General features: G+C 40.7%; 1 protein-coding gene across 1 annotated transcript; it reads left to right on the top strand.

Moving 5' to 3' along the window:
• Positions 1-33,585: 33,585 nt before the first annotated feature.
• ROCK1 (Rho associated coiled-coil containing protein kinase 1) lies at positions 33,586-134,073 on the top strand. The gene is given in 34 exon segments (XM_068396182.1): positions 33,586-34,757; positions 75,435-75,516; positions 79,281-79,381; positions 80,212-80,349; positions 81,584-81,759; positions 83,589-83,673; positions 85,522-85,666; positions 85,959-86,097; positions 86,981-87,072; positions 87,290-87,449; positions 88,872-88,938; positions 93,008-93,096; positions 94,158-94,206; positions 94,767-94,902; positions 95,281-95,372; positions 95,501-95,747; positions 98,043-98,149; positions 99,298-99,448; positions 100,359-100,519; positions 101,395-101,579; positions 102,237-102,306; positions 103,724-103,818; positions 105,690-105,855; positions 107,516-107,609; positions 109,107-109,195; positions 109,532-109,720; positions 110,245-110,410; positions 120,066-120,136; positions 125,843-125,931; positions 127,353-127,431; positions 127,551-127,812; positions 128,580-128,787; positions 130,559-130,636; positions 132,563-134,073. Coding segments are annotated over 34 exon segments (4,155 nt in total). The 5' UTR covers positions 33,586-34,664; the 3' UTR covers positions 132,567-134,073.
• The last annotated feature ends 10,106 nt before the right edge of the window (positions 134,074-144,179 follow it).

The following is a 144,179-nucleotide window of genomic DNA, read 5'->3' as shown; positions in this document are numbered from 1 at the left end:
AGTAAGCAACTGCGTACTGGCTTGGTAAAAAAGAATGGACATTTTTAGGTATTTTTAACTTCCCAGTAACGTAGGCTGTGCTGCTGTAGCTAATGTGAAAAAAAAAATACAGTGGTAAGGTGTTAAGATGCAGGTAGCTTGCATACACACAAACCCACATGCAGGGACACATGTAAGCATTGACATTAGCTGCTCTGTGGGAAAGCAGTCCAACACCAAAATATGAGGGTGGAGGGAGGGGTGCTTGAGGTTGAAGAAACCCTTGGAAAAAGCATGAATTCTTGTTCTTGCCAGATTTTGTTTCCAAGATGCTTGAATTGAGCCCCTGTAGCAAACTGAGCAAGAGCTCTGAATTAATGGATGGTAATATAATGAGCACTGAGAGCTGGTTCCACAACTCAGGTACATGCTAAACCCTTTCTTTCTGCACCTCCTTTCCAAGAAGTGGCAGAGGGACGAAATAAATTCTCTCTCCTGAAGGGGGGAAACTCCATCAAGTCATTTAGTCTGGTATTTTCAGATGTCCAGTAAAAGAAATGGTCTTGCATTTATTCTCAGAAGCTATGATAACTATGTAGATAACTATAACATAGTAGATAGATAACTAGGCTAGGGGACATAATTTTGTCCCCAGTTGCAAGGGAGAAGTGCAGAAACCTTGACCTCAAAGGTACTTTACTTCCATCTATGAGAAAAATTCAGTCATATTGCATGGTTTCAGTTCCAGGAAAGTAATCCCTGATAACTATCAGAAATCAATCTTTAGATATAAAAAGCTCTGCTTTCACGAATGTTATCATTCTGGTTGCTGTGTTACACCATCTCCTTGTCTATAAGTGAAGTCCCTGGAACATTAGGAGCTCTTCGTGTGCTCTGGGTCTAACACAGTGAAGTGACACTGACCTCTCCACCCGCTAATGTGCCAACATCCTCCCTGACGCAAGCCTAGGAGAACTAGACCCAGCATGTCAGCATAATCATAGAATCATAGCATGGTTTGGGTTGGAAGGGACCTTAAAGATCATCTAGTTCCAACCCCCCTGCCACAGGCAGGGACACCTTTCCTCTAGACCAGGTTGCTCAAAGCCTCATCCAACCTGGCCTTAAACACTGCCAGGGAGGGGGCATCCACAACCTCTCTGGGCAACCTGTTCCAGTGTCTCACCACCCTCACAGTAAAGAATTTCTTCCTAATATCTAATCTAAATCTACCCTCTTTCAGCTTAAAACCACTCCCCCTTGTCCTGTCACTACATGCCCTTGTAAAAAGCCCCTCTCCCGCTTTCCTGTAGGCCCCCTTCAGGTACTGGGAGGCTGCTATAAGGTCTCCTGGAGCCTTCTCTTCTCCAGGCTGAAGAGCCCCAACTCTCTTAGCCTGTCTTTGTAGGAGAGATGCTCCAGCCCTCTGATCATCTTCGTGGCCCTCCTCTGGACTCGCTCCAACAGCTCTGCGTCCTTCTTATGTTGGGGGCCCCAGAGCTGGACGCAGTACTCCAGGTGGGGTCTCACGAGAGTGGAGTAGAGGGGCAGAATCACCTCCCTCGACCTGCTGGCCACGCTTCTTTTGATGCAGCCCAGGATACGGTTGGCCTTCTGGGCTGCAAGCATGTACTGCTGGCTCATGTTGAGCTTCTTGTCAATCATCAGACCCAATAATGGCAAGATCAGTGCCAAATCGTCAAATACTGTAACTTCATTAGCCCGACTCAAGACTCCCCTGTCTATACATCTAAAGATTACGTTACCCCTTTCAGTCTTCTTTCAGTGGGAGTTTCTCTTCAGCTGTTGGGCCGCTCTTTCCTGAGTCCTTTCCAGAGCCACTGCTTCAAAGTATAGTTTCCCATCTTAACGACTGTGGCCTTCATTCTCTGTTCTTAGATACATAGCTTCATGTTTACCTCTGATAAAGTAATATATTATATGCTTGCTTTCTGTTTACCAACTGATTACATCAATGACCTATTTTATTTTCTGTTCCTCTGGTCTTCCTGTCTGTTGCAATACGAGGAGTTTATGTTTTCTTCTGTATCGCAGATCAAAATGGAAAATGGCCAGGAGACAATCCAGGTGGAGCTCCACTAGTTAACACCCCTACTGAACAATGATTCATTGTCTAGCATTGAGACTAAAAATTGAGTTAACCACTGGATTTTGAACCATCTGGTCTATTAATTTGCAATAACTTCATGATTAAAGAACTGTGCAAAACTAAAGCCTCATGCTTTATAGCTGTCTTCATAACTGTCTTTAAGAATTAAACTCTTACTCTTCTGAAAAAGATGACAGATTTTCTCAGCAAAATCCACTTTCTGTAAACCCATGTCAGTTGGCATAAATAATGTACTTCCTTTTCTTTTGGTATTTATTAACACGGTCATTTTGGGCAGTGTGCATTTCACACTATGGACTTCCATCAGGCCCATAGCCAGAAAAACCCAGGTAATTTCAGGCTACGGGCTGGCGGAAGTTCGCAGCCTGAATTGCCCGGGTTATTCTGTGTATCTTTCAAAATACTGTTCCAGTGTGAACTTCTTTCCCACCCCCTGGAGATCCCTTGGACTTCCAGTTCTTCTGAAAGTGAGTGTTAGTGACTCCAAGCATTTGTCTGTCAGCTCTTTGAAAGTGCTGGTGTGCTAACGATACCCATTTTCTGATTTTAAGATGTCTGGTATCAGCAGCTGTTGTTTAGAGCCGTTTGAGGCACCTACTGTTTCCTCTGCAGCAGTGACACCACTTGCTTTTTTTTTTCCCCAACTGCAGAACTGGGGTATTTATTGAAATTCCTAAAGTCAGTCCACTGCCAACATTTGTCCACCTTATGGTTTATACTGTGCATAGGCAAAAGCCCCAGGAAACCTTGAGTCAAAACTGAGAGTCCTAACGAAGCCCCTTGAAGTGTTTCCTAATGAGAGTGCAGTTATGTTGGTTGGAGCTTATCACCTGCCTGCATCACTGATGGCATTTCCACCGTTCCTACATAGCAACTAATACATTACTAAAATCACTTTGTTCCTATAATTTTAGAGCTGCATTCTTCTGAAACGGTTATTGCCCATACTTCTGCTGCTTTTCTCTCCGCAGTGTCCTTGCACCTCTGTGGTATATTGGTATATGTGGTATATGCGGTACATGACAGCAGCCGTCTCCTGGCCGCCAGCAAGCCAGCCGTTCCCCAGTGTGCCGCTTCTCCCGCTCTCCTCTCCGCGGCCATCCGCACTTACCCGAGGGAGAGCTCCGTGTGCGACCGGCACAGCCTTCGTGCGGGAGGGGGGTTCGAATGTCCCTACAGCGCGCCGAGGGGAGGCCCTTGGGAGCCGGCGGCGGGGGGGGAACTCCTCGGCGGTGCGTGGCGAGCCCGGCGGTACCGCCGCTGCCCGGGGTCCCGGGGGAAAGGGAGGGGGCCGTCGAGGATTCACTTCGACACGCGAGCAGCGCCGAGGAGGTCATTCTCCCACGAAACCTTTGCGGCTGAAAACATGATTTTTTTTTAATATAGATATTTTTAATAGATTTTCGCAGCTCCCCGCAAGCGTCAGTGCCTCATCAGGAAACAAAACAGCACGAAACACCCCAAAAAGGCGACAGCCCCTCCGAGGCGCCCGACCCCGGGAGCGCTGCCCGCCGGCGGGACCCGCGCAGCCGCAGTGCCGCCTAGCGGCGCCCGCGCTCGCCTCCGCGGGCGGCCCGGCCGGGGCGGCGCCGCGAACCGGCGACCTCGCCCGCAGCGCTGGTGCGGGGGGTGCCGAGCGTGTCCCGACGCCGGCTTCTTCTAGGTGCCCGGAGACCGGCCTGCCTGTGCCGCGGCGGGGGAGAGGCCGGGCGCCCAAGTCACCGGGCTGCAGGCGGCCCTGACCGCTCCGCAGGGCTGCCGTGGGCAGCGGTCCGCCCCGGGAGCCTCGGAGGCCCAGCGGCTGCCTAGCAAAGGCGGCACCGCTTCTGCTGGGGAGGAGGAGACCCGTGGCGTTAATGGGAGTGAGTGGCATTCCCCCGGACAAGCTGGTTGCACCCATGGGGTGTACGCAAGCACGTGTGAACACAGCAGGGGCTGCCGGAGCAATCTGGCCGCTCTTCGCCGCTGCCCTGGAACAGGCTCCGCTCCGGTGAAGTGCGTGTCTGCTGAGCTGGGCCCTCCCTTATCGCCCCAGCTGCCTTTTCCTGCTCCCTGGCTTTCAGCGCTGCAAATTTATCATCATTCCCCTGAATTATACATCCCTGTCCTGAGGCAGTGTTCTAAAACTTAAGCAGTTCTTATTTTCTGCTCTACTACACAGATAAGTAACCCTTTTCCTTTCTGTTTAGACCTTTGCACCACTGGTTTCTTTCCTTCCCCGTCCGGGCCAGCCCTGGTGATAGTAAATGTGGGCGATCGTCCGCAGGTGAAATCTCTGCCGTGCTGGATAATGTGACAGTGATCCACCTCGTTTCTAACCGGTTGAAGTCCCTCGTCATTCAAGTCAAAGTATGCCACAATATAGCAACAGCAAATGCTGCCTGAGGAGATACTGTGAACCTGACTGTGGAAAGAGCCTGCGCACGTCTGGGAGAGCATCTTTTCTCCTGGGATCTCTCCAAAGGATACAACACTGTAATGTCAAGCTCCAGCTCATTTTTATAGCTGCCGGTACATAAGGTCAGTTCATAGCAGAAATGCAGGTTTAGCCTGACTTCTCTTCACCAAACATCTGTCTGAAATAAAGCGTGCTTGACAGTACATGCGTGTGTGTAAGCACACCCCATTCAGGATAGGGTGGAACCAGGATGTTGCCTGCCCAAGAACGCAAGGCTGCTGCTTGGCAAAGCACACAACCCCTGGCAACATGCCCAGAAAACCAGAGCACCCCACAAAAGAAGTGAAATAAACAAACAAAAAAATGCAAGCAGAAAGAACTCTCAAACAGGCTTCCTTACTTGGGCCAGAGGCAGGTTATTTAATTTTTTTTTTACCGTGACGTCCTCCTGTAAGCAACACCCCGGGACAGAGAAGGCACTGCCCACCTACCCTTCTCCCCTGTGGCTGCATCTCCTAGGACAGTCCACTCACCACCCCTGAATCCACCTTTTTCTTCCGATGAGAGATCGTTTAGGCTCAAATGAAGGGAAGTCTGCCCTCAAGTTGCCAATGTACCCTCTTTGGATGAGCCAGTCTCCTCAGGAACGAGCAGCACGCTATTGCATCAGGCCGTCTGTTCCTGTCACTAGACTTCTTGTAGTCACAGTTCAAAGCTTTGCCCCTGCACCGCTCTGGTCTCTTTGGTGTCCACCCTGCCATATCTGCATGGAAATGGCATTGTAAACTCTATCGTCATGTATGCTGCCATCGCGTGTCCAGCTCCTCAGCTGGGTCCAGGCTGGATTTTGGCAGACAGGGCTAGGGAAATACAAAGGGTGCACATGACTCATAGTATGCCTCTTTACTGACAGAAACCTGGCTCTGGCTCTGTGATTGTCTCACGCTGCTTCACCATCTTCAGCATATGAGGATGGAAGCAAATGGTGGATGCAAAAGAAGAGGTCGAAAGTGGAGTGTGCAAGGTATCTGAGGCAAAGTGAGGTAGGTAGCTGGGAACGGCTGCAATACAGAGATTAAAGAGGCTCTGACTTGAATCTCCAGGTAAAGGACACCAGTGACTGGCAACAGCCACAAGATGACAAGAAGTCGAGAACTGGCTGATGAAACCTGTTCTGACAGTATCAGAACAAGCCCGAGATGCACTTGCACAAAGTTAACATTGTTTCAAACAGAATTCCGCTAAAATAATGGGTTTTTTTTACCAAAATGTTTTACAGTATGTGACTGCAAACTTCTGATCTGATACTAGAAGTCCTAAAGCCAAATTTACCATGTCCCCAAACTACAGCTCCTTAAAATATCTTCAGTTTTTTTCTTTGCATATTTCTCATCTGACTGGTGGTCTGGCGCTATTTAGGTTATACAATTCAAAACAGCCGTTGCCTGAGGTGACTTGATTCTAGAGAAAGCGCTTCATGTAGGATCTAGCTGCAATCTTTGAACATGACAAACAGTTTGCATTGAGCTACTTGATTGCATGAATTAGGGTCATTCACAATGTTATTATGGCAGAATATTTAAGGTGCTTTTTTAGAAACAGAATCCAAAAATGAAAATTTATAAATACTTGAAAAGTTAAAGTAAGAACAAAGGCTGAAGGCACTACTTTTTTTTTTTCCCTTTAGCAGGAGAGATTTTCCAGTAACAGACACAAAACGAACAATTAACCTTTATGTTGCGCTTCTCAACCACAAATTTTAAAGTATTTTACAAAAATGCTCAAGTATCACAGGCAGAAAAACTGAATCAAACCCAGTGGAATTACTTGCTGCAGCTTTGCCAAAGAGGCAAAAGCAGAATTAAATGCTATTAACTGTCTTGTCTCTTAATTCTCTGCACTGACTCTCACTCCTGTAAACTATATTATCTATACTGAGATGGGGAGGTGAAAAAATGCGATGTGCTTTAGACCCAAGTGAGGATCAAAACATATTGCTGCATTAATCAAATGGCACTGCGTAAATCAAACACACCATTCTTTTAAAAAAGTTATCATCTGTAGCATTTTTGAACCATGTAATAAATTTATATCTGACTTAGCCTTGAAAAATTATTCTTTATAATAGTTTATATGCTGCAGACATTTGTTTATAAAGTAAAAGAAGAGATTTTTGCTTCAAGGGTCTGCATGTCCCAATCAACACATGGAAATCTCAGGAACGTTGGAGTAGGCTCCCTTTGGTTTTGTCAAAGCCAATATGAGGAGCTACTGTAAGTTGTAGCTGCAGGGTGTTCCTTCCTGGTATATGCTTCCAGACCACCAAGGGTTTTTTACTCCAAATCTTTACATTTATGTTTTTTCCTAGAAAAAATAACGTGCTTAGTGCTATGTAAGTTAAAATATCATTAAACATTTATGGGATTTAGTAAGGCAACACATTTCCTGACAACTAAGGAACCGTGGATGTTTGAGAGGGCACTACTGAACTATTTGGGTGGCCTGAGACTAAAGATTTATTAGTGTCCAGTCTATCCACTGATTGCAATTACAGCGTGAAGAAACTCATTTCTCAAGGACTTTGCAACATCATTGCAGTGTACCAAAGTACCTTCTATTCTGTAATCAATGGGACAAAAATGCCCTAACTAGAAAATGTTTGTAACATTTCACAGTGTCTAATCCAAACAGCAAATCTCTGAAGTGTCAAGTTGGCTGAGTTAGAAGATATTTAAGCCTCAGGACTTGGTCTCAGGTCCACTGTTGATACTAGCAAATGCTTTGAAGGTAGCGAAAGGAGTGCCTTATTGTTATAATTGCTGTCCTTTGGCTGAAATACTGAAACGAATTACATTTTCTTCTGCTGAGAGCTGTTTATCCCAACGTAAATGTAGATACAAACAAACAGAAGATAGCTGGTGTTTTCAAAGCCTGAATGTCTATCCCAGCTTCTCCAATTTGGCTCCCAAACTACAGAGGCCAAGCCTTTCCAGTTCCAAACTATCATTACTTCACCCAGTTGGAAGCCACTTGGGATTTGTTTGGGGTTTTTTAATGCCATTCTCATACTCGAGAAGTACTGAAAAAAATTCATCTACCCTATGACTTGCCAGGAGGATGGCCAATAATAACTTATAGATAAATGTGGATCGAGTCCCTGCTGAAATCAGCAAACCTGAGCTACAGCTGACAGGTCAAGCAAGGGCAGAGTTTTACTCCAAGGGACTACCATCTGTGGGATGGCCAATGCTCAAAGGTGTGACTTCAGGCTGGGAGCCCATCCTTCAGCTAAACACATCCTAATGGCAAGGACAGCCTACCTACCTATGCTTGGGTTTCTCAGTGTCTTGGGGTTATTTGGACATTGGTATAAAATGTATGATCTAAAAATCACCTAAGCACCAGCTCATAAAACATTTGTTACATGAAGCTTGTTAGCGGTCCAATACAAAGCAATCATGAAACAAGGATCTGTTCTATTCGTGTTAAGTATTGAAGGGGGTCATGCTGCTGGAATGTGGCTTTTCCCCCTCTGAATCTGAAGACTTTCAGCCATATGTTATTAAAGAAAGACTTTGGACTTCTCAGCATTGATGGTAATGTCAGGAAAAGCTCGTACGCTGCGTGGCTCATAGCCTCCTGCTGCTGAAAGGTGTTCGTAGCTCCTGGCAGTCTCCTGTTGACACCAGCTATCTAGCGACAGCCGTCATTTAGTAAAACCTAGTCCTGCGCTAGTGATAGGTACTGAGCAAATGCATAGCTGCATTTCCCTTGGTGTTTCTCTTCCCTCATTAACGTTCTTATACACCTCCGAGACTGCTACTGCTATGTATTTTTTCAGTTTGTTCTTTCTTGCAAGGAAAAGCTTACCTTTTCACTTATAAGCCAACTCTTTTCAACAATAATAACATGACGAAAGCTTTTACTGGAAAAGAACAAAGAGTTAATTTTTTTCTGGCTGGCCCCAAGTGACCCCTGTTCCCACTGCCTTTGAAAGTACTGGAGTTTGCTTAGCTTGAAGAATGACAGCTATAGGAAAAGTTATGCTTCACTGATCTATTTTAAAAAGGAACAGCAGAATTTTAAAAATAGAATCCCCATTTTTTTTCTGACTGTGGCATCTCTAACCCAAGTATGTTGATGCAATTTCCAAAGCACTAAGAAACGTCTTAGGTCACATTTAAGTCAGGTCAGCCAAATCCAGGATCAGTGAAAAAATGAGTTGTTCATCTGGTCTGGAATGAGATCTTTCTTCCCATCATTCTTAGTTATAAAGATATCTTTTGTGTGGTTGAAGCTAAATTTAAGCCCTGGCTGAGTGTATTTGTGTACCATCTATGCGTGTTTTATGCATCAGCAGCACACTGCGTTACTAGTAGGCTGCATACACAATTAGGGCTTTATGATCTTTGAAGTCAGTTAATACAAAGATTTATATATTTGCAGCAATAAAAGTCTGGGAATTAATGGGAATAGAAGTTTCTTAGAGTTATAGTCTCATTCTCCTTTGACTTGGGTTGGTTTGGCTCCATTGTCTTCAGTGGAGTTAATCCTCACCCTGATTTGAGCACCAGAAGAACAGAAGAAAATCCATCCCTTAACGTATGCCTAGGGAGGTCTGCTTTTATAGAGCTTGCTTTTCTTTTAGATCATAGACCTGTGCAGGGGAAAGCACCGAAAGAGACTTTCGCAGACTCTGTGATGGGAATTAAACCACGCAGCACGTTTCTTCCACCGAACAACTCACAGCAGCATCTTCAAGGCCAGGACTGAGCCTGGCTCTGGTGACCGATGCCTGAAGAGGTGAGCCTGGCCCCGATGTACAGCTCCCGAAGGGGCCAGTTTGGCTGGGGGGCTCCTGCCCGTTGGCTGGTGATGCTCCACCGGGCAGGCGGAAGGGAGGTCACCCCTGGGCGCAGGAGGGAAAGTCACCTTCAGAGAAGTGTGGATTGAATGAAGGAAATGGTAAGGTGAAAACATGCTCATTTAAGATGTGCATTACTACTTTGTAAAGAACTGACTTATAGGCTCTTTCTTTGCCAAAGCTTTCAGCTACTGCAATAAGATTTAAAAGTAAAATGAGTTGAACTTTAACAGGTCTATAGTAGCAGTCAACCAGCAAAGGAAAGTCCATGTCTAGCTATTTCCTGGTGCTATAATGTTTTGATAACAATGGTACACAAAGACGTGTTTTGTTTAGCATGCACCATATTATTGCATTTCAGACAAAGTCTCGATTCTTTAAGTCCAAGACAAAGTCTCAATTCTCTCCGTTTGAGACAAAACCCCAGGATGAAAAATATGGATTTGAAATGTCCCAAGCTACAGAGGAGTAAGGAATCAGATTAGCATCAATTTCTTCTTCTAGCAACAATGAAAACAAAGTTAAGGCAAATATGTATTTTCTAATTGGAGGGACAAATTTAGGAAAGATTTTGTTCCTCATCATTCCCCATCTAATTATGAAAGCAGAAAAATGAAAATATTCTTCCTATTCTCTGCCCACACCCCCTACCCCAGACAGACCTGTCCTTTCTGTGCTGAGATTTGCTTTCGTACAGCAGCAAGTTTCCCTTCAAGAGCTCACAGTCATGGAGAGCAGCTTTGTTTACCACCCCCAGGTGCAAACCTCATTAACTAGTGTTTACTTCTTTTGTGTTTTCAGCTTTCAGTAATGAGCCAGGTTAATGGCTAGTGAAGATGGTGGTGGTGGGGAGAAGGGTAAGGAAAATTCAGGAGCTGGTTTTACATCTTTCAGTTTTATAGGCTCATAGGCAAAATGGCTATCAGCAGCTATCAGCCATTTAGCTATACCCAAAAAAAAACCCCAACCCTTGGAGATGATGAACCTTCTACACAAGTTTTGGTTTGTTTGTTTTTTTTCAGAATGGTGGGAAACAAAGCACAGCCAAACCCCTGACTTTTTGCAAATTATAAATACTGTAGAAAATTCTACTTCTGACACCGGAAAATGCTTTCTCCTGTTGTTCAAAGTGACTCCAGATGCTGATGTACTTAGTTCACCGCACAAATAACATGACTGGAGTGAAAAAGCAAGGTAATTGAGTTTACATTCATCTGTCAATATTCCTAAGGGACAGACTGTTTAGCCTGCCAAGTTTGCTCAGCTTATGCACGCATAAGCAGAGTGTGAATTTAAACCAACTGGAGATTCCCACAGTAGATTCTCCCCGGTGAATAGGGCATCTCTGCTGCTGTAATCTGGTGGAGGCAGTGCAATTGCTCCTACCCTAGTCATTCCCCTATGTCCCACAATATCAGGAGGTGGGCTGAAAGTTTGGCAGGAAAAGAAATAAAAGGTTGTGGTAGAACTGAGTTTTTCTACATCAGATTTTCCCCTGACCCAAGCCCCATTTTCAGAGTACAAAACACTAGCTTCTTCCTAGGCTTTTCTGTGCCTCTCACTATTATAATATCTGAGAGCTTCACATACACATATATTTATCTTTATAATATACTAGTGAAGTGAAGGACTGTTATCCCTATATGTGAAATAGAATAGAGGGATCAAAGTAAAAAGTTTCTTTTAACTTTGGGTGAGCAGTCTGGGACAGTTAGGAGTTGACTTCTTCAAAGAACTTGGGTATTTTATACTTTAAACAGTTATATATTTGACTAACTCCCATCCCTCATTTAAGATAGTTCCATGAAAAGGGATCTCCATGGAGCTAGACCATACAAACAGTAGCAATCTCCATCCCAAACACAGGAGCCAGTCAATGCCCATAGCAGAGCAAACATACAAGACACATGTGAGAGAAGCAGCAGCTATGGCCAATGTTCACTGCATGTTGGAAATATATGAAAGAAAAGCAGAAGAGATGGGAGAATCTGTGAGACAAAGCAACATAGGAATATTCGACCCTGTGGTCTAGGAGGAAACCAGGGAATGTGTCTCTGAAGAAAACTGAAATGACAAGCCTCTTCAAATGAGCTCTGTCTGGCAGGAGCTGGTGGGACAAGCAAAGAAATTGCCTCCTGCTGTTTGGCTTCTGCTGTGTCCAAGGGATCAGTCTTGTAACTAACTCAGGGGAAAAGTGGCTCCACTACAAATTTCTTCTTGCAGTAGAAACAACCCTCAGCACATTGGCTCCAATGCCACGTTAAGGCATGAACCTATGGACAAAAGCGTCCATCTCCCAATTGGAAAGGCAGGCCCCGAGAGCAGCTGCCCGTGCACAATAGGTCTGATACTAGGTGGGTTGGATCCACTGTGTATGAGGCTGACATAGACAGGTCCAGCAAATCTTATATGTCAGAATTAAAACTGGGAGAACTCAAAAACACAAGCAAGAGGAGAAGGGATCCTTTGTGCATGGAGGTCAGAGCTACCTTCACACACATGCACTGTGACCAGGGCTGCTTAGCTGGGCTCCCCTTCCTGAGCTCTCCTGCTCTTGCTGGCATCAACTGTCTCACTGAGGAATCTTGCCTGGCTGGTGGCAAGCTGTAGTTTTCCTCATGGTCCACTGTGAAGACCTGGGGTTTCACCATGGGTGGTGGTGTCTGTGATGAGAAAGGAATCCTGCAGATATGCAGAAACCAGTCTTGATGAACCAGAGCCCAAGCCACTTCACCCAGTGTAAGCAGGACTAGTTGGCCCAAGCCTCCCAGTCTCCCCTGCAAAGAAGACTGGCAGGACTGAAAAAGAGCTGTGCGCAAGCAGGAGAGGGCCAGACACACAGAGAAAGGGAAGTCTGAGTGCCAACAGTTGAGCCCCTGAGACTTTCTGAGCCCAGACAGCTACAAGTCTAGTTGCTGAGCCTCTTCCTTCTCTGTTTTCCTGTGAATGAAGGACACTTGTGCTGGCACCAGCACAGCTAGGACCAGAAACCACAATTAGAGACCCCTCTCTGCAGGTATCCATAGGGCTCTTCTGCTCATATCTCAAAGCAGTGACATGGTGGTGGTAAGAATGGGATTAGCTCCGGCTATGCATAAGCATGCTGTGCAGCGGCACCTGAGAGTAAGTGACAGAGTGCCCTAGTCAGGGTGGGATATGTGTATGAAGAAGGACAAAACATGCAGTGGCATCTCCCTGTGTGTAAGGGGCTTTGGGCAGGGGTACTTTGGGCATGGTAACAGGACTAGGCAGCAAAGAGAGCAGATTTCCAAGGGTCCTGGGTGTGCGGTGGCCACTCTGTGGGGCTCAGCATGCCCCTCCCGGTCCAACAGCTGTAGCAGCTGTGGGATCTGCTGGCACTCCCATGCCTCAGGCGGGCATTGCCTCCAGTGAGAAACACTGAAATGGGAGAGGCGAAAGAGTGAGAAAGGGGTAAACAGTACTTTGCTCAAACTTAAGTGGTGAATGTTCTTTGCTCAGCAGTTGTTCTCAGATACCCCAGTGTCCCAGGCTAAGCTCCCTTCAGAAGAAGCTTGTCTACACAGGAACTGACCCAAGCCAACATCTTCTGTAAGAGAGAGCGAAGAGGAGACCAGGATGGGAGAGCAGACAAATTCACCCCTTTCCAGGCTGCGTTCCTCAGATTTTGTTGCTCATCCTCAGTCCAGCCCCAGGGAATAATCACCAAAGGCCTTTTCCTCACTTTGTACAGTGCAGGAGGACAGCATTTGGGTTTCAAGACTTTGGTGATTTTTCTGAGGGTGGATATATACTTTCCCAAAACAAGGATTCTTCCTCCCTAGGAAAGCAAAGCCAGCATCCAAATCGGAGTTAGAGAATCAAATATATTTACATAAACTACATAACACTTTATAATAATAAAATAAATAAAAGAATGCAATTCATGATTTGGTAAGTTATAATAATAAAATATGAACTGTTTATGCAAACCAAAATTCTTCACCTCCCACAGGCAAGTATACAGCTTACAGAGAAACTCTTTGGAGGTGCACGGCCAGGCTGACAGCAAGCAGCAGCTCCACACCTCTCCCCAGGAAGGTGTAAGAGGAAGACAGGACAGCAAACCTGGCCAGCTGTTAGTGTGGGATGCCGTGCCCTGGCTATTATCCCCAGCTCCTGGCAGAGTTGCTGGTCACCATGCCCCAATATGCAGGTTATTGTTTCCAGTTTCTGTTATGCGTTGCTGTGCTTTGCTGCCCCAGTTGCTTCTTCCCCCTCCCACATCAATTGCTGCAGAGTAAGGAGAAAGGCAGCAGCCCAGAGGTGGCCGAATAAAAGGCAGCAAGGAGCCTTGTGGCCTACCTGCTTGCTTTTTCTTCTCTCTCTCCAAGCCAGAAAGTTCCTCAGCATGAGCAAGCCAAAATGTAACTTGGCACCAGTACCAAAGATAAATGTCAGTATTTTCCCTGGCAGTTAGAAACAAAATGCTTCCAAGCGTCCAAGGAGATTTTTCTCTTAGAGGATGGCCTCCCTGCTGTGTAGGTTCCTCACTGGTCGCCCTTTCTGCTGGCTGTGCATCCCCCGCTAGGGCAGGTGAGTGGGGTTTTCCTCCCCTGCTCAGGGAGCCCCGAGAGCTGCCCTGGCACAGGGGGTAAAGCTGCTCCCTGGTACATGCTCCCCAAGGGGTGCTGGACGCAGGTGCCTGTGTACACATGGGGAAGGGCAGGCGCAGCAACACTGCCTGCCCAATAAAGCCACCCCAAGCTCCTTGATCACTATAGGGTACTCTTACACAAAATACAGCAGGCGAACTTGATTCAGAGTAATTAGGGAACACAATTTACAGTCCTGCCACTTTTGAATGCTGCAGAAAGAAAGAAAAGCCTTATGGCAAGTTGGAGCAGCCTGCAAAGTGTAGCAGGATAAATACCTCCTTGCAAGCAGCAGTCGAAACAAAAATAGGATCAGCAGCTGCTCTCCCCACCTCACAACTCGCCCAGCCTACTCCAGGTTGAGCTCCAGGCTGCTGCCAGGTTCTCTTGCTTTGGAGGAAAATGCTTAAGAGTTTGATCAACTGAGATCACTGAACAGCATCCTTTGGAGATACACAAGGATTTCAGGAACTGGTAGCAATTAGGGAATGGCCATGACATGACCGTTACTGCTTATCATCTATACTGATGTACAGAGCTTTGAAGTGCATGCTATTTTTAGGCATCTGGATGTATTCCTGATGAAGATTCAGCTTTTGACTGCCTCAGTTCAGTAATTCTTCTGTTTTGATATCTTTAATTTTTCTCAACATTATTTATTGTTATTTGATCTCACATTTGTTTCCAAGAACTCTGTTTAGGAATATCATAGCAAAGATAACAGTATCTTCAGCAAAGAAAGTAATTAATGTATCTCATCCTGGATAATTTTTTTCTGTGTAGTTTTATACAGAGAGGAAACTGAAACGATCATAGATATAGGCTGTTGATGAACATTAGCCATCAGATTTTACTTCAGAAGAATATTGGTAGGAAATTAAGATTGTCACAGGAAAAGGACTTGACATTTTACTGGTGCCCATGGGAAATACTGATCACCTACGTGCTTCAGTAATCCAGCATATGTGTGATAACTATTGGGTAATTCCGAGTATTCCCTCTGCAGTCCAACCTTCTTCACCCAAGAGCAGAATCCAAGCCCATGTGTACATTTTCCACAATAACATCTACAACAAATCAGATGTTTTAATGTGTGTTTAGAAGGATTCTTCTCAGTCTGGTATAAAGGAGAAATATCAGAGAGAAAGGCCGTATCGTTGACCAATTGGACAATACTTATTTTGCAAGTATGAGCCTATTGCTCCCTCGATGAGCAGCAAATCTATGCAGACAGCAATTAGTGTGGTCAGCGTTTTCTTAATACCTGGGATGAAATCCTAGCTATTAAAGTGAGAAAATTTTCTGTCCTATGTGGAGAAATATTTCTTCACATTATGTACGCTGCTTAGTACTGGGGTGATGAATAGCAGGCTTGCTTAGCAGAAGTCAGATTAGAAGAGTCTTCTGTGCTTAGGAATATTTTATTCACCATAAGTCTTTTTAATGGACTGTTGACTGACCTTTGCTTCAGAAAACAGTAAAAAAGTAGCCTCTCCATTTGTTGGCTCTTATGGCTGGAAAAAGAAATATTGCAACTTGCAAGATGCAAAGTTTGCGACTTGAAGGCTTCCATGCAAAGAGCGCAAAATGCAGCTTTGAGTAATTTTACATGAGGAGGACTTCACTGTGCTATGTGAGACTGTCACTATGATACAACCCAACATTTTCAAAAGCGGAAAGAGTTATACAAAATCACATGCTCCTCTAGAGTCTGAGTTAATGTCAAGACACAAAGTTAACTTTGGAGCCTTGTACTGACTCCCCATACTGAAGCTATGGAGTTACGCTTCCTATCTCTGCGGCAGCCCTACCAATAGCTACTGTTTGCAAGCAGAGATTTTCATTTAAGATCAGGTTTTCTCGCAACACTACTCACTATTGCACATTCAACTAAGACAAGCAGTGTTTGCAGCTGTCATAACTTTCATTCCACAATGAAACAGAGGAGATGGTTGTTAAGCATCGAACTCCAGTCCTTGGGACAATTAACATCTTGGCGAGTCTCCCGCAGCGGTATCTGGTGGACAGTCATTAGTACATCGAATTATGCATGCTTGCAATTTGATCTTGACCAATGCAATTTCCTTCCCTTCTTTAGGAATTCTTTCACTGCCTTTATGCCCAAGGGATAGATGGAGAAGATAGCTGTACACAAACTGCTTCAGCTGTGAAGCTAATACTGAAAAGATATTCTACTTCTGTTTATAGCAATAGTCTGCTCTACAAAGCCTATCGTAACAATCTGTGAAATTCAGCATTAAAAAAAACACACAGGAAAATGTATTTCCATTTATCCAAACTGACTCTTTTTATAATTTATTAAGGTCGCAGGTTTGGCCTATATGAGAGACAATGGATTATCTATGGCAGAGAGGTAAAATAACAAGCAGAGAGTTGTCATTTGGTAGGATTTGCGTTCTATAAATCTATTTAAGCATTTAAGAAAGCAGATTTGAATTAGCTAGCTGTGGAAGTTAACTGTATATGCAATGTCCAGGGGCAGGAGAGTGCATGGCCAGGTTTGCCTCTGTCCCAAGTTACAGAGAACTTCAGAATTCAGGTTGTACAGGCCAGGGTAATCTTATTAAATCAAAAAAGGAAACTTCTAAGGAAGCAAGTAGAGCTTTATTTTCAATAAAAACATTCTGGTTTAGATTATTATTCATACTTGTATGATATCTGTAGAAATTTTTTTTAGGTATTTGGGAAATTTAACATCTTTTGGGAAGTTTAATGTCTTTATTGTTTTCGGCAGGCCTTTGAAAGTCAGTCACTCATCTCAAAGACAAAAATTTTCCAGTGTTCTGTGAATTTCTGTGTGAGATTCATTGAAATGGCAACTGTTGGGAAGTACCACTGCTTTTCTCGTCTTGGTTTCTCTAGGAAAGGTCAAGGCAGTCTGCCAATATAGTAATTGGACAACATAACCATTTTAAAGACCCAAGTTCTCACTGAGACTAAAACAGTAATAGGCGATGAAGCATTAGGAGATACTGCATAGCAAAAGCAGGATGAAACTTCTGGACTGGATTTAATAGAGAAGAGGGTTAGGAAGGCTTAGTAAAGTAGATGAAACAAAACCTGATTTCTGCTAATCGGTCTTCCAGCTCCAGGATCAGGACAAAACAACTCCTACTTATGCCTGACATCATACCTCCACCCCAAAGCTGATGAAGTAAATGGCTGCTTGTGTTACTGAATAAATGCAAGAATCTGTGTTTCTCTATCCATGTCACAGGACGCTGCCCTCCTCTAGCTTTTTTCTCCCTAAAAAACAAGCTAGGACATCCGATTTCCTATGCCTCAGTCATTAAATAGTGTCATTTAAGCTACAGCGTCAATTCCTGATACATTAGAAAACAGCAAATTTAAGACTCTCTGGGTAGTCTTTTTTTTTTGTGCCTCCCCATGTGCACGTTTTCTTACAAACCCTTCCATGACACAGTCATATTTTAGACTTTCCCACAGGATGCATGCCTCATTCTGTACAACACAGGATAATCACACCCAGTGGCAGAAATAAATGAGCATAGCAATCTTAATCTGGTATTTCCTAATTTTCCTAATTTCCTTATCCTTCAATGTTCGCCTGCGCTAATCTAAACAATATTCTTTTAATGTAATTTTTTAATGTTATCATTTAAGTATATGTATGTGCGTTTGTGTATCTCTCCATCTATCTGGATCTGTTAATGTATTGGTAAACACAAAAGAAAAAGATAAAAGTTGTTTGTTTTTAATTCTTTCGAAACTGTTTGATCTCTCCTTGCTTGCTTTAGCAGCTGCCTGACTGTTTTTCCTTGTATGTAAACTTCAAAGTCAATCAGAGGTCAAAACTCTGGACAAAGACAGAATAACGAAAACAATGGTGACTGGGTATGTGATGGGAAGAAGCAGAGGAACTGGGTTGTAGAATATTCCCTGTTTCTGGACACAGCGGGGGAAGAAATTATCTACCTCTTGGACATAACATTTCTTGATCTGCACATTTGATGTAGCTGCCGAGGGCTGTATACTTGCCTGGAAATGTATGTCACAGAGAAATGAAGGGTCTACAACCATGTGCTGGAGGACTTGACATTCTCTGGCTATTCTTGGTTCAAGCAATCTGGAACTAGCTTAATAGATTACCATAAAAATGCTGGAGAAAAACAGCCTTTTACTGGTTTCTGTTGAATGCAGAGGGCTTCAAGGGTGGGTATAGATTTTGATTCCCAATTTGTTATTTGCTGTTTCTGGTCGTAGGAAAATCAAAGGAAAAGCAAGCCCTGGAAAGGCAGCTTCTGTAGCAGCGTAACATGGAGCATTTTCTGAAGGCATGTGCAGTCATGGTACAGGATGTGTCTCGAGTTCACGCTTCTTTATTTTTCCTTTGGGAGAACATCTGCCTTTCCCTCCTTCATCCGTCTGCGGAATCAGGCCCCTGCTTGTGCAGAGCCCGGCAAAGGGCCACGAGCAAGAGAGAGTCCTCGAGGCAGGGGGTTATAGCAGTGCAACTTGCCTGGCAGCTGGTAAAACAGCCTGCAGAAATCGGGAACACCTTAGTGATTCACACATCCTCGCAGCAGCTCCTGCCAGCAGAGCTACTGGAGAGGCCCCAGCAGAGGCAGAGGTGGATTCTACCCTATATATATATATGTGTATATAAGGCCACGGTGAGTCCTCAGATTTTGTGCTGAGATTACAGGAATTTATGTAAATTACCTACGAGCATAATCTGTTCTGAAAAATATAGTCTTTTCCAGTTTAACGAACAGGGAGGATGGAAATAGGACCAGTGCCACCCTGTCTGTGGAGTGCATCTCCTCCAGTCTTCCTTGCTTTCATAAATTGTGGACACCTTCTGGTTTTCCTACAGAAGGCTTCAAAATATGTGATTTGTACCATATGGGCCAGAATCACGCATCCCAGAAGCCATAAATCATAGAATCATAGAATCATAGAATCATAGAATGGTTTAGGTTGGAAGGGACCTTTAAAGGTCACCTAGTCCAAACCCCGTGCAGCTAGAGCAGGGACATCTTCAACTAGATCACGTTGCTCAGAGCCCCATCCAACCTGACCTTGAATGTTTCCAGGGATGGGGCATCTCCCACCTCTCTGGACAACCTGTTCCAGTATTTCACCACCCTCATCATAAACAATTTCTTCCTTATATCTTGTCTAAATCTACCCTCTTTTAGTTTGAAACCATTACCCCTTGTCCTATCGCAACAGGCTCTGCTAAAAAGTCTCTCTTCATCTTTCTTATAAGCCCCCCATTAAGTATTGAAATGCCGCAATAAGGTCTCCCCAGAGTCTTCTCTTCTCCAGGCTGAACAACCCCAGCTCTCTTAGCCTTTTCTCATAGGAGAGGTGCTCCATCCCTCTGATCATTTTTGTGGCCCTCCTCTGGACCTGCTTCAACAGGTCCATGTCTTTCTTGTGCTGAGGACTCCAGAGCTGGATGCAGTACTCCAGGTGGGGTCTCACAAGAGCGGAGTAGAGGGGCAGAATCACCTCCCTTGACCTGCTGGCCACGCTTCTTTTGATGCAGCCCAGGATACAGTTGGCCTTCTGGGCTGCAAGCGCACACTGTTGGCTCACGACCAGCTTTTCATCCACCAGTACCCCCAAGTCCTTCTCGGCAGGGCTGCTCTCAATCCATTCATCCCTCAGCCTGTATTGATACTGAGGGTTGCCCCAACCCAGGTGCAGGACCTTGCACTTGGCCTTGTTGAACTTCAGGAGGTTTATGTGGGCCCACTTCTCAAGCCTGTCCAGGTCCCTCTGGATGGCATCCTGTCCCTCAGGCATGTCAACCACACCACGCAGCTTGGTGTCATCTGCAAACTTGCTGAGGGTGCACTATGTTGTTGATGAAGATATTAAACAGTACTGGTCCCTCTACGGACCCCTGAGGGACACCACTTGTCACTGATCTTCATCTGGACATTGAGCCGTTGACCACTACCCTCTGGATGTGACCATCCAACCAATTCCTCATCCACCAAACAGTTCAGCCATCAAATCCATATCTCTCCAATTTAAAGAGAAGGATGTTGTCAGCCTTACAGGCCTTACAGAAGTCCAGATAGTTGACATCCATAGCTCTTTCCTTGTCCACTGATGTAGTCACTCCGTCATAGAAGGCCACTATGTTGGTCAGGCAGGACTTGCCCTTGGTTAAGCCATACTGGCTGTATTGAATCACCTCCCTGTCCTCCATGTGCCTTAGCATAGCTTCTAGGAGGATCTGTTCCATGATCTTCCTAGGCACAGAGGTGAGGCTGACAGGTTGGTAGTTCCCAGGGTCCTTCTTTCTACCCTTTTTAAAAATAGGTGCAATGTTTCCCTTTTTCCAGTCACCGGGGACTTCACCTCACTGCCAGGACTTTTCAAATATCATGGAGAGTGGCTTGGCAACTACATCGGCCAATTCCCTCAGGACTCTGGGATGCATCTCATCAAGTCCCATCAAGTATATTCAGGTTCCTCAGGTGGTCACAAACCTGATCTTCTCTTAGTGGGAGGGACTTTGCTCCCCCAGTCCCTGCCTTGCACTCCATTCACTCAAGAGCTGTGGGAAGACAGGTTGCCAGTGAAGACTGAGGCAAAGAAGTTGTTAAGTACCTCAGCCTTCTCTTCATCTGTTGTTACCAGTTTGCCAGTCGTGTTCATCAGGGGATTACGCTTTCTTTGACCTTCCTGTTCTGGCTGACATACCTGTGGAAGCCCTTCTTATTATTCTTTGCCTCCCTTGCCAAGTTCAGCTCCATCTGCGCCTTGGCCTTCCTGACACCATCCCTACGCAACCTGGCAGCGTCTCTATACTCTTCCCAAGATACCTGTCCCTGCTTCCACTGCCTGTGCATTTCCTTCTTGCCCTTTAGTTCGACCAGCAGGTCTCAACTCAGCCATGCCGGTCTCTTGCCTTCCCTGCCTGATTTCTTACACCTGGGGATCGAGAGCTCTTGTGGTCTATGGAAAGTGTCCTTAAAGATCTGACACCTCTGTTCTGCTCCCTTGTCTCTAAGGGCAGTTTCCCAGGGGGTCCTATTGACTAACTCCCTGAATAGCTGGAAGTTTGCTAAATGTAGGAGGCCCTTTGGCAGTGTAAATCGTGAGCAATATTATGGAGGTTCTGAAAACTCTAGCAAACCTGGTGATCCTTCTGCAGGATACTGGTGGCAAAAAAATCAGTTACAATATAATTTGAATTATTTAAAGTATTTCCCTCAAATATATGAGCTTGTATTTGTTGCTTCTTCCACTCCCACAGCAAATTAAAAAAAAAAAAAAAGCCCAGGTTCTAGTTAAGCCAAAAGCCAGGCTGTGAAGCCCAGGACAGTGAGCTGTGCCAAGCAACACTGCTCTAGAAAACACGAGAAAGACGCTTCTTTTCCTCAGGGAAGCACATGAGCTTTCCCCAGCTGCATGAATAGCAGGGAAAGGTGTAGCCTGCCGCTGGGTGGGAAAGAAGCTGTGACTGGGCTTCCTTGTGGCTCATGGGACGGTAAATGACTAAGAGAGTAACAGGAGGAAATGTTACGGGCCTGGCTGGCTGGGGCAATCGGAAGAGCACACCTTTCTCCTGCTACGGGCCTCCCTGCAAGAGCTAAGAAGAGTTTCAGATCTGAAACTGCTCCTAATTCAAGGAATGTATTTAACGTGTGGCTTACGGTCTCTTGTTAACACAACGAGAAGCAAAATTATTCTCTATATCTTCTCATTCAGTGACCTTTTTCTATGCAGTTCAAGGCCACTGAACATCATGCTTTCCCTAAATTAGCTTTCCACCAGTTTTCATTTTATCTGAGTGTTAACTTTCAGATGAGTTTCAATGAGTTTTGAAGAATAAAAATTTTACTCACTTTTTCTTTAGTGACTATTCATCACAAATCCACCTAATCTCTGCCATTAATGCCAAAACGAAGAAGAATTAAAAAAACAGCAAGAAGTCGGTGTGAGAAAATAAAGGAAAAGTGTGAAGTACCTCTGAGAAGAGGTAAGGGTAGGAAAGGGATATAAGTGGTGTAAAGTGGTAAAGGATATAAAGTGGTGTAAAGAGGAGCTACAAGGATGCAGGAGAGAGCAGCTGGGAAACAAAAGCGGAGAGGCTGCTGGAGCAGAGCAGGCTGTGGGCAGCCGTGCTGGGAGGAAGGGGAATCGGGAGCAGAAATTGGAGCGGAGAGATTATGTTTGGTCTTTAAGCAGAGGGTGAGGAGCTCGAAGTGAGGAGTTAAAGAGACAGGAAGAAAGCCAGTGGGGGCAAATAAAGCGTGGAGGGCGATACAGTTTATGTAGTGAGAAAAAGATTACTTGAGTGGTAGCATTGAGCATCGTGCTGGTGGACTGCATAATGTATAATCAGCTTGAAGCAGTGGTTGTGATTCTTCAGGAGGCGACCTAGAAAAGAGTACTGTGGCTTAATTTGAATTCTTTTTTAACCCAAGGTCTCTCCATATAAAGGATGAGTATTGTGTTATGCTGAGCACTAAGTGGAGTGAGTTGCGTTTTGTGCATTGTCATTGATTCTAAATGCCTTTTGTGTTTTGGGGCTCTGAAAACAAAGGTCAAGTACTAGCAAATTCTGTTTTCCGTGAGAAATTTAATGAAATCCTAAGGACAAAGGCAGAACACTAGAAGCTGTTGAGTGTGAAAGATGCGTAAATTTGCATTACAATTTCTTGATATCAGTTTGTACATAGCTTTGTAATTTGATTTTTGAGCAATGACAGGAGAATAAACATTTAAAACATCAAGATAAGTCTTACAGATGTTATTTTCTGCATGTAAGGTAAGTGTCCAATACAGGCTTGGAACGAGATGCTAGGAAACAGAGTGAGGAAGCACACAGAGTAGGATGGAACAATTTCTGAATATAGTTTTGGTCCTAGGTATTTAGTGAGTGTAAATTGTAGGGCTTGAAATGGACTGGGCTGCCTAGGATTTTCTTATCCTTTATGGACAATAGCAGCAAACCAGTGGGTTTCAGCACACTGCTAATCACAACTTCCTCATGAATAACCTGAGTAAAGTGCCCAGTTAACTGTGCTGTGGAAAGCTCAGGAGTCACCAAGTGGAAAGTATTTTTCACTTGTTCAGTATCGAGACATTATTGTATTAGCCTACTGTGCTTTAGAAGGTTTGAATTTTGCCATACCAACCCATTTTTTTTCTTGTTTAAATAACAAGAAATGGAATAACATATTAAGAAAAGCCAAGTTATTGAAACTGAATGCAGTTAATTTACTGACAGGTAGAAACCAAGAGACACCACATAGCTGCTCCACTTCAACACACACTGATCCTTCCACTTAACAGGTGATAAGGCAGGAATTCTTGTTCAGCTGATGATAAGGCAGCGTGGATCTGGCTCTGAAGCAAAGAAGATCATCTTATAAATCCAGCTGTGCTACTGCATGAAGTTGGGAAGATAGAGGGGATGAAGTCATGTCTATGGGAGCAAGAAACCACCCAGTTTACCCACAGTTTTGAAACTATGTATGAGTAATGCAGCTCCTTCTCCCAGTGTACGTAGGATTCGATGTACAGGAAAAGTCTCACAGATGGCGGGTCTAAAACCAGACAAATCAGAATATGCCACAAGCGAGGAAAGGTTGGGGACCCAGAGATGCAGAGCGGGTCACGTTCCAGCACCCCAGGTCCCTGTGGGGTACTACCCTTCCAGAGCACAGCTTCAAACGCTCTGCAGATGCAAGGGGGGACGTATTTCACAGGGGGGCAGCCCCCGTGGCAGCCAGGCCAGCATTTAGGGCTTTGGGGGTCACAATGAACCCATTAGATTTTACCTGCAAGCTAACTGACAGCCGGTGAAGACCTGCTAGCCCCTCTCTGTTTCAGTAAGGTATTCTCTTTAATAAATACGCTGTTGCGCTGTGCCAGGGTGGTTCTCCCACGCTTCCCGCACAGCTCCACACCTCTGTGTATAGAGAGGCGGCTTGCAGACATCCATGCTGGCAGACATGACTCATTTTGGGGAGTCTGTGTACGGGGTTTTGCAATAGTCTGATCAGGACATGACAAAGACTGTAACAAAGCATGTGCTCAGAAGTACAAGGCACCCCACCACGTTCACACAGATGCTATAAAGATGACTCCTGTGAAATGGTCTGCCGGCTGCCGGGGGTGGGATGGGGGGATTAAAACCTCCATCCAACTGAGAATAATAGCAACTAATAACTGATCATCTCCCCCACTGCACAAGACCAATGTTTCTTTCCTCATTTTCTCGTGATGTGGTGTTACCTCCAGTGCAGAAGGCTCTCCCTCGGACTTGGTCCAGTCTCAACGAGCCCGAATGAAAGGCTGGATCACACGGCTCACGTCAAACGAAGGGGGGGATTTCAAGTTGACAAGATGCAGAGCACACACCCTTCTGGTAGGAGATGCTCTGGATGTGGGTTTGCAAAACTGATTTAAAGACGGTTGCAGTAACTGCTGTCTGAGTGATAAGACTATGATGTTTCAGTGCCTCTTAGGAATGAGTCAAGAAGGAAATAGTAACAGCTAACCAAAAAATAATCATGTGGTCATCAAATAGTAGAAATATTGGCCACAAGACATTCTTGCCATATTTACCTGCAGTGCAGATAACATCAGTGACCACTGACTGTTCTAATTGCATGAATTTTTTGTAATTGGATGGATTTCTATTTGCCATTCCTATATTCAAATTAGTGAAACTAAAAGTACCGTATCCAAACTATTACAGAGTCCGGGTTTGTTTCAATCATAAAAGTTCCTGTGTGTATCCAATCTGAAGTAGTTCCCAGCACTCTGTGGCAGTGGCCGTGCCATCATTTTCTACACATGTGAAGGTAGCAGCATTATGCTGCCTGCGCCATAAAATGCCCACAGCAATTCAGACCACGTCCGCACTGTGCTCAGCAGATGTGATGGTGTAATCCAGATGGTTCAAGAACAGCTGCATGAAGCTGCAGCAACACGGGCTTTGGGGCCTGGGTAAGTAACACGATGGTCAGTGGAGGCTGATTTTGCCACTGTGGGTATCACAGCTAGCTGGCTAGAAACTACCTCGGGTAAGTCTGGAGGTGCGGAGTGGTATGTCCCTTTTCTGCAGGCACATTTGCAGGCAAAAGGACAAACTTCTGGTCTTACGACCTGAGGCTAGCAGGCAACACAGGTTTGGGCTAAGAGGATGCAACCGCTGTGACTTCAGCCAGCTGGATTACACCATCATGTCTGCCAGCGCAGTGTGTACGTGGTCTGAGTTGCTGTAGGCGTTTTACAGCCCAGGCAGTATAATGTTGCTGCCTCCATAGGAGTATAAAATGATGGCATGGCCACCTCAAAGGAGTGCTGGGAACTACATAAAATTAGGCAAACAAAAGACATTTTCATTAAAGCAAACCCAAACTTCATAATAATTCGGACATAGTACTTGTAGTTTCAATAATTTGTTTAAAAGCGCTTACCTAGTTCTGAGTTATCCTTATTGCATAGTTTCACCAAAGTTTGGCACACAAAGAGTAGTAAGTGACTGCAGAGGTATAATAATGTAACTCTTTACAAACGCTGCTTTTGCATATGCCTTTTCAGAGCTATGTTTTCATTTTATGAGACTCTTGAGGGACAGCTCTGCTTGCCACGCTCCCTCTTGTTTCTATGGTAAATGTGCTAGAACATCGTCCGGAAGCAATTTTGCAAGCATTCGTACAGCCACGGGCCATGAATGAGTCAATCACCTTGTACTTTTTTTAATCCAGTGCTTTACAGAGCAGCCTCATCTATTCTTGTGGCGCACTGTGGTACGTTAGGAGTGTCATTACAAATCTCCTGTGAAAAAAAGGGCAAACATGAATTTTCAAGAGATTGCAGCACAAGGTTTGGACAGAGGATTTTAAATGTAATTCTGCCCTTTAAAAAAAATTCTCTATGACACAGTCACTCCAGGAAGAAGAGATTACAGACGACATGTCAGACACACAGAACCAAGGTCAAATAAATATTTTAGAGGGTTTCTAAGCAATTTTTTTTTCTTTCTACTTGCTTCCTCCATATTTTCAAGCTCATAATAATGCCTTTTATCCACACACTCATCCACCCCACATATTCAACACACAGTTACACCTAGAGGGAAATCCTACAATTCATCACCAGGTCTAGGAACACTCCTAACAGAGTTTGCTGTGGATTTTGCATTATGTGCAGTCTGTGCTGGGTCTGCAGGGCCAGATTCTCTGCTGGGCTGAAATCCTGCTCCGTGCTGTGGAAAGAGTTTCTTACACCGTCAGCTATGCTGGAAGCCCTCCTGACCTGTGCCAGGCACCAGTACTTGCTCAGAGGCAGCTTAGGACGATCCTGCCACGATCCAGTGCTGGTGGCTGGGCTATATTTGACTCTGTGGACAAGTAGGCTGAGTTTCCCCTCTGCCTAAAAACTCACGTCGAGAAGGTATTACTTGGGGTCTAACATACTTTTGAAATGGATCTCAGCAAGAGGCCTGATCCTGGCCTGTAGTTTGTCCCTTTATCAGGTTATTTTTGCTCTCATCAAATTAGGAGTCTATGGGCCTGCTTCTCCATTTCGAACCAGTTCAAGGCAGTACTGCTGACTTGAAGTAATCAGCATAAAACTGATATAAAATTGCCACCTTCCAAGTATTAAGAGTTGAATTACCCAACAGACCCACATGGTGTTTTGCAACAAGAACTTCAGTGTCTTTTTATCTTTGAGGAGGGGAGAGAAGAAGAAAGAGATTAACCCTTTGATTCTAGACCTGAGAAGGAGCTTGCTCATACTTTCATACACATAGTTTTCTGTCTGTGATCACACCTACAAAACTTCCATTTGTGCGTTTTGGGTTGTTATGGCCGAATGAAAACAGAATTATAATAAAAATAAAATTTAAATCCTCTCTGTCCTCTAAAACTACTCTCAAACCTCTCAAAGCTTACAGGTGTAGTCTAAGAGTAGCAGAGCTCTACAAACATAACAGTGGTAGTGTTGGTGTAAAATAGTCGATTGTCTAATGGCATGAGAATAATAGAACTTGAAAATATCCTGAGTGTAAACAAAATCAGTAATTCAGCCTCTGTAATTTAGTTCTTAAAAGACACCAAAAATTACTAAGTTGACTCATTTACAGTTCCTGTGGTTGCAAAGAATTGGAATTCTGTGTTGTTGACTAAACATTTTAAAATATTTTAATTAAAATATTTTTTTTAATATCTGGAAGATAGTCATGAAACACATGAGTGTTTCATGTGTTAAAACTGCATCTTTAGTGCCATTTGAGTGCCTTAAATTTAAGACATAAGCTATATAGAATCCCATGAAGCTTCATGATATAAAGGAAGTTCTCTTTATAACTCGTGTTGCAAAACTTTATGCTGTGAGCGTCAAGAACTGCAATTTCCGCTGTTCTGCCCAGAGAAGGATCATATCAAGCCCCCTCCATTTATTCTGCCAAAGTTATGAAATGTGTCATTTAGAAGTTAATTATCTGTTAAAGTTTGAAACTGCTAAATATTTCCAAGGCCCAAGATAAAAGCATGGCTTTTTATGGGTTTGACATAGTCTTCAGCAGAGCAAAGCATTTACAGGGAGTGTAGATATTTCTGACAACATACCTAAAACCAAAGCCAGGAGAATCAAAGCTAGTTTACTTTTAAACTCAGCCCAGTTTACTTTTAACTTTTGTCTTCAGAAGAACAACTATTTGAGCAAGGACTGCAAAACTAATCCAGCCACGGGAAATGTGATATGTGTATGCAGGGGAAGTAGGAGTAAGGTGGGGTGGGAGAAATTTGTTCTGGGAGAGAACGCTTAGGGTTAAGAACTGGAGAAATAAGAAGCAAAATTCTTACTCTTCTAGGTGATTCATAGCTAACAAATTAATAGCAGAGCAGAAAGTCAGATTCATGATAGCCTAATCTGCAAAGAGGTCTATAATGATGGTAATCACTCTACTTATAATGGAAATAAAAAGACACAAATAATATATTATATATGTTTTATATCCTGATAGATGATACCATCAGGAGATTCATTTTTAGCTCTTGCTTTAATATACTCCTAACTTTCTGAAACCTTCATTTTTTCAGGCTAATTTTTTCCATGGCTCTTCTTTGACTTAAGAGTTGTGTTTGTTTGGGTTTTTGAAGATTTGAAGAAGCAAGAAGTACTTGGGCCATTTTTAAGCTCTGGGATAGTGAAAATAAAAAGGCTTTTTCCCAGGGTAAAAGAAGAATTTCTGGCATCTTAATGTTTTCTGTACCCACCAAATGGTTTTAGTGGGAAAACAGTATTTGCCACGGAAATTGTCCTTACTGAGGTATGAAGCTTTCAGCATTCCAGTGGAATTTTGTTTTGATTTGATTTCAAATCACTTTGTGAGCTTTTGCCATACATTGGTCACAGGCGTTTTTTCTGCACTTTTAAAGCATAAAAGCAAAGGGAGCCTGCGCTGTACATGCAACTGTGGTTGATATTGGCCTGAGCCATATGGTGACCAGATATTTATCCTGTGGATCGCTATCTGTCTCTAGGCTCACAGCTCCCCTCCTTTCCAGATACAGCAAAAGTTACTTTGGGAGTGCCTACACTGCACTGTTTATACAACTATGCCCTTGTCTGCTGGCAGCAAACGCATCTGTGTTTGCACTGGAGCAGACAATCCCATCCAGTTTACTTCCTCCCTTGCAACTGTTTGTTTTCAGACCTGACCCTCTCTATCAAACCAGGCCATTGCAAAAATTCCAAAAGGTGATTTTTTTGGCCTATCTAGCTCATTCAAGAAAACGAAACAGAGATCCAGGTGCCCTATTTCTTATTCATCACTCACCACGCCAGGCAGCGGGAGCAGTTTCTCCCCAAGGTTCCAGCACTGGATGCAAAAAGAAGTACTACAGTGCCTGAAAATGCGCTGTGCTGTGAGAGGAAACAGCAACTGCCCTTTGTCAAGAAGCTGGAATACACTGGAATATGCAAGGTCATGTGCCAGGAGCCTCACATCTTTATTAAAGTTAGTGACAAGCAAGGAAAACATATGTATTTATATATATATATGTTGCACTGTTTCAGCATCTACAGATGTTTGAAAGATACTACTTTTGTTGAGTATATCCATGCCAAATTCTCTTTTGATCAATTACATCCAAATTTGTCTTCTCTTGCAAGCAATTATTTATTGCCTACGTCATTTCTATTCTATTCTGTTTTGATTCTATTCTAGTTCCTACGTTTTGCCTCATCCTGGAAGAACCAAGATGCCTTTTCTCAGTGTACTAAATGATATGACGAATATCCGTCACATTTCTTTGCTTTCTCTCTCCTATTGGTAGAGCATTTTAGTTTGTTCACTACTCAGAGCACCTTGCACCTTGAGCTTACAGTCTATAATTCCTTAAGGAGATTTTTCAGTGCATAGCTGAGCCCCCAAGGGAGGTGAGGGGGCTGCACTGCAATCAGCAATGTGACTGTGGCTTTAAATCGGCCACCGACAGCCACCAGAACTCACCACCTAACACAGCAGGGGTTTTTTTCCGATTTTGCAAGTACACTGAGATCAACGCTGGTGTGACTTTATCATTACCTAAAGTCAGTTCAGATATGTCTGCATGAGCAGCCATCATTCCTTGCCTGAAGTAGGGAGCTCCTGCAAAAGGCCTTTCTGTTGCACAGATGAGTTTAGCAATGGTAAAATGTTCTACCCAGAAATTTGTTGACCACAGTCTTCATCTCAGAGCTTCGAGCAATACTGGCCTGTGAGATGAAGTGTCCAGAGGACTAGAGCTGAGGGAAACCTGAGCCAGTTTTGTATGGCAAAGAAAGAGAGGGTGGTAGACCAAAGGCAGGCTTAACGTAATGTGATTTAACTGTTCTAGGTTTCATGTTGACTAAATAGGAAGTTGAATGTGGACGTAGATCATGCATTACTAACGTGGCCTAATATGGTGAATAGGATATAGTCTCTTTTCTGCCTTGTGTAACTCTTCTGAAGTCAGTAGTTACATCAGAAACTCGCGTATCCTAGCCTTTTCTCTCATTCTGAGAGTGTACACCTTTTAAAGATGCACACTCAGTGACCTAAAAAATCTTGATGGTCTTTGACTTTATTACAAGCTCTTTCACTTCATCTTTCTTAGCTTTTTCACGAGAGGATGGGGGTAACAGTACCTGCTCAGAGAGGGCCCAGCTCACATTGCCAAGTATTCCACTGCTCTTGTGTTCTTGCTGTTTGCTCATTTCCTGAAACGGGCACTACTGAAACCTGTTATGATGCATAGTCTTACTACTGTAATGTACAAGAATACTATCATCTGCACGATAATGCTATTACATGTACTTATAAGTATGGTATAATGTTTTAGAGGAAGCCAATGTAGCAATTCTACAGTTTACTGATTTTCTGTATTTAATAGAAAATTGCAATCTCTGACAATCAGCTTGTCAGTGTCGATTTGTTATGTTTGTACCACACTAAAAGCAAAAGCATTTAAATATCTTATAAAATAAGCAAAACAACATGGATATGAGGACTATGATTGCTGTTTTGTTAAGGATATTCAATTCGCTTGTTTATTAAGTGTGGACATGAGCTTACATAGAGACACTACATGCTTTTGAAGAGAGAAAAAAATATCTTTCAGGCTTGCACGCTTGATCAGCTCAATGTTATCAGATGATAATATATGTGAGTAATTTCCATTTCATTCAACAAAAGCTAGCTAAATTCCAAAATATATGACACAACAAATGCAGGAAGAAGAAATTACCCATTTTTAGTTTATTTGTTATCAGGAAGAAAAAACAAACAAAACCATCGTGTTCAATGCCCTGATGGGTTACATAGGATGGAACTTCATATGATTTCTAAGTGGCCAATGCTAGAAATATGCAAGTTCCTAATCACATAGATACAAACAGTCTGACTGAAGTTCATGAAAATGTGCTTCAAGATCCAAGCACGTGAATGGGCATTCACTGGGTAAGAAACTGTAACGTTACACTCTTGAGTTACAACGTGAGCACTCTATCACACCGGACACTTAACCCATACCTGCTTTTAAACTTAGAATTTATTTTCCTTTTCGCTCTTTGTAGCCAAAGCCTCCCTTTTACATTTTCAAAGCAGTGCTCAGAGTTTCCTAGACAGCTGGGTGAAGTACCTCCCGCACAAATTCTATTCGAGACAGACAGACAAGCACTTACTCCACCATAGTCGTGAGAAAAGCCCAGTCTGACAGACATGTTTGAAACACACTGAGTTTGCACACAGCTGAACACAAACACAGCAGCTTCGCTCACCACGAACACTGGAAGAGGTACTCAGGTGTGCTGTCCTTGTGGTAAGATCATTCACTAGCAAATAAATGTGTGTCTGGGCCTGTCCGATGCCCAGCTCTCGTATCTCTGTGAATTCTCTAAGTTGCAAAGCAAATAGGATGGTGCTTCTCTCCACTTACTGTGTTGAAGCTGGGCTGCTGTAAAAAAAGTGATGCAAGATGCAAAGGGCAAGCGAGAGTTAAAACTCACGTCGGTTTGTTGCAGCGAGGCCTGGAGAGGATGGAAGAAGTTTTGCATTTCCAGGACTACCTATATACTTTCCTATAGACATTGGATAAAACACATAAGCAGCATCTGGAGCACAGCTCAGGACTTGTATCACTACAGGGTGATCCTGCACGCTGAGCTGCAGATTCAGGCTTCTTCTTCCTTACTCCATTACAGGCCTCATGAATTTTGCATTCTTTACAGCTAGGTGCTTTGAATCACCCTGCTGAGGACTGCCATCATCCTTGTGTACGTTTTAATGCCTAAACCAGGTGCCCAAGAGCACTGTGAATTAGGCTCTGTATCTCCAATGATGATTTTCGTCTTGTTTAATATGAGGACTGTAAGAAGCATTTTCTTTGTATTTTAAGAATTACTTGCTGCATCATATATGAAATGATCCCAAGCCTATACCCTGCAACTTACGGACTGCATGAGATGTTCTCTTTGGACTGTGGTTGTTGAAATGGAACATCTGCATTTCCAAGAGCGACCAAACCCTCCAAATCAAAGGGCTGTGGTAACAGCCAGCACAAAACGAGTGAAAGTAAACACGAGTGTAGTGCTGTTGTAGCATGTATTTTTGCTTTAACCGTACATACTTCTCATTAGAAAACAAAAACAAAGGTGCAGGCAGCTGTGGACAAGAAAAAGCAAACTGTACAATCCCATTTCTTTCTTACTCTGAATAAAGCAAGACAGCAAATAGTGAATATCCAGGACTGAACAGCTCAAATGCCCTAGCACTTGGATATAGAGAATTTGTTTCTTAACCATGACTTTGAAAATAACTCATAGTGCTAGTGATTGAAGTTTGCTACTGGCAACTGTTCAGTGACCAGAGATTAATGACTTGACGTTCTCTACATAATTTTTAGTGATCTTTGTAAAAATGCCATTGCCATTTCTGGAACTGCGGTGGAAGTCAAAGAGCTGAACCAGTACAGCGGCCTCTGCCCAGCATTATCCGAAATCATTACTTTACTGGAGTTTCCTCATTTGAAGAAACGGTCCCTGCTGGAGTCTGGGAGTAAGGTTTAAACTGGAAACACCAAGACACGCTGCACGGGTTACATGTCTAACGCTGCATCTCTCTGTTCTTTCCAAGTTAAGTGTGCTACCTCACACATGGCTCTTGTCAGGACATAAACTAGAATGCTCCGGACTCCTGGTTCTGGGGCAGGTGGCCTCTCCTTCCTCAGGCACACAGGATCGCAGAGTGGCTGCGGCTGGAAGGGACTTCTGGAGGTCAGCTTCTCCAGCCCCGTCCCGCTCACGCAGGGCCACCTAGATTTGAAGATCTCCGACGATGGAGACCCCGGAAGCTCCCAGGGCGCCCCGAGCTGGGTGACCCTCACAAGCTGGCAGGCACCTGTCCCCTCCCAGCAGCGAGCAGAGGCCCGTGTTGTGCAGCGCTCGCCCGCCTGCCGGCAGAGCCGGGCCCGCGGCGGAGGCGGGGCCCCGTCCGCGCAGTTTCCCGCAGAGGAAGGAGCGGGCAGCTCTCAGGCGCTTTCAGTGAGCCGGGGCGGACGGACGGTGGACAACGTCCTCCCCCGCCACGCCGCCGGCGCTGCCCGACCCCTGACTGGAACGGCCGCTTCCCGCCGGGACGCCGGCCCGTCGCTCCGCACACCCCTCCGCCTGGCCACGGGGGGGGGCACACAGACAACGGGTACGAGGGGCGCGCTTCGCCCCGCTCCCAGAAGAGCCCGGCGCAGCTGCCGCTGCCGCCGCCAGGCTGTCAAACCCGCCCCGCCCCCACCGGAGCCGCGGCCGTTTCATATGCGGCGTCCTCCCGCCGTGTCCAGCCGCGGCCGCTCGGCGCGCACCGCCCACCCGCTCCCGCCGCCGCCGCCCCTCCCGCCCTTTCCGTCCCGGGCCTGGCGGGTGCGGCGCGCGCGCGCCCCCTCGGACCGCTGGGCGGCGGCGCGGCGGGCGGCAGGGGAAGGACAGGAGCGCGGCGGCCGCGCGCCCCCGCCGCGCGCACATACCTTCCGCCTCCTTCCCCTCACTGCCCGTGCCGGAGCCGTCCCCTCCGCGCATGCGCTCTGCGCCTCCGTCACAGCCGCCTCTCGCCACCCCCGCCCCGACTGTTCAAACAGGAAGGCGGACATGTTGGTGTCTTTCGCAGGTTTCCTCACAGCCGCCGCGGCCGGACCTTGCGCTCTCCCCTCCCCTTAAGCCACCTCCTTCCCTCCTCCCTCTCACGCTGCGATCCTGAAGTGGTCCGGGCTGCCGTTCCCTACGTGAGGCGGAGGAACGGGGAGGGGGGGCGCGGAGCCGGCGTTGGCAGCGGCGGGAGGCAGCGAGGAGGAGAAGAGAGGAAGAAAGATGCTGTTGCCGTCGCTCCACCGTTGAAGTGACTCGTCCCCTGCCCGCGGGGGGCACTCGCAGCGGCGGCCGGAGCGGCCCGTGCGCGCAGCTGGCAGCCCTGCGCTGCCCGCCCGCCCGGAGCAGGCAGGGCACAGCCGAGGAGAGGGGCAGCCTCTCCCCCCGGCCCGCCCGGGCTCCCTCGCTGTGTGCCCATGGAAGGACCAACCCCACGGTGCTGAGACACGCCGCCGAGAGGATTTTCCTGCGGTTTTTTTCCCCTCTCACTTTTGCCTTGTTGGTGTGCCTGCAAGCTTTTGCCTTTTTTCTTTTTTTTTTTTTTCTTTTCTGTTGTTGCTTTTTCTTCTGGTTTTCTGGAAAGAGCTGCCCTTCGGAACCTGGCACCGACCTGCCGCCTCTCCTGCAGGGCGAGGAGGAGGAACCGCTACGCTGGCTCCCAGGGCGGCTTCCCCGGCTGGGAAAATGAGGTTGCTGAGACGCTGGGGCCCGAGTAGAGGAGGGAGGGAGAGGAAACCTGCTGCTGCAGAGTTGTGAGCAGCCCAGGAAAGTGCGTGCGTGCGTGAAGGAGGGGGGAGAAGCAGCCTCGTCCCCCCCCCCCCTCCGCCGCGGACTCTCCTTCGGCTTTCTCTCCCCTCGGCGGGGCAGCGTGGGGGACTTGCCTCAGAGACTTCAGTGATTGAAGGGATTTTGCAGGAAGCGCTCCCCAGCCTGGTATAGGCTCTGTGGTTTCTCTTTTGTGCTCGTTTGTTCCTGTTTTTTTACTTTTTCATTATTTTTAACCTTACTTTGCTCTGGAATAAGGGAAGCTTTTTTATCTCCGGAAACATGTCGACGGGAGAAAGTTTTGAGTCTCGGTTTGAAAAAATCGACGTGACTTTGAAGGACCCCAAATCCGAAGTGAACGTGGACTGTTTGCTGGTGAGTAAGGAGCGCCGATGGGCCCCCGGTCCCGTCTGCCCGAATTTCTTACCCTGTGGGACCGAATCTCCCACTCCCGGCTGAGTCACCACCCTGCTTAACTCCGCACTAGTGTTTTGTTTACTCAGCGTTGAGCTGAGGGTGCGTGAATGTCTCCGTGCAGGGAGAGCGCCTTTCATGCCAAGGAGGCGCCCGCCCGGTCCTGCCTCAAAACTTGTCATCTCTCTCGCTTCATGAACCTTTCTTTTCCTCACCGACTGTCGTAAGGGGCGGTGGACACTTTGTACAAACGCGTAATTCGTGGGTGCCAGTCCTGTGTGTAGGCAGAAGACTGTAAATAGCTTTGATATTCCAATTCCCTCTTCAACAGCTCTTTTTATTTTAAGAGTGAGGTCTTCTTACGTTGTGGTTAAGCACTGCGGCACTGACTTCAGCCTGTTTAGCGTAGACGTTTGCAAATGCTAACTACTGACGTGTAAAACAGCCCTAAGACTGATATGGCCTTACAGGTGGGGAAGTAGTCATGGCAGGGGTTTAAATGCATTTTAAACTAGTTGGTGTGCTAGGCCTGGGATAGAGGGCTGCTTGCTAAGTGTTTCCCTGCTTGGTCATACCTGATGGTTACCTAGATCTCTCTAGTGCTGTCCGTGTTGTAATTGCATCATAAGAAAGCAAACCATAACACTTTCTGACATAAAACCAACATCATTTGGTAGCTGCTTGACAAAAATGGATGATATTTTAGTTCTGGTTATGAAAAGTATCTCAACAAAGTGTATGCCAAATCCAACCAATTTGGGAGGTAGCTGGGTACTTTGGTATGCCTAGAGATGCCCTTAAATAGTAGCAAATTGTAATTTGTGCTTTTATGCTGAAGTAGAGAATTTCTTTTCTTTGTAGTAAGTGATAAAAGTTTTTTAGTGTATTTTTTTTCCCCCTGACTTTCTGTTGTCAGAGAGGAGAACGAGTAAATTGAATTTGTTCCTAGTATGAACTCTGACATTTGGTGTTGGGGGGAAGGGAGGTGTGGGGGTGGAGATAGCTCTCAGTAGTCATTCTTCATCTTCTGCTGCATGGCTCTTAGTGGAAAGCTCACTTGAGCATAAGGTGATGGAGAAGTGAGAAGAACCTAATGAAAGAATCTGTACAAGTTCATCATGATGTGTACTCTGTTTAGCTTATTACTGATTTGCAAGCTTCTGAAATGTTGACAGGTCAAACCTACATCCCTGGATAACAGCAGAGCCTTGTGGACATTGCTGCCACAAGGGAAAATAGCACTGCATCTTCCAGTTAAGTTGCTGCTTTTAATCTAGTTTACACATCTGTCGTCTTAGAACCACAGCTAATGAGAAGAGCTCTAATGCTTAGGATACACTGTGTTAATTTTTGTCACTCAAGACTACTGTCAAATCCTACATTTTTACACCCAGCTTCTATTGACAGATGTCAAGAGTATGGATCCAATTAAGAGTCCAGAGTTTTATGTTAACCATGACTCAATTTGTTAGGATGTGCTTTAATGCTGGCCGTACTGTGGGGACCTTCTTGCAGTGATAGTAAGGAGGTTGCAGGTATCGAACGTGCAGCTGATAGTACCTTTAACTGTATTCCTTCACCTTTTGATCAGTGTAAGGATTTGCCCCTTTTCAGTTATCTTAGTTGTGATTTGGAGCTAAGATGTAGTCAGTTTGGAAATGAACTTGTTGGGATGCTTCCTGTCATGCTTGTGTGAAGTTTTAGAACATGTGTTTGCATCTCAGATCTTAAGAATGTCCTTTAAAGTGAGAATTTTTTAGGAATCTTCTGAGATTTTTGGGTATACCTTTGCGTATTCTTTTAAAGGCAGTTTCTTATGGTGTAGTCATCAGAATTATGTTGTCTTTTTTTTTAGCTGGCCCTAGTTACAGATACTATTCTCTTAAACTAATACCATTTAAAAACCAAAGTGCTGCTTCTGAAGACATCAGTTAGTAGGTTAACTTTGTGTTTGGTCACTGTATCGCTCTCTCTGCTGGCTGGACTTTTACTTAGTTTCATATCTGTCATCTGGATTGGTTTTCGGGCTCTTTTGTATAGAATTTAAGTATCTAACCCTTTCTAAAGAGTTTTAAGTATTTTACACCAGTTCTTAGTGTGATGATCCACACTACAAGCATCGTTCTTGGCCCAAGGTATTATTTATATATCAAATCCCTTGTAATCTATGTGGATATGTTTTTAAGGAAGAAATGCTTAGGTATAGGTGTAATTGATCTGCACTTATAATATTTTCTAAGATGAACACCCCATTCCCCTCTCCCCAGACCCTGGTTAAAGAGGGAAACTTGTCAGTGTCTAGGCTTGGTACCCTTGAAAATAAAATATTTTTTTTTTTATGATCAGACTTCACAAAAAAATCCTTTTTTATAAAACCTTTTAAATCTTACAACCTTTTTCTTTTGAGTAAAGTTGTGAATTGATGTTACTTATAATTGTTTTCACTTCTCCTGAGCAAAGCTGTTAGCTAACTGTGTGTATCTGAGTGGTAATATATGAATAACTGATACACAGACACTTTAAATTCGGCATCAGATATTCTATACCTGTAGGCTTAAAATGCTGGAGTTCCCTTAGTTTCAAGAAATGCATTTGTTTTGACTGTGCAAAGAAAAGTCTCAGCAATGCCCTTGGCTTCTCTTAGGATGGTTTTATCCTCCTTAGCTTTACTTCATTTTGCTGCTATCCTTACTCTTCTCCATCAGTTTGTAGCCCCTGTAGACTAAAAGGCAGGCATGGAATAACCTTTAGTCAGTTTTGTACCCATTTTGTTTTTTGTGAACATCATAAACTAGGTTCTGTATGCTAGAAGGATTCTAAATTTGTATGTGAAGTGGTATGAAAACACTAAAAGAAGATTGGGGGTGGGCGCTGATATGAAGGAAGGTGCGTTAGTGTTTCAGGAAGGTGTGGGAGAAGACTGCGGACAACAGAGCAGGCGGAAAAGACAGAGGACTGTGTAACTTCAGTTTACATGCTGCAGGAAGGAAATTCATAAAGCTGAAGTGCAGGAGAGAGATGTGTTTATTTTTCCTGTTTTCTCTTATGCAACTGTAATAAAAACAGAGAAAACTGACTAACTTGCAACTGTAACTAAATTTGTTTATTTCTTTGGGGCTTCCATGCAGTTGATTTAGTACTAGGCTGGGAAAACATAGATAGGCTGCCTTTTCTGATGAGCCATGAGGAGGCTAAAGCCCAAGTTCTGTGTAAAGCATGTGCCACAGCATAATGTACTGCTTTATCTCAAAATATCAGATGCTAGGAATTCTACGGTCCTAAAAAGATCTAATAAGACTGTCAAGGCTGTGTCACAAGGTAGTCACACTCTAGGGTGTGCAATGATCAGATACTGGGGAATACCATAGGTGTGCTAAGTAGAGCCAAAGGCAATGTAAGTAACTAGCTATTAACTTGAGCTTAAGTGTCTCATTAATGATATTAAGCAGTGGAAAGTAGTATTCAATGAGCATACTTCTACAACAATTTTGGAATAAAAACAGATTTCTTATTCTTCTGTGTTTCTTCCTAAATCCCTGGGTTTTATGGGCTTCCAGTTTTTGGAGAGTGGGGAGGGAAGGGTGTAACAGGTGAATGGATGTGGGACATCTTGACCTGAAGCTGCCTATGCTTTTGATTCAAAAATAACTAATAAATTTTCATGAAAATGCTGCTTGGCACTCTCTCTGCTATGATAATAACTCAGAAAGTCTTTTCATGTTTTATGTAGACACTTGAGTAACTCAGTTGTTCAAGTACTTAGACAATTACTTGAGTTGATTTTTAAAACTTCAGACTTTTGATGGTCTTAATCTTCAAAGATGTCAAATGTTTCACTGGTTCAGCAGTTTGGCTTCAAATTAACTGACAACAGTAAACACTGCATATGACAAACTTGTTTTATCTAGTCTCAAGAGGTTTCCATTTTTGGTGCACCAAATATACACAAGTACAGAGATTGATTCACCTGTTTTCCTAGGTCTATTGTCTATTTGATATTCAGCTAGATGAATTCATGTTCATCAGTCTTGCATAGGAAAAGGTAAGAAGATCTCATCCTCTTTGGGTTTTGGAGTTCTAAATCTCTGTTGTCACTAGACCTTTTTTCCCCTTCTGCTTAACTTTTCAGAAAGCACTCCTGAAGACCTTGTGGTTAGGGATTTGGTAAATAAATTTAAAAAAATAAAAGCAAAGAAAATAACTCAAAGTACCTTTAGTTCAGAAGTTCTTATCTATCAAAATAACTGTCGCACGTTAACTATGCTCTTAGAATCTGAGTGATAAAATGCTAGAGAAACTTAGTATCTGAGATGCTTACTTGTTTGCTGAAGAAGCTCATGCATAGAAAAAGCAGAGTTGGTACATTTGCAGAGTGTCAACTTCAGAATGCTGTAAGTTGTCTGAAGGTAGTTCAAAGTAAGGGGAAATGTCACGATTGACTAAATCTCCTTGGACGCGTTTCTGCCGTTCTTTAGATCCAAGTGAGAGGTCCTGCGCTTGAGTTGGGCCAGTCACCAGTATCAGTACAGACTGGGTGTTGAATGGATTGAGAGCAACCCTGTGGAGAAGGACTTGGGGATATTCTGAGAGAATATCTGAATATCTCTCTCTTCTGACAGAGACTTTTTACTAGGGCCTGTAGTGACAAGGCAAGGGTCAACGATTTTAAACTGAAAGAGAGTAGATTTAAATTGGACATAAGAAGGAAGTTTTTTACTATGAGGGCGGTAAGATGCTGGAAGAGGTAGCCCAGAGAGATTGTGGATGCCCCATCCCTGGAAGTATTAAAGGTCAGGCTGGACAGGGCTTTGAGCAGTCTGATCTAGTGAAAGATGTCCTTGCCCATGGCCGTGGTGGTTGGAACTAGGTGATCTTTAAAGGTCCCTTCCAACCCAAACCGTTCTGTGATTCTGTAGTTAGATCTAAAATAAGACTTCTGGCTGACCTAGAAATATAATTCTGTGTCTTCAAGTTACCATATTCAAGCTTTATATATAAAACTGATTATAATTGCAGGTTAATATTGCCTGCTCCTCACTAAGAATTATGAAATATATAGGATGATGTGAAATAACGACAAAACGTGTAACTTGGTATGTTAATCCAAGGTAAAATGCCAACTTTAAGTTGGCTTTGGACATGCAGTAACTTGGTGGGTTCTCATTTTAGGTTGCACCCATTAGAAGACTTTTTTAATGTTATATAAATGTCTAGAGACTTATCAGTAGAGATGGTGGGGCTGTCAAAATGTTAGCATTTGATTCACAGTGTATGGCAAGTTTTATACAGGAATAACAGATAACTTAGCCCATTTGTCTGCTCATGAAACTAGAGGCTGTAGGAATGTAATGATTTGGGTTTTTCCCGTAAAAAGTTTAATCAAGAATGATAATAGGAAGTTGATGTTAAGACATGTTTCAACAAGAGGAATTGGAAAAAAAACCCTCAAAACTGTGTAGTAGCTTATAAGTGCTCTTATCAAGTAAAAATATTTGTAAACAATGTTCTTTTCCCTGGCAACTGCAGAGTGTTTTGTTTTTTTTGGGGGAGGTGGGAAGGAAGAGGGAAACACCTGGAATTTGTTTGTTGGGCAAATTGAAAATCAACCTGTTGGTCTGTAATTCTTTGACTTTGAGGACAGTGATAGCTTCAGGAGCCACTCATTGGGAACTTAATAAATATTTAGAAGCACTGTGAGCAGATGATATTGGTAGCCTCACAGTTGCTGTTAGCAGAGTTCCCTAGGGCATACTTTAGTACTACATAAAAAGCTTTTTTAGGTCTCTTACCAAGGAATACTGAGATGTTTGTTTCGATACAGGATGTTTATCTTCAATTTGAGAGGTCCCAAAACATGTAATTAAAAACTTCTATTTTTTTGTGGATGTTGCTTGATGCTATTTATTGAAACTCCTTTGTCATCAAGAAGTTGCAGTTCCAAATGGAGAACTTCCTTCTTTGAGAACAAAATTAGAGAACAGTTGAAAACTATTCTGGCTTTGCATTAATTTGACCAGTCATTCAAGCAGCAATAAAGGCAGGATGACGAGACAATATTGGTAAAACTGTAAGCACTATGCAGACAACACCCAGTTATAGCTCACTTAAAACGAATGCAGATAATACCATCATTTAGTTTTCTCAGTAGTCTGCTGAAATAGACACCTGAATTAACAGTGGTTTGGACAAGAGCTGAAACTTGATCTTTGTGAAGAAGGAAAGTGGTTTGGAGCTCTTGTTGTCCATAGTGTTTTGCTCTGCTGAGACAATTGGATCTCCTGTAGTGTAAACTCTAGTCAGGTTTCTTCTTGGGCTTTTCAGTATTGATGGATATCCAGACAACATCAGCAGAGTATAATGTGCTGTGGTGCATCTTTAGTGACAGTGGTCTAGAGACTGTCTAGATGAGAAGCAGTTGCTTGGTCTGGTTGGCTACCCGTGTTGCTAGGGGAGATCCAGCACGGGATCTGTACCAGCTTCTAACTGGAGCACAGGTCAAAGTCTATTCTGATACTCAAAATCTTGTGAAGGATTGGCTTTAACTAACTGAAAGATTGCCACTCCCTGTCAATATTTATACAATACAAACTGTCATGGGGACAGTACTTAGGATCTCTTTATTAATTCATCCTGATTTAAATCCAAATGATGATTTCTTTATTTCAGCTTCCCCTCTTAAATTTCCTGTATGCATTCATTTTTCTGTTTTTTATAGAGTTGAGAAATATGTGAAAGTTTTCTTGTTTTTTCAGTTGCATGGTCTGAGACGATGCAGAGACCTGATGCTTGGAAATCTCTGTAGAAAACACTACACAAACTAAGGCTTTATTTTGGTCTGTAGGTTGGAGCTACCTAAATGTGTTTCTAGCTTGTGTGTCTGGGCTACAGAACTTAAAATTGATCTGGAAACACAAGTGGAATACATACTTGTTTTTTTTTCCTACAGATCTTCATGAGTCATATTATTAACTTTAAAAAATATAACTAAGAAATCCTTGAATTCTAATAGTTATGCAAATATTGAGTAATTATGTTCTTATCTTTTTTCTCTTAAAAGCTGCATAATATTCAGATAGTGCTGGATTGTATTCAGATGTATTAAATTCTAAGGTATGAATATATTCAGAGGAAAACTGATACTTCCTGATAAAAGTCTATTGGTGTTACATATCCACATATAAAATGCATTAATATGAGATGGCTGTTTTCCCATGTAGTCAATGACTGCTATGAAAATACTGTTTCTATGGAGGCTGGGATTCTTTTTTAGCAAATAAATAATGGCCAAAAAAATGCCCTGACTACACAAAATTAAGTATGTCATCTGGAATGTACTTTCCAAAGAAGAGGAGGCCAGAAGCTTTTCCTGACATCTGGAGATTTCAGCTAGGAAATTTTTCTCTGTCTTGTGGTTGGGGAAGTTATGTTTTTCAGAAGATGGTTAGTAGTACTTGTATTACAGACGTAATGGTTATTTCAAATGGGAAAACGTGAAGGAAGGATGGTCAGGACATTCGTCTCATACTGGCTGCTGATAGATGATGCTACACTTACTATTCCAAGGAAATGGGGATCTTGTGATAAAACCAGGTTCTTTATTTTATGTCTATATTTTAGTTAGAAGCTTCTAAAGAAAGCTCAAAAATTTGTTCCTTCTCTCTAAGTCAGTTACTTTGGAAGATGATTTGGAAGTCTGCCTTTTTAATATTTAATACCATGTGCACAGTGAAAATAGTATTTCATTGAGTACAAGTGATCATTATTTCACAGAATGATTGAGACCGGAAGGGACCTCTGGAGGTCATCTTGTCTCATCCCCCCTGCTCTGGCAGGGCCACCTAGAGCAGGATGGCTTTTGAATATCTCAAAGGAGATAGACTCCACAACCTCTCTGGGCAACTTGTAATTTTCCACTTCTGAGCAGTGGATTTACTGGGTTGATGCTTCATAGCGGAGAATAAAATTCACCGAAACTAAATAGAAAAGTAATCAGTACTCATTTTGCATTTATTTGCAGAGTTCTCGAAGTGTTTTGGCCTTCTTAACTTGGTCAGTAAGCCTCTTTGTAGCTCAGATAATTTTCTTCTGAAAGGCATCTGCCACAGAAGACCAGAAGGAACTTCCTGCATGGAGCCAATTGCAGATTTGGAAATTCTAAGCATAAGGGTTCGTATCTGAGGGGAAAGTTGCTGTGAATTTGTAAGCTCATTACATTTAATTTGTGGTGGAGTTGAAACAGATTAGATGTAGAATTTTTCTGTTGGAGGAAAAGAAAGAGTTAATGTCTTGCTCTGATGTCCACTTTGCACTCCAGTAGTGCCACTTAGTTTTTCATGATTCTCAGCCTTGGTAGCATGGTGTTTTCTGTATCTGTGTGTGTACATCATTCTCCTTCTGACATGCAGTGAGGGTGGTTCGGTAGGACTTCCTTATTGGCATGGGGATGTGGAAGACTTTTTGATACTGATGGGGCAGGAACCTGTCCCTGGGGGATAGGTGAAGAGGGAGAAGAGGCTGCCTGTGATAGAAGATAAAGTGCAAGGTGTCAGTACAACAAGCACCATCTTCCTGGAGTATGGATTACAGAGTCCGGCATGTTAATTCCACGACTGAGATCTAGGAGCACCTTTGACTACAAGTGTGGAGTAACTCTATGTTAAGGTACTTAGGAGGGGAGAAAGCCTCTCCAGCCAGGAGTTGATAGAGTAGGAGTAGATGGGGAAGGTCCTTCAGGGAGGAGCGAGACTGAAGGTAGGACAGTGAGTTTGCCCTGGTTATACTTGCCCCATGCCTTTTCACAGATACCAGGTTGTGCAGAACAATACCAGGCAGGACATGAAGCTGTAGTTGAAAATAGAGGTAATACTGGTGCCTCTTAACTTTGTCTTGATATTATGCACTGCTGTCAGTGCTAGAGGTGGAATCATAGAATTTCCTCATGAGCCCTTTGTTCTGAAATCTTACTATACCAATATGTTATTATCCTAATCTCTTATAAAGTAGCTTTGATTGTAGGCATGCAAAGAATCCTGTTAGTATTAAGCTGAAAGAATTTACTCTCCCCTTGTAAAGAGGAAAGGTTCTTCTGCCATGTTGATCTACCTAGCTTGTTTATTGCTCTAATACATCTTCTGTGAGCTGCTGTCCTCTTCCTTAAACTCCAGCTACTACTAAGTTCATTGACAATTAAACAATTGCCAACATACCAATGATATGGTTTGTGGTGGTCTTGGGACCATTCAAACCTGCTATTACATGCTATATATCCTCTTTTGTAGGAATACAGGGCCACAAATGGTGCCAGCCAAATGATAGACTTATTAGGACTTGAAGTTTTTGCTCTGCTAGTATTGGCAACAATCGTTACGGCTTTTGAAACAGGCTATTGTTGCCAACACTAGCAGAGCAAAGATGGTGACGGAAATAACGAAATGCCCATTAAGGGTGATAAAGTGAAAGCTGCCCTGTTGATGTGATTGTGTGTTTTGTTGGGTTGGTTTTTTGGTTGTGGGTGTGTGTTTTGTTTAGTTTTGTTTTGAAGTACACTGAATTTGGAATTGGAGATGTCATTAAGAAGTTAGGCTCTCTCTATAGAGAATATATCAGTATGCTTCCTGGAAGAGCTTTTGTGTTCTTTTACTAAAATGTTTGTGGCTATTTTCATCCTTTCTCATACCGCACAAACTGTTTTGTGCATGTGGTTTCTGGACGTAGCATGACCTTAAAGTGTTTGTAGATGCTGTTGGCTTGTAAAATCAGACTGTTGGAGAAGTCTTCAGAACTAGTGATGCTGTGGTTCTGAAACAAGCTCTGAAGAGTCTTGTTAGGAAGACCATATTCAGGAGAATTCTGGGTTATTTATCTAAAGAATAGAGTTGTAACACAAAGAAGTAATTTGCACACTCAGAGCTGTTCATTGGTTCCACTTGGCAGATTGGATTGGAGTAAGGAAAGGACTAAAAGTCTCTTTTGCTTTTAGTTCTTGATGAGTGTAAGGTCAGAGGTGTCTTTTGACGTTTTCTCCTATTGTTGCTTTTCTGTTCAAAAATGCGTTCAGGCTCTCATAACATAGCTTTTATCCTTCTTAATGCAATGTATACATAATACTGTTTTCGTCAGTAGTTTGGACTTGAGATATAATCAGAGATGCCATTTAGAGGAAAAATTGGAGTGTTATGATACTGATGCCGCTGGAGCTGCTTCGATTCTGGGACTGCAACTGTAAATGATTACTGTGTAACTTTCTGCCTTCTGTACAGTGCAACTGATTTTGGCTAGCATTGGGGAAAAGTTGGGATGGGCTGCATTGCTCTTGACCTTACCTTTTCTTTTGGTCATGACAACCTCCTCTTTGAGCTCCCAGCAAAGAGGGGAGTCAGATCACTTCACCTTCCTATAAAGAGTAGTTTCTATCATAGCTCTTGATTCTTGGGGAAAGGAAAAAGGAATTTTTTGATGTATCCTTTTTCATTGCAGTTTGACAAACTCAGACATGGTCAAGAAAAAAAGAAAAGATTGATTAAAACCGTGTACTTGCAGGTTGGGAAGCTTCTTCCCAAGTTTCTGATGCCCCGGGAGTAGAAATTTAATTTTTCAATTTAAGATTCAACCGTAATAGGCAGCTGAAGATTTTTTTTCCAATCAGGCTGTCTTGTGAGAGGTTGACTAACTGTACCAAAACAGGATATCTTTCATTTTCTATCTTGTGTGTTTCAACATTAGCAAACTTAACTTTCCAGTGGCGTTGCGCTACTCACATTTTGTGGGAGGAAATAACAGTATCCAACAAAGGTGTATTTTAGAAACAAGTTGATGAAATGGTAAGCTTTCTTCTGCAAGAGGAGTTATCAGTCAAGTCTTTACATTTAATTTAAAAAAAAATTGTATTATGAAGTGATGGATTAGCAGAAGTGAAAAAAATTAAATAGTGCAATTGAAGAATTTGAAGAATTACTTTCAGAAGTAATCTGATGTTTTCACAAAATATATTTATTTTCTCAGAGCAGTTAGAATCAACATAACCTTTTTCATAACAACAGAAAAAGACAGTAGTCTTGTTTTTATCAAGTAACTTGCAACTTTGAGCTGAAGCTCATATTTAAGATTAGACAATCTCCTGTAGATCTTTCTTGCCTTGGAATTGCATCATGATAAACAAATGGTTTTCAGGTATAATGAAGTGCAGCTTATCCATCCTAGAGCTATAGAAATGAGCTGTTCTATTGGTTAAGCCTCCTTTCTTCATCTAGAAGGAAGTGCAAGCAATGTTAACCAAAAGAGCTCATGCTTAAGTTGGGCAAGATACCTGTGTCCTCAGCTCTGCAAAACACAAGAATAATTTGATTTTTTTTAATATAGAAGGGGGATGTCTGCTATCAAGATCTCATGTTCTTCACTGTTCAGATCAGTTAATTTCTGTTTTACTTCTACTGTAGAAGTAGTAAAGAAGTAATCAAGTTCTGATAGGAAGAGGAGAAGCGACTAATTGGGCAGATGACAAAAGAAGTAATTTTGTCAGTAATGCCAAAATGTCTATTCATAGGCTTCCGAGTTAATTATTAAACTTGTGCAGTGGATATTTGCCTACCATAAATTACTTCATTCTTAATAGTTTTAAAAAATAACCATTTGACTTTGAGATTATGGAAGGTCAGTCATTCTATTTAAATACTTTCTCTTGTTTCAGTACCAATCAAATCTTGCCTGAAAAGACAGAGAAGTTGAAATCAAAGTTGATATGCCATATTATCTTCTTTTCTCCTACTACTCAGTAAATGAAATACCAACAAATAGGGAGCATCAGTGCAGTATCAGACTGTGATACTGTCCTTTTGTACTTTTGAATATTCCTAACGGCAGATCACAAAACAGATTTCACTTACAGGGTGGTGGTAGGGGACAAGAACGGAAACAAAAAATGTGCTGTTTCTGTAGAAGAAAGTCGTGTCTGTCCGTAAGATATAAATACAAATACAAGGTTTGGAAAACAGGCTGAGAAATTAGGAATATTATAATTAAAGATGATTTTGGGGTTGGAATTGTTTATTTGGCCTATGGTGACTTAAGTCAGGACTTCCTGATTTCTTCAGGCTTTTTGTGAGACTGTTTTGAATTTCTATTTCCTGCATCTAAAATAAGGAAGTACTTTGCCTCCCTCGATGTGTGGGTTTCATGGTGTGGAGGCAAGCTACTGTTTTACTCTTTTTGAGAGGTAGGGAAATTTCGCTGCTAGTACCATGGTGTATTTGAAAAACAGACATTGAGCCTCAGGCACGCATATGGCAAATATCAATGACCGAAAAAAACTCCACACGAAGACTTTTTAAACTAAGTGGAAAGGAAGGTGTGAGTCTGTTTATAATATACCAATAAAGATGCAATGTTAAACTGTGCTGTTTTAGTATAAGCTGTTGCTTACAGATTCTGGAGTATTTTGAGTTGGAGTTGTATTTTCTTTAGTTACAGATATTCCCGTAGATAAATAGGGGAAACTAATTTATCTGAACATGGACTTATGACTGCAAGATACTGCTTTTAAGTAAAGAAAATGTTTCCCTGTGTATTAATGTATATTTATACATGAGCCTAAAAATTACTTTTCTTCAATATAATAAGTAAATTTTTACAATGCCCTAACTTTTTTAGTAGCATGGAAACTTTAATGTTCATAACATTTTTCTGTCTCAGACTTTGCATAGACTGTGTGGTTGGGATTTATTGTATTTTCTAGGGGGAAAATTGGAGACAAATTAAGAGAGCTTTATGAAATTTGTGCTTTTTATGGAAAAAATTCAGTACTGCATGACTGTGTGAGCTCTCTTGTGTGTGTATATGAAGCTGTTAAGATGAAGATGTATGCATTTTAAACTGCAGTTAAACTTGTAAATGAGTGTCCAATGCTCAGTAGTATAACATGAGACTGTTCCTGTTTGCCATAGTTTCCAGTAGTGAAATCAGTGGAGGAAAGGGGGAAAGATCACTGAAATGTTCCATTGACCTAAATAGTTTGAGGGTTATAAAAATAAAGTTCACTAGTTCTCTGAAATAACTCTCCTTCTTGTTAGCCTTACATATTGAGTAGGTGGTGTTTTTTCTACCTTAACAAATTCATGTGCAAAATTATTGCTTGCCTTTTACTTTACTTCTGAAGGTGTGCTTCGCAGGTTTCCAGGAAAACCTTTCTGTGAAAAGCTTCATTAATCATTTGAGAAGGAAAGATTTATGTTCAGTACATTCATGGTACTTATATATATAAATATACACACACATATATATGATGAAAAATATGAAGTCCTTACATGCATTTTCCTTTAAAATACCCTGCAAATTCAGTTGAAGTACTCTGCGCTTCAGAATAATTGATAGAAGTTTTTGTTTTCAATACTGTGAAATTACAACGTCCTACTCTAGATTTTGTTAGAAGCACCTATGATGAGAGTATTTCTATATCTTGTGTAATGACACCATCCACAAAATCGCACAAGGAATTGTCTGCATAAAGTTTGCTAATATGTGCTTGAATTAGACTTAGTTTTGGTGAGACATCAAATATACTATTTTAAAAAGATCTCAAAAGATCTCTTGGTCAGTGGTTTTTACTCAGGCTGGCAGCGTCTCAAGTGGAGTCTTCCAGGGATGGATACTGGGCCTCGTGCTGTTCAACATCTTCATAAATGATCTGGATGATGGGATTGAAAGCACCCTCACCAAGTTTGCTGATGACACTAAACTGGGTGGTGAGGTGGATGCATCAGAAGGGAGAGCCATCTTACAGAGAGACCTGGAGAGGCTGGAAGAGTGGGCAAGCAAGAACTGTGTGAAGTTTAACAAAGACAAGTGCAAAGTCTTGCACCTAGGATGACTTAACCAAAGAGCCCAATACAGGCTTGGGTCTGTGGCTGGTGAGCAGCCTTGCTGAAAGGGACCTGGGAGTCCTCGTGGACAACAAGCTGAACATGAGGCAGCAGGGCACTGGCTGCAGCAACAAAGGCAAACTGGATCCTGGGCTGCATCCACAGGGGAATTACTAGCAGAGATGGAAATGTGATCATCATACTCAGTGCTGGTCAGGCTGCAGCTGGAGTGCTGTGACCAGTTTTGGTTCCCATAAGCCAAGACAGACACAGACAGAGTGGAGAGGGTCCAAAGGAGGGCCACAAAGATGATCAAAAGGGCTGGAGAACCTGCCTTGTGAGGAAAGGCTGAAGGAGTTAGGTGTCTTCTCCCTGGAGAAGACTCAGCAGGACCTCATCACGGTATTCCAGTACTTAAAGGGCAGCTAAAAAGAGGACAGAGGCGCTCTCTTCACAGGGAGCCACATGGAGAAGACAAGGGGCAATGGGTGCAAGTTGCACTGGGAGAGGTTTCATCTTGATATAAGAAAGAAATTTTTTACACTGAGAACAATCAATCACTGGAACAACCTCCCCAGGGATGTGGTAGAATCTCCATCGTTGGAGGTGTTCAAGATGTGACTGGACAGAGTGCTAGAAAATCTCATTGGGGCTCCCTTTCCTACGAAAGGTTGGACCAGATGATCTTTTGAGGTCCCTTCCAGCCTGGCCTGTTCTTTGAATCTGTAATTCTCAAGCTTTTGAGAAAATACTGTACAGTGTTTCACTGGTTGGTTTTCCCTTAGTCTTCTTCTAGCTTTGGTTTCAAAGCATCAGTGAAGTTCTTGAATCAGTGCAACAATCTGTTTGCAGCAGTGCTAGTTAAGCACCCAGTAATTACATATACTATGTGTACAAATTGCTTTCTCAGCCATAGCTATCAAGGTGCCATTTTCTGGGGTGACACTATGCAGGATATGATATCTATGCTGAGCAGCACAATGTTCATGTCATTTGTCTTGTAACATCAGATCTGGTCAGAATAAAAAAACAAAAAACAAAAAACAAAAAACAGACTTAAGGAGGAAAAATCTTTAAACCTAATGGTGTGAAGAGGTGAAGAAACTCAACCACAGAATGCATACACAACAAATCTAGTTTCTAAATGGACAAAAAGATGAACTGCTGTTAGATATTTTCTTAAATATTTTTCGTGCTAAATGGCAACTGTAAGTTACAGTTTTATCTGAATTTAAAAAAAAAAACAACAACAAAACAATAGAAGAAGCAAATCCTGTAGAGTTAATTTTTTCTCTTTGTGGCATTTAATACCTTTCAAGTGAAGATGAACTCTGTGTGGAAGGAGGAAAATTTATTCCCAAGATTTAAACCAGAAAGTTCAAGTTATCTGTTTAGGTTGGGAAAAGATCTCTACTAAGCTAAGAGAAACTTGCAAAATGATCAGGAGCTAGGAGGAGTTCTTACACTTCTGTCTCGTGATGGCTTCAGGTGAGAAGTTGCTCAGTTACTGTGTAGCTCTCCAAATTAAGAATTAGCATAGAATAAAGTTTTCAGTAAATGGGATGTAATTCTTTTTCATGAGTATGGCAGTAACACAGATAATTGGGATTATGAAAGATTGATACCATATAAACTGTAACCAAGCAACAGTTAAGTTTTACTGCATGAAAATATGCAGCTTATTTGTAAAATCATGACTTCAAGTACACATATCAATATACTTTCAAAAGATAATTGAAGTAGGTGATTGAATGTGGTGTCTTTCTAGCCCTAACAATTAAAAAAAATATGCCCAGACTACGCTCTAATTTCAAGGGTGATCTATAACAACAGTCCCCAGGTCAGTGTCCATCAAGAGTGAGGCCACAGTCTTCTGCAACAGGACCTTGTCTCTGTTTTGTAAATTGGCATCTAATACAGCTGCTGCCCTTGTGCTACATGCAGTAGCTGTAGTACTTAGGTAAATTTTAAAAGGCATATATCTTTCTTCTGTATTTTGGGTTTTTTGGTGAAGGGGTGGGGCAGGTACCATGATTAACAGTAGGAGATATATTAGATGAAATAAAAATGCATCAGAAAAACTCAGTGGAAAGAGCGAATCAAATAGCAGCTAGTGCTTTTGGTCTTTTCTTGGTTGCAGTTATGTAAGGCTTATTGGCATCCTCCATTCAGTTTTGAAGAAAGTAGCTGCTCCAACATCTGCTGTACCAAATGGGCAGATGCAAGCACTGTTACTGTGCTGTGGCAAGGAAACGAGGTTAAATCAGGATATCTTTTAGTCATCCTTTTACCATCAGCTTTCTGTTTATGTTTCAATTAGTTCAGAATACAGTGTGTTGGTAGTGGACTGGACAGAACTGAAGATGTAAGCCACGTTTACTTTTTAAGATGTTTAAAGCTATACCTTTCCCTTTTTATCGAAAGCAACACCTTTATTCTTGAGGATGGGATGAGAAATGTAAGCTGTAGTATCTTATTAGTAGCTTTGCCATTCTTAAAATCTTACTGCTGGCTTTGCCATACTTATTGATGGCTTTGGCATTTTCATAATTAAAAATTAAAATATGTTTTTGACATGGTCATGGTATTGAACGGTGCCTAGAACTAGAGTGAGTCAGATTGTAGGATCTTCAGAAGACTTTCAGTTCAGAAATTGTCTCTCTGGTCCAGCAGGGACTTCTGGAAAGTGAAGTACAGGAGGTCTGACAAAAGTATAACTCTGAATTCTTGAGATGATACTGCTGCTCTTTAATTATGTTCTGGAATATCACTTTTTGATATTTTGTAGTATTTAGAAATTGTGAGCCTGCTTTACTAGGTGCTCAACCTGACTAGACATGGCTTTTGAACCACTGGTTATCTATATATATATATATATATATACACACACACACACACATATACACACTAAGTATCACAGTGTCCCTTAGTTCATGTAGATTTCCAAGAAAGTAGTGCTTTTTTATGGCTTTTTTTTTTTTAATCGGATGCTGGAAAAATGCTTTCATAAACCAAATGCTGGGAAAAAAAATCATAGAGAAGTTGGATGCAAGTCAAACATAGCCTTTCATTAGCTTTTATTTTATGTTTTAGAAAACATGTTTTTATCAGTTTTACTCTCTGCTTAATGAGAAACTAAATGACAGCTACTCAAAATGTAATGTTAGTGTGCTCTGATTTGTTTCATGACAGGTTTTTATGGTGTCACAAAAATATTGCTCACTCTCATCTTCTGTAGAGATTAAGTTAATCAGCCCAAGCTCAGCCTTGCTCCCTTGTAAGGACAGGCAGGAGAGACTTTGACAAGATTCCATGGTAGTGGCAATGGTCCAGACAGCCCTGGCTCTCTTTCCTCTTGGGCTACGATTTGTTTTCTCCCCTCTTCTAAATCTAAAAGAAAATCATGCCTTTGGAGGACATGTATATACGTCGGTCTACTGCATCCTCTTTGGGTGGGGGCGTGTTTTTCCCAAGTTCTGAAGTGTTATGTGGGGAGAATAGTATTAGGGAAGAGCTGACTTACTCGTTCCTGTCAATGTAGCTGGAAAACTTGGTGAAAGTTGTTTTTCAGCTATTTCTTAGCATTTTAGTAATTTTTGTCCCTATGATAGCAGTATATAAGCTTGATGAAAATACCCAGTGTTCTAAAAGTTGAATGCCACTGTGTTACGAAGTTCTGCTGTGTCTCGTGCTTGAGCAACTGTGTTGGAAATGGTGGGACATACTTTGTTTCTTGGTATACGAAGTCAATGGCTTTAGTTTTCCTCAACTTTGAGTCTCAAGGCTGGAAAGGAACATAGAAAAACTTATTTGCATGTCCCTAAATGAACTTGCAAACCTGCTAAGTCGTAACACCTCTGGGCCCTTTCGAAATTAAAAGTGTTGGATCCTACTGATGAATTTATAATAGTTTCTCTCTTCCTCTAGTCTTGAAATACTGTACTTGAAAATCCCAGGTAAATTGACTTGTATTCTTGCAGTGTTACATATGATAAAATCCTTACTGATTATCATGTGAAAAACTTGCAATTGGAAAAAGCCACCCTAAGTTTCCGTGGACAGCTTTGGTTCTGTTCTGTCATTTCAGTACTTGAAAATGGAACCATGTTTTTGTGCAGATTTTTGGTTTTGTAGTTACACCTCTCTTTTTTTACGTGCAGTCCAAAGCATTCAAGATTTTAGTCATGACTGCACTATGGTGTCAGAAAGGGTAAAAAGAGTGCTTAGAAGAGATTGGTTTTAAATACTGTTGAACTATTTCTTGACCTGAAAGCAGTCACTATTAGTAGCTTGAAAATACACTTAAATACCCAGTATTAATGAAAATTGTGTTACTAAAGGCGTTGTCTATACCTGTTATCAATTTTTCTTCAGGTGGATTTTGAAAAAGAGAGCATGTCTCTTTATCACACCTTTTTTTTTAATTGCTTAAAGGTAGTGGGTTAAAGCATATTGTTGTAGGTCAGCTTATAAATTTAATGCATTGGATTCTGGAATCTGGAAACAGTTTGTTAGAAGTGCTTTGTTCTATATTAACAGTGCATATCCCTGAAAAATGCGAAGAACTTGCTGTTTTGTTCCTGTTAGTAAGAAAATCCTGTCAGTTCTGAAGGATCTTAGTACTTGGAGGTAGAAGTAACTTACCTATATCTAAAATAATTCGCGTGGAATTTTTATTACGTTTTAAACCCATTACTTTAAAATCATTCTTTTGGCTATATTAGTCGTGGAAAAAAGAATAAATATAGAAAAACACTGGTTTTATGTATGCAGAAATCTTCTGTTTTATTGAAAGTGAAGTTTTTCTTGTAATCAATACATGAAAAAGTCGTCCGTGGGCTTTGCTAGGGTTTGCATTATGAAACGGCATAACGATGCAGAACTACAAATTCTTAAGTAGTTTTAAGTTCTTGTTTAGTTGCATATTTCAAATATCTATTTGACGTGTGATTGCTTGTGATGGAATGTTTATTGCAGAAATGTGGCTAGAGCTCTGACAGGAGATTGCACAATCAGAGAAGCTTCTCAGAGTTGATGCTCTGCTTGAGTTGTGCGCAACTTCCCCTTTTTTTTTTACAGACTGTGTGTTGCACGTGACAGTAAAGAAAGGCGTATAGCTTTACAAATTACTATTTCAGTTTCTACTAAGTGTTTTTAGTATAATTCTGTCATAACCTTCCTTTTTGGACTTCTGTCATGGCTGTTCACGTCCAATTGAAAAAGTGTTTTGACTTGTTCTAGAATTTTCGGGAAGAATTTCCGTTTTGGTGGGGGGGTTAAGGGAGATTTTGTGCAGTGTTCCCAGACTGCTGGAAAAATTATGATGTTCTCACTCTTTCTTGGAAAGTTATTGAATTAATTGTCTACCCTCTGTTTAAAAAATTAAGTACTTTTTTGTCTTTCGGTTTGTCTAGCGTCTGTCTCCAGTCACTTTTCTTTTTTTGTGGGCTAGATGGTGTTACTAGTAATAGAGGTGTGGGGTTTTTTTTGTCTTTGATACAGGTTTTTGGAGAGTCTTTTCTAAAGCATAGTTATTGAACTAATACAGTCTCCAGAGACTGAGTTGTCAAGGCTAAAGATAGAACTTACCTTTTTATTGTTTTATAGATTATTGTTTATATCTATAGTTAACACAGTTTTATTTGCAGCAGACATAATCCAAGTCAGGTGACAACAGGTACTATATGGCTGATGAGGTATTGTTGCTTTTTAGAAAAATTAGTTACCTTTCCACTGTTTTATTATATTGCAAACTTTGCTGGTAATGGGTTTGGGTTTTTTGGTTTTTGTTTTTTTTTTTTTCATAGCAAAGATAACACTTTTCAGACAAAGGTATAGTGGTGCAGCTAGAAGCAGCAATTTAAGCTATTGATGGGAGAACTTACTCTACTTTTACCATAATGTGTTAAGCTAAGGGATCTAAAGTTGCTTTGCATACTAAACAGCTTTTACAATGCACTTTTATTTCTGTTGTTTGCAGTAGCGTGTTATGTTTCTTCTTATGAACATGTTGATATCTTGCTAATTCCCATCTTGTCCAACTGACTAAAACTTACTTCCTGAAGTCTGGTTTCATGGATACCTGCCTGGAAAAAATCTGAGAGGCAGACAGCAATTTCCCAAGCAACAGATGTGGAGAGGGTTCTGTTTCCTTTGCTAAATACCACTATTTCTTAATGGAATTGTGCAGTTACTTTCCTTTCATTGAATTCTTTACCTGATTCCTTGCAGGCTGCTGCCCAAAGAAGCCTGAGACTTTTGAGCTGGGACTGGAGCAGTTTCTCTTTATTCTTTCATATCTTGATCTGTCTGTCTTCTATACCATTTTATTGAAGGGAAGTTATGGACTGGTATTTGCATCCATATTTTATCCATCTTACTTTTGCTTTCTACTGAGTGTTCCTTGGAGTGTTGACTCCCATTGGTCTAAATTGGTAGTTGTAAGTGTGTATGTTTAAAATGAAAACATTAAGACTTCTAAACCAGAAGCAGTAGATCTGTATGTGCTGCCTGTGGAAGAATCTGTCCTCCCAGGATAACCAAGGAACCTGTGGGGACCTCAAAGGACTTTTGCTGATGTAATTTACAAGTAAGATGTAGCTTTTTAAAAATTCTTCTTAAATAGTTACTTTACATTTTAGGTGGGGGGAACATGGCTTGCCTTATATTTTTGGTGAATATGATAACTTTGAGAACTCGAAAGGATGTGAGGTCACTTTTTTCCCCCACGAGGTATTTCTGTGGATATTGTTACCCTACTGTATGTCAGGTTGGCTGCTCATCTCCAGTTGCAGTTGTTACAGTAGCTGGGAACTCTAGACCTATGAGGCACTTCCTAATGCCAAGTGCTGAAGTCGCTGTGGAATGCTCCTTCCATGGTGATAACCATCACTCAGTTCTTTAACTACCAGTACTCCCTCTTCTTTTGACACTATTTAAATATATATGCTTTAAGTGTACTTGTATTCAACACATTTAATACAGTTTTATTAAAAAGGACAGTTTTAAGAAACTGTACTTATGCTTTATTTAGCCCTAGCATGAGACAAATATGGCTTGATAAATCATTTACACCTAAAGTACACCATCTATTTTCTTATTTTCTACAGATTAAAATATCAAGAATCTATGTAGCCCTCCAAATAGTTTTACAACTGTTTTAGTCTTTTTATGTAAGGTATTCTGTTGATGGCAGAACGTGCTGCATTTGGTATAGAAGCTTTGTAGTTCGTAAAACTTGCCTGCAGAGCATATCAACCCTTGCAAGTGAACCTGTTTTAAGGGAAAAAAGCTGCAAATCCAGATATCTCACTTGCTGTGAAATTAAATAATATGATTTGACTTAATAGCAATCAGCTTTTGCTGCTGTTACACATCTCCCTGAACTGTTTTCAAACAATATGGATTGTACCTGTTTCTGCATAAATTTTACTGAAATTGGTGATGCTTTGGTCTGTATTCTTTATCTTCCCTGAAGACATTGCTCTCTCATCTGATAATTGTTCTTAAAGATGTAATATTAAATGGAATTAATTCCGCTGCTAAATTGAAATAATAAAACACTAATGTAATAAATTGAAGTTTGGATGTAAAGACTATTAACCACAATAAAATATCCTAGTGTAGTGAAATTAGTGTTGTAATATAGTGTTAGAAGTTTGACCCTGGAGGGGAAGAAAAACCCTGCTGAAATACATTGTCTCGAATGCATCTACAGACAATGTGAACTTTCTGTCATTTTAGGCATAAAATAGTGCCTTGAATAGGTGTCATTCAGAACAGATCTATGGATCCAAGGTTCGTGCATCTAGTCAGTGGACAGAGAGGGACTCTGGTGTGAAGGAACTGTGACTTGTCCTCAGTTTTAGTGGAAGCCTGAGACTTGTAGGTTCTCTGAATTATGAGTGTACTGGATACTGACAGTACTCTTGCATACTTAGTGTATATGAGTTGATTTCACAGATTTGCACTGCATTTTATTTTAGTTTGTGTTAGGAGATGTTTCGGGTGATAAGATTCATGCTGCAGTGGAAAAACAGCAGCACCTGGAAAAACTATGGGCCTGTGAAAGAGCATTACTACTTGTATGTATACTTGTCTGTAGACTTGCACCTGAGGCTTACTTCAGTGCTAGTAAGGATGTTAACAATCTTGAGAGGTCTGTGGGCTCTGGTGTTAGTGACAGTGTGTATTTTGATATATATGTGTGTGTGTGTATCAATATATCTTCACAGAATCACAGAATATTAGGGGTTGGAAGGGACCTCGAAAGATCATCTAGTCCAATCCCCCTGCCGGAGCAGGATTGCCTAGACCATATCACACAGGAACGCGTCCCGGCGGGTTTTGAATGTCTCCAGAGAAGGAGACTCCACAACCTCTCTGGGCAGCCTGTTCCAGTGTTGAGTTACCCTCACTGTAAAGAAGTTTTTCCTCATATTTATGTGGAACCTCCTGTGTTCCAGCTTGCACCCATTGCCCCTTGTCCTGTCAAGGGATGTCACTGAGAAGAGCCTGTCTCCATCCTCATGACACTTGCCCTTGACATATTTATAAACATTAATGAGGTCACCCCTCAGTCTCCTCTCCTCTAAGCTAAAGAGACCCAGCTCCCTCAGCATCTCCTCATAAGGGAGATGTTCTACTCCCTTAATCGTCTTCATGGCTCTGCGCTGGACTCTCTCTAGCAGTTCCCTGTCCTTCTTGAACTGAGGGGTCCAGAACTGGACACAATATTCCAGATGCGGCCTCACCAGGTGTCACAGTTCAAAGCTGGGCCAGCTATTAAACCTGTGGCAGATGCTCTCTCTTATCCCCCCCCCCCCCTCCCCCCAAAGGCAAAGGGAAAAGGGAGAGAGACTTCCGGGTTGGAAAGTTAAAACAGTTTTAATAAACTATAATAATGGAAAAGAGTATAATAATAATAATAGAAATAATCAAATACATACAAATATATATACAAATCCAAGATTGAGCTCCCCTGAAGTCAGCCACGTCACCACCGGCACTGCAGGGCAGGCTCCGGGAAGGCCCAGGCTGGGCCTAGCGACGGTCGAGAGCTGGATTCAGGGATGCACGGATCGGGATCGGGGGCAGCAGGAAAACAGACGGAGTCCTCCTTGGACACCGGCCATAGCAGAAAGAGAGCGAGACCCTCGTGATCCCCCCACTTTATACTGAGAATGATGTGTATGGGATGGAATACCCTCGTTGGTCAATTTTTGGTCACCTGCCCTGTCTGCTCCCCCCTGCAGCTGCGACCCCCCTTCGGCTCTTCACTCGTAAGCAGTGAGGAATTCAGCAGTGACCTTGGTTTCTCTAAGACTAAGCACAGCAAGAGCCTTACTGCACAACATCCCTACCGGTGCCTCAGCGATAACTACAAACTTCGAGCGTTATCAGTCCTGGAAGCAGACACTGTCTGCAAAACATGCAGTTAGTTTCAGGAAGTGCAGTTACTTAGAGGAGACTTAGCTGAAAGTAAAAATCCCTGAAAGGAAAATCGGCCTGGTTTAGGCCAAACCAGGACATTCCACCCCTTATTCCATACCATTCACGTCATACTCAGATCACCACTACCTTTTCATTTTAAAATATATACAGATAACATTAGTTTATGATTCATCTCTATTCAAAAAAGTTCATCAAGTTCATTTAGTTCAGGATTGTGGGTTTCCATCTGGCTAAGAGTCTCCCAGGGTAGGAGAGATGGTATGAGCTTTGTCACAGTTCGTGCCCACGGGTTGTAGGTTAAAGACGTCAGTCTCGAGGAGGTTACTGGACACCACTTGCAGCTAGCTCCATTCCCATCACCACTGCTTCAACCTGAAAGACACTTATGAACACTGTTAGTATTATGCAGCAATTAACATCATGCAGTTCAGAATTAAGTATTCTCACCCAAGATCAGATCACCTTCAGGGACACATCGGACTTCACCATCCTGCAGCATCACCCACCAAGTACATCCAGGTCCTTGAGCAAAAGCAATCCCACGAATGGGTTTACCTTTGCCCGTAGCAGGAAGAACCCAGACAGTTTTTCCCAACAGATTCCTTTCATGCACCACAGGGACTTTATCCCCTTCTACTGTATGTAAAAGGTCTGACTGAGCAGGGCCAGCTCAGTTGATAGATCCTCTGGTGTTAACTAGCCAGGTAGCTTGTGCCAAATGCTTATCCCAGTTTTTAAAGGTTCCACCCCCCATTGCTTTTAGGGTAGTTTTTAACAGCCCATTGTACCGTTCAATTTTCCCAGATGCTGGTGCATGATAGGGGATGTGATATACCCATTCGATGCCATGCTCTTTGGCCCAGTTATCTATGAGACTGTTTTTGAAATGAGTCCCATTGTCCGATTCAATTCTCTCTGGTGTGCCGTGTCGCCACAAGATTTGCTTTTCAAGGCCCAGAATAGTGTTCCGGGCAGTGGCATGGGGCACAGAGTATGTTTCCAGCCATCCGGTGGTCGCCTCCACCATGGTAAGTGCATAACGTTTACCCTGGCGGGTTTGAGGGAGTGTGATATAGTCAATTTGCCAGGCCTCCCCATATTTATATTTCACCCACCGCCCCCCATACCACAAAGGTTTTAACCGTTTGGCTTGCTTAATTGCGGCGCATGTTTCACAATCATGGATAACCTGTGCCATAGAGTCCATAGTTAAGTCCACCCCTCGGTCACGAGCCCATCTGTATGTTGCATCTCTCCCTTGATGACCTGAAGTGTCATGAGCCCACCGAGCTAAAAATAGTTCACCTTTATGTTCCCAGTCCAAATCTATTTGGAACACTTTAGCAGCTTGATCCGCTTGTTGGTTGTTTCGATGTTCCTCAGTTGCCCGACTTTTAGGTACGTGAGCATCTACATGACGTACCTTCACGACTAGTTTCTCTAGCCGAGCAGCAATATCTTGCCACAGTTCGGCAGCCCAAATAGGTTTACCTTTACGCTGCCAGTTGCTTCGCTTCCACTGCTTTAACCACCCCTACAAGGCATTTGCCACCATCCATGAGTCAGTATAAACATACAGCCTTGGCCACTTTTCTCGTTCAGCAATGTCTAAAGCCAGCTGGATGGCTTTTACCTCTGCGAATCGACTTGATTCACCTTGTCCTTCTGTGGCTTCTGTGACTTGTCGTATAGGACTCCATACAGCAGCTTTCCACTTCCGATGCTTTCCTACAAGACGGCAGGATCCATCGGTGAACAGGACATACTGCTTCTCATCCTCTGGTAGTTCATTATATGGTGGGGCTTCTTCAGCACGTATCACCTCCTTTTCTGGTGGCATTCCGAAGTCTTTGCCTTCTGGCCAGTCCATGATCACTTCTAAGATTCCTGGGCGATTAGGGTTTCCTATTCGAGCCCTCTGTGTAATTAATGCAATCCATTTACTCCATGTAGCATCAGTTGTATGATGAGTAGTAGGAACCTTACCCTTGAACATTCAGCCTAGTACTGGTAATCGGGGTGCAAGGAGAAGCTGTGCCTCAGTACCAATTACCTCTGAGGCAGCTCTAACTCCTTCATATGCTGCCAGTATCTCTTTTTCAGTTGGAGTGTAATTGGCCTCGGAGCCCTTGTATCCTCGACTCCAAAATCCTAGGGGTCGACCTCGAGTCTCCCCTGGCACTTTCTACCAGAGGCTCCAGGTAGGACCATTGTCCCCAGCTGCAGTGTAGAGCACATTTTTAACATCTTGTCCCATACGGACTGGTCCAAGGGCTACTGCATGCACAATCTCTTGTTTAATCTGTTCAAAGGCCTGTTGTTGTTCAGGGCCCCACTGAAAATCATTTTTCTTTCTGGTCACTTGATAAAGAGGGCGTACAATCTGGCTGTAATCTGGAATATGCATTCTCCAGAAACCCACAACGCCTAAGAAGGTTTGTGTTTCCTTTTTGTTAGTTGGTGGGGACATAGCTGTTATTTTGTTGATCACCTCTATCGGGATCTGGCGACGCCCATCTTGCCATTTAATCCCTAAAAACTGGATCTCCCGGGCAGGCCCCTTGACCTTGCCTCTTTTTATGGCAAAACCAGCTTTCAGAAGAATTTGGATTATTTTCTCCCCTTTGTCAAAAACTTCTGCTGCTGTATCACCCCATACAATGATGTCATCAATATATTGCAAATGTTCTGGAGCTCCACCCTTTTCTAGTGCAGTCTGGATCAGTCCGTGGCAAATAGGACTGTGTTTCCACCCCTGGGGCAGTCGATTCCAGGTGTACTGGATACCTCTCCAGGTAAAAGCAAACTGTGGCCTGCACTTTGGTGCCAAAGGAATAGAGAAAAATGCATTAGCAATGTCTATGGTGGCGTACCACTTGGCTGCCTTTGACTCCAGTTCGTATTGAAGTTCTAGCATGTCTGGCACAGCAGCACTCAGAGGTGGCGTAACTTCATTTAGGCCACGATAGTCCACAGTTAATCTCCATTCTCCATCAGACTTTTGCACTGGCCATATAGGACTATTAAAGGGTGAGCGAGTCTTGCCAATCACTCCTTGATTTTCTAATTGTCTAATCAGTTTATGAATGGGGATCAGGGGTCTCGATTGGTGCGATATTGTCATCGGTGCACCGTGGTAGTAGCAATTGGCACCTGTTGTTCTTCAGCTTTCAGCAACCCCACAACAGAAGGATCCTCTGAGAGGCCAGGCAAGGTAGACAGCTGTTTAATGTCCTCAGTCTCTACAGCTGCTATACCAAAGGCCCATCTATATCCTTTTGGGTCCTTAAAATACCCTTTCTTAAGGTAGTCTATGCCAAGGATGCACGGAGCATCTGGGCCAGTCACAATGGGGTGCTTTTTCCATTCATTTTCAGTTAGACTCACTTCGGCCTCCAATACAGATAACACTTGAGATCCTCGTGTTATTCCCGAAATACTGACAGATTCTGTCCCTTTATGATTCGAATGGCATGAGGGTGCACTGTGCACCAGTGTCTACCAGGGCTCGATACTTTTGTGGTTCTAATGTGCCAGGCCATCGAATCCACACAGTCCAATAAACTCTGTTGTCCCTCTCCTCCTCCTGGCTAGAGGCAGCGCCCCTCTAATTAAAGACTGGATTCGTGCAGCTCACGGGGATTGGACCTTCATTTCCCCTATTCATATTTGGGAAATAGGGACCTGAGGCCCATCTACCGTGACTAGAGTCCTGCTCATTGGTAACTGGAGCAGCCATCCTCCTAGGAAAATTCTCTCTGGTATTTCTTTTAGCTTGCAACTCATGTACTCGTGCCTGTAGGGTACTGGTAGGTTGTCCATGCCATCTGCTCATGTCCTCCCCATAATCACGCAGGATAAACCACAGGATACCTCGTGACGTGTTCCGTTTCCTTTGAGCCGGTCCAGTAGGAGGGCGTTTCCTCCTAACGGCTGCAACGCGGGCCTGTGTAGGTAGAGAGTCAAGTTTATTCTCTATCCTGGACAGTTTGTCTGACAGTTGTTTATATGAGTCCTTGTCTTCCTTAGTCACTTTTCCCACAGCCGAGACACGGGCCTGCAGTGGGGAAGAAATACTATCTTCATACTGTCACATACAGTTAGCCATTTCGCCCACACTAGGTCGTGCCATAACATCTTCTCCCCATTGACAATGTATGGGTATGTGTCGGTGGAGCATTCTTCACAACCTTCCGGAACATGGATTGGTTGCATTCCACTTCATCAGGATTTACAGGATCTACAATGTCCTGAGGGTGTTTATAAATGATCTCTTGCACAGCTAGTTCTCTAAGGTAGTTAATACCTTTTCTAGAGTGATCCATTTGCTTAGGTGGCTCATAACATCATCTTTATAGGGATACCTGCTCTTTACAGCTGACAAGAGTCGCCTCCAGAGACTGATAGTGTTCAACCTTCTTGGAAGCATCTTATCAATGCCACCATCTCTGGACAGGGATCCCAACTGTCTCGCTTCTCTACCATCCAATTCTATGCTATCTGCCCCATTATCCCAGCATCGGAGCAACCAAGTAATAATTGGCTCACCGTCATAACGACTAAAGTCTTTCCTTATACTTTGCAGTTCTTTCAGGGATAAGGAGTGGTAGGTTATCTCTACGTCCGAGTCCGAGTCCTCCTGTGATTGTTCTGCTTTAGAAGGACCTTTCTTGTGTGATGGGTCTGCTTTAAAAAGACGATCAAGGAAACCCCCATCTGTGTCAGGCCCTGACTCTGACTGAGAAGGGCCCTCACCTGGGTCCTCTGATGGCTCTGCCTTAGAAGGCTCTGAGTCATCATCCTTCACTTTACTAGCTGATTTCTTTCGGTGTTTTCTCCTGGTTACAGGGGCAGCATGATACCTACTGCTGTTGCTGCACCGGCATTTAATCTTATCCCACATCAGAAACACATTCAGGACAACCGAAAATAAAAGCATGCCACCTAGACAGCACCATCCTAATTTCGCAAAATCTAGTGGAATCACCTTGGCAGAAAAGGAGAAGGTACCATTTCCCAAAGTAAAATTGGAAGTGTAATCATTAACAGAATCAGCTAAAGGACTCCCAGAGTGCGCAGAAAAAATCTCTGCTACCGAGGTCAGAATAGTAACAGCCCAGTTTCTCACGACATAAATCCATACGAAACGCCATAACAAAACAATGCATGTTGACCAGTACCCAGCAATGATAAACTGCACATAAACACTAACAAACAACGGCAAGTAAGGTATTATTACACTTAACTCTGTAAAAGGCTTAATAAAGAGACGAGATAGCACAGCGTTCAAAAATGACATTACCATCTTCGCTATCTGTTTTAATTTCCAACCCCTCGTAAATCTCAAAGGAAGAACTCTGATATTCTCTCAGCTGAGCTCTCCGGGTCTCCTCCCACTGGAGCTGGGATTCAACTTATCAGAGCAACCTGTCGGAGCTTCTCTCGTGCCCCACGTTGGGCGCCAATAAATCTGTCACGGTTCAAAGCTGGGCCGGCTATTAAACCTGTGGCAGATGCTCTCTCTTATCCCCCCCCCCTCCCCCCAAAGGGAAAGGGAAAGGGAAAAGGGAGAGAGACTTCCGGGTTGGAAAGTTAAAACAGTTTTAATAAACTATAATAATGGAAAAGAGTATAATAATAATAATAGAGATAATCAAATATATACAAATATATATACAAATCCAAGATTGAGCTCCCCTGAAGTCAGCCACGTCACCACCGGCACTGCAGGGCAGGCTCCGGGAAGGCCCAGGCTGGGCCTAGCGACGGTCGAGAGCTGGATTCAGGGATGCACGGATCGGGATCGGGGGCAGCAGGAAAACAGACGGAGTCCTCCTTGGACACCGGCCATAGCAGAAAGAGAGCGAGACCCTCGTGATCCCCCCACTTTATACTGAGAATGATGTGTATGGGATGGAATACCCTCGTTGGTCAATTTTTGGTCACCTGCCCTGTCTGCTCCCCCCTGCAGCTGCGACCCCCCTTCGGCTCTTCACTCGTAAGCAGTGAGGAATTCAGCAGTGACCTTGGTTTCTCTAAGACTAAGCACAGCAAGAGCCTTACTGCACAACATCCCTACCGGTGCCTCAGCGATAACTACAGACTTCGAGCATTATCAGTCCTGGAAGCAGACACTGTCTGCAAAACATGCAGTTAGTTTCAGAAAGTGCAGTTACTTAGAGGAGACTTAGCTGAAAGCAAAAATCCCTGAAAGGAAAATCGGCCTGGTTTAGGCCAAACCAGGACACCAGGGCAGAGTAGAGGGGGAGGAGAACCTCTCTTGACCTGCTAACCACACCCCTTCTAATACACCCCAGGATGCCATTGGCCTTCTTGGCCACAAGGGCACACTGCTGGCTCATGGTCATCCTGTTGTCCACTAGGACCCCCAGGTCCCTTTCCCCTACGCTGCTCTCCAACAGGTCTGCCCCCAACTTGTACTCATACCTGGGGTTGTTCTTGCCCAGATGCAGGACTCTACACTTGCCCTTGTTATATTTCATTAAATTTCTCCCCGCCCAACTCTCCAGCCTGTCCAGGTCTCTCTGAATGGCTGCGCAGCCTTCCGGTGTGTCAGCCACTCCTCCCAGTTTTGTGTCATCAGCGAACTTGCTGACAGTGCACTCTATTCCCTCATCCAAGTCATTAATGAATATATTGAATAGAACTGGTCCCAGTACCGACCCTTGAGGGACTCCGCTAGACACAGGCCTCCGACTGGACTCTGTCCCATTGACCACCACTCTCTGGCTTCTTTCCTTCAGCCAGTTCACAATCCACCTCACTACCTGATCATCCAGACCACACTTCTTCAGTTTAGCTGCGAGGATGCTGTGGGAGACCGTGTCAAACGCTTTACTGAAATCAAGATAGACCACATCCACAGCTTTACCATCATCTATCCACTGGGTTATGTCCTCATAAAAGGCTATCAAGTTGGTATCTATCTTGAGGTAGCAATATTAATTCATAATTTACTGAGTCATGTAGTAAGTGTATACTCTAGGAATTTGTCAGTAAAAATGTTGAACAGTTGATGTTTGAAGAAAATACTAGTACACGTACTTCTATCTGTAACTACACAGACTGTGATACGGGTGAAGTTTGCAACTACACGTGGAATAACTCTTTAAAAAGGCTGAAATGAAAGCAATAATCTGTACTGCTTTCAGTAATCCTGCGTTGAGGTTTCAAGATCTCCTTATTGAGATTTTAAATCTTTACTGAGTTAAATTCTTAGCTCTTTACTGAGTTAAAAAAATTTTCTTTGTGAAAGGCTATGTATTTAACCTAAATTTGCAAAAGCTCTTTATGAGTATTGCAAGATATTAAGAAATAATGAGCTCTGTAGAATTGTATCATGCTGGCAACAAGAACAGGCGATGAATCAAGTGCCTCGTACTCAGGCTTGTATGTCAGTTTGTATACTTTGCCGAGTCTAACAATGTAATGAAAATTCTAAAGTGAAGTGTCTTAACTGTCTATGTTGACTTGTCTGCTTTAAAGATGAAGTACTAAATTGCAGTTTTCTGTTCTCTAGACAGCAAAATGAATGTGATTAACTTAGAACTAGGTAGAGGGATCTTTTGTGTACTTAATTAAAGATAGATAAATGTAGCACTGTTGGCATGGCTTGAAAATTGGCTTTCAAACAGTGTTCTTGCCTGAGACTAGTTGAGTTGTATGGATCTATTTAGTACTTGTTTCTTTGGGTAAGCTTATACTTGCTTATTTAATTAAAATAACTTTTTAAAAAAAGTATTAGTGTTCGGCACTAGGGTAAAGTCCTGTGTGTTTGTTTTCCTTACCAATGAAGTGGCAGTAGGGTATTCCCCAAAACAGTAAGTATTGAAGAGGGGTCCAAGGTTTTCTCTTCAGTCAGTAGCATCAGAAGTCTGTCCTTGTCACAAAGGACAGTAATCACTGCTGTGGACTTGCTTGGAGGGCTGAAAAACGTGAATCATGCAAAGCTAAGCCTTCTAACAAGGTCGTCTTGTTTCTCACTTGCCCCACTGGTAGGGAGTTAAAGGATATTTTTAATAGGATAATTCATTGCAGGAACCAAAAGCAAACCAAAAGCATAGCTTGGTGTTGTAGACAAAACGGAATTGTTTAGGTTGGAAGAGACCTCTTAAGATCATCTAATCCAACACCTTTGCTCAAGCAGGGTCAGTGAGAGCAGGTTGCCTGGGACCATGTCCAGTGAGTTTTTGAGTGTCTCCACAGATGGAGACTCCTCAGCCTCTCTGGGCAACCTATATTTGACAGCCTTAGCAGTAAAAAAAAGTGTTTTCTTGTGCTCAGATGGAATCTCATGGTTTTAATTTGTGCCCTTTGCCTCTTGTCCTATCAGTAGACACCACTGAGAAGAGTCTGGCTCCATCTTCTTCATTCCCTCCCATTTTACACACATGGGTAAGATTCCCCCCTCCAGCCTTCTCTTCCCCAGGCTGAACAGTCCCAGCTCCCTCAGCCTCATAGTCTGAGAGATGCTCCAGACCCTTTATCATCTTTATGGCCCTTTGCTGAATTTGCTGCAGTATGCCCATGCCTGTCTTGTACTGGAGAGCCCAGAACTGGACACAGCACTGCAGATGGGGCCTTACCAGTGCTAAGTAGAGGAGAAGGATCACCTCCCTTGACCTCCTGGCAATACTCTGCCTAACACAGCCCAAGATGCTGTTGGCTGTCTTTGCTGTGAGGGCACATGGCTGGCTCATGGTCACTTTGTTGTCTACCAGGACCTGAGGTCCTTCTTGGCAGAGCTGCTTTCCAGCTGGTCAGCCCCCACCCCAGCATGTACTTGGTGCATGGGGCTGTTCATCCCCAGGTGCAGGACTTGGCATTTCCTTTAGCTGATCTTAATGAGATTCTTCTCTGCCAGTTTCTCTAGCCTCTCCAGGTGCCTCTGACAATTCAAAGATCTGATAATTCAAACAATTCAAAGAAACTTCTATTTTTTTTTTTATGGTTGGGGTATTACTTCTCGTGTGTGTTTGAAAACAGGATATAAAAGCTAGCTTCTCACAGCACTTAAATAGGCTCAGTGTCTATAGTTGACTGCAGAGATCACTTATGTATGACAGAATGTTATGACAAATTAGGATGAACACTTGAAAATAAAAATCAGTCAGGTTTGTTGATTTAAAGTATGGAGGGGAGCTTTAGTACTATAGAAATAATTAGGAAGGTGGCTACAATACAAGGAACTAAAATATGGATAGTTAGAGTTGTAGATCTTAAGCCTTACTTTGGTCTCTCCAAAAAAGGAAAAGTAGCAAAGACTTTAAACTTGGGTAACTGCCAGTCAGTCCAAGGAATGCAAATTTTGTATGCTGGTAATACCCATTAAGGTTTTTTTTTAGTTCTTTGACTGCTAGATAAATAGTAAAATAAACAAGTGTCTCAATAACAAAGTTTCAACTGAATTTGATACGTTTTATGTATCATATGGTTCCACTAGATGATACTGTGTCATAATGAAATGTGTATGAAGTAAAAAATTCAAAATATAAAGATGCTATAAGTGTACACGGATAATGTAGATCATATGCTGTATTTTTTAGTTTATATCACTTACGAATCCTGAGATAATATGCTTTGCTGAATTGAAGTTGCTTGATGGAGTATATTTTGAAATATCCTAACAGTAAATTTCACTATAAAATTGCATTAATATTAATTCTGAATAAAACCAGCATTACATAATTGTAGTGAGTTTTGAGATTAAGGAATGTAGTTAAAGTGAGGCAGTCCAGTATAGTCATGGTAGGACTGACGGTTTGATGACCAAAGAACAAAATCTCGTGGATAATGCAGGAGCCCCCAGCCCAGCAGCAGAACAACTGAGCCCACAGGTGTTATGAAGAGCTAGCTCATGTAGTGTGGAAGAAAGTCATGCTTTGCAAACCTAGTGGAGTTCCTTGAAGTGATTGCTGAGTATGAGGATAAGAAAAAGCTTTTGATGAGGCCCTTCATTTAAGCTTTTTATCAGAACTAAACTGCTTTGGGCTAGGCTTGTTTTGTGGATGGATGAATGAATGAAGTGAGAGCTGGCAATCTGTTTATTCAAAACAGAGAGATCAGTAATGGCGTCTTAACAGGTCTGTGCTATTTCACAATTATAAGTGATCTAAAGTGGTGAATAATGATTAATGATGACAGAGTATTAAATATCAAAGCTATAGCAAATCACAGAAGAAATGGGTATTTGTTGGTGCCTGAGTGATTAAAAGTGGTAGGTGAAATTCAGCATTGATGAATGTTGAGTGAGTGCATGGGAGAAAAACCTCTCATCTTTATGTACTTGTGTTGTTGAATGTTGAACTAGCTTTGATTTATAGTACCTAGTTTTGTGAAAGAATCAATTTAGTACACAGTGGCTATAAAAATTAACCAGATATTTCAGTTAATAACTTAAATTTTAATGAAGAATAGAACAGGAAACATTGTACTGCATTGTATACTTAGAGCATGCTCACAACTTAAATACTATTTGCAGTTCACAGAATCACACAGAATCACAGAATGTTAGGGATTGGAAGGGACCTCGAAAGATCATCTAGTCCAATCCCCCTGCCGGGGCAGGATTGCCTAGACCATATCACACAGGAACGCGTCCAGGCGGGTTTTGAATGTCTCCAGAGAAGGAGACTCCACAACCTCTCTGGGCAGCCTGTTCCAGTGTTCAGTCACCCTCACTGTAAAGAAGTTTTTCCTCAAATTTAAGTGGAACCTCCTGTGTTCCAGCTTGCACCCATTGCCCCTTGTCCTGTCAAGGGATGTCACTGAGAAGAGCCTGGCTCCATCCTCTTGACACTTGCCCTTGACATATTTATAAACATTAATGAGGTCACCCCTCAGTCTCCTCTTCTCCAAGCTAAAGAGACCCAGCTCCCTCAGCCTCTCCTCATAAGGGAGATGTTCCACTCCCTTAATCATCTTTGTGGCTCTGCGCTGGACTCTCTCTAGCAGTTCCCTGTCCTTCTTGAACTGAGGGGCCCAGAACTGGACACAGTACTCCAGATGCGGCCTCAGCAGGGCAGAGTAGAGGGGGAGGAGAACCTCTCTCGACCTGCTGACCACACCCCTTCTAATACACCCCAGGATGCCATTGGCCTTCTTGGCCACAAGGGCACATTGCTGGCTCATGGTCATCCTGTTGTCCACTAGGACCCCCAGGTCCCTTTCCCCTACGCTGCTCTCCAACAGCTCTGCCCCCAACTTGTACTGGTACATGGGGTTGTTCTTGCCCAGATGCAGGACTCTACACTTGCCCTTGTTATATTTCATTAAATTTCTCCCCGCCCAACTCTCCAGCCTGTCCAGGTCCCTCTGAATGGCTGCGCAGCCTTCCGGCACATCAGCCACTCCTCCCAGTTTTGTGTCATCAGCGAACTTGCTGACAGCGCACTCTAATCCCTCATCCAAGTCATTAATGAATATATTGAATAGAACTGGTCCCAGAACCGACCCTTGAGGGACTCCGCTAGACACAGACCTCCAACTGGACTCTGTCCCACTGACCACTACTCTCTGGCTTCTTTCCTTCAGCCAGTTCACAATCCACCTCACTACCCGATCATCCAGACCACACTCCCTCAGTTTAGCTGCGAGGATGCTGTGGGAGACCGTGTCAAACGCTTTACTGAAATCGAGATAGACCACATCCACAGCTTTACCATCATCTATCCACCGGGTAACATCCTCATAAAAGGCTATCAAGTTGGTTGAGCAAGACTTCCCGTTGGTGAAGCCATGCTGAGTGCCCCTAATGATCCCCCTATCCTTGATGTGCCTAGAGACAGCACCAAGAACAAGTTGCTCCATCACCTTTCCGGGGATGGAGGTGAGGCTGACCGGTCTATAGTTACCCGGGTCCTCCTTCCTGCCCTTTTTGAAGACTGGAGTGACATTCGCTTTCCTCCAGTCCTCAGGCACCTCTCCCGTTGCCCACGACTTAGCAAAGATGATGGAGAGTGGCCTAGCAATGACTTCCGCCAGCTCCCTCAGCACCCGCGGATGCATCCCATCAGAGCCCATGGATTTATGGACGTCCAGGTTGCTTAATTGGTCCCTGACCCAGCCCTCATCAACCAAGACAGATTCCTCCTCTATCCTGACTTCTTCTGAGGCCTCAGGGGTCCGGGGCTCCTCAGGACAGCCTCCAACGGTATAGACAGAGGCAAAGAAGGCATTCAGTAACTCCGCCTTCTTTTTATCCTCTGTCTCCAGGACCCCCACCTCATTCATCAGTGGGCCTACATTGCCTCTAGTGTTGGCTTTACCTGCAATGTATTTGAAGAAGCCCTTTCTGTTGTCCTTGACCTCTCTTGCAAGGTTTAATTCCAAGGAGGCCTTAGCTTTCCTAGTTGCCTCCCTACATCCTCTGACAACAGACTTCTATTCCTCCCAAGTGGCCAGCCCCTCCTTCCACGATCTGTACACCCTCTTCTTCCACTTGAGTTTGCCCAGCAGTTCCCTGTTCAACCATGCAGGTCTCCTGGTACCCTTCCTTGACTTCCTACCTGTTGGGATGCTCTGATGTTGAGCTCGGAAGAAGCAGTCCTTGAATGCTAACCAACTATCTAGGGCCCCCTTACCTTCTAGTACCCTGTCCCATGGGATTTCCCCTAGCAATTGCTTGAAAAGGCCAAAGTTGGCCCTCCTGAAGTTCAGGGTTGCGATTCTGCTAGCTATTCTGTAAATAGTTTCCCCCTTGATTCACAAAGTATATAGTAGAAATAAAAAAGCACTGGAGAATGGTGGTGGGAATTGGAATAGCTTTCATACAGGGATAACTGGAAGAGAGATGACCAAGGGAGAAATGATGGAAGTGCGTAAAGCTGTGTCTTGGGGTAGGTGGGTCATTGTTCCTTTTGTGACTGAAGAATGGCAAGATGAAAATGAGATACACTTTCACACAGCCTGTAGGCAGTGGATTTCACATCTGTATAATGCTGTGAATGCAAGAGACTAAAACAGATATAGAAAATGTTGAGACAGAATCACTGAAGAAAATTCTAGCTCGAGCTGTTAACTATGGCAGTGCCATTTCTGGCTCACAAATACACCAGAGCAGTGCTATCATATGCTGGACTTCTTCATATCCTCTTTCCTAGACACCCTTACCATCATCTCCAGAGGCAGTATATGCATCCAGACTGACCTTTGATTTTACTCTGTATATCTATTCTTCTGCAACTTGTAAGTGCGGTGTAGTAATGAAAGAAATGAAACCAACAGATTATGTGGAAACGTTGGTTTCATATGGAAGAACTCTGCACATTGTAATGGCTCCCTAGTATGCCTCTTCTTAATTTCAGGATAAAATGATATATTTTAAATAGGCTATGATTTTTAAATAGATTATTGATGATTTCACTGAACTACTGTGATACAGAAAAGACTGTATCAGACCATGAAACTGTTAGAGTGAAAGACATTAGAAAAGAAGTTTTTCTCCCTGTTCTATTTTAATCACCTCGGAAATACTGTTACCATGTAAGATGTAAGTGGAAGTCACATTTGCTTTTATAAACCAATTTATTATAGTAATCTAATTTAACTATTAACATAAAAGGAAAATGTCTGTGTAGACCTCAAAGCTAAACAGGAAAATTGCTCTGTAATGACAGAATAAGGTAGAACTTCACATTGGCTGAAAATACCTCTAAGCTACAATATGTATTTCTAAGTAGTATGGGATGTGCTGTATTTAAAGAAGATACATACTAAAAATACATTGAACCCATCCAAGTGGGGAGAAAATCCATCATGAAAATGAGGCCTTCTTATTTTAATAAAGTATATTAAACTATTGGATGTATGGTTGCCTATTATAATGGTCTTGGTACCCTTTTTCTTTAAGAAGCAGAGGGTATGGCTACTGTAGGTCTTGAAGGAAAGATGTTCCTTCCTTTCTGTATTAGGAAAAAAGTCAGATGGCATATTGAAAGATTGAGCAATATGGTAACAAGAAAGATGAGAGATGAGTTATCTCTCGAGCCATCAACAGTAATGATCGTGTCTCCTTTCATTTGGCCTTTACCCTTTCTCTCCTAACCATTATTGCTCTCTGTAGTATGTTCCCATCTCTGTGACCTGCACCACTTTCAACTGGCATTGTCTTCTCACTGTTGAGCTTCTCTGCTCTTCCTCCCTGTCTGTTCACCAGTGATACCACTTAAAATAGCCACGCTTCTGTGCTTCCCTTTGTACTGGGACAGCTTGTAGCATTTGCAAGTTCTTCTGGTTTAGCTGATGTAAGTGAAATTAAAAGGCTATTCTATGTTTTATGTTATACAGGAGGTATCCCAAAAATTTTACTTCCATTATTCACAATTCTCTAAAATTACCTTAAGCTTAGTCTTGTATTTGCAGTCCACCATTAAAATAATACCATGCTATTTTTTCTTCAGAAACATACTTCACTTGAAGAAATTAATCATTTTGAGAGTTAAGGATTTACAAGTCCCTTAATGTTTAATAGGGACACCACTCCACCCCTCCCTTTTTTTTAATGAAAGTTTTGAAGGAGGATAGTTTCTTCTCTGGACACTGTAGCAAAGGGGAGCTGATTATTCAAGCAAGAGTCTTTTAAATAAGCAACTCCTGGCATGCAGCTTCCTTAGATGTTGTTTGCATGATTTTGAAGTGTGATTTGAAACGAATGAGAGATCAATAGCTTGAATCTGTATTTCAGTTTTTTTTTTTTAAGTGTTTTACTTGAAGGAGCTCGTATCCAAGATCTGAAAAGCAGTGTTTTCATGGTGAATTCTGAATTAAACAGTATTGAAATTTGCTTTTGCCTGTTAAAAGTGAATTTATATACTATTTTTCATCTTTATTTTTTGAGCTTTTAAAAAGAAACAGAACAAAATACCCAACGTGCCTGACAGACCAATGAAACCATGACACTTTCTGTACTTCTTGCTTTTTTCTGCGTAGGCTTATATTTTAATATTTTGAAAGAAAAAGTACGATACAAAAGTAAGATTGATGTTAAAAATTTGTAAATATTCCCATTTGTCCTATATTGTTGTATTCAGTGTTTAAAATCTTTCATTCTCTAAAGAAAAAGACTGAATTTTAGCTTTTGGAGCAAACCCTGAAATGAAGCAGGTAATTGCACTGCACCAGAGCAAACCAGGATTTTGAGAATTTTGTTGTGCTTCTGCTTGGTGTATGGAAAAGTTTTCTGTGTTAGCTGTGGCCCTGGACAAATTGATTGTCTCAACAGATCTGAAGTCTTAAGGGCAGAGTGGAACCCAAACTTTGGCAATTCATCACCATCACTCATCTGCTTTTAAAAATCCCTGGATGTGAGCTAGCAGCCTTGTAGATGTTCTTTGCTTGCTGCTTTTCACAGCATGGGGCTCAATGCATAGAGCTACCAGTGCACGTTGTACTGCTGTGCAAGTAATTATCGTGGTTTCCCTGTTGAATTTACGAAAGAATTGAAATTCTTTAGTGTATTTCCTGGATATCTACTATGTATCTTTGGAAAAGGTGTCTTTTAGTAGGTTACGAAAGTTGCACTTACCCTGCATAGCTTTATTTCTACATGTGTCTTGAGTCCAAATAGTTTTTGGCCTCTTACTCTCTTATTTATGTTACTGACCCATTAAATGTTTTTTCATTGCCATTTGCTTTCCTTCTTCATCATCAGTGTAAGTCCAAAAAAAATGATCCTTTAATACGCTCAAGATGCAAAACCTGACTTTAAGTGCTGTGAAAATATTGTGATGCTTTTCTTGCTTCTTATCGCTTTCATTGTAACATTTCTTAGTTTAAACTAAGCCACTGTGTGGAGAGGTAACTTAAAACAGGGAAGTTTTTATGAAATTAACAAATTTAATAACATCCAGCCTCTGAAGTAATTCTGATTATCCTTGTAGTTTTACTTCCTTATCGCTGTTTTCAAATTCTAGCATGATTTTACTGCTTATTATATCTGAAGTAAATAATTTCTCTGTTGCATACTTCAAAAGTGGGGACTACAAGCCTATAAATAATTTTTATTTTGATAACATTTGATTTTTTTATACCTTAAAACCTTCTATAGACTGAGGGGGAAAAATAGGTTTGAATTTGAAGTGAGGGATCAAAGACTAATTTTTTAATCTAGATCAAGTGTGTTCTCTAATATATATTCCTGGAAAGTAAGCTTTCAAAAAGCTTATCCTCTAGCTTTTCTTCAGGCGTAGTTACTTGATGGATATAGCAGTCAAAGACTGATGGATCAGCTTTCAATCCTGTATGGCATAATTTTATAAAAGCTGAGAACAGTCAAATTAGGTCTAATCAGATCTGAACTGATCGGATGTCTGGTCTAATTTCACTTCTAACAGGTCAGTAAGATAGCATGGACACGTAGGTACGAATTGGACAAGTAAATAGCAGTATTTCCCTGGCATGCTTTGGTAACATCCATCAATTTGTATTTTATGACCTTCTTCTGTTTTTGCAGTTGTCACTTAAACATTACTTCGTTGAGAAAGAAGACTCCCTAATGCTATTTGATTCTTTGTGATATAATTCCCTAGAATACTTGATCATTTTTTGGTTAGATACCGTATCTGTGGTTTTCAACCAAAATATCTGGTTTAGTTTTTCTCTGAGAAGATGCAATCCACTGAAGAATCATGTACACTTGTAAAATTTAGACTTTAAGTCAGAAAGTTTATGGCACTTAACAAGACCTTAAAGCTATCTTCTTCTTTGTTGTATTTTTCTGTTGGTTTTTTTTGGTGGGTTTTGTTTTGTTTTGATTGTAGGGGTATATTCCATGGTAGTTATGCCAGATGGGCTTGTGGCTGTTCGTTCCTAGATTTAAGTTAGAATGTATAAAGCCAATATCTTGTTCATGAAAATTCCCTCTGAATTCAGTGAATAAAAAGTGGAGGTTAACTCTTGGAATTAAATTACCATCGTTGTCCTGTTTGCCAGTTGCCACTTAATGTTCAAGTACCTACTGTGTGATACATTGTGACTTTTTAATATTAATGAACTTCATTAAACCAGCTATTTGTTCTTTTCATATTTAGAAAAAATATTTTTTCATGTAAATTTGGTACTAATTAAGTTAATCAATAAATCATAGAAGTATATTTGTTTTGGGATGGATGGAAATTAAGTTTTGAAGAGTCTAGTGGAAGTGGAGGAGTAACAGCTGTTTCATGTAACTGCTAACTGAATTATTAAATAAATGTGAATGATTTCATTTGTGTGGAAAATTGATAGGGATAACTGTTTTTATCTTGTCTCTTCAGTTAGCAGCATATGTAATTATTTTTCCAAACACTTAATTTTGCTTGTTGTTTTTTTTCAGGATGGATTAGATGCTTTGGTATATGACTTGGATTTTCCTGCCTTAAGAAAAAACAAAAACATTGATAATTTCTTAAACAGGTGTAAGTATTTAATGTTTCAGTTACTAAATAACAAAAGAGTATAAATACCAGCAAAAATGAAGAACAAAAGCAGTTCTAGCTTCTTGAAAGGCAACTAGGGATTTGGAGTGCATTAAGTTTTTGCGTGCAAGTTGTTTTAAGAGTCTGATTATTTATTTCTTTCCCAGTTAGATCTGGCAGCTACCTATACAAATCTAATCACCAGCAACTGAATGTCCAAGTTTGTTGCCGCTGTCAACGGCATTGTTTTCAGTGGCACAAGGTCTTTTAAGAGAAAGGCCTGTTATCTTTGTTCTTGGCAACCCTCTGGACTCCCACAGCATAAGCAATTAACAGTAAAATGACATAATGTATACAGTGTCAAGAAATAATATTTAAAGTTTATTCACTGACAGACTGGAGCATCTGTTTTGTAGACTTTTTTTAGGATAAAAGGTCTCTTTTCACTATCCCATGAAATTCTTGCACTGTGTAGCTGCTGTATTCTGCATGCAGCTGATGTGTCTGCAGAATTCTTCTCTGTATTTACTCGATATTTTTCCTCTACCAAATTCCCTGCACATTCTACTTTGTAATAACATTTTAAATGAATAAAGTTGATTTTTTTTTTTAATAGAAGTCACAGTTCCATAATTTAAAAAAAAAAAAAAAAAACAACAAACCAAACCAAAAAGGCATTAAAGAGTTAAGTCTTTTCTAAAGGCTGCCAAACTGACAAATTCTGGAAATCATGGCAGAGACATTTGCTGATTCAAGACTTGCTTCTGCCTGTGGACTGAATGGGCAAGCCTTGAAATTAAACTAATGTTATTAGATTTTTACAGGCTTAAGCATCTCAATTAAATGTTGTGATAAATGGCTTTTGTGGCAAATATAAAGTAATATGACTAAAATAATTTTTGTCTTTGCTTCATTGAAATGTATGTTTTCGTTTCTGTTTCCAGTGTGTTTTCAAATAGTTTACTTGGTGCAACTGTAAGCAGTGATAGTGAATTTGTGGATTTTATTTCGTATTATTCCCCATTTGTGGGACTATATGAGTCCACTAGATCTAGTTGATGGCTCACTTGCACGTAAGCCGGTTGCCTAAAGGCGTAAGTTCAAATGTTCTGTTTAACTTTTCACAGTTCAAACTATATTTGATATCATACATTGTGTTACATGCACATTTTGTATACTCTGTTATTTACAGAGACGGTGTGGTGAAACTCTTGGAGAAAAGAAGAGTTATATTAGGCAGAGGAAATACTAATTGCAACAGATAATTCAAATGTAATGTTTATGAATAGTGAAATCATTAGTGAGTCTCAGAGAGCTTCACTTTTGCAATTGGGCCTAAGTCAAGGAAAAGAAAACTTAAGTTTACAGACTGATAATGAATATCTTGTAAGTATAAATTATATACTGTGTAAGATGTGACCTGAAGTAATATGAAGGTGGAGAACAGACCATGTTATTTCACTTCAAACTGCTTTGAGAACACAAATCTTGCTGTGTTTGCTGAAATATGAAAGCAAGCTGTGCATGTGCGAGTATTGGCCTCAGAGGGAACTGTGAAGTCTAGTTTACTAGTCTTGAATTTCTGATTTTAAAAAAATTAGACATGTAGGAACATTTTCATGTCTGTTTTAGTTCTAATAGAAAACTGTTTAAAATATCTTTTTGCAGTATTAGCTGTGCAAACAGTTTGCACCATTATTCTGGAACTTTAAAATAAATTTCTAGATTGCAAATAAAATGGGAACTTGCTTCCTTTGTTTTATAGACTGATTGCCTATGAGCCAGTCCTTATCCCCTCTTACTTTTCTCTGGTTTACATTTGGTAAACCAGAATATACTCTGGTATATTTATGGGGCCTCCAAAATCTGCTTTTACCGGCTTGGGTTGTGAGGGTTATTTTTGCAAATGTAGAACCTTACTAATTTTGTGCCATATAGAACTAAAAGAATAAAGAAATCAATATTCAAGATGGTTGAGAGCCCTACTTTGCAGCAGGGACTCAGTTTATTTCAAGACAGCATCTAAGTTTATAATCAAACTTCAGGGCAATTTGGAGAACACGGTCTCTTGCCGTGGGAGCTACCTCACCTGTTCACACAGTGTAAGCTGGCCGGGTCCCTCACTGTTAGCCGGAGATAAGGAACTGCCTATTTAAATATGTTGCAGCCTGATAAACCTTGTTTAACAGATGTTAGCATACATAGGTCAAATTTCCAACACTTGTTACTGTAACATATTGTCTGAAGATAATCGAGTGTTAGTATGTCTCTCAAGCAGTAAATTGCAATTTGCAACTGCTCACAAGCCCAGTTTATATTATTTAAAAATCCTTAGCTTGGATTGCTCTTCAGATCTATTTTCCTTAGTTCTGTTTTGGCCATAGGCGAGGCTTGTGATTGAAAACCATTTAAAGCATTCATACTGTGCCTAACTTTCTGTTGCACTAATGTCAAGATTTTTCATTCAGAAGTGCTGGACCTCCTGTTGTGAGATTACTAGGCAGTAAGTTAACAATAACCAGAAAATTGTTGTCAGGAGAATTGCTACGTTTTAGTTCTGTGCAGTCTTACTCATCCTGCACTACAGGTCAGTTTTCACCAGGGCAAATGAGGCAATGCATTATTTTTTTAAATTACTGAATATTTTGATCTTTGTTTGAAATGATTTGTCAGAATTTACAGTTGTAATATAATTTATTGAAATCAGCTAGTGGTATGTAGCATTGTAAAGGGATGGCTTTACATTGGACAGTAATGCCACAGAGTATTTATTCAAACAAAGCTATGTTTGTTCCTGTTGCGGTAATAAAATCTTACTGAATTTTAATTGTACGTATGCTGCTGTTGCTTTAGATAATGGCCAGTGTAGGTAGAAATCTAATGGTAATTTTCTGTTGTCTGCCTCATCATTTTTTTAAAATATGAATGTAAAAAATAACATTTCTGCTCATTTTTCTTCCCCTATCCTTGCTTCTTTCTAAACTTTGCTTTTAAGAGTAGAATATTATTTTTGAAAATAAAATATTGTTGCATAATTTATTTTATTAGAAGCATATCTGTTTTAGTAGATGTTCCTTGCTTTTAGAAATACTGAAGCATGAAGCTTTTCCATGTAATCTCATGCCAGTGTTGACCCACATGGATTAAAATAGACTGTTTTAATCTTTGACCAAATTTGGAATTAGACTATTTGCCCATTGGGAGTTTGTAAATTATTGTAGTTTATAGAATGACAGGTTTATATAAATAATTGCAGTGATTCCCACTGCATGCTTTAAATTAAAATCTACTTTTTTGAGTATTAGGAATAATGAAAGTGCAAAAAAGTGAAAGCTTTCTTTTTTTTAAAATAGTTTCCTCAAGTGTCTCGTATGTGTACTTCATGATATTTTCTCAGATGTGTTGCATATTTATCCAGAAATAATCTTGTTATACTGATCAGCTTACAAGCAAGTTCATACTGGATAGGAAATTTTTGCATAGCTTTTTTTTTGCAGGTAATTATTTTTAAAGAAATTCCCAAATTAAGATCTCCGATAATTTGGTTGTAGAGTCATTGCATTATGTTTATGTCAGGTTTTGGTTACTATGGTAATGAGAATGAGATCATGCATTCTGCAGAGAGGTTTCCAATAGGAAAGTAGATTCAAAAGGAAGTCCCCTCTTTAAGCAGCACATCTTCTAATAACTATGAAAAGTTGAAATGAGATGAATGGGTTTAATTAAATTGATTATATATGAAATGTGAATTTTGTTTTGTGTAGATAAAGACACGGTAAATAAAATGAGAGATCTCCGCATGAAAGCTGAAGATTATGAAGTAGTGAAGGTGATCGGTAGAGGGGCATTTGGGGAGGTTCAGTTGGTAAGTTATGTTTCTGTTTGTACATTTGAATGTATTCTGTAGTATTTGCTCATGCATCTATTTCTGAATACAGTATTCAGAAGATGCAGTCTTATAATATTAAAGCCTTTAGCTCAGTGAAATTTTATTTCTTTTTATCCCATGGAAATGTTTTTGAGAATGTCGTATTTTAGTACTCTCAAAGTGCACAAGTACTTGCTTGCATTGTAGTCAATGCTTCTCAAAATAAAATGGAATGTGTTTTCCTCGTAATCAAGAAAATTAGCCTTTGCCACTGTATACATGGACACTTGAACAGATCTTCAGGACTAGAAGAATTTCTGCCAGTTCAGGGACTACACCAGATTTTTGTGCACTTAGTTCTCACAGATGAGAGATGGTGTGTGTTGTTTGTGATAGATTAGCAACCAGACTTGTTCATCCTGCTTTATTAAATTGAGAACTGGTAGGAGAAACTAGAAATATGGCAGCAAGTATACACATCTGCTAATGAACTCTGGAAAATGTTTATAGTTTTAACTTTATAATATTTAACAGGTGCCAATATTTGTCCTTTTAAAGACACATACCTACAAATTATAAAGTGACTGTTATGCCTACGGACTTCTATGTTGAATAGTTCTAGCGAGTATTTTAAGAACAATGCATATGTTGTCAGATAGTGGAACGTAATTATTCTGGAGACCTACAGTGTAATTCTTTATAAAAATGTGAAGAGTCTTATAAAACTTGTTAAATAGTGAAGCAGGAAAAGTAATATATTCAGTGGTGTTCTTCATATGTTAATGTGGCAAATTAATGTGTTGTGTATGTCATATTTGTCTTCATAGGTAAGGCATAAATCCTCAAGGAGAGTGTATGCTATGAAGCTCCTGAGCAAATTTGAGATGATAAAAAGATCAGACTCTGCATTCTTCTGGGAAGAAAGGGATATTATGGCTTTTGCTAATAGTCCCTGGGTTGTTCAGGTACAGTGATATTCTTTTTAAAATACTGTCATTGTAGAATAGTTCCATTACAACACTGCATGACTTGGAATTACATGTTTTCATTTTTAGCTTTTCACAGTCCCTTTTCAGTGGTATTGGTCTGTTAGGGAAATAAATTGTTAACATTAGGAGTGCTGTACACAACAAATAGCAGATATCAAACTTGCTTCAAAACTGTATTTTGTCATAACATTTACAAGATAAGCTATTCTCTTTATTATTAAAACTCTTTGCAAGATATATACTGGTAAGCCTGCTCTGTAATAATTCTTTGAGGCATCCAGCATACCAGAAAGATATGCTTAAGACACAGCTTCTGTATATTCTAATTTCTGTGTGTACATTTGACTGCAAATTACTCCTACTCCAGTTATTTATTCCTCATTTCAGTGTTCTCTGTGACAGTTTTTTGCGAGGCATTGCCATCTTTGAAGTTATAAGGAGTGCAAGTTATAAGCAATCATCATGCACTGTGTGTGCACATGTTAACTTGTTCATTTAAACTGTTCTTAACCTTAAGCATGTAAATTTTTGTGTTAGGCTAGAGTTAAACAAAATCATACAAGATTTACCTAGGTCAAATAGGTAACTACATTACTATCTGTCTGGGAGTGAACGTCCAGAATAGTACTGTTATGATTTTCAAAAAGTTTTAGGTTGGGAAACTTAAATCTACTTGCACTACTCATGTTGAACAGAGCATTGACAACTTTAAAGGAAATATTTTTACTTAATTGTTTAAAATTTAGGCTCACTTTCTATACAATAAATACATTGACAATAGAATAACAAATATTTAGTGATAACAGAAATAGAATGGGGCAGATGTTTGCAATACAGTAATTTCATGTTTACATATTTGTCAACTAGCATGCCAGTGAGTAAGGAAGCATTTTGTTCTCTTATGCAATGAGCATTCTTTGAAATTATCTCAAAATTTATTGCACCAAATTCACTAGTCTTAATTTGTAACCAGGAGTCTACTCCTTCCATTGTAGTATAAAGGGACGGAAGATCTGTCTGAAATTTACTCTAGAGGTTAATTCCTTTTTAGGAGGTCTGCTGGATGATGCAAAGTTGCTGCAGTAGTTGTAGCAATTCCGTTACTCTGTAAATCAGTTTCCGCAGAAATTCCTTTGATTTCCAAGAAGCGAAAGAGTAAAGATAGCTGGAACATTAAGTGACTTGTTTTTTGTTTATTTGCTTTTTACAGTTATTTTATGCATTCCAAGATGACCGTTACCTTTACATGGTGATGGAATACATGCCTGGCGGGGACCTTGTGAATTTAATGAGCAACTACGATGTTCCGGAGAAATGGGCAAGATTTTATACTGCTGAAGTTGTACTTGCATTAGATGCAATTCACTCAATGGGTTTTATACACAGGTGAAAAAGAAAAAAGTGTTGTTACATAGTGTTGTTTTATTCCTGGTGCTGCCAGAATGACTTCAGTAATTGTTTAGGCGGTTTTAAAATTTATGATGTTACTTCTTGATGAGAGAGCTGGGTCTGTTCAGCTTGGAGAAGAGAAGACTGAGAGGGGGTCTTATCAACACTTACAAATACCTTAGGGGTGGGTGTCAAGAGGACTGAATTTGACCCTGAGGAGCCTAATGTAACTTTGAAGTTGAATCTAACTTTGTCAGCTATACTTTGATCAGGGAGTTGAACAAGGGGTCTTATAAAAATCCCTCCCAACCAAAATTATTCTGTGAGTATACTGATACATTTCCACTGTGCTTCATTTCAGTAATGGCCAGAGTTTTCCTTTGAGGTCCCAGAAATACCCTTTCTACTGAAATTCATGTTATGCTTTCTTGATAATTATTTCCTACTGTTATTTTACTGCAGTATATTTAATGACATTGGATGTGCTGAACGTTAGCAATTACTTTGTAAAAACTTCTTTTCTATAACGGAAGTACTTTGTGGAAAAGGGCATAAGGCAATACTCCTGTTGAGCCATGGCAAAATATTTATTCACAGAATCACAGAATGTTAGGGATTGGAAGGGACCTCGAAAGATCATCTAGTCCAATCCCCCTGCCGGAGCAGGATTACCTAGATCACGTCACACAGGAACACGTCCAGGCGGGTTTTGAATGTCTCCAGAGAAGGAGATTCCACAACCTCTCTGGGCAGCCTGTTCCAGTGTTGAGTTACCCTCACTGTAAAGAAGTTTTTCCTCATATTTATGTGGAACCTCCTGTGTTCCAGCTTGCACCTGTTGCCCCTTGTCCTGTCAAGGGATGTCACTGAGAAGAGCCTGTCTCCATCCTCATGACACTTGCCCTTTACATAAATATAAACATTAATGAGGTCACCCCTCAGTCTCCTCTTCTCCAAGCTAAAGAGACCCAGCTCTCTCAGCCTCTCCTCATAAGGGAGATGTTCCACTCCCTTAATCATCTTCGTGGCTCTGCGCTGGACTCTCTCTAGCAGTTCCCTGTCCTTCTTGAACTGAGGGGCCCAGAACTGGACACAATATTCCAGGTGGGGCCTCACCAGGGCAGAGTAGAGGGGGAGGAGAACCTCTCTTGACCTACTAACCACACCCCTTCTAATACACCCCAGGATGCCATTGGCCTTCTTGGCCACAAGGGCACATTGCTGGCTCACGGTCATCCTGTTGTCCACTAGGACCCCCAGGTCCCTTTCCCCTACGCTGCTCTCCAACAGGTCTGTCCCCAACTTGTACTCATACCTGGGGTTGTTCTTGCCCAGATGCAGGACTCTACACTTGCCCTTGTTATATTTCATTAAATTTATTCACATTAATATAATTCTGAAAATGACATCCATTTCTTCCCTTAAAACAGAAGTGGTACAGAGAAGCAGCTATGTTTTCAGCGTCTGTTTGAGACAGCTAACTCAGAACGGATTTTTTTTCTGTAGCTGGATCTTAGTGGAGAGGTATTTCAACCAGTGCGTGGTTTTTAGGAACTTGAGGTTCAAGATTAATGTCTAGATTTGTTAAATTTGGTGACTTAAGATGCTATTCCCACATCCATTATATTTTTTTAAAATGTTGTAGTTCAGCAGTCTGTGTTGGGCATGGTACTTAGAGAAAGCAGAGAAAAATGGAGGAAATAGTTGTGCTTTTATGTTAGTGTTTTTCCTTGCAGTGTTGCATCTGAAAAATAGTTGACTTTTATTGTTTTCGTAAGTTAAATTGATTTATTTACTTTTAAACAAATATATTTTTCTCCTTTCAGAGATGTGAAGCCTGATAATATGCTGCTAGATAAAGCTGGGCATTTAAAACTAGCAGATTTTGGTACTTGTATGAAGATGAACAAGGTAAACATATGTGTTTAACTTTGCTTTTCTATTTGTGAAAGCAAAACATACTTAAAAGTGAAACGAAAGTATACTGAAAACTTTTTAGTTAGATGAGAAGAGTTGAAAGTTCCGCTCTGTTCCCATTACTGTTCTTTATGCATCCTATTTAATGGCAATGTAGAATGCAGAAATCGTTCTTGAAGTAGGGACTGTATCAACTTCTATACCATTTCCTAGAGAAACTTTCTGAAGTCAAGCCTTTGATTGTCTCTAGATCCTCTGGATTATTTCTTTAAGTCTTTGCTTATCAAAAGTTAATTCGAAGAAGTGAGATTATTTTTACGTAGTGTGTCAGTAATGAAAGAATCAAAAACTGATGTACAAGTCACTGAATCCCAATTGTACTTGTTATTAAGGAAACAGGTTAAAGAATGTCATAGAATTATTTATTTATTTTTAAAAATACATCCTCAGGTCACTAAAAAAATGTATTTTACAACAGTATTTCACGTACTGTGAAGCACTGTTGTTCCCTACATGAAACTCTGATTGGTTTCTCTCAGCCTGAACATATATATGAGGAAAATAATCTGAAATATGTGGTGCTTAATAGAGTCTGTGTAATACGTACATTGTGTTCTCAACATATTCCAGGAGCTTGGAATAAATCACTGTATTTAGCTGCTTTGCCATAAATAAAAGGCACCAATGAAAGCCAAGTGCGGGTTATGTGGACAAATTCAAGGAGTTGCCTCAAGTCACAAACACTCCACTTCAGCTGACACAAAAATTGGCTTTATTTTGACTTAATACAGATTTATCCTTGACCGATTGTGTTCTTAACAATGAGGGATTTTGAAACGCAGAAAAATATCCTAGCATTTAAGCTCTAAGTGCCAAAAAAAGAAAAGAAAAATATTACGAAACTTTGCTATATATTAGCATTACAGAAGTAAATGTGAGTCAACAACGCTTTACGTTTTGTGCTGTTCTGAACAAAGCTAGCTGAGTAGGCTTGAGCCTAGTTTTGTGTTCCTCTAGTCTTTTGAAAGAGAAAAGTTACTTTATGGGAGAGAAGCTGCTCAGGATAGGAGCTTTAATTTGGGTGCATTCTGGATTTGCTGTGTGCACAACACTGGATTTATATTTGTTATATTTACTTAGTTATATATTTTTATGCAAGTTTTTCTACTGATCCATTTCTAGGAATGACATAGGATTATTTCAGAAGTGCCTGAATGGTACTGGAAAGGGGCACATGGTTGCAGCTTCAGTGTTCTAGATGCCAGCTCCAGTGTTGACAGATCTCTGTTCTGCCAGCCCTTTCTCAGGGGCATGAGGAACGTCAAACCTTCTCACCTGTTACCTGTTTTGAAGTCTGTCTACTTGGTGTTTTAAGGCCCTGTGTACATTTAGTCTTCCTGGCATTAAGTATATTGGGTCGGAGGTGAAAAACTTGCACTTTAGCTGATCCCGTCAGCAAAATCCCTGATGTTGACCCATTTATGCTAACAGAGGAGCTTTCCTTGTTTATGGTACATCCTGTCAGTGTATGACACATTTATACTGGTACAAGCAGGAGAGGCTATGCAGTGTTTACAGGGCCTAGATGCAATTCTGATTACTTCTTGGGTATTAACTGAGGTTTTTAAAGTAACTTTTACTGTGTTCAACAAATCTGGTGCTTTGTTCTGGATTTAGTAGCTTAGAATTTAAAAATGTTAAAATACCCTTTCATAAAAAGAATATTTGTTGACGTAAGTTGATGTTGATCTGTTGATGTTGCTTAGGCTGCATAAACTCTTGGAAATGGCTTGCAATTTTGAATCTTCTATTTGGGCCTGGCTGTTTTCCTCCTCTTTGTAGGAAGGTATGGTACGATGTGATACGGCTGTGGGAACACCAGACTATATCTCTCCTGAAGTATTGAAGTCCCAGGGTGGTGATGGTTACTATGGGCGAGAATGCGACTGGTGGTCAGTTGGAGTCTTTTTGTATGAGATGCTTGTAGGTGAGTAGTAGGGTAATCAGAATTGACTGCACTACTTAACTAGACTCTATGTTAAAATCACTGTTGTTTTTTAACTGTTTAATTTATTACTCTTCTGGCATAAGATGTGGTTTACTGATCATGGTATTCATAGAATATGCTTTAGAAATATTCTGGCACAGTTCTCAAACATTTGTCCTTGCCTCTTGTTCACTTAGTTGCTTACGTTGTTGCATATGTAGTTCAAATATTGTAAATCAAATCTACAATACTTCTGATCTGCTTTTTAATTTTTGTGTTGTTCCTTTTTCAGGTGATACACCTTTTTATGCAGATTCTTTGGTTGGAACATACAGTAAGATTATGAACCATAAGAACTCCCTTACTTTCCCTGATGACAATGAAATTTCTAAAGAGGCAAAAAACCTTATTTGTGCCTTTTTAACTGATAGGTAAGATTTAAACTTTACTCAAAATGAAATTAAGCCTTTGTTAAGAGAATTTCTTCTCATGTTGAAAGAACATACATATATTTGTTTTGTGTGGGTTTTTAAACTGCTCAACACAAGTGAGTATTTGGGAGAGGAGTCACTAATGGTTGCTGCTGTTCTTTATGGTAATAGCATGTATACTGGGGGAAGGGAAGTGCTGCTACTATGGGTACATCTACCTTATAAATTTAGTTTGAATATGAAGGCTTACTCCATAGTAACAGCTACTGTTACCTTGGTCTGTGTTGCACAGTGTTGAGGGGCATGCAAAATGGGTTCCTTTTGGATGAAGCTAAAGCAAAAAGTGCATTTTGGGAGTGCCTTATATGCATTCCCAGCTCATAGTGGGCATTCAGGATCAAGCTAGAGTCAGCCCAAAGGAAGCCCATTTCAAATGTGGATGTTAGGTCTGTTTCACTTTGAGTACGCTGCTGTTGTACTCGCACTACTTATTAATATAAGCATAACCTTTGCTTGAGAACTGATGCTACGAAGGAGGGGGCTGCTGCATTTGCTGGGCTGCATGGGAGTCAAACAACAGCATGAACTCCTAGAAAAAGTGGAACCTAGCTGCTGCTTGGCAGCTGCCTAACTAGTCCATGATGGTGGAAACAGTAGCAGCAGGACTTCCTATGGACCAGACTGAAAACCAGACTGTGTTCTGAAATGTAGCTGCTGTGGTCCTGTAGATATCTTCATATGAAAACTTTGTGATATGTCTATTTCTTACCTTAGTTTGAGAGGTAATTTTTTGTCTTTGTTGTTAGATTATGCCTTAGAATGGGTCTTTCTTTCAGAATAATTTATGTAATCTTCCATGCTTAACCACAACACTCTTTAACAGGGAAGTGAGGCTAGGACGAAATGGTGTAGAAGAAATTAAACGACACCTTTTCTTCAAAAATGATCAATGGGCTTGGGAAACTCTCAGAGACAGTAAGTATAATGCTTTTCTCAGAGTCAGTGATCTGTCTTACTTATCTACTATGTTAGCAAAAGGACTGCCATATTTCTTTTTAATGGAATTTAAAGTTTTATTTACTCTGTACTAAGGAAAGAGATTTCTTAGACACTGAAGAGAAACTCCCCACCTCAAAATTCCTGATTGTGTCACTTGAGTAATACATTATCATACTGTTCTGCTTTTTTCTAGCTGTAGCACCAGTTGTGCCTGACTTAAGTAGTGACATTGACACTAGTAATTTTGATGATCTGGAAGAAGATAAAGGAGAGGAAGAAACATTTCCCATACCAAAAGCATTTGTGGGCAATCAGCTTCCTTTTGTAGGATTTACGTACTACAGCAACCGTCGGTATGTGTGCAGAAAGCAAACTAATGGTGTATTCTCTGCCGGTGTGATAGTCTTGAAAAGTCTGAAGCAACCGTTCGTACTTGCTAAACCTGTAATCCTAATTTTTACTCTCTTTTTGTATTGGAAATAGTTCAAACATTTAAAAAATCGCATCTTTAGAAAAAAATTGCACATTTATCTCTGCTCTCCTTCGATTTCATCTTATTCATGTATGCTGGATAGTTTAAAGAAACAGAAATCTAGGAAAATGATGTGACTTCTGTTCTTAAAGGAAGTAGTACATCTTATAGTATACAATGCTTTCTATGGCTATAATCTCATTGATTGTAAACTAGGAAATATGGTTGTTTATTACTGAACTTCACCTATAACAGATTTTGGAGTACTAGCTGAGAACACTTTGCAGCCCTGTCTGGCTTGTGTGTTCTCTTCTGGATTCTGATGGAGCTGGTGCTGTGCTTGTTTAAGTATCACATTCTTACTGCTCAACAGCCCTGGTGTGCAGAATATGGTGGCTTCTTGTACTCCAGATAGCAAGCCTCTTTCTGTAGGGAACTGTTCCATTTCTTCTTTGTCATTTGATTGTCTGAAAGCAGTCTTGATGTTTAATTTGACCTTGGCTTTGGAGATGTCTTTGATTTTGCCCTCCTTGATCTTTTGGAGAGGTTTTTGTATATGTGAAAATATGCATGTGAAACAAAAAAAAGATGTGTCCATCTTCCTTAGTTTGTATGTTGGAGAGTTTTTCCTCACATAATCTGATGCAGTTAGATACGCTTTACATCCCTCTAGATCAGTTGTCAGGCCAAGAATATCACATTAAATACCAAAGGAATTTGAAGACAGTAATTTGTATTTATTTACCTGACTTTTCAGAATCATGACAAATAGAAATTTGTGTTATTTTTAGAAAACACTTCCGTAAAATAAGAACACTGGCTTCAGGGCAAACTTTTTGTCTGTGGAACTCTTAGTAACTTTGTTGGAAGTTACACAATCTCTGCAGAGTTTGCTTCATTGCTGCTACTTGCTGCATAAGTGCCTGAGTAAATATTTATGGGATGAAAGCCAATGAGAGTGTTGTAACCATGGAAAGCAAAAATTTTTTTAATGGCTATTAAAAAAAAGAAAAGTGGTTGTATTATTAGTATTTGGCAGAAATCCTTTTTTTCTGGAGGTCTTCTACTGCGGTCTTCTGCTTTACCCTTTACAATACATTACATGAGGTTTCCAATTAAGTGTGCTTAGATCTTTAAGTATAATAAATACAGAAATGAAAAATCTGATTATGTTACTGTTTGTTTATCCACATTTTGGAGCAAAAAGTCTGGGGGTTTATGGTTTAGGATGATTGTATTCTGTTTTTTCATAACCTTCTTTTTAAACAATTCTTAAAATAAAACTTTTTAAATGTTGTTACAGGTATTTGACTGTCTCTGCAGAAAATTCCAATGATAACAGAACAGGCTCCAGTGTGGATAAAAGTGTGGTATGTCTCACTGATTTTCAGCTTTGTTGGATTCTACCAAAGAATCTATGGCTTATAGGGGAATAAATTGGTTGAGTTCTAAGGGTCTCAAATTATTTTAGTGCTTGGAATATGGGAAATCAACACATAAATTTTAACTGTTTAGAATGGCTTTGCCTATTAAAGTTACTGGAAAAGGGGAATTTGAATTCTTCATATATCATTTGTTTTCCTGAATTGGGATAAAATAGCTGAAACTGCATACTCCTTGTGGAACTGGATTCACAGTTTTTATCTTTAGAAATATCAAAGTGTTTGTGCAGTATTTTTAGAGTGCCTTATTGATCCCAGGTGTATGCTGCCTTTGTGGCAATCATGGAGTCTGGATGTGAGTGTGATGGGAAGCTTGGGCTTTCCAGCAACCTGCCAGTTTAACACTGGAGCTGGACTTCCTGTGAACTAAGTGGGAGGTGGCAGAGAATGTACCAAGCTTGGGTATTTTGCTCCTTCACAGGGGTGCCCCACAAGCTATTAGGAATTGGGGCACTGAGGATCTGCATTTATAGAACAGTTCACCTAGCAAGAAATGTTCAGGAATTCTTTCAGTTACTGCTTCCCAAGCTTCTTGGCAGTCAGGTTTCCAGGAAGGTACGCTGAGGTGTTGGAAACAAGGCCTGCTTGGATTCTGTGTAAATTCTGGTGTATATCAAGCTATTTCCTTAAAATAGTTTGATAATCTACAAATTACATTCTTTCCAGAAGAAAACACTGTCAAAAAATAGCTAATTAACTCTAAAAGAAATCTTGTTGGCTTTGACTATGATTTACTTTGTTAGTATTTTGTTCTGTTATGTTTTCCATTTAAAGTAGAAGAGAAGCAGATAACGATGCATGTTCCCTTTTCTCTTAAACTTGTAATATAAAGGTTTTAATGATTTATGGTGTTACCCAGAGAAAATATGTAAAGGGCAGGGGAGCTGATTATGTACTTTACTGGGCTAACTGAATTTATTAAGCATTGAAGTGTCTTGATTTCTTTATGTATGTTGATGTGTTCCATAAATTTTGTTTTCTTCATAAGCATCTGGCTGTTGATATGGTAAAATTAAAAACAGAGTGAAACACGCAAACATTTGCAGATACTTAAAGCTATGTGCTGGCCTTTGGTTGACTTTGAAGAGAGTTACTGAATGGACTTGGCATAATTAGTGGGATACAGGCACCTGCATGTAGTTAAAGATTCCTCAAGAGTCCTGTCCATATTGTCAGGTGTATTTGGACGTCTTGTGATTTTAACAGTTTTGGGAGGTGATGCTCTGGAAGGATCTGAGTGATACAGGTTTACATAAATGTTAAGTCTTTACTACAAGGTATTTTTACCCCACAGTTCTTTCTCAGCTATTTTTCTTTCATTACATGCTGCAATGAAAACGGTAATGTTGACACATGGTTAGCAAATTAAGTAGTTCTGGGATATAACACAAGATGTTACCTGGTCTATCTGCATTTTGGCATGGTACTGAGTGTCTTCTGGGAGGGACTGAGTGCCAGAAATTTCCAAGAAATTCATTGCGTTTTGCAAGTGTGTAAAACTTCACAGAATTAGGCCATGAAGTTGGAGGAAAATGGAATTCAATGTCCTTTAACTGAATTTCAAACCTCTCTTAGTTTAATGCTACCATAACCACCTGTAAACAGTTCAGATATTAAGAAAGGAGATTAACAGATTCTTTTGCACTGGGTCTTTGGTTTTCTTCATGGTTCATGGTTCAGGGAACCATTTAATCACAATGTGCCGTGGTGATTAAAAAAAAACCAACAAAACAGTATGGCAGTTTCAGAAGGATTTTTCTTGGCTTCTCTGCTGTAGGCAGGCTTTTCCATATTCCTTTCCTCCCCTGCCTCCTACTCAAGATGGAAACTGGGAACAAACTAAAACATAAAGGAATGCTTTTGTACTGAGTTAATTGTAACTCAGGATTTTCATAAGGTATTATTTAGTCTATTGATATCAGATTGTGCAAAACTTCTCTGGAAGCCGGTTGTCTCATAGTAATGTAATTAGATTGCTGAGCAAGCTTAGATAGGCCCCTTGGGGTACAGCACTATAAAGCATCCAGAGACAGAAAGAAGCAAGAGGAAGCAATAGATGTCTAAACTAGTAGGAGTCGGTACAGAAATACCTTAGTTGCCAGATGTCTTTTTGGACCTGTTCCTCATCCATCCTATTTAGTTCCTTTATGCAACCTGTCTGGAAGGGCTATAAAATGAGTAACCAATAAATAGAAGAGCAATTATGTTGAAATGTCTTTATTCTTTATTTTTGTGCATTAGCTGTGGTCCCTTTTTACTAAAGTGAGAGCTGGCCTTTAGTCTCGCTTCTTGATTTCTCAGTGGTTCATACCAAAGAGATAAATGTGTTGTGTACTGGTCCTCCTTCCTTTTTCCTCAAAGTTTAGATTTAGAGGCCATCGCTGTGGTTTTTGACTACAACCATTGTCTCATCTACATGGTGTTATATTGTATGTCACACCAATAACTGGTTTTCTAGAGCTGTTCTGTAAGTGCTGAGAAGTCTGTTTATTTCAGTATTTCCTTGCTTTCTCAAAGCTTTGTGATAGGTAGTGGTAAATATATAAATAGAGTGGTGAAAATATAAAATATGTAGTTTCTGGTTAGTCCCCAGTCACCACATCTGTATTCTTCCTCTGAAAACTTCAGAGCAGCTTAAGAGCGTGGAAGAAAGAAAAAGGAGGAAATGAGAAATGATCTCCAGTTCTTCAGAGCCCCTGAGTGCTCCATGCTTTATTTCCTACTACAATGGGAAGGAGAACAGATTGAAAGTAGGAAGTAAGAAAAATGCCTGCCTGGAAGTAGGCAAATATAATCTTAGCTATACTTTCTCATTTAATATGGATAAAGCATGCTACAATGTGTCTCCAAACTGAAATCTTATTTAGGACTGTGCAGAGGGCAGTCCTTGTTGAGAACACTTACTGTTGCTATCAAGAAAGAATGGAGATGAGCGTGATTTGTCTCCTCTTCATGATCTTAGTGAGAAAAAGGAAAAAAAGGAAGAGCAGATGTAGGAGGAACTGTTCTGTTGCTCCTTTTTCTAGGATGATTGTGCAAAAGGAGTCAGGCAATTGTCAGAGTTTTTGAAGTTAAAACAAGGAACAAGAAAGCAAAGGGTCAGAACCACTTGAATATGTTGCTTTGAAGAGAGTCTAGGTTAGGACTGTAATTCTTCTCTATGCAGTTCGAAGAAAGTTGTGGGAAAGCTAAATAAGGCTGAAATCCTGACAAGATCAGGGAAAACCTTGAAGAGAGTGAATCAGCACGGGGTTGACTTAATGAGCTTCCTCAAGTTGACACCATCTTCTTGTTAATTGAGGATATTGCTGATGTTGGAGTGGGATTATCGTGCCCAGAGATCCAGCAGAAGGTAGATATTTTGAGACTATATGAAGAGAATGAATTTCTGAATTTTTCTTGCTGGCTATACAGTAATGTTCTGTATTAACATCTGAAGCTTGTTACTATTTTCAAACCTTAGTACAGTGCTAGCTGTAAAAATTACCTCTGACTAAATTAGATGTTAAGAGCATTTCCCCCTGCCCCCTTGCTAATAACTGACAGGCTTGGTTCTGCTTTTTGAACTTGTTGAGAGCTTTAAGATGCATTGCAAAATACATGTGGTGGTTCATGCTAGAAAAAGAAATTTTGAGACTAATTAAAATGCTTTTTATATCTTTGCAGTAACATCTTTAGTCTGATTCTGAAGATACTTAAAACAAGGAGGATTTGACTTAGCTTAGCCCTGTGAATTCTGACGGAACTATTCAGAACCCTAAAATTTTGTGTGCGTTAATGATAAAACTGTGTAATATTAAAGTTGTTTCCTCTAATTAAATTTTAAGATTTTTTTTGGGGGGGGGGGAATCACATTTTAATAAGGTAAAAAATCAAGTGTTTAGATAGAAGTGAGTAAGCTGTGATAGAACATGAAGAGCACTGAATATTCTGAAATACTTTTTTGAAGTTTTTAAATTTAATGCATGTTCTTTCATGTATAAATATATATTTAAAGCTGGAAAATATGCAGAAGATGATCTATGAGTTGGAAGAACAACTACATAATGAAATGCAGTTGAAAGATGAAATGGAGCAAAAGTGCAGGTGAGACTTTGAACTTTAGTTGTTTACATAATTTGAATACATCTGACACTTCAGTTCTGTATTACTGCTTTACGGATTACCACAGTAACACTGAGAATGGTACTGTAGTTATCCAGGGGAGCTCCAGGCACAGGTTTAAGTCATTCTAAAACAATATTTGAATGGTTTTCTTGAATATAGTGTGAAGAAAATACTTTGTTTTCATTGGCACCCATGTAACACATATTCTTTCTGAACACTTGAATGCTTGAGTTTACCCAGTACTCTGAATTCAGATGTTTTATTGGACTGAGGTACACAATGATCATGCTGATTTTTTAAAAAAACATAAAATACTGTATATACGCATATATTGGATTATTAAAATTAACTGGATGGTTTCTAAATACATGGTACTTGTTGGAAAACCACATTCCTTTTTTTTCTCCTGTGACTGATAGATAGGAACAACTATTTGCTTTCTAAAGTCTTGTCTTGGTGCTTTTTTGTTATCTCTTCGAACAGGGATAGCTAGCTACAAAAATGCAATGGATGTGTCAGTGTTATTACCAGTTAACGTGGGGTTTTACTATGCACTTAACCTCACTCTCTCTGTAGTACTGTGTTCTAATACATTGCTTCAACAGAGAGACTTTTAAATAGCATTATTCAAATATCTTTATAATAATAGCTGTCTACTGTTGAATTAATGAACCATTTCAGGTATTTGGAAAGTTCACAACTAGAGGAAGTTTTGGAAGTTCACCAGGGTATTCTAATTTAATGGTAGCCTGTTGTGTACATACACTGTTTTTACATTTGCGGATTAAGGGAGAAAATGTGGCACCTAAAGCTTTGCATATATAATCTCCAGCAGAGCTGATAAATACTTAATAATATATTTTACAAATCATTGCCAGTGATTGATTGTTTTCTTCAATTTCAAACGTTTGTTACAAAATAGCAGTAGCCAAAATGTAAATGTTCACTTTAGTAATGGTCCCAAATTATTTCAGTAGAAAAACACTATGTATAATGTATCCTTCTCAAATATTACTGAAATGATTTTCTTTTATTTTTAGATCTTCAAACATAAAGCTAGACAAGATAATGAAAGAACTGGATGAAGAGGTAATTTTTTTTCCTCACTGAAGCCTTCTGAGCTGGGAAAAGAATGTGGATAGTACTTTCATGATTTAAGATATTTCTTCTGTGACTAAAAAAATTGTTCTGAGTTTAAATTTGAGACCAAACCGTTACATTTCAATATGTAGCATTGGGAGATATATTTTTATTTGTACACATTTTCAAAACCTTTTTTCTTTCTGCAAGTCACGCTGAATTCTGTTTCCTCTGCTAAATGTTTTGCTTAATCCTGCTCGTTGTAATTTCTCTGGAGTTTACTCAAGAAATTGTTGTACAGATTATTTTCTATTGAAAAATGTTGTCTCTTAATAATTTTAATAGTTACTTACATATAATCACATTAAAGATTACTTTTCTAGTAATTTCATAAACTTGTCATGTAGAAGTTAAAAAAGCCATCTTTTCTGAAAACCTTTTCAAGGAAGCCAGAAAATCATTCATTGGAAACGATGTATCAGTTTCCTTGATTAATTAGTTACAGAGATACTGGTTTAGGGATCATTCATTAAAATGTAAATAGAAAATACCAATGCTTTTAATTTTAGGGAAATCAAAGAAAGAACTTGGAATCAACAGTGTCTCAGATTGAGAAGGAAAAGATGGTATTGCAACATAAGATAAATGACTACCAAAGAAAAATTGAACAAGAGAATGAAAAAAGACGGAATGTGGAAAATGAAGGTATGCCATGTTGTCCAAACATTGACACTGATGAGGTGTATGATGTGTTTTGGGTAATAATTTACTACCTTAGCATCTTAAGTGCTACGCAACTTTAAAAAGGTCTTTTCAAATAATGAACACAAACTTTGAGTTTATTTTCATTTGAGTTTTAACACGAAGACAATATTTTTGTCTTATTTTAAAATTCTGTTCTCTACAGTGTGCGTTGTTGTTCTGCAAGCACAGAATTTGACCTAAAAATGTATATAAGAAGCAAAAAGTCAGCGAAATACCTATTATACATCACGAATTTATTTGAGTGTGTTTGTGTAAAAAACAAAACAAAGCCTAAGGATTTTTTAAATCTGATATATTAATGGTGTAATTTCTCTTTAGTGTCCACACTAAAAGATCAGATGGAAGACTTGAAAAAAATCAGCCAGCATTCACAAATTACAAATGAGAAGATAACACAATTACAAAAGCAAGTATGTTGCTTCTGTTTGTTGTCTTCATTCTTTCTTAGATTTGAGAAGCAGTAGTGAGCATTCAGATATAACAAAACTGGTCCCAATAATTTTTATATTTGAGAATCTTGTCTGTTTTATTTTAACAGCTAGAAGAAGCAAATGATTTGCTGAGGACGGAATCAGATACAGCAGCAAGACTGAGAAAGGGTAACACAGAAATGAGCAAGTCATTAAGTCAGGTAGAATCACTGAATAGAGAACTGCAGGAAAGGTGCAGAGTTCTAGAAAGCACAAAACTGCAGGTGGAGAAAGATTATTACCAACTGCAAGCAGCTTTGGAGTCGGAACGAAGGGACAGAAGTCATGGATCTGAAATGATTGGAGAACTACAGGGTAATTCTTCTCTATTTGTACTGTACCAAAAAAGTTGTGATAACCCTACATTATTAAATAAAGTACAGTTATGTAAAGGGAGGAAAGCCAACCTGCAAACCAAGTGTGACTTGATAGAACAATTTCTGAAGATTGGATCTTGCTTCCTGATCATGTCTGAGTGGCTCTTGGGAGGGAGAGTATCCAAATCAAAGAGTGGGAAACCACTGATTGTAAGTCTGTGGGACTGCCCTGACTAAAAAGTTGGAGTCCAGTGGTACAAAAATATGAAAAGCTGATACAGTGCTAGAGAAGACACAACACTCTGTCTTACTGCCTTGGTGCAGTAGCCAAGTTGTCATACCCTGCACTTTCTCTTCTTTTGTTTGTGGAGAAAGCTATTTTGTTGTTAAATTGCATTTGTTTTCCACATGCAGATGTGGAATCCCTTTTTTCAGGATGCTTGGAACTTTTTATCATTTGTACTTCTGATTCTTCGTGCTAGAAACTATTCAGATACTATTCAGATATTGGTTCATGACTGTGCCTATGCTAATGGATCCTGCCCTCTTAACTTGTCATTTTAAACAGTTTGAAAATAATTTTCCATGAGGCGCAATCTTTTGTTAAGGTCTTTCGAGTGATTTTGGTTTGTTTTTTTTTATGGTAAACTTTGCTAGCACAAAGGAAGAATCATCAAGAATCAAGTTGCCTGTTTACTGTGCTTCAAATATAGTAAATCAATTTTCAGTGAACGATTGTAAAATTCCTCTGAAATGACTGAGTGTAGTTTGATCCAGTCTGTTGTTAATTGCAAGCAGGAGGTAAAAATGGCACGAGAAGATTATTCTGTGCACTTCAAAATGTGTTTTTGACCACATCCAACTCAGGAGTCTGCATGAAAAGGATCTTTTTCTGAAGGGTGTAGGATTAAGGTGCTTTGCTTGTACATACCCAAATAGCTTTATATAATTAAAAAACTGATACAGCTGTTTTTAAAAGCATGTTTAAAATGAATGAGAAAAGCATAAGATTTAGGAAGACTTTATCCTCTTCCATCTCATAGTTTCTTACATATTGTCAGTATGTCTCTTGATACTTAAAAATTAAGTGAAGCAGGTTGTACTGTGGACAATTGTATTTGATATTTATATTTTTTAATACTGTATTTAAGCTATTAAATGTAATATAATCAAAAATGTTTGTTTGCAAATTCTTCAGTCTAGAAATGTATACTACCACTTAAGCTTATATATATAGAATCATAGAATCGTTTTGGTTGGAAAGGACATTTAAGATCATCGAGTCCAACTGGTAACCTAGCACTGCCAAGTCCACCACTAAACCACATCCCTAAGCAATATATATATATACACTATATCCCTAAGCAATATATATACTACTGCTTTGGTATGTGCACACACACACATACACACTACTACTACTAGTACTACTACTACAGCTTTGGGGAAGACATTATTGTGGCTTTTCAATACTTAAAGGGGGCTTATAAGAAAGATGGAGACAGACTTTTTACCAGGCACTGTAGTGACAAGGGGCAATGCTTTTAAACTGAAAGAAAGTAGATTTATATTACATATAAGGAAGAAATTTTTTACAATGGTGAGACACTGGAAGAGGTTGCCCAGAGAAGTTGTTGTTGCCCCATCCCTGGAAGTGTTCAAAGTCAGGTTGGATGGGGCTTTGAGCAACGTGATCTAGTGGAAGATGTCCCTGCTCACTGCAGGGGGGTTGGAACTAGATGGTCTTTAAAGGTCCCTTCCAACCCAAACCATTCTGTGATTCTACTTAGTATTTAGCATAAACTTCCAATGCCACTCAGGGTCTTGTGGTAGATGCTGTGGGGAATGGAAAATAGTTCCTCTATGCACAGCAGAGCACTTGAGTCACAGTTAGGTGAATACATATTGTTTCAGTACCTGTAGGTCCATTTAAGACTGACTTTTTGCATAATGTGCCTTATCTACATATTAGTGGAGTTAACATCAGAAGAGGTTCTTGTTGCATAGCACAGCAGAACTTGGTTTAAAGGAAGAAATTTTGTGTATTAGATATTGTGAATGATGCAAGGCAGGTACCGAGTTTTGCATGTGATTGTTTTTTGTGAGTTGTAACTAATGGCATGCATAAGGCGTGGCTGAAAAGATCAGTTTTCTTTACAATGTACAGCCTTTGCATATCTGAAAAATTTGAAAGTGTAAATATTTTAGGGACCCAGAAATCAATGAAGGTTGAAAAGCTTATTGATCTACGTCAAGTAACTGATACTGAATGGTATTTCATTTCTTATGGCAGTTCGGATTACAGCTTTACAAGAAGAAGTAAAAAAACGTTAAAAACATCTTGAAAGAGTGGAAAGCAGAAAGAAACAAGCACAAGATATGCTTAATCATTCAGAAAAGGTATGATAAAATGATGTTGAGGCTAATGTTCTTTGTCAGCTTTTGACTATATTTTCAAATAGTATTTATTGGTGTTGCTAAGTCCTGTGTTCTTGTTTGAAACCAGTCTTGTGTTAAAATGATTAACGAGTGCTAATTTACAATCTCATCGGGATGGTAAGTCTTGTAAGTCCTCAGGTAGTTCTTACTTGTAGCTTTGGGCATAAAATTCATGTAAAATTCGTGTTTGTCATTCACTATCACTGATTCAGGGATCCAACTCTTCTGCCTGTAGCAAGTAATTTTTGTTCTGACTGCCTAACTATTGCTGCAGAGACTTACCTCCTGAAAACCTATGAATTGAACTTTTTTAAAACCTGAAATTTAAATTTCTGCTTTTACTGGATTTTAATTTAGCTGGATCAGAGCCAGACCTTTTGACCAACTTTGGAGCTGAACCATTTCAATTTTCCTCCCTCCCTCCCTCCCTTCCTTCCTTCCTTCCTTCCTTCCTTCCTGTTCCCCTAACATCTCTGATCCCTGCCCCAAAATGGAGACACAAGTAAAGAAGAGTAAAAGGAAATCCTGCACCCTTTATCTACATAGGGTACATGTTAGCTCTATGTTTTGAGGTCAGGTAAAGACTTGTCATGCTGTGTGGTCTATCCACATGAACCAGAGAGATATGACTACCTATGAGGGAAGGTGCAAACCATTCTCATTTGGTGTTATGTGAAGCAGCAATCCAAAGGCAAGTCCCTGTCTCTCAAAGCTCATCTCCAGTGCTTATTTCATGAGTTACTGTTAGTGGCTGGCAGTCCCAACAATGAAATAACAGAATTGCATCCAGGTAACAATAATTAAAATTCCTCTTTGCTCTAGTGTTGTTGGTGGGTTAGTTGTATATTTCCAATTTAGGTGACTACTAATTATTCAAACTGAGAAGTTTTCATTATCTTATGAATTTATAGACTACTGAAAAATGTTAATGAAGTTTTCTCCAGAGCACTGAGTACAGTTTTCGTCTGTTACCATTCTTTATTAAGCATGGAAAATAACATTCATAATTTCTTCATATAACAAAAAGTTAACACTAAAAAAGGGAAGAAAGGAAATGTGATTCCTTCAGATATTATAGAAATCTGGTAACTTTTTTTCCTTATCTTTAGGAAAAGAATAATTTAGAGATAGATTTGAACTACAAACTCAAATCATTACAAGACCGGTTAGAACAGGAAGTAAATGAACACAAAGTGACTAAAGCTCGGTTAACTGACAAACATCAGTCACTAGAGGAGGCAAAATCAGTTGCAATGTGTGGTAAGTGTTTCTTGCAAGTTTCAGGTAAATACATAATAAAAGGTGTTTTGATTATGATATCTTAAAACACGTTGTCTCATAAAGTAGTACTCTTATACAAGTGTTTAATCCCTTGTATAAAGAAAACGCATGTCAAAATCTTAAAACATGCATAATGAAAAATACACTTTTAAAATTATTTTCTCTATCATGGTACTTGTACCATAAAAGTTGCATTGTTTCTAAGTGTTTTGAATATCTTACTGCATTTGCAATTCAAAGACTTCCTTGGCTTCTAAAATGTTATTGAATCTTGAAATTCTGGCTAATGCTAAACGGAATTGAAAGAATGCATTATCAAGACAGATGTCTTGGAGCGTTCATTCCTGTGTAACTGCATTAAAAATATCAGTGTTGTATTAGGCTAGTCTGAAGTGTTGAAGTTTCTTTTATAGATGCATATCCATGAATCAAAGGTGTGTCTTGCTATCTTAATTGAATACATCAGGTTTTCTTTGTGAAGGTCATCATTACCTGCATGTCTAGTTTGTATCTTTTCAGAAAGCTAACAGAATTGTAGCATTTCTTTTCTTTCCATCTACTTATCCATTCATGGAAGTGAAACTTTGCCTTTATTTCATTTATTACTTCAAGAATCTGCATTTTTAAATTTCTTTTACAATTTCTTTCAGTTGTCATGATGATATTCCAGTGCTTTGAATGCAAATTGGAATTTCTTTTTTAGTGGTTCTTGTAATAATGCCAGGAAGTTTTTACTCAGTAATCAGTCCATCTAACAGCAGAAGAGCTTAAATAGCTGAACAAAAGGGTTTGAAAAATATTAGGATATTTAAGACTGTGTTTACAAAAGGCATTCTTGCAGATGCTACATATTCATTTTTATTGTTTTTCTTTCCTTAATCTTGTTTAGAAATGGAAAAAAAAGTAAAGGAAGAAAGGGCAGCAAGAGAAAAGGCAGAAAATCGAATAGTTCAAGCTGAAAAACAGTGTTCCATGCTGGACTTTGACCTGAAGCAATCTCAGCAGAAACTGGAACACCTTCTTGAGCAAAAGGAAAGACTGGAAGATAAAGTAAGTAAAATATTGATCGCTAACAATTTTCTATATAGATAAGAAATTATAGTTGCGTTGAGAAATAGAAAAATAAATTCACTTACACTGAGCTCCTTGCATAATACGCCTCTCAGTAGATCTGAAGGCAGTTGTTGGCCTAAGTGGTGTTAGGTAATTTCCACTTGTTTCTTAGCTCTTGGATGCCTTACATGTCTGAGCCCTTAATTTAATATAATGCATTTTTTTGTGTTTCCTTTTCTTTTTTTTTTAAAGGAAAAACTCGCTTGTAAATTTGACTGTGTGGTCTGATTGGTTTCCAGTTGTGAGTTTGCATTCTCTAGAAAAGCATTTGTTCAAGAAAATGCAATTAGCATATTGAGTGTGAAAACTAGGTAGTAAGAATAATAGTTTTTTCCTTACTTTTTCTTTACAGGACACTGGGAATGAAGGTTATAACACCTTTCTTACGGGTCACAGCTTGTATAAATTAGTTTTTATATAGCTGCTAGGCTGCAGTTTTTTCTAGAGTGAGAAGTTTTTAAGATCTGAAATCCACAGAGAGGTTTGCAGGACCTTTCAGCAGACAATTTAGGTTTCTTCCATTGTTGCCTTTAAGATAAGATAAAACATATTTGGGACTTTGAAATAAGCTGACTTCAGAGGAGCTTTATCATAATGCAGTGTCATATCAGTACGTTCTGTAAGGGCAGCAGCTTTCTATAAGATTATTGCACTGAAGTGTTTGGAGATTTAGGAATATTTTTACACACTGTACAATGTGTAGCATCTAGGCAATGGTGTTTGACATAAAATAATCCATATATGAAACACTTTCAACTATATGCAATTGGTTATTCAACAAACACTCCTAAATTGAAATATTTCTCATTTAGGTAAAGAACCTAACACTTCAGCTAGAACAAGAAACGAATAAGCGAATAATGGCACAGAATGACTTAAAGGCACAAGCTTTTGAAGCAGATAACTTGAAGGGTTCTGAGAAGCAGCTGAAACAGGAAATCAATACATTGTTGGAAGCAAAGAGATTACTGGAATTTGAGTTGGCTCAACTTGCTAAGTAAGTAAAAATCTGAAGTAAAATGGAAAAAGTTGCTTAATTATACATGTACTATTTTGCCTGTTTGTATTAGTGAAAAAAAGTTCTCTGGTGCATAGGCATTTTTTTCCTAAACTAAAAGAATATTTTTAGCTGCATGTTATGATTTCTGTATGTAGCCTTCAGTGTTGGAATATTTTTGTTATGAGCTGTGATGCAGAACAATTCTTGGCTCATCATTCTGTGTCAAGTGGCATATGCCACTTTTATTTGAGTGACTTTTTTATGGGTTGACTGTGATACTACTTATTAAGTCATATGGGACTTTTAGTTTTAATACATGGGAGTCAATAGCTAACTACCTGATTCTTTTTCTTAACATTTCTTAAGCTGACTGAAGACATTTTTCATTAATTAGGCTTCTGTCATATTTGTTCAGCTGACTTATTTCTCCGTTTAGAGTACTTCTCATCTTCTAAATTACATACTGAAACGATCATTAGAGTAGAATAAAGAATGTAATTAAATCAGAATTTTAGGATACAGCAAACTGTTGGTCTTTGTGAAATAATACATGTGCAACTGTAAGATCTTCGTAGGATGCTATTCTGGTTAGAAATAGTCTGTCATTTGTTAGTAGCTGAGTTTTACATGTTTTCCTTTTTTATTCCTTCAAAGACAGTACAGAGGAAATGAAGGTCAAATGCGTGAGCTTCAGGATCAGCTTGAAGCTGAGCAGTATTTTTCGGTAAGACTTGCAAAGAATCGAGAGTGCTACATTTTGACATGAAATCATTGAACAGCGAATAGCTTGACATATTAAAATTTTGTAAATGTAAATAACAACCTGGCATAAATCAGCAATTCAAAAAATCCTGCCTGAAATACAAACAGTGAACAAAAAAGTAGAGTACGTTAGATAGTCTATCGAATATGTTTGTTTGTAGCTGTTTGTCAAACCTTTATATTACATTGAGCAACTCTTACCTGACTTATTCATTAGAGTAGTTCCTACCTTGAGGTTGGAAAAGAGATACTTTTCTGACATAGTTGCAAACTTTGTAGAGAGTTCAAAATCTCCGTACTTACTGGAATAATACCGTAAGTATATTTATGGACCATAAACTCAGTAGCATTCTGCACATATTCCTCATCCTTCTAAAAAGACGCCTTCTCTGTACCCGAGTCCCTGAAGAGACTTATTCGGTACTCCAGGTAGCCAAAATGTATATTTCATAGATTTAGTTTGATCTGTTTCACTTCTGTGAAAAGAAATAATAGCATGAGATGCTCTATAACACCTGAACTTCAAATACATTTGTGAATATGGACAGTTTCATTTCACTTTGGGAAGTACTTTTTAAATTCGGTTCTTCTTTGGAGGGGCCATAAAAATTTTACTGTTTACAAAACTGCATATGATTGTAATTTCATTACGTGTTACAGATTTTTGTGCATTTCTCCATAATATATTGCTAATAAGAAGATCCAGAGTACTGTGTTTCATTCTCAGTTTTCTCTTTTTTTCACTAGCATGTGGTTTAAATAAGACATTCATAATTCGGTCTGAATATTTAGCAAAAGTACATTACTGTAGAAGATAAAATTTTAACTTTAAAATTTACTGGGGGTGTAAATAACAATATAGTAATTAAGAACAGAAGTCATTTATGTAAATCAGACCTCTGTTGAATCAGTTATTAAGATAAAAGTCAGTCTCTACACAAAAAAGTTAAAGTCTGAGAGAAAAGATACATGGATACAAACAGAATACAACAGGTGGAAGCACAGGACAGTATTAGGCTTGTTTGACTAACATTTTGAGACAGTGATGCTACAAGACAATGCAGTTTTGTCCTGTTGTTTCCAAGAGACCTGCTCAGCTGTGTCCTAGTGCCTGCCTTCCCTTTTGTCAGCAGGTGTGTTTGCACAACTATGTAGGAAACCGGACTAGAAAATTGAAAACTTTGTTTCAGTCACATCAGTTCCCTACACAAGGGAAATTGGAAAGGAGCATCTCAGACAGGCAGGAAGGAGGAAATTCCATTAAAGACACTGGCATGCATTGGGGTTTGACAGATTCAAACCAACCAGTACCAAAACAATGAAGAATTTCACGATGGAATTTGAATAATGTTTCTTTTTTTTTATGCTTTCTTTTACAGACACTTTACAAAACTCAGGTTAAGGAACTGAAAGAGGAGATTGATGAAAAGAATAAAGAAACTCAAAGAAAAATGCAGGAATTGCAAAACGAAAAGTATGCCCATTGTGTTTCTCAAATAGACGTGTTTTCCCATATAGTATGGTCTCACTCATGAAGATTTTGAATCAGATTTAAAATGTTTAATTCAGAAAAATACAGGTCTCAAAAGGTTTGATAAGACCTTATAAGATGGCAAATACATAGGATGTTACCTGTGCTTACTCACAAAGCCAAATATGGTTATTCATATTTGCTTTGGACTCTATTTGTAATGTACAGGAGAAGAATGATGACTTCTGAGAATTTAGGAACATGCAAACTTTTGAAAAAACATTACAATTTGTGGTAATCATCTTGCTTGTGTAACAACTTTTTTTATTTAATTATATTTATCCTGATAATTACTTAGTATATTTCTATAGCCAATAAACTGTTTCGAGAAAAAGATAATGAAAATACTTTGAATTGTAGATTTAGTATACTTCTGATTATAGCAAAACCAGTTAATCCAACAACTATTAATTGTGATGTACTATTTTTAAACTACTTTTTCCAATTTATTAATTTATTTAATGTATATTTATTCTGAAGAAGGAGAACGTAGTCTTATGCATGAAGCAGAGTTTTTCTCTTCTAAAGTCTGGGTCTCTTGTTCTACTTGAGCATCAGCATTGCAAAATAATCTAAAGGGAGGAGGTCACGTACAGTGTTCATGATGCATTTTGGTGGGCTAAGAAAGGGAGATAGAAAAGATGTTGGGCTAATAAATATGATGTAGGAGGAAAATACCTGTCTATGCAAAGTTGTTCAGGTGCAGTGTCCTACTTGAAAAGAAAAAAGGGAGGAGGGGGAGGGGAAGGAAGGAGAGACTTCCGTTAGCCCTCTTGTGTTTTTTTTTTCTTTTTCTCTTATTTATTTTTATAAATTCCTTTTATTCTGTTTCCTCGCTGTTCTCCACAATCTTGTGTTCATCATAAACATTTTTCACCTGTATACAACTATGGGAATTGTTGTGTATTGAGTATATATATACTCAAACTCTTGAGTATGCTTCAACTGTTACCTTTTACAGTAGGGCCCCGTATCTACTACAGAAGTATCAAATCAGTGGACTCCATAGCAATACATATTTCATTGCATATATATTTTTATTTTGCAGTGCAGGAAGGGCATGAGCCCATACTGCAGTAATGTATTGGCACTCCTATCTCGGCATGCTGTGGGCTGTGTCACATTTTGCTGGGTACATCTGACTTGTGGGTGCCAGACTGACCACTATGCTTTATGTGGCTTTCTTTGCAGGCAAATACGTAGGAGCTCTGCCTGTACTCCAAGCAATAGGAAGAAAGTTTGGCTTGTATGCTGAACTGATCAGAAGTTGTATATACATTAATGAGATGCTGCACCAAAGTTACTGCCCTTTGCCTCTCAAGCTGTAGATAGAATTTACAAGTCTTTCTGCAACAGGTTGCATAGGCATAGAACCACTGTATGTTTTCAGAAACTTTATGCAATTTTCTTATTGTTCAAACAGTCTGGAGCACACATCTTCACGAACAGTAATTTTGTGTGAAAAAGTAGCTAATACTGATAGGGTTAAGTATCTTTTGATGGACCACACTGTATATGCAATTTAATTTTATTTTTTATTCCTCAAAGGCAGGAGAATTTGACACCTGGTTTCCTAAGGGTTAGTGTCTCACAGATGATTGAAATTTTAATTGAATTATAGTAAGCTTGCTGCTGTAACTTGTGTGGACCATCAAAAGATACAAGTGTATAGAGTGTGGTTTTGTAAATATTGTTTTTCTTAAGAAACTGAGATAATGACAATTAGCTAAATGGTATAATTTAGGTTTGTTAGTCTTCCTGAAAACTTGGAATGTTTTGCATAGGAGAACAAAATTTTAATGTCCTTTTTCTAGAGAAACTCTCACTACCCAGTTGGATTTAGCTGAAACCAAAGCTGAGTCAGAACGGTTGGCACGAGCACTCCTTGAAGAACAGTATTTTGAACTGAGTCAGGAAAGCAAAAAAGCAGCATCAAGACACAGGCAAGAAATGACTGATAAGGACAGCATCATAAGAAGGGTAAATTATTGCACTGTAATTAATACCTATATATATATCTTCCAGCTGGAAACAGAAATATATCTTTTTATTTTAATTTATAAAGTCTTGTTGTGGTCATAAGTGATAATTATTTAAGTATCTGAGTTTTGGACTCAGTTGGAACCTTGAACATTTAAATCCCATCATGTGAACTCCCAAAGAAACGTAGACTCGATGAATCTGAGCTGAAGCCAGACTGAAAATCCAGCAAATGTCTGTAATTCAGTTATTTAGCCTTTTGTAATTACTTCTTGTTACTGCCTAATGTATTTTTTAAATCTTGTAAATTTGTGGAGCTGTGTATTAGAGACTCTTATTGCAAAATTACTTATTCTTTAAAACAAAAAACAACCTTGGAAGTCTTGAATTTCTTCCCACTGGTAAACTATTTAAAAAACAAAACAAAAAAATCCAAGAAAAAACAAATTGTAATTTTTGAAGATACTCTAAAGTGTAGCTGTTGAGTATTAGTATCAGGTTGATAAATGTCCTAATTGAGGAGTTTCAAGTAGCAAGCCATATATACCAGAGTTATTTTATCATTATTGTTTCTTCCCATTTAGCATCAGCTATGCAGATTTTCTTAAGAATCCTGGGGGTGTAAAACTCTAGGTGTAACATAACTTGGATCAGTTGCTCAAAGCTTTCTGTTAGCGCTACCATGGAGTTTATATCTCTGTGTAAAGATAGCAGAAGTAGTGTTTGTTACACGTGTTTTCTTTTACAAGCTTGAAATCTCCAGAATGCCACCATTTCTCAAGAAGCATTTAGAAGACTCTCTCTGTGGCATCAAAGGAATACCTTCTTGCCAATATGTTTGTTGGTTTCAAATACTCTGATAATTTTGTCAGACAGCTCTCTACACAATAATTTCTGTAGGCTTCAAACAAAACCTTTTTTCAGGAATGCAATTATGTCTGGGTTTTAGTATGTTAATTCATTAATATTAATTTGTTAAGTGGTTAGCAAAGTGATCCCGACTGTGTCTTCTGGCAGTTAACATATTCAAAGTGTTATGGTTTTCCTTTCCTTTTTTTTCTTTTTTTTTTTTGGCAAACGTTTGTACATATTTACTTATGTAAGCTTTGACTTAGACCAAATTTAGTTTTATTTTTATGCTGGTTTATACCTGTTTTTCATTATATATGACAATTACTTAGCAGCAGATGCCATGAATCTACTCTAGCCTTGAATGCTGGAGTTGTATCATCTAACAGCTTCTTTTCTCCCTGGATTCAGGGGATCAGGCCTCTAGGTACTACTTCTTCCAAAGTACCACAAATTAATTGAAAATTCCTACATTCAATAACTGACAATCTAATTTTGCTTAAGTTGAGTTTTTAATTATATACTACAGTGTTTTCAGTTCTGCAAAGATAATTTAATAAAAAAAAAAGAATTCTTTCTGGGACCAGGTGTATTTTGAGCTTGCTGGTTAATCAAGACAGCTTAGAAGAAAACTGCTATTTTTTAAAAATACATGTTTGAAAGGTAAGCAGATTTATTTTTTTTATATAATCCAAGGAAGACGTTCCAAGTAAATGGCTGTTATAGATTTAAGGGTATAATAATAGTATTATAAATATTTTCAGAATTTATGGCAAATTCTTTATTTTAAAATGTGTTTGTTTTCATTTAGCTGGAAGAAACTAATAACACATTAACCAAAGATGTTGATTTAATAACAAAGGAAAATTCAGAGATCAGTGAAAAAATTAAGAAACAGGAGGAAGGTATGTCATGTTTGGAGTTTTAATTCATCTGTTATGAAGCACAATTGAATTTGAAGCATATGTGACAAAACAGAAATGGGAGAAGGCATTGCTGTTTATCTTCCCTATTATTTTGGGCTTGATGAAAAAATAATACAAGTCATTGTTTTCATCTTGAAAATATATCTTCCATGTAAATTGCCACTCTTTCTACTGTATTGCTTCCATTTCCATGCACTGCCTTTATTGTTGAAAACAATTAGAACCTCAGCTGTAGCAGGTAGGAAAAAGTGAGTTTCTGCTCACAGTCCCTCCTCACTTTTTAAAACAAGTTAGCGCTAAGTTCCTCCAGGCATAGTTAGGAATGCCTGTCCAGTACACCTCATCCATATATTGTCTATCTAACCCCTTTCTGCCAGCCATGCCCTTGTGTGCACGGAAGTTATTAAGGAAAAGTATTTTACTCTTTTCGTATTGCACACAATGTATTTATTAAAGTTTTTGTTTGTATCTCCAGTATTTACAGTAAAGCAGTATCAGTATTTCAACTTCCTTAAGATCTCACTTAGATTCAGAATCCAAGTTGTGATCTCATGCATATCAGTGCATTGGCATTCTGTTTATGTGCACTCTGACTATATGGGAAGTTACTTTATTATTCATTTTACTCCCATGGTTTTGCATTTGAGCAAGCATTATAAAATCGGAACACGTGCTTTAACATCTGTCGACTATGAGAGTGAAGGCCTTATCGGTTGTGTTGTCAGTGTTGTTGCAAACACTATGTAGGCAGGAAGGCATACAAAAATATTTTCCCTTAGTTCTGCATTTCCGTAATAGCATGGATTGGGTGAGTAACCAGTTTTCAGTATTTTTTTAGTTTATGGAGTTTGCTGCTTTTAAGTACTTCAAAATTATTCTTTAACTGTTTGTAGTTTTGGTGGAGAAATCCTTATCAGTGAAGTGCATACATCTAGAAACTTTGGGAACAAATCAGCAGACTGGCGGTGTGATAGGAAGATTGGTAGAATTGAGTAACTGGCGTGTGAGAGGGGTGGGGGAAACATAAGAGTCATTCCTTGTTTGAAGAAAGCCTTTTCCCCAGTGTTCTCTTTATGCTTGATTTGAGAATCTGTACTGAATGTGAGTCTGGTCGTATAAGTCTTATTCTGTGTGGGTACTGACATAATAATTTTTGGTACTGCAGAAACACGTTTGGTAGTGCAAACACGAAGGAAGTGGGGCAACAAACTTAATCATCCCCAGGAAACAAAAATACATATGTTGGCTTTAGTATTTCATCTTGGTGCCTTTCTGATATATCCTTCTGGTAATTTTCTATCGTTACAGTAGCATTAAACCAGTAACCTTTATCGTGCAAACTGGTTTTTTGCACATTAAGTGACACAACAGAAAAATGGAGGAAAAAAAATAAAATTATGCAATTGTAGAAGTGATTAAGCTTAGAAATATTTACCTTGTCCTAAAATATCTCAAAGTTGAATATTATTTTAACAGACTACAAAATTAAAAAAGAGGAGGAAATCAATAATATTAGAATGCATTATGAGAAGAGCATTAACACTGAAAGAACTCTGAAGACACAGGTATAACATTTTATGCAATTTAATAACAATAATTACTTTGCATAGCAGATACATTTTCAGTTTATTGTGGTTTTTTTTTGTGCAACTAACTCTTAGTTCCTTTGAGATTAAGTTTATATTAACTATGATGTGTAATATGTATTGTTGATATTTACAGTTGAAGGAATAAGTTTTGATGCTGTGTACTTTTCAATATTACTTCTGTCGTAAGGGCCATTTATGTTGGTGAAGGTTTTTTTTTGATCGAATCCTATAACTAGAGGAACTTAGAAGTTTTGTATGAAACGTGCTTGCATATATAATTTTTCTTACTGGCTTTCCTTTTTCTCTTAACAGGCTGTCAACAAACTGGCTGAGATAATGAATCGGAAAGATTTTAAAATAGACAGAAAGAAAGCTAACATGCAAGATTTGAGGAAGAAAGAGAAGGAAAACCGAAAGCTCCAATTAGAGCTCAATCAAGAAAAGGAGAAATTCAATCAGATGGTAGTGAAATACCAAAAGGAGCTCAATGAAATGCAAGCGGTAAAATAATCTTATTTTTTTGTTACATTGTGGAATTCTCTCCACAGGAAAAATGTGTAGCTCCTAGTCTACTTGAAAAAATAACAAGTTCTGTTTCAGATGTTCTAGGCTACAGAATTTTAGTGAGGCAGAGAACTTGACAAGTGTGCAGCTATGCTTGTTCTCATTCATTTCCCCTTTCTGAATTCTTAACTATGGAAGTTACTGATACATTATGAAGACTAAAAACTAAGTACTGTATAGCATACTATTTATGCAGTTTATTTCACTGGTAGGTCATCTCCTTTTCAGAATAAATGGTAATTTAATAGATTAATCAGACTGTTTTGTACTTGAATGCATCGCTGTATCTTTGATATTTAACATTTTTTGGAGGCTGAACGAACACTTCTACTATAATAGTTTATGCTAATGCTATCAAAAGTATCTTGAGATATTAAAAAATAGTAATGAGCTTTGTTTTCAAATATTTTGCTGCCATGTTTTTGGTATCACAGTAACTATGCATGTGTATATAAATACAGCAACTAGCAGAAGAATCTACATACAGGAATGAGCTCCAGATGCAGCTGGATAGTAAAGAGAGTGACATAGAACAACTACGAAGGAAGATTTTGGACCTCCAGCAAGGAATGGATTCTACCAGTGTTGCTAGTCTCCAGCCAGATGAAACAGATGGAAATCTTTCAGGTAACACAAAAGCATATTTGAACTACTTGATTTTGTGCATGCACATAGTTTTGGAAGGCATTGTTTCAAACAAGTTACTACCTTTTCAAATCTTTTGTCTCTTTCTATATCACATCTCCACTTCCTTTTTTTTTGTTTTTATTTCATAGCTTAGCTGCTTATATTTAAGTCTTAATTTCTTCTCACATCATGCCTCCCACTGTATGGCTTGGCATTAGCATAATTTTTATCCACTTCCGTGGAGAGAGTATCTTTACGTCTGCTGCTATTTGAATATAGTGAATACAATGTGCAGTGTCCAGTGAATGTAGGGCCAGCACTTCCACAACATCATGATTGTATCGTGTATCTTGAATGCAAAAGTGCCTTGATCTTGTCTATTGTTACTCACAGTCACGTAGCACCTTTGTGACAATAGGCAATAATTGCCCATGTGAAAAACAATTGTAGGAATTTCCATAATGCATTTATGGTTGTATCGTACTCTGATTTAGCAGATTAAAATAACAACAAATAATACAGTGTAGTTAGCCATTTCCATGTAGTGTCAATTCCAGTCACTATATTTTGAGACCCACTGTTACACTGGTTAGTGATTCCCCCCTCCACAATTTTTGAAAAGTGTAATCAGTTAGTACTTTCACGTGACTGCTTCTGTATCTTTGGATACAGGAAAAAACGTTTAGTGGTAATAAGCTGTGCTTAACAATTTCCAAATCACAGAATCACAGAATGTTAGGGATTGGAAGGGACCTCGAAAGATCATCTAGTCCAATCCCCCTGCCGGGGCAGGATTGCCTAGACCATATCACACAGGAACGCGTCCAGGCGGGTTTTGAATGTCTCCAGAGAAGGAGACTCCACAACCTCTCTGGGCAGCCTGTTCCAGTGTTCAGTCACCCTCACCGTAAAGAAGTTTTTCCTCAAATTTAAGTGGAACCTCCTGTGTTCCAGCTTGAACCCATTGCCCCTTGTCCTGTCAAGGGATGTCACTGAGAAGAGCCTGGCTCCATCCTCTTGACACTTGTCCTTTACATATTTATAAACATTAATGAGGTCACCCCTCAGTCTCCTCTTCTCTAAGCTAAAGAGACCCAGCTCCCTCAGCCTCTCCTCATAAGGGAGATGTTCCACTCCCTTAATCATCTTCGTGGCTCTGCGCTGGACTCTCTCTAGCAGTTCCCTGTCCTTCTTGAACTGAGGGGTCCAGAACTGGACACAGTACTCCAGATGCGGCCTCACCAGGGCAGAGTAGAGGGGGAGGAGAACCTCTCTCGACCTGCTGACCACACCCCTTCTAATACACCCCAGGATGCCATTGGCCTTCTTGGCCACAAGGGCACACTGCTGGCTCATGGTCATCCTGTTGTCCACTAGGACCCCCAGGTCCCTTTCCCCTACACTGGTCTCCAACAGCTCTGCCCCCAACTTGTACTGGTACATGGGGTTGTTCTTGCCCAGGTGCAGGACTCTACACTTGCCCTTGTTATATTTCATTAAATTTCTCCCCGCCCAACTCTCCAGCCTGTCCAGGTCTCTCTGAATGGCTGCGCAGCCTTCCGGTGTGTCAGCCACTCCTCCCAGTTTTGTGTCATCAGCGAACTTGCTGACAGCGCACTCTATTCCCTCATCCAAGTCATTAATGAATATATTGAATAGAACTGGTCCCAGAACCGATCCTTGAGGGACTCCGCTAGACACAGACCTCCAACTGGACTCTGTCCCACTGACCACTACTCTCTGGCTTCTTTCCTTCAGCCAGTTCACAATCCACCTCACTACCCGATCATCCAGACCACACTTCCTCAGTTTAGCTGCGAGGATGCTGTGGGAGACCGTGTCAAACGCTTTACTGAAATCGAGACAGACCACATCCACAGCTTTACCATCATCTATCCACCGGGTTACATCCTCATAAAAGGCTATCAAGTTGGTTGAGCAAGACTTCCCCTTGGTGAAGCCATGCTGAGTGCCCCTAATGATCCCCCTATCTTTGATGTGCCTAGAGACAGCACCAAGAACAAGTTGTTCCATAACCTTTCCGGGGATGGAGGTGAGGCTGACCGGTCTATAGTTACCCGGGTCCTCCTTCTTGCCCTTTTTGAAGAGTGGAGTGACATTCGCTTTCCTCCAGTCCTCAGGCACCTCTCCCGTTGCCCACGACTTAGCAAAGATGATGGAGAGTGGCCTATCAATGACTTCTGCCAGCTCCCTCAGCACCCGCGGGTGCATCCCATCAGGGCCCATGGATTTATGGACGTCCAGGTTGCTTAATTGGTCCCTGACCCAGCCCTCATCAACCAAGACAGATTCCTCCTCTATCCTGACTTCTTCTGGGGCCACAGTGGTCCGGGGCTCCTCAGGACAGCCTCCAGCAGTATAGACAGAGGCAAAGAAGGCATTCAGTAACTCCGCCTTCTTTTTATCCTCTGTCTCCAGGACCCCCACCTCATTCATCAGTGGGCCTACATTGCCTCTAGTGTTGGCTTTACCTGCAATGTATTTGAAGAAGCCCTTTCTGTTGTCCTTGACCTCTCTTGCAAGGTTTAATTCCAAGGAGGCCTTAGCTTTCCTAGTTGCCTCCCTACATCCTCTGACAACAGACTTCTATTCCTCCCAAGTGGCCAGCCCCTCCTTCCACGATCTGTACACCCTCTTCTTCCACTTGAGTTTGCCCAGCAGTTCCCTGTTCAACCATGCAGGTCTCCTGGTACCCTTCCTTGACTTCCTACCTGTTGGGATGCTCTGATCTTGAGCTCGGAAGAAGCAGTCCTTGAATGCTAACCAACTATCTTGGGCCCCCTTACCTTCTAGTACCCTGTCCCATGGGATTTCCCCTAGCAATTGCTTGAAAAGGCCAAAGTTGGAGCTAGGTTTATTTTTTTGTATAGTTAAGTAATTTTTATAATTCATCATGAAATTCTTAATAAATGCTTGTCTTACAGATTTACAGTCTGATTTTTATTGTAGAAAAATATATTCAAACATACCTAAAATAGTATTCTGTTTTCCTATTTTAAGACCTTAGTGGATGAGTAATCAGATAAAAATAAATAGAATCATTTAAAGTGTCTCTTCCTGTTAATGCACTCCATGCTGCTCAGATTGGCACATTCTAGAGTTTTTTCAGGGGTCTTAGTGTGATGGAAATTTCAGGTAGGTTACGAGAATTAGTATATATTTTTATATAGTTACTTCTTTCTGTGTCTATTTTTGTGTCCTGTCTTCCCCTAATATATTTTTAGATTTTAATTTTAATTAATATTTAAGTGAATTGTGTTCTAGAATAGAATTTCATTCAGATAATAATATAGTCTTTTCTTCACAACTTCTATTCTGACCAAGAAGCCTCTTGCACTCTGAAGTTTGATCTGTAAAATCAAACTTTTGGGGAATTCTTAGAGCTATTAGATTGGTGAAGGAACATTTTTTTTCTTAGCTGTCACCTGCTAGAAACTCCTTCTGGTATTTCTGAACTGTCAGTACTTCTCAGGAGTTTTTCTCTTAATACTAATTCTCAGTGTATTCCATTTAATTGAGGTAAAAAAGAAATCAGAGGGGTTTTACTAATTAAAGTGTTTCTTTCTCCCCTCAAATTACTATTTGGAATTAAACTTTATGTTTGATAGTGTGTCCTAAATGAAGAACACTGCAGTTTGTAATTTTTTATTGAAAATTTCTGAACTCCTGGAAATTGAGAGCTTAAATTTTTCTGCAAGAAAACAGATTAGATTTATTCTACATAAAAGGGTAGTTTTGAACTTCCTCACTTTCCTTCTCAGCCATTTTCAGTATAATGGCTGTTGTGTATTACACTGAAAACATCCAATGCCTCCATCCTGGGCATAGGCACCTTCCCTGTTTTCTTCTTAAGGGCAATAGTATGTCAGTATGAGTCTGTTGTCTCTTAGATCTTGGAAGGACTGTAGGAGTAAACGCTTTCTTTGTCTGCCTCATTAAGGTATGTTATTTTCAGTTTTACCTCTGGAGATGTGTGTAGTCAGGCTTCTGGCTATATGACCTACCGGGGCAGAAATTTCGGTTTGTGCAAGATCTTTTCAAGTCAGTTGTAACGTTTCCATTGTTAATCAGAACATCACAATTGCTGGAAGTTCTTGTGGTCTTCCTCCTCGTCTTCTATACTGATGACCCCTCTTAACTTTTTTTTACTAGCCTTTCATTTCTCTTATCTTCTCTTTTGCCCTTTTTTCTACACATGCCTCTGATTTTACTGCAGTTGTGCTGCTGGTGTTACTGTGTCATACAGGTAGGATCTCTAATACATATTAGGACTTCTCTAGATTTAGATCATGTCCCTGCATGCTGCTGGTTTTTTTTTGTTTTGTTTTGTTTTTTTGTTTGTGTTTTTTTTTAGAGTGAGGCTCTGAGTTGATCAGGATCTGAATAAGAAGCAATTTAGGTAATTAAAAGAGATTAAGTGACATTAGTGTAGTCAGATTCCACACATTTGTCAAAGAGCCGAGCAGAGGGCAGAGGGAGTAGTTCACTAGCATTATAAGGAGGTAAAAAAAGCCAGTCTTCAAAGTAGAAATACCCCATGCCACACAAAGAGGAAAGGAGCACATAGTTATTTTTCTGCAAACCAAGTAATTGGTCTTCAGAACAGAAGGTGGCATAGCACAGCAGTTCATTTGCTACAATGTAGTTGTGTCAAGTTGTTTGTCTTCAACTGTGTGCTAGGTTCCCATCACTTCTATAGCCCAAACACAGACATTCCTTCAGAGCACCTTGAATAGCATCTTGTTTAAGAGGTGGATCTGATGAGTAGTTGATAGGATTCTCTAGCTGATGCATCTGTTCTTAAGGCAAAGACATTCCTTAAAAATATTGAAGGCAAATAAACAGTAGAATTACTAAATAAGTAATTATGGTATGATTTATTCAGTTTGCTGTCACAATAAAAACATCACCAGGGAAAAAATGAAAACACAAAGTAATGTAAACTTATAAAAGAATGATTACATGGTCTTAATTCTGGCGATGGGCAGTGTCTGGTTTAATTGAGAAAGAACTTGGTATGAAATGGTGTGATAGTAATGTTGGCGGAATTCCAGAGAGACCACTGGCTCTCAGGCATTTTCTGCTGTCCTCCTGCATGGCAGAGAGGTTCAGGCTATGGGGTGGTGTCTTGTCTTATCAGGGGAGCTTAGGTTACCAGCCACCAGAGAGGCTACAAAAACAGAATTCATAATTTACAGGAAGAGCATCTTGTAAAATGTTGGGGTCAGAAGCCTTTGCACTCCTTGACTAAACTCAAGGTGATACTAAAATGAATTCCTAATACTTAGAAAAATTTAAGGAAAAATCTTCTGTATTTGGAGGTAGATACAGAGAAATCACATGGTAATACACCTTACAGCTGCATCTTACTTGGAGGTGGTTTCTCTCTGTCATTGAGCTAAATACCTCCTCAAGTTCTGGTAGCTCCCAGGGCAACTTACACTCCTCCCAAGGTAGGGATTGGCTTGTTTAGACAATCCAGGCTCTTCTCAGGCTTTTGCTTCACCAGATGGGAAAGATCATGACTTGGAGGAAGGTTTTCCGTGTATTCAGTTCTAGGCAATTTTTGTAACTCTCACTCCTGATTATTGATTCAGGTAGCAGCTCATGTCTCAGTTGATGTCTCCAATGTTAATAGAGTCCTTGCTGAAACAGCTGAAATATTTGCTTTTTATGATGCCTTTGGAATGCCTCTTCCTCCTGGTTGGACTTAGGAAGTCTTAATACTTACATGATTGTAAACAGAATTCTTCTTTGTCAAGACAAAACATAATCAGGAACTCAAGAGATTTTTTTCTAATTGTTATAAGGCGCTTAATTTGTTATGAATTAATTCTTTTCATCTGATTGGCAAGATGATTTAAGCAATTGAGCTGTCCTACAGGTTTAACTGCAGCACGTAATATTTTACAGCATATGTTATAAATCATGTTTTACACAAAGATAGGATGGAGTAATAAACGTGGACTATTTAAGCCAACAATTTTTTTTTTGAATATGGGACACAGATATGACTTTCTGAAATACCTGCAAGTATCCGTCACCTGAATAAACCTCAAAGCAAGATCCAGCCAGCAATCCTTGGTGAGAGCCACATGAAATTATAGTAAGACAATCTGAGGAAGGAAAGAATCAAATGGGAAGGGTGGACTGGAAAGAATTAGCAAGGTAGTATCTCCAAGTTTTTGGTTACTATGGAAGAGTCTGAGGAGTAGGAATTCTTGAACATTGTAAAGAGATGCTCTACTGCTCATGAAGGCGCCTGTATTAGTTAGCTCCAAAACAACAAAGTCTCATAAATCAGTACAGTCATGGTTGTTTTGTGTTATTTTATTGAAGACTTACTGTTAGAACTGAATCACAACGAATCCTGGCAATATGAATTCTAACCATGAAGATGTTTAGCATGCAAATCCACATTTTAATATATATTCAGAGATAATTATAAGATCTGTAGCCTTCAGCGAATTCTTTCTTCATATTCTATTCAGGTCCAGCTAGCCATCAGATATTTTTAAGGCCTATCTTGGATTTTCTGGATTGGAAATATGAAGTATCAGTTCTGGGATTCTTTCCAAAATACCAGGAAGTTGTCAGGCAATAGTTTTGAGCCTATTTTTAAAGACAGGAATGGAAGATTCTTTTTCATAGCTTAGATAGCCCATATTTTCTTAATTACTTAATCAGAACCCTCATAAATACTATTCTTCTGGATCAAATATTTGTGAAATGGCCAGATGAGCATTTGCAGTTGTGCTAGCTAACTCTGTCAAGGGAAATTAAAACACACTATAAATATTACTTGAGACAAACCTTTGTGGCAAGGTTGGAATGAAAGGGCTCATCTACCCTTTCAAGAGTACGTTTGGTTCCAGACGAGTGTTAGGTTTGTTGAAAAGGAGTATATTCAGAAAGGGTTATTTTCAACTGCAAGATGTTATTCACAGCTCAGAAATACTCTCATGCAAACAGAATTTGTTCACTAAAATAGATTTGTAGTAGACAGAGAAGAATGTCAACTGATTCGTTTCATCCACTTTCTACTTCCTTTGAATGTGCTGAAATAGACGTGAACTTAGAAAAACTGCTACTCACACTGTCCCTGTAAGCTGCATAGTACCTGGTGCATCTTTTAAAATTTATCATTCACAGAATCACAGAATCACAGAATGTTAGGGATTGGAAGGGACCTCGAAAGATCATCTAGTCCAATCCCCCTGCCGGGGCAGGATTGCCTAGACCATATCACACAGGAACGCGTCCAGGCGGGTTTTGAATGTGTCCAGAGAAGGAGACTCCACAACCTGTCTGGGCAGCCTGTTCCAGTGTTCAGTCACCCTCACCGTAAAGAAGTTTTTCCTCATATTTAAGTGGAACCTCCTGTGTTCCAGCTTGAACCCATTGCCCCTTGTCCTGTCAAGGGATGTCACTGAGAAGAGCCTGGCTCCATCCTCTTGACACTTGTCCTTTACATATTTATAAACATTAATGAGGTCACCCCTCAGTCTCCTCTTCTCCAAGCTAAAGAGACCCAGCTCCCTCAGCCTCTCCTCATAAGGGAGATGTTCCACTCCCTTAATCATCTTCGTGGCTCTGCGCTGGACTCTCTCTAGCAGTTCCCTGTCCTTCTTGAACTGAGGGGCCCAGAACTGGACACAGTACTCCAGATGCGGCCTCAGCAGGGCAGAGTAGAGGGGGAGGAGAACCTCTCTCGACCTGCTGACCACACCCCTTCTAATACACCCCAGGATGCCATATTTTCCTATGCCACAATTTCCAGAGATATGTGCACTTACTCTTTTCGAATCACAGTCGTCCATACTATATTCCTTTTGACTTGCAGTCGTCCATACTGTGTTCTTTATTAGCAGTTAATCACTTTTATTTTGCAATGGAGGACTTGAGTTTTAGTATATTTCTAAAATTTCTAAAAACGGAAGAATCTTCTCTTGATGTAAAAATAAATCAAAGTATTCAGAATAGGGTAAGCATTATCTGTGATGCCTGCAGACATGAAGGAAATAGGTTTCCTTTTCCAAAGTTACTGAATATCAAGAATTGGAGAGGGATCTAGGGGGGTCAGCCCCCACCCCCTGCAATTCTTAAGCAGATATGAGAGACAGGGAAATACAAATTTCCTTCATTTTCCCGGGAAGGTTTCTTACTGGAATGAGTTCTGCTAACATGCTTTTCTTCCAATTGGAATTTCAATAGTTCAATGTTCCCTCTGTATTTTGAAGTTATTCTGTGTGGAGAAATGTTAGGAAGTGATTCTATATTTTAAAGTGTACTCCACTTCTAAATATTGTATGCTGTAATGCTAATGCGGGAAGGGGTTTTTTTTATGCATAATTTTAATGCCTTGTGGAAGGCTAGGCTGTCAGTCTCATTGTAGTTTTACATAACAAAGTGTGTGGACAATATCTTTTATATATTTGGATGTATTTTCAGAGCTTCCTGGGCTACACCTCACAGAAAATTATCCCTGAAGGATAAAAGGGACCAGTAGCTCCTTCTTACATAAATATTTGTGGAGAATGTTTCAGCAAATTTTAACTTAATCTTTTTGAAATTTTCAGTGCTGCCAGTTAAGTTTATTGTAAAGAATACATACGTTAACTATTGGCTATATTTCTGTACTCTGGCACTTTTTTTACAGATCACATTTTTACAATCATTTAAAAAAAATTACAAAATTTTTCTCAATTGTGAAATAAATTTATAATTATGGAGTGAAATTTTGATTGCTTTATTCTCTCATTTACAAAGTTGTGAGACTTTTTACCGTGTCATTTCGGGTTAATGGAATCATGATAGCTTCTCACTGCTATTACCTGGCTTCGTAATTTAAAAAATATCTATCAAAAACCAGTATGTGTTAACTGGAGGGGTTTTTAAAATCTATGATTCATATTAGGCAGAATGCTAATTTTCTTGTGATGCTTCTTTGTATCATTGTTAAATTATTTCAGTAGTTTCATGGTAGGAACATACATTATTACACTACTCTTTGGAAAATTTTCCACTGAAAATTTGAATAAAATGCTTGTCTCTTATTCTTTATATCTAGTTGATTCTTCCTGCTTTCCTTATTTATTTATCTCCTATGCTTATCTTCTGTGAGTAATGGGACATCCGTGTAGCTTTGCTTGCTCTTGTGTGCTCTCCCGTTTTTGTTTCCCTTGGAAAATGGGGATCTGGTTTGTTTTACTTGCTGCATCTTCCTGCTGAGTATTTTCATACATGCCCTCTGAATGTTAAATTATGTTTATATTGAAAATCTCTTAATCATCCTCTGTTTAAGCTGTAACACATTTTCAAAGCAAAGTCTTTCCTGCCTGGCTCTTTGCAAACTATTTACGTACAGTGTTAGATGTTGGCTTCAAGGAAAATAGCTTCACTTTATTTTGCAGTAACTGTATCATCAAGTGTTAGCTTGTGATGAAGCATGAAGTAAATGCTTATATCTTCATTTTATTTAGCTGTGCTTTTTATTCTGCTTTGCCAAATAGGTAATTGCCTATTACTGCATGTAGTACATCTTCCTTTCTAGTAATAGTTTGCTTTTGTGCTATTCTGCTTTATTATTATAAATATATAAAAGTATTTAATATGCTTTTTTTTTTTAAACCAGAATCAAGACTTGAAGGTTGGCTTTCAATACCAAACAAAGGAAATATAAAGCGGCATGGCTGGAAGAAACAGGTACAAATGGATTTTTTTTTTTCTTCCTGAACTCCCTTGGAAAGTGTTTTTACACATACAGTGAATTGGTTTTACAGCTCAGATTTAAGAAACAAAGAAGATAATTAGAGTAATTTAGTGTGTGTACATTACTTTATTGAAGAGAAAAAAACCAAGAAAATTCACAGAATCACACAGAATCAACCAGGTTGGAAGAGACCTCTGGGATCATCGAGCCCAACCATTGCCCTGACACCACCATGTCAACTAGACCATGGCACTAAGTGCCATGTCCAGTCTTTTCTTAAACACATCCAGAGATGGTGACTCCACCACCTCCCTGGGCAGCCCATTCCAATGTCTAATGACCCTTTCTGAGAAGAAATTCTTCCTAATGTCCAACCTGAACCTCCCCTGGCGAAGCTTGAGGCTGTGTCCTCTTGTCCTATCGCTAGTTGCCCGGGAGAAGAGGCCAACTCCCACTCCCCTACAACCTCCCTTCAGGTAGTTGTAGACTGCAATAAGGTCATCTCTGAGCCTCCTCTTCTCCAGGCTAAACAACCCCAGCTCCCTCAGCCGTTCCTCGTAGGTCAGACCCTCCAGACCCTTCACCAGCTTGGTCGCCCTCCTCTGGACTCGCTCCAACACCTCAACATCTTTCTTGAAGTGCGGGGCCCAGAACTGGACACAGTACTCAAGGTGCGGCCTCACCAGTGCCGAGTACAGAGGGACGATCACTTCCCTAGACCGGCTGGCTACACTATTCTTAATAGAGGCTAGGATGCCATTGGCCTTCTTGGCCACCTAGGCACACTGCTGGCTCATGTTTAGCCGGCTGTCGATCAGCACCCCCAGGTCTCTTTCCACCGGGCCGCTTTCTAACCACTCTTCCCCCAGCCTGTAGTGCTGCATGGGGTTGTTGTGGCCAAAGTGTAAGACCCGGCACTTGTTCTTGTTGAACCTCATGCCGTTGGTCTCGGCCCATCTATCTAACCTGTCCAGATCCCTCTGGAGGGCCTTCCTACCCTCCAGCAGATCGACACTCCCACCCAGCTTGGTGTCATCTGCAAATTTGCTGAGGGTGCACTCAATCCCTACGTCTAGATCATCTGTAAAGATATTGAACAGCACTGGCCCCAGAACTGAGCCCTGGGGAACACCGCTAGTGACCGGCCGCCAGTTGGACTTTGCCCCATTCACCACTGCTCTCTGGGCTCGGCCATCCAGCCAGTTTTTAACCCATCGAAGAGTCCACCCATCCAAGCCCCGGGCAGCTAGTTTGTCTAGGAGGATGCTGTGGGAGACAGTGTCGAATGCCTTACTGAAGTCTAGATAGACTACATCCACAGCCCTGCCCTCATCTACTAAGCGGGTCACTTTGTCATAGAAGGAGATCAGGTTGGTCAAGCAGGACCTGCCTTTCATGAATCCATGTTGGCTGGCCCCAATGCCCCGATTGTCCTGCAAGTTCAGTATGAAATCTGTAGTAATAACTCTGCCAATTTACTGCAGGTGGTTGAGGAAGGTGCTTTACAACAGGCATCTTGGAGCCATTAAAAATTTCAGTAAGCTTCTTTATAATCCTGTTACTGAAAAATAAGCTCTTTGTGCAGCCAGACAGCAGAGAGTAGGGAACACCACACGTGTTCTGAAGGCCATGGAAGAGTGCATCACACTATAACTGGCCACATGTTATTTCCAAGGACATTTCCATCTCCCTTACTTTTAAAACGGTCAGTTTCTCTTGACAAGATCTGGTTTACTCTCAGAAACTGGACCTCTGTGCTGGAATACCCACTCTAAATAAAGCAGTATTGTTTTGCCTCTGCAGAGGTTATGATCTGTTTCTTTGAAATGTCAAATGTTCAAATTGCGATGCCTAGAAGCTTAGAACCAGTTTCTGATTATGTTTTCTGGCTTTCCAGTTCCCATCTTTGAACATTCTTTAGTATAACAAATTACAAAAGTAGACATGGTCACTAGGATTTTGTAGTTTATTTCCCTGCATCTTCCTTAGTTATATTCAGAGACCAGTGTTGGAAATTGTTCACTTTATTCATGACACTTTCAACATAACTTTCTGATTCCTGCTGAATGATCCGTCTCAGATGTTCCTGTTTACGTTCACATTCTACAAGTGTTAGAAGTGGTTCCTACAAAATTTAAAGGAGAAGGATTTAATTCCTGTCAAAGCAGCACTAATGTGTTTGTATTGGGCCTTTAGCTGCTGAACTCCTTCTTGAAGTACTCCATTTTTGAGTTGGCTAACACAACCTTCATTATACAATCAAAGTGTTTCGAGTTCCAGACCTGCCTGTTTTACATCAATATCAGACCTTCCTAGTGATGTGTCTGTAAGTTAAAACCGCCACCGATTCTAGCTTGCAGAGAGCGAGTGTTAAACTCTGCCCTATTTCAACTAATGGCTGCTTAGAGTATTCTCCCAGACCCTCAGATGAGGGGAAATGCGAACAAGTGCCGTATTGAAAATGCTTGCTTACCGCAGTTTGGAACCTGGGGTTTGCTACAGATACCTCAAATGCTTTTCAGTTGGTTTCTGGTCTCTTTGCATTTCACATTGTCTCCCTATTAGCAGAACTGCAGGAAATCTACAGTGCAAGGTCAAGAATGTTCTTGGTGCCATATTTGAGTCAAACGCTGATAGTGTTTGAATGTTCTTTAGGTGTCTCACAAAACACACCTATTTGTAAATCTATTCCACAACTTGTTCTGTTTGATAGCTGAGGCTGCTTGACTGCTGTTGTTCCAGAATTGATTCTCCAAGTTGCTGTCAGACTTTTGGCAGTGCCCATGAATGGCAGTGACTGTGCCTAGGCACAAGTCATGTAGCTTTATTCTGCTCTGGATTATCTAAAATATTGCATAATTTTCCTGTCAGAATACCTCCAGCAGCCTTTTCTGGTTGTCTTCTAGAAATGGAGATTATTCTCGCAACCTCTGATGATTAAAATTTTAAATAATAAATAAATGCAGCTTCTCCAGTGAAAGACTGTATCTGAGCTTCTTTAGGCATGCCCAATATGGGCATACTTAGTTCCCTCAAGATATTTTAGGCAGTTACTACATTCATACTTTCCTAGCTTGAATAATAATTCTTGCACTTTGAAGGAATTTGAGCTACAGATCGATGCCTCTGTCGTAAAATGAGTCATGCTGATAAGATTCCTTAAACTAGCCGAGGTTCAAACCAGTGAGACACAGTAGTGAGGGGCCATGTTGACTTACATGCGTATTGTGTTGGCTGAACAGTACTGCATCTGAAACAAGCTGGCTTGTAGTCAGCCTCCTCAGGTGCTTCTGTTCCAAATTCTGCGCTTTCAGTTTTGGGGCTGGTGGGAGTTGTGCAACCTCAAAAGCAAAAATTGCATTAGCAGTGCAATTGGATTGATGCCCGAGTTGTTATAACTTGAGCTGCTGCATTTCTGACTTGAATGTCAGCACTGATGTTTTTGCCCCGTGCCCTCTGAGTTGTTTAGTTTAAGTTAGAAAGGGGTGAGTGTGAAAAACTCATTTGAGAAGAAACAGTTCAAGCTAACACTAAAATGGGTTAGCCATATTTTTATCTGGAACTTCGTTTCTTCCCAAGTGGAAATGATAAAAATATCCTTCAAAAACTACTGTAGAACAGAACTATTGTCAGAAATTTTTTTTTTTATGTTCACAACAGGATACGGAGGCTGTTGTACGTAACTTTTCTTTTGTGGGGTTATCTTTTCACCAAGACTTGTATACAGTGTGATAACTGAATTCCATTGCAGTCAGAATTTGCATTTGTTATAGTAGTCGTCTTAAGGCCTTGCTCCTGTCTGTGAAAGGCAGAGGTGTATACTTCAAAGACAAAGAAGGCGTTAGCTTTCTGTTGAAGTAGATCAAAGGAATTCAAGCACAGACTCTTTTTCTTTAGTGGGGAAAATCACAAGAGGGTCACAGCTTTACAACTTAGTACCTATTCAAGTTGATTAGGCTTTCTGTTAAAGAATCATGAGGAGCTGGAAGCCCTTTTAGTCAGGGGGAAAACCACCCTTTGTGGCTTTTTTAGGTGCATTTCAGTAATTCAGATGTACAACTGTAGCACACAGCTTGTGCAACAGATTTTTAAAACACTATTCTATAAACTTGTTAAGGTAACTTTCATATTGAGGTTTTGAGATCAATAGTCCTGTGTAATGAGGAGGTTCAGCCTTCTCTTGTAGGAGGAGTAAACATCATTTACTTAAATTGTCAGTATCTGCATTGTGCAGAAACCCATTCTGTTACCTACCAGTAACTGGAATTCAAGATGAACTGTTCGTGTATTCACTCTCTTGCTTTTCTGTCCTTTCCCCTGCTTCTGGGTTGTATTATACCTGGATGTGGAGCTCAATATAAACAGAGCAGTCAGTCTACCTCTTTTTAATCCTCTTTAGTGCCTCGTACCTTTTAATATGCTGTTTCTAAAACATTTGAAACTAGAGGGGAGGGAACTGCCACAGCTGTCACTGAGCTTATGCTTATGGACAGTTTTAGCAAAGACGTTGGACTGGCAACTCCCAGTGAAGAGCAACAGGCAGTGAATTCTACAGGCTTGAACTCACCGGGAAGTGCTTAGGTTAGAGGTGTTTGATCTTAACTGGACTGTGGGTTACAAAATGTTTTTTTCTGAGCAGCATGCTTTGTTTTTCCTGTCATGTGAACAAATGTTTATAATTCTGTGTGATTGTGAGCAGCACTGGAAGGGTGTCTCTGTACTTTAGGTTGAGGACAACATCCTCGGGCTTTTTGGGGCAGGGGGGCAGACACTGCAGGGATACTCAGCATTTGGGAATTCCCTCGGAAATGGGGCCTGCAGTCCACTCCTGCTCTAAAACTCACAGTGCCTTCCCAGTAGCTCTTGCTTATTCCCCAGAATCCCATGCATTCTGGAGAAGCATCCCATGCATTCTGGAGTACTCTACTTTTTCAGTGGCATGGGATAGGTACAATATATAAATATGTAGATTTTGAGCAAGAACTTTTAAAACACATGGGGGAAAAAACTAATCAACACATTACCAAATGTTTCTGTTCTTTAACATCTTTTCCACTCTGGAAAAAACTGTGTGGTTTGACCTTTAAAGTGACACGTAGCACAAGAATGTCCATTTCTTTTCTCTTCCTCCTCAAACCTTTCTCTTACTGTGTTAGTGTATTCATAGACTTGGAATGTATACCAGACCTCTGGTGATTCATTTTGGCTCTTTATTTTACCAGTCCATTAAATTGAAAGTGTAGGAAATAGTTAGCTGGAGCTGTGAGAATTCCTTTTAGCCTGCCAGTAGTTTGGTGCGAAGTACCAATGAGTCCTGCAGGTCTCTAGAACTAGAGAAGTTGTTTACAACTTTGTCAATAAGTGATAGATTCTGCACTCCGGGCGTTTCTTAGTGATACGGTAATTTTCATAGTAACACACCAGTAGCAACTGAAATTTGTGAGTTTGTGTACAGATAGACTTCCAGAGTCATCACAAGCATTTTAGAGCGCTCCAGTGAAAATACACAGTCTGTGTAGCTTGTAGCATTGCACAGCTGTCAGTAGCATAGCTACCTGCATGATGATTTAAATATCTCCTGATATTAGTTTAAAAACATTATTTTACTCAGGCTTTTTATGTGAATATGGGAGTATAGCAGGATAAATGTTGCTTTTTAAAATGCAATTTTAACTTGGTTTTACCCTTTCTTTCCCCAGTATGTCGTGGTGAGCAGTAAAAAGATACTGTTCTACAATGATGAAAAGGACAAGGACCAGTCTAATCCGTCCATGGTACTAGATATAGAGTAAGTAAAGTTGGTGTTAGTTTTGGATACAAATTGGCAAAAGAGCATTGTGTGTGAGATAACTGATAAGAAATCTAGAAGCTTGGAATCGCAATTCCATAAATAATTTTTAATTTCCCATATGTGTTGGAAATTGTCTGTTTATCTGTATTTCAGGGTGCTGTTAACAGAAGATACTACTTTTTATTTGTCCTACTATGGCTAAAAGTTAGACAAAAAGTTAAATACGCAATAGTGTGGCACTGTCTGTAGTCACTGGTTTGAATTTACAGAAATGAAGAGCCTCGTCTGGTTATGACAGAGAAGGGTCAGAGACAGTGGAACCTAGATATTATGCTATCTCTTTTTATGATTCAGTGTAATGACTGTTTTTTCCAGTTGCTTCAACAGCTGCTTTCTAAAGCAGGGCATGATAGTTGTGGGATAGATAGGGAACTGGCTGTCTGATTTTTAGGTCGCATCCCCTTGCTTCATACCTTTTTCCTGTTGTCTGAGAAGGGATCAATGTTGATCAAGCCCAAAGCATTTCTAACTTTTCCAGATGGTTTCTGTTTAGAGTGACAAAATAAATGAATTGTGATCCCTTTACATTGGTTATACATGAGGAAAATTGTGTCAAATATCACTGAAGCCCGTCGCTGATACATGACCGAGTGTGATGTTTGAACAGCTGATCGATATTATGGGACCTTATAGAGTAGTAATTGAAAAAAGGTTTTAAAATTCATGAATAGGTCTATCAGTGACTAACAAATACAGCGGTCTGGAAGGAATCTCAAACTCAGGAAGTGCTTAAATCGCCAATTGCTCATAACCAGGAAAAGAGTTATTTTCTCTGAGCTGTTTCTTATTCTCTTTTCATAAACATCTGTTACGGCAACTGTTGAAAACAGGATGTCGGGATAGGTGGACTTAGTCTTGACCCAGTATAACATGATGTTTGTTCCAATTTTAATAGCATTTTCAACAGCTGGTGCCCCAGATTGCCTTTTGTGATGTTCTGGCATTGATTGTTTGTCAACTGATAACATAATTTAGTAAAAAAAACTAGTGAGTAGTACTATACTTCATATGGTTACTTCCATCCAGGGTTATAAATAAGCTTTTCTAGCAATAATCAGTTAGACCTCCCAGCGTTCTGAGGAAGAATTTAAAAGCCTGTCTCATAGGTAAATTTGCCATGATGGATCTTGAACCATTGTAAGATAACCCTCTTTCCATGCTATGAAATGTTTGTTCTTAGTTTAGAAACAGGATCTATATAGTTTATGAATTAATTCCTAAAATCATATTGCAGCCTTGAAGTATATCATATTGCTTGCATAAACAAGATTTATAAGAACTCCAAAGCACTTTGATAACTGTTTTAATAACATATATAGCCTTTTAGCATTTTCTGATTCATGTTTCTTCCAATCTAGTAAGCTGTTCCATGTCAGGCCTGTAACTCAAGGAGATGTATATAGAGCTGAAACTGAAGAAATTCCTAAAATATTCCAGGTAAAAAGAAGTGTATTCTCATTTCTATTTAACTCTCTTGAAAAAGTTTGGTGTCTTCTTTGAAAGGTACATAAAAATACATAGTGCTTCAACAATAACATAGCAGTGTTCTTTTGCAGATTCTCTATGCTAATGAGGGGGAATGCAGGAAGGATTTGGAGGTAGAACCAGTACAGCCAGCAGAGAAGACAAATTTTCTAAATCACAAAGGCCATGAATTTATTCCAACGTTATACCACTTTCCAGCCAACTGTGAGGCCTGTGCCAAACCTCTTTGGCATGTCTTTAAACCCCCTGCTGCCCTAGAATGTCGAAGATGCCATGTGAAGTGCCATAGAGACCACTTGGATAAAAAGGAGGAATTAATTGCACCATGCAAAGGTATACTCGAGGTTTTTTGCGTTCTGTGTTCTCTGCATGTTTAGCCAGGCTTGCTAAACTATTGAAGGCAAATAAAAGCACTTTAGTTTAAAAGTTTTCTACTCTTTGATTTTAGATATGAAAGGTGCTATTAAAATAATAGGCTGTTAACACTGCCTATGAATAGGCAGCTGTGGCAAGCCTCCTTAGGGAGGCCTTTGGTGGTGTAACTGATGTGGCTCTGCTGAAGACCCTGAGAGCACAAGGGTCCCTAGAGGTTTGTGCCTAACTACTGGGCAGCTCCTTCGTTCCCAGACCATCCTCTCTCTTATACACGGCCCACATTAGGGACAATGCAGTGGCCGCATCACCAGCCTGTGCTAAGATCTTGAAGAGTGACTCTTCAGCCACTTCAGGAATTGGAGTAAAGGTTTCCTCTCTGTGCTCCTGTGAAGTGGAGCATTTGGGGTACGTACTCTGGAATTCAGCCATAAGGCACCCGCACAACTTTCCAGCTTATAAAAACTGCAGTTAATGTAAGTTTTCTCATTTCTTGAATATTAATGTTAGAATCAAGAATCGTAATGCAGAGCGACAAATATTGAAAGAAACTATATTCATCATTTCCCCTGCTGTTTGTTGTCTTCCAAAAACAAACAAACAATTCCAATACGAGTATGTATATAGGTGCCATTGTTCTTTCCAGTGGCAAACCTGGTATGTCATAACTTTTATTTTGATAATGAGTCCTAATTTTCACTCAATCGTCTTCCTTCTTTTACTTATAGTGAGTTACGATGTAACTTCAGCAAGAGATATGTTGTTATTGGCATCCTGTCAAGATGAACAGAAGAAGTGGGTGACTCATTTAGTAAAGAAGATCCCTAAGACACCACCATCCACTTTTGTTCGTGCTTCTCCTAGAACTATGTCTACAAGATCCTCAGCAAATCAGTCATTCCGAAAAGTTGTTAAAAATACTTCTGGAAAAACTAGGTGAGAAACTACAAAAGCTATGGATCTTTTTAACTAAAAAAAAAAAAAATCTCTGTTTATAAATGTTATTTAATGTGAAATTGTAAAATAATTCCATAGTTAATGACTGTTGAACTGCTGGCCTAAATCTTTGCTCCAATCCTGAAGGAAGGAACAGACAGAATTCTCCTGTTATTGTGGTAAATTTATCAGTTTTTCAGATTTGGAAAGGTACTGTAGAGATGGCAGTGCCTGGCCTGCCAATGCACGTGAGGGAGCTGGTTGCATTTTTTTCCTGTTTAAAGGCAAGGCTCAATAGATACATCAGCAATGGCATTTAACTGCAAGGATGATCCACATAGTCATTCATGGATTGACTCATAGAATTTGCATAAGCTAGAAGCCTTCTGCAATGGGGGCAAAATGAGAAACTTAAGAGTCTCAGTCTGTTGTTATGCCACTTTTGGTATGAGAAGGCTTAAATATTAATTCCATTCTTTCTCCCTGCTTGCTTATTCCCTGTCTTCTATCCCAACAGTTGTTTTTGTAAGCTTTTGTGACCTTGTGCATTAACCATGGCAAGATTTAAAATACACTTTTTTAATGCTAGGTTACTGTAAGCTGACTTTTAACCTGCATTAGCTTCCTCATACAGTATGCACCTTCCTTTCCCCCAAAATAACTGATTTGGTTGACAGTATGAAGTGGAAACTAGTGTCTCAGTAGGCAAAGTCTCTTCCTAGATTGGCAGTGCTACCAAAATAAATGTCCTGCAAAATTCCTTGCATGAAGTGCAGTAAAAGCAAAATTTGCATATGAAGATATATCGTGAAACAGCCTCCTGCAAATGAGAGTAGGGAGAAAAAATCTGAAAGATACAAAGGGTGCTGATTTTCTTGTCCCCATAATTAACACTAAAACATAAGTGATCATAGTTTTGAGATACTAATATATTCAGTGAAGGCTCTTAAGATAATCTCATCTGGGCAAATTACTTTAGGCCTCAAATACAAAGCTGTCAATATAAAAAACAGCGATTTTGCAGGCAGTATTGTGTTAGAGATAATAATCAATGCAACAGTATGAGGAGAAGGACGTAAAAAGAAATCTGTGGCCAGCAGAGTTAAGAACATGTAGCTGCGCTAGAGTATTTGGGGGAGAAGCCATATTCACAAACACTGAACAAAGTCTCAGTTTGCCAGATACGATTCAAATGGCAGGAACATAACTGAATCATGATACCATTTTACATTTTTCAACACTGGTGCTTAAGCAAGCCACAGGTGTGAAACACAAACACTTCTGATTTGTGGGGGGATTTCCTGGGAGGTGGGCAGTTTTTCCTTGTAGTCTTCACTGTAAAAATCTGTTGAAAACAAGGGTGAGCACAGTGGAAGAGCACACAGTGATGAACCTGAGTTAAGAATGACAGTAAAATCTGAGTTAGCTTACTAAATAGTAGCATCTTCAATATTGTACCAAATAAAGACAAAGTGGTAATTGCTAATTTCAGGGGGCTTCAGTCACATTTGTTATGTACTTACATGGTGTGTACTTGTACAACAGAATCTTGTTAAACTGTTTGTCTTGTCTACAAAATGTCCACTTCTCCCAACTTTCAAAAGCTTTTACAAAGCTTCACAATGTTTCTGAACTTATCTTTCCTTCAGTCCTTAATTTTCCAAGATCTACTGAAAAATGTTAGACCTCCCCTTAGGTTTAATACTGACATAGCTTGTTAGAACGTATAATTAATTTACAGCAAGCTCTGTTTTAACACTGCGTATTGTAGGCACGGAGTGTGGAGGAAGAAGCATATTGAGCATAAGCCTTCTAGAGAGGCAGAGCACTTGACCAGCAAGAGTGCTAGGTATGTGCGTGCTGCCAGCCTGTTGTGCTGCATGGAGATGTGCGCAGGAGGCAGGTGGGGAGCCCCCCGCACCTCGCTGATGCTTGAGGAGCTGCTTGAGCGGCTTTGTGGCACACTCTGTCCCCATCAGACAGCTGCCACTGGGTTGGCTGCAATGTAGTGGGGCTTGCATGGCACCTGCAAAGCAACACGAGCGAATAGTGGAAAGATTCAAAGTTACATCTAGCAAGTAAGCATTAGAAAAAGGTCAGATAGGAACTTCTCTTTCAAGCTGTTCTGCTGTGGATGTTTTTGTGACTTTCTCAGACAAATTTCATATTAGTTGTGTCTATGAACTAGACAATCACTGCTGTGATGTAGTATGGCCAAGCTGTGCCCTGATATCACTACATATTCCATCCTGTATGTTTAGAAAGAAGAGGCATTGGATTTATTTTAGGAAAATTCACTTCTGATGTACCAGATGTTTACATTTAGATTATTAAATACATTTACAATGGATCTTATATACTGAACACTTAACTGGTGATTGCACAGTAGCTGAGCTAATCTGATACTCTGTTGCTACTTAAGGGGGAGGATTTTCCCTATCTGTCTTCCCTCCCTGCTCTTCTGTCATTGCTGTCATTCTGTCTCCCTGCTTACCTGTCACCGAGGTAAGTGCTTGAAATGATCCATATTGGACCCTTGCATGACGGTCCACAGTTCAGTTTCCTGACTGTCAAAAAAACCTAGACTTACTTTGCTGAGCTAGTGAATGGAATCAGCCCGCTGAGAAGTGCAGTGATTGCCAAATCTGAGGACAGGTTAAGTAGGAGGGTGCTCCCCTGGGGTCAGGAAGGTGATAAAGAGGAGGAACAGCGGGCCCTTTTCCTTTCAGGAGGCAGCGAGTTGTTAGATCAGCTTCTCTGAACTCAAGACACTGCACCCTGCAGTTCTCATCCTGACCTCTTTACCTAGACATGGGAGTAAGAGAAGCAGTGATGATTTTTGTGGGATATACGTGTTTAGCTTTTACTAAGTATCTGAAAATTGTTCTCTTGTCAGACAGTATAGCAGAACTTGATCTCAGTGATGGAATCCTACCATGTAATCAGGCATTAACTCTTTTGTCAGATGGATGCAGACTTTAACATGCTTTAAGACATCTTAGTACATTTCATTTAGGGTCTGATCCACCTTGCTTTTCAGTTGGTAGGCAGCACTTCATCGAGTTTCATGGAGAGGTGTATCAGACCCATTAAAAGGAGCTTCACGTATAAGTTCATCTTAAGTTCTATTCCTCATTTTAATAACTTATCACTAATAAATATGAATCAGAACTTCATTATGAACTTGCTAGCATTTGCACTACTGCTTCTAGATCTGAAACGACACTTCATAGTTTATAGTATGCTAATTTATACACATTGTATCAGCATAGTTGAGGTGTTCTGTTTTAATATATTTGGACTTGGGCACCTGATCAAGTTAGTGCATGTTTTAAAAAAACAAAAACAAAAACAAAAACAACACAAAACCCCAAACAACCAAAACTCCTGTGCATCAGATGAACTCTGGCAACTGCATGTGCGTGCTCTTAGCCCTGTAGAGAGCCTTTTCTTGTCCTGCTAGTGAAAGAGGGTCACTTTGCATTTGCCATCAATACACCCATGATTGTTTACTCTTAATCGTTTACTTATAAAACTGCAGTAATATTATCATCTGTCTGATCTCTGTGTTCATTTAATGCTGTTTGAAATGAAGAACAGTTTGTGGAAGATTGTGTAGGTATGATCTCAGTATTGTACCACGTCAACTGAAAAAATCTTTTGTTAACGTAAAATGAAGTATTTTCTTCACTGAAGCGCTTGGCAGACATGCACTAGTGTTACGAAGCTAATTTTTATATTTGTTATTAATTGTCTGTTTTCTTCTTTGTTCCAGCTAACCACATGTACAGTGCTTAATGGAATCTCATGGGATACGGTCTGAGAAACAGGGCTTTTTTTTAACCACACAGAGCAGTGCAGACGGTCTGTTCTTTTCAACGTAACTATCAGAGGCTTCAGGGTTAAGATTGCTATTACTGTCTCCTCCTTGCTTTGGCACAAAAGCACGCTGGGGGTGTTTAATTGCGGGTTTGCCTAAAGGTAGATTAGATTAATTATTACTATGTAATGCAAGTTAAAGCAAATAAAGCTTAGCTAGGTGTATAAAAAAATGTGCTGCCTTTTTGGATTTAAAAAAAAAGCCTGTCAATCGTGATGAAATGCAGCCAACTTTCTTCATATCAGTGAAAGAAAAGGACTGTTTACCCTGTGAAGGGGATATTTATGTCAAGATGAGCATATGAAATGGAGTAGAGGAGGAAGGTTTCTCAATGAGAAGGACTGCAATTGCTTTCAAGACTCGAAGTTGTGCTCCTGAAGACTGCAGAACTAGCTTGAAAATGAAGCCTTATCACTTGAACTTCAGTGCCTTCACTGCAGAGTTCTTAACAGCCTTAATGCTAACCACCCACTATGGAATGGATCAGTGTGTTAAATATTTTGCATAACGCTTTACAAAATACTGATTCAGGAGGTTTGTTAAGGAGGGAAAACAAGTAATTGCCTTTAATCTATGCATTTTTGCCAAGCCATACTGAATTATTTTACTATTAGAGGCATTAGAAACTAACAGTAAAAAGAACCACCAAGTTTGGAAGCATATTTTGGGGTACATCATTTCTATAACTGTATAATGTATTGCCTTACAATTTTAAGTGATAACGTACATTAAGTTAAACATTTAATAAATATATGCACTGTTTGAACTGTAAATTATTCTTAGAACACTTTTACTGGGTTTTACATTGTCCTTTTAGTGCCTTAATTTGAGATAATTGTATTATTGCCATGTCAATAAATGTAGAAATCTAAAACTAAACAAAGGAAGCCTCTAAAAAACTATTGCATATCAGTGGTTTTTACTGAATTTTAATTGGTTGAAGTATTGTAGATGCTAGATGCATTTTCTAAATTAAGTACAATCTTTGAATGAGAATTCCTCTTACAAAGAAAGACTGATCCTGATTCATAAGCAAACAGATGTGTAGGCAATGCAAAAAAAAAAACAAAACAAAAGCAAGCATGTAACACAAAAGCTCCGGGTAATTCAGGAATTTCAGTAAATGCTGTCAGACTCTTGCTTTGTAGCAGGAATACATTCATGGTATGGGCAGTATGGTTTTATTTTATTTTATTTCTTAACCAAATACCTCCTCAGTAATTTATAATGGCTTTGCAGTTGTGTATTAAATAAGAAGCACTGGAAAACTGATTCGTCCTTGGGACGATTTGCATGTTTCAAGTGGTATTGAAAGCCGCACTGATGGATATGTAATAATAAACGTATCTGTTATTAATATGGTAATGACTCTGTGCTCATTTAATGAGAAATAAAGTAATTTATGGAAAGACCCTTTTGAAAATGAGTGGCATGGTGTTTTCTCCTGACTGAAGCTTATACATCTTTCTCAGCATTCAGACATTGCAACAGCTTCCTACTACAAGGTGCATTTGCAACATAACACCTAGGGGACTTGGAAACGTTTTTTTAGTATTCTACATTAATAAGGAAATAACATAGTAAATAATTTGTTTCATTCCGTTGTTTTCATGGCCTGCTGTAGTAGCCTAATTTATATTTATTGTTTCACCACCACCCTGAGCTTGCCTTCTGAAGGCTTCATCCGTCATGATGCAGGTTTGGAGCTTCAGAAATCCCACTTATTTGGGGGAGGGAACCCTGTTCAAAAGACAAAAAACTGTGGGGTGGTTTTTGTTGGTGGGGGTTTTGGGGGTGGATTTTTTTTTTTTCCTCAGAACAACCTGTGCATCCCATGAAGCTAAGCTGTCCATGAATCTGCCTGGGTAATCTGCCAAGGCCTGTAGAACAAGGGGCTAGTAAGGACAAATGACATGTGAACGTCATGAGCTGGGAAGTACAGATAAATAGAAGTAGGTGATGTGGTAATTTCAGAAAGTTCCTCTATGTTGAACTTGCTGTATCAGAAATGTCAGCAATTTTCAAAGCTGCGATGGAGCATGCTAAAGACCACCTTCCACACTGCCGGTCACAAGGACTGTTAGCTTGCCAAGCAATACAAGGGATAATTATGACCTGCTTTAATCTCATACCACGTACCTAGAGGGGAAATAATATAGTAAGATGATTAAACATATCTTACTTAAATACATACATCATTATAGGAAATTCAGAGCAATAGAAAAGGCCTAGGGTCAGGTCATTCTTCAGAGCCAGATTAGGTTTTGGATTGCTTTTCGGCTTTCCTTTATGTGTAACTGGCTACCTCTACAGGCTCAAAAACTCTTGTTTGAATAATTTCTTAATCAAAAAAAAAAAAAAGTATCTTGGTGTTCCGTATTTTATGAATCTGAAAAACAGCATCAAACTGTTATGAATAGATAATGACTAGTGGGAAGAGGGAAGGATTGTGGGAGACATGGATTTGCTCTACTGATTGGCACATACTATCATTTCCATAGCTTTTTAGCAATGCTGAAATTCTGCAGTTCTTTTTAAATGCTGATTTTGCTTGGGAAAGAAGCAGCAGACATAATGAACTATAAAGTTACATTGACTTTTATGTCTGGGATAAATTGCAACTAAAATGCTGTAATAATAAAGTCTAGACTTGCAAATTACAGTTTGTGTGTTCTGGTATAGGGATGTTGGCCCTTGTTTACTGTAAGCAAGGTGCCTATCTACACGAATAGCTATACTTAGAATGACAAATTCAGCCAAAGGTTTCTACTGATAGGAAAAGTAATGCCTGCGATCTCAGCTTTACAAACAGATATTTCAGGGAAAAAAAATAATTGTTATTAAATCTTTAGCAAGCCATCAGCTTAACCATCCAGAAAAAAAACCCCACAGTTTGCAGCTGTGTTCGCTACAGCTCCACTTTTGCTGGCTCTTGCCTTGTTTTGCTTAGCTCTTACCCTTGTCACTAATGATTCCTGTTACAGGAATGTTTTGCCTGCACTCATCTAATACAGTGCTGGAGTCATCAAGAGATGTGAACGTGAAGCTACGAAGAGCTAGCATAAATCAACCTGGCTTCGCTCATATCGGTGAAGCTGTAGTTTTACACAGTTTAAGAAACTGAGAAGTCTAGATTCTTACGTGATCATTTTTTGTTGATTTGCCTCTACCTTTTTTCTGTTTTCTATTACTGTATTAGGTTGAAAGTTCATTAATACTGGTAGAATGCCAAAATCTGCTCTTTCTCATTCTCCCTTCAAGCCTCCCTATTCCTGCTGAAGGAAATGGGAAAAGAAAATTATAAGAGTAGCTAACTGTAGCAAAACAGCCTGGCTAGTAAGAAAAGGATTCTGCCTCTCCTACAAGCGGGATTTAGCAGCAGCCAGCGAGGCTGTAGCCAGAAACAAGTCAGCAAACATGCAGTGAGAGGAGGAACAGCAGGTGCTCGGCTTCCCTCTGAGCTGGTAACTACTGGGAATTTTTTAGTTACCAACATAAAAAATGCAAACAATCTTTTTCCTTCCCCTAGATGTACATTCATAGTAACCTGGAGTGCAAAAAAATTTAAAACCCCTGAAAGGGAACAGGTAACACTGAAATGGGGGATACTGTGTGCGTTAGTTTAAACATCTCCTGGATTGCTACATTTTTCTTTACCCTGACGTTATATTTTCTGTATCATCAGTTATTAGAAGTCACACCTCGCTGACACTGCATTTTTCAGTTTGTAGTTGCTGTGAGATAGGGATCACATGTAGCAGTGGCTGTCAGGCTGGGAGTGCCTGGGCCGTGCCATACCCTGAGCTCCAAAGTCAGCTCCAGGAGCTGCCACTGCACAGGCCAGCCATGGTGATCTCCATTCGGGCCTCGCTCAGCCCTGCGCGGTGCTGGGGAGATTGTGCACGCCACAGTTTTGTTCAAGCACCTTTTTCCTGTTCCTCGTTTTCTGGGTGCTCGCTTGGAGACACTCAAGGTTTGCAGTGCAGGGAAGTGGAATCATAGAATCAGAGAATGGGTTGGGTTGGAAGGGACCTTAAAGATCATCTAGTTCCAACCCCCCTGCCATGGGCAGGGACACCTTCCCACTAGACCAGGTTGCTCAAAGCCTCATCCAATCCAATCTGGTCTTAAATGCTTACCTTTATCATGAAAAAGAACTTTTCTTTAAACATGTAAAGCACTATAACATATCAGTACACTGGAAAGTCAGACCTCAAGCACTTGAAACGAGGGTTGAGTTTAATATGCACGGCAATAATCTGTAAGACAGGAGTTAATGTGATTTGATCCTACCTGTGCTGTGAATACATGCTCATTAAAATATTTAAAGCCTGAAGACACATAGAAAGGTTCCCAAGAACATTATGTTCCCCATAGAAAATAAAATGTACATTAATAAATGTACCTGTCAGTATATTGGATAACATATCCTTCAAAAAAACAAGAAATTAACTGCAGTATTTCAATTCCTAAGACTCATAATTTAAAATTAAGACCTCCTTTGTTCTATCATCGCAGGCATCACAACAGTGCCTAAAGCACACCTTGCAAAGGGGCTTGCCCTGCTTCCCCATGCCTTTCGCTGTATCGCATCACCTGCTTGTACCGTCTGAGGGTACACCTGCTACTTGTGCTCCTCAGAACTGAGCCACCAGAGATTTTACAGAAGAAAGGCCTTTTGTAAACAGATCTGGACTTGCTCCGACCCACCTTCCAGCATTAACAAATCCTGCCAGCCCTGTTGGCCTGCACGCAGTCTTGTGCTAACGACATGGCCCCAGCTTTTGGATCCAAGCTGGCTTGCAGCTGGCCGGCTCAGGATGGGAAGCAGCCGTGCTCCGGTGGCCTGGCAAAAGGCCCGTTCCACTGTCCCTGTGCCCCTGCAACCCAGCCCAGGTTTCCCTCAGGGCTTGTGTTCACTAAGACAAAAGATGCATTTTAACCAATCTTTTACAATTTTAAGTGTCATCAAGGCGCATCAGGTTGCAACTCTTTGTCTCTATACTCCTTATGTCAGTTTGTGTCAGATTCAAGGACACCAGCATCTCTCTGTTGATCCCCTCCTTAAGGAAAAAGGCACAATGCTGTTACGGCAGGAAGAGGCCTACGAGATCTTGGAGGAAAGAGGAGGGAGGCAGCGATTCTTCACCTTGGGGAAGTTGGGAAGGGTTTTCCCGCAGACACAAACCCTGATCGTTCTCTTTCAGCACAGCACCCTCTAGTGCCTTTGCCAGCTCCTGGGAATGCCTGGTCTGTGATTGCCCCAGACCTGATCCTCTAAGGATGAGAAATGTATCCAGTGTACGGCTTCAGATCACAGAGCATTCAAGTTTCATTTAGGAGTCACGAATAAATGGCCTCTATATAGGTCACTGTTGGTATTAAGAACAAATGGCTAGACTGGAGATATCCTGCACTTAGGCTTGTGGGCAGACAGCGGGGATCTGCTCTCACTTCAGTAGATGGTCTGCAGGATCTCACCCTAGAACTGGATTAAAGCTCTTCTAGAAAGCTCCTTTAAGCAAGTCAAAGTAACAGAAGATTGATCACCCTTGCTGGTAAACTTTAACAATGCTTATATCGCCTTAGTAATTGGAAAGTCCAGATTAATTTCAGCATAGCACCCATTGGACCTTCTCTATGAAATGTAACCCTCACTCCCCAAAACTTTCTTTTCACATCTGGGAGCCTACACTGGACAAGAAAATCAACTTTTGCTCTTCTTCTCCGTGACAAACCCAAATGTTGGGGTCCGCGCGAGGAAGGAACTACAGCACGCCAATATGGTGCTCTAGTAGTTTCTTTATTTTGGTTAACACACACTTTTATAACCTACATACTCTCTTATGTAACGGTCACACACTAAGCTATTGGCTACAAGTATTGTCCATAATCTGGCTGCGTGCCACCTCTACTGTTCTAATTGGATACTTACTATAAACTTAAGCAAGTCACATCCCTATGCTTTCTTGCTATCTCATGCTGTTACATAACAGTGTACTGGTATGTTCTCTCTATAACTTTCCCACGGTCCAGGCCCCTACACCCAAAAGACTGAAATTTCTATGCTTTCCATCTTAAGGCTTATTTTCAAACCCTGAATTATTTTTGTGGCCATTTTATATATCCTTCTTTAACTGTTTGGAATTGAAAATAGCAAGCAGCATGTTTATCAAGGAAAGACCCTTCTTGTTTTGACTATCACTTCTGTAACAAAAGCACGTCCAGAAGTGCAAATGCAGATAACCAAATGGCGGCAGAAGCTGTGGCAGAAGCTCTTACAGCTGCCAGAGGAGCTGGTGAAGGTAGTCGTGTCAGGTTTCTAGAGGTGGTAGCTAGGGGTCAGAGGAAGGGATGTTTCTTTCTCGCATTTTCTTCCTTTTTATATGTTTAAGCACTGCTTTAGTTTCTTTAATAATAGCCTAATACCACGAGCTTTGGTAGAAGCAGTTGAGGCTCATGTCTACTGTTTTTAGTATCTTTTAAACCTCTTGCTTACTGTCCTGAAGGCTCCTGGCCATCGCCACCACACTCATCCCTCAGCACTCCTTATCCATCACCCAGTCTTAAAAAGTGTAATTGCTGGTAGTTCACTCATCCCCTCTCCCCTACTTCTTCTGTTGACAATTTTCTCTCTTACTCCACGTTTTCCTACAACCCAAACGTATTTCACCCTCAACAGCCTTTTCTTTTTCCTTCTCCCCGTGTTCCTGCCACCCCAGCCGTCGGGCACACCACCACAGCGCCTGCAAACCGTGACCCCCGTGGAGCAGCAGCCCCGAGCTGCTTCCCCCCCACCCCGGACCCGGAGGTTGCCGGCAACGAATCAGGAGAGGAGGGGGCGTAGCCGGAGGCACCGCGGGCGATTTAAGCGCGGTGAAACCAGAACAAACAGCTGACAGCGGCGGCAGCAGCGACAGCGACTTGAGGTTAGTGCGGGGGCGAGGGCGGCATCGGGCTGTAACCGGGCGGTTTTTGTACTCGTGACCCCCGTGGAGCAGCAACCCCGAGCTGCTTCCCCCCAACCCCGGACCCAGAGGTTCCCGGCAACGAATCAGGAGAGGAGAGGACATAGCCGGAGGCACCGCGGGCGATTTAAACGCACCACCCCCTGTTGATTGGGTGATTGATTGATTGATTGATTGATCGGGTGATAAAGAGCCCCCTGGAGGGCAGGAACTAGTCCCTGGCCAGAGAAGAGAAAGAGACTTAGCAGTGCCTGTGTGACTCAGCAGTGACTGGGTGTGTCCCAGGGCAGGAGAGGCTGCAGTCGTTTGCAGCTCGTTGGGGAGGGCACTGACTCCCTCCCAGTGCACAAGGCGAGGAAGGTGCCAAGGAGCTGTGAACCAGGGGTGGCACCAACAGGTATTTCCCAGCTTAGTGAAAGAACATTGGTATCTACCCGGCGGAAGAAGACCAAAATGGATGTGGGAACCCAGACAGAGCTCCCACGGAAGGAGGCGATGGTGCAGGTCGCCGGCTGCAGGGAGTGCTACAGCGTCTCTGTGGTGTCAGGGGGCTGTGTGTGCTGTGAGCAGGTAGGTGATCTGCTCGGCCGAGCGGCACAGCTGCAAAGCCAGGTTGAAAGGCTTCAAGCTGAAGTAGAAAGGCTTAGGAGCATTCGGGAGGCTGAAATGGAGATAGACTGGTGGAGCCAGGCTCTGCCTTCCCTGCAACAAAAATGGGAGCACCTGCCGGAGAGCTCCCAGGATCGAGGGACCCCTGTACTCTGCCCCTCTCAGGTGGAAAACAATAACCTAGAGGAGAACAATAACCTAGAGGAGAGGAGTGAGTGGAGGCAAGTCTATGGCCGTGGCAAAAGGCGAGTGCCCTCCTTGCCTACTTTGCCTCCACAACTGCCTCTGAGCAATAGATATGAAGCCCTAGTGGAATACAGCCGGTCCAATGGGGATGTGGTGGAGAGGCAACCTATATCAGAGGTCCCACCACAGTCAGAAAAACCTGACAGGCGTATAGCTACCTCCTCCACAAGGAAGAAGAGAAGAGTTTTAGTGGTTGGAGACTCCTTCCTAAAGGGATCTGAGGGCCCAATATGCAGAGCTGACCCCCATCACAGGGAGGTCTGCAGCCTGCCTGGAGCCCAAATCAGGGATATCACCAGGAAACTCCCCAACCTGGTGAAGGCCACAGACTACTACCCCCTGCTGATCTTCCAGACAGGTGGGGAAGAAGCTGCATCCCGTAGTCTGAGGGGGATGAAGAAAGACTACAAGGCCCTACGATGGTTGGTGAAAGAGTCTGGGGCACCAGTTGTTTTCTCCTCCCTCCTTCCATTTTCAGGTGATGACGTGGGATGGAATAGTAGGATTCTCTCTATTAATGCCTGGCTACGAGACTGGTGCTACAGGCAGGGCTTTGGGTTCTTTGATAATGGCTGGTTTTATAAGACACCAGGCGTGACTGTAATACATGGGAAAGGTTTATGTCGTAGCGGCAAAAGGATTCTGGGACAGGAATTAGCAGGGCTCATTCGGAGAGCTTTAAACTAGATTCGAAGGGGGATGGGGTAGTAGCTGGGCTTGCACCACTGGGGCAATGCTCTAGTGTTGAGGTAGACCAGGAGGCCCCCCATCCCCCTGGGGTGAAATCGGTGTGCTCAGCTCGCTCCCTGAAATGCCTGTACACCAATGCATGCAGCATGGGGAATAAACAGGAGGAGCTGGAAATCCGTGTTCAGTCGGGGGGCTATGATCTAGTGGCAATTACAGAGACTTGGTGGGATGCCTCACATGACTGGAATGTGGTCATGGATGGCTATGTCCTGTTCAGGAAAGACAGGCCGCTAAGGAGAGGTGGTGGAGTTGCTCTTTATGTGAGTGAGCAGCTAGAATGTATTGAGTTCTGTCCAGGGGCGGATCAGGAGCGAGTTGAGAGTTTGTGGGTGCGAATTAAGGGGCAGGCTGGCAGGGGTGATACTGTTGTGGGTGTCTACTACAGGCCACCAGATCAGGATGAGGAAGGTGATGAGGCCTTCTACAGGCAGCTGAGAGCAGTCTCGCAATTACAGGGCCTGGTTGTTGTGGGGGATTTCAACTACCCTGATATTTGCTGGGAGGCCTATTCAGCCAGACATCCTCAGTCCAGGAGGTTCCTCCAGTGCATTGATGATAACTTTCTGATGCAAATGGTGGATGAGCCAACTAGGAGAGGAGTGCTGCTGGATCTTATCCTCACTAACAAGGAGAGTCTGGTTGAAGAGGTGAAGGTTGAGGGCAGCCTTGGTTGTAGCGACCATGAGATGGTAGAGTTCAGGATCTCATGTGGCAGGAACAGAATAGCTAGCAGAATCACAACCCTGGACTTCAGGAGGGCCAACTTTGGCCTTTTCAAGCAATTGCTAGGGGAAATCCCATGGGACAGGGTACTAGAAGGTAAGGGGGCCCTAGATAGTTGGTTAGCATTCAAGGACTGCTTCTTCCGAGCTCAAGATCAGAGCATCCCAACAGGTAGGAAGTCAAGGAAGGGTACCAGGAGACCTGCATGGTTAAACAGGGAACTGCTGGGCAAACTCAAGTGGAAGAAGAGGGTGTACAGATCATGGAAGGAGGGGCTGGCCACTTGGGAGGAATATAAGTCTGTTGTCAGAGGATGTAGGGAGGCAACTAGGAAAGCTAAGGCCTCCTTGGAATTAAACCTTGCAAGAGAGGTCAAGGACAACAGAAAGGGCTTCTTCAAATACATTGCAGGTAAAGCCAACACTAGAGGCAATGTAGGCCCACTGATGAATGAGGTGGGGGCCCTGGAGACAGAGGATAAAAAGAAGGCGGAGTTACTGAATGCCTTCTTTGCCTCTGTCTATACTGCTGGAGGCTGTCCTGAGGAGCCCCGGACCCCTGCGGCCCCAGAAGAAGTCAGGATAGAGGAGGAATCTGTCTTGGTTGATGAGGGCTGGGTCAGGGACCAATTAAGCAATCTGGACGTCCATAAATCCATGGGCCCTGATGGGATGCACCCGCGGGTGCTGAGGGAGCTGGTGGAAGTCATTGATAGGCCACTCTCCATCATCTTTGCTAAGTCGTGGGCAACGGGAGAGGTGCCTGAGGACTGGAGGAAAGCGAATGTCACTCCACTCTTCAAAAAGGGCAAGAAGGAGGACCCGGGTAACTATAGACCGGTCAGCCTCATCTCCATCCCCGGAAAGGTGATGGAACAACTTGTCCTTGGTGCTGTCTCTAGGCACATCAAGGATAGGGGGATCATTAGGGGCACTCAGCATGGCTTCACCAAGGGGAAGTCATGCTCAACCAACTTGATAGCCTTTTATGAGGATGTAACCCGGTGGATAGATGATGGTAAAGCTGTGGATGTGGTCTATCTCGATTTCAGTGAAGCGTTTGACACGGTCTCCCACAGCATCCTTGCAGCTAAACTGAGGGAGTGTGGTCTGGATGATCGGGTAGTGAGGTGGATTGTGAACTGGCTGAAGGAAAGAAGCCAGAGAGTGGTGGTCAATGGGACAGAGTCCAGTTGGAGGCCTGTATCTAGTGGAGTCCCTCAAGGGTCGGTACTGGGACCAGTACTATTCAATATATTCATTAATGACTTGGATGAGGGAATAGAGTGCACTGTCAGCAAGTTCGCTGATGACACCAAACTGGGAGGAGTGGCTGACACACCGGAAGGCTGCGCAGCCATTCAGAGAGACCTGGACAGGCTGGAGAGTTGGGCGGGGAGAAATTTAATGAAATATAACAAGGGCAAGTGTAGAGTCCTGCATCTGGGCAAGAACAACCCCATGTACCAGTACAAGTTGGGGGCAGACCTGTTGGAGTCCAGCGTAGGGGAAAGGGACCTGGGGGTCCTAGTGGACAACAGGATGACCATGAGCCAGCAGTGTGCACTTGTGGCCAAGAAGGCCAATGGCATCCTGGGGTGTATTAGAAGGGGTGTGGTTAGCAGGTCAAGAGAGGTTCTCCTCCCCCTCTACTCTGCCCTGGTGAGGCCGCATCTGGAATATTGTGTCCAGTTCTGGGCCCCTCAGTTCAAGAAGGACAGGGAACTGCTAGAGAGAGTCCAGCGCAGAGCCACAAAGATGATTAAGGGAGTAGAACATCTCCCTTATGAGGAGAGGCTGAGGGAGCTGGGTCTCTTTAGCTTAGAGGAGACTGAGGGGTGACCTCATTAATGTTTATAAATATGTAAAGGGCAAGTGTCATGAGGATGGAGCCAGGCTCTTCTCAGTGACATCCCTTGACAGGACAAGGGGCAATGGGTGCAAGCTGGAACACAGGAGGTTCCACTTAAATATGAGGAAAAACTTCTTTACGGTGAGGGTGACTGAACACTGGAGCAGGCTGCCCAGAGAGGTTGTGGAGTCTCCTTCCATGGAGACATTCAAAACCCGCCTGGACGCGTTCCTGTGTGATATGGTCTAGGCAATCCTGCTCCGGCAGGGGGATTGGACTAGATGATCTTTCGAGGTCCCTTCCAATCCCTAACATTCTGTGATTCTGTGAAACCCACCCCGGCCCTCCAGCGCTCAGCCCGCCGT

Source organism: Nyctibius grandis, chromosome 3 (genome assembly GCF_013368605.1).
Source record: "Nyctibius grandis isolate bNycGra1 chromosome 3, bNycGra1.pri, whole genome shotgun sequence".
NCBI lineage: Eukaryota > Metazoa > Chordata > Aves > Nyctibiiformes > Nyctibiidae > Nyctibius > Nyctibius grandis.
The sequence above is the reverse complement of the archived record's forward strand: the minus strand, read 5'-3'. Positions and strand labels throughout refer to the sequence as shown.